General features: G+C 47.3%; 3 protein-coding genes and 1 pseudogene across 4 annotated transcripts; 1 reads left to right on the forward strand and 3 right to left on the reverse strand.

Annotated features, from left to right (window-relative positions):
- Positions 1-4,588: 4,588 nt before the first annotated feature.
- On the reverse strand, positions 4,589-5,570 carry LOC146197717 (uncharacterized; annotated as a pseudogene).
- Positions 5,571-20,432: 14,862 nt separating this feature from the next.
- On the reverse strand, positions 20,433-50,451 carry Coq5 (ubiquinone biosynthesis protein COQ3, mitochondrial). 2 transcript variants are annotated; one of them, XM_084599632.1, is made up of 7 exons: positions 50,025-50,443; positions 49,773-49,922; positions 48,813-48,980; positions 46,495-46,601; positions 42,519-42,607; positions 27,364-27,475; positions 20,433-21,585 (listed from the first exon to the last, which is right to left on the reverse strand). In XM_084599632.1, exons 1-7 carry the CDS (start codon positions 50,200-50,202, stop codon positions 21,484-21,486), a joined length of 906 nt encoding a protein of 301 aa, XP_084455758.1. In that variant the 5' UTR covers positions 50,203-50,443; the 3' UTR covers positions 20,433-21,483. The 2 variants fall into 2 exon arrangements, with proteins under 2 accessions (XP_084455758.1, XP_084455759.1); XM_084599633.1 differs by lacking the exons at positions 20,433-21,585; positions 27,364-27,475 and adding an exon at positions 36,561-37,602 and having other exon boundaries at positions 50,025-50,451.
- Positions 50,452-50,930: 479 nt separating this feature from the next.
- LOC146197719 (dynein light chain 1, cytoplasmic) lies at positions 50,931-54,123 on the reverse strand. The gene is made up of 2 exons (XM_084599634.1): positions 53,964-54,123; positions 50,931-51,867 (listed from the first exon to the last, which is right to left on the reverse strand). Exon 2 carries the CDS (start codon positions 51,864-51,866, stop codon positions 51,597-51,599), a length of 270 nt encoding a protein of 89 aa, XP_084455760.1. The 5' UTR covers position 51,867; positions 53,964-54,123; the 3' UTR covers positions 50,931-51,596.
- Positions 54,124-65,854: 11,731 nt separating this feature from the next.
- On the forward strand, positions 65,855-102,993 carry LOC146197720 (carbonic anhydrase 1-like). Its single transcript, XM_084596510.1, has 8 exons — positions 65,855-66,110; positions 83,814-83,957; positions 85,445-85,531; positions 87,530-87,691; positions 91,527-91,678; positions 92,883-92,972; positions 93,374-93,595; positions 102,610-102,993. Exons 1-8 carry the CDS (start codon positions 66,098-66,100, stop codon positions 102,817-102,819), a joined length of 1,080 nt encoding a protein of 359 aa, XP_084452636.1. The 5' UTR covers positions 65,855-66,097; the 3' UTR covers positions 102,820-102,993.
- Positions 102,994-114,405: the final 11,412 nt, after the last annotated feature.

Here is a 114,405-nt window from a genome sequence, read left to right on the forward strand (position 1 = left end):
CGAAAGAGGCCTCATGGGGGCGGTCAAAGGATGGCGCCACCCTGAACCAACGCTAATAGAACTAAAATCGCCCTGAACGGCGGCGCTGACATCGAGGCACCCTAACTACTGCTCCTCCGCTACAGCCGTTCACGCGCAAGGGAAACGCACGCTCGCTTTTAGCTTCGCCCGCGTCAGTTGAAACCGGCAGGACCTGACATTTCGCCCCTTATGGTTTATACAAAGGCCGTAATCAGCATGGAACATTTATCGTGTACGAGGAATAAAATACGGTCAACAATCCGCTCACGCGCGCGCGCGCGCCTCCGTCAGTGCGGCCGCGCACGGTCGAATGAAGCTTCGGGTACACTGAAGAATTCTGAGAAAATTTTCAAATATCAAAGAAGCGGACCTAATAACATAGCTGTTGTCGATTCCTTTCGGGCAACTCAGAGTTGAATTCTGAAATGCTGACTGAATCAGGATCTTAAGTACTTCGAAAACAATTGTGTGTAGTAGGGGCACGTCAGCTTTTTCGAACAAAAAAAAAAAAAAAAAAAAAGCTTGTCCAAGGGCAACAAGCTCTGGTTTGGGATAATGCAGTCCACTAGAATATTGTTCTCGTAGAAAAGTGTACTACATGGGGCTACTTCTTTCGCTAGTTTCAAGAAGAATAGCGCAAGCGTCACACCCGAAGTTGATTAACTAAACGATATATCCAGCGACGTAAGGTAAACCGGAATATGCGACAGTGGGAAATGGGATGGTAGGAGATGCCATCACTTTCTTCACTGCCTTAATTTTGCTCTCAGATGAAACGTCCGTCTTGACAATGTAGTCATGTGCCGCTAGCTGTTACGGCCCTCGCATCTAGCATATGTCATTCCCTTCCGCACAGTAACCTTACTTTCCCGAAGAGAGCCTCAATGGGTCGCTATATAAGGCTTGACATGAGTCTTCAGTGAGTGTCCTTCTTTAACGCTTTAGAAGTTTCTTGCATACTTTCGATTAAGCAGGTGAACTCATTTGTAAGTCACTGCATCGAGTATCACCTTCATCATTTATTCGCCTCTTTTTACCACTTCGAGCACAAGTGGTGTCATGAATATCAAACCACTTTTTATTGTTTTCATAATAAGCTTAATATCATGTAAAAATTTCATTAAAACAATGTTTATTTGCAAAATTAAAATGTTTATAATACCACACACATTGGTTAATATATGAATTGTAATAACATTTAAAAACTCAACCCTACTACGTTTACTTTGACTGTTATACTGATACTTTATATCATGCAAGCATTTTGCAATTTACATTACATTTTTATGAAATCATTTTCATCTTCGGTACTACATGGATGGTTTCGCATCTAGCGCTGAAAGACGGTTTTGCTGTTGCAGACGAGTTGCTGTCATGTTTAGCCTTGAAGAAGCTTTGATGTGATCACTGGTCATTCAGTTTTTTTTTTTTTTTTTTTTTTTTTCCCCTATTCTTGCACAAGCTTGGGAAAAATTCGGATTAAAATGGACAAAAGTTGCTATCATGCCGCGATGTATGTTATGCTTGTCGAACGCTTGCTGAACGACAGTGGTTTTTTTATATCCGTTCACGTGTGTAGTACGTTGAGTACATGCCGCTGCAGCATCTATACCTCGTGTTCAGTTCAGTTCAGTTCAGTTTATTACCTTAAGGACCCCCGTGGGGGTATTACATAAGGGGTGGATTATACAAAAAAAATAAGTACAATGGTTGCCATGCGGGTTCAACATACAATATGATCTGTTAGTGCTTTGGAAAAGTTGGATGGGCAGGTGATAGCGGCGATGCTGTGGGAAAGGCCGTTCCAATCTAATGCTGCTCGGGGGAAGAAGGAGGCAGCGAACGTGGTCGTATGGGTCCGAGGCCGGGCAACTTGAAGAATGTGACCAGTGCGATGCGATATGCGAGCTGGTGATGTGATATAGCCTGCGTAACCGTGGGTGCTGTAAAAGAACTTATGAAACAGGTTTAGGCTGGCAATGCGGCGACGAATAACAAGGGTTGATAAGGCGGATTCTGCTTTTAAAGACGACACGCTGACTTGGTATGAATAGGTATTGTGGATGAATCTAGTGGCACGGTTCTGGACGGATTCGAGGGCATTTATGAGGTATATTTGATGTGGATTCCATATGGGGGATGCATATTCTAGTTTCGGTCTGATTAGCGATTGGTAAGCCAGGAGTTTAACTTGTTGGGGAGCGTGACGTAAGTGGCGTTTCAAAAAGCCTAGTGTTTTATTCGCGGATGATATTACATTAGAAATATGTGTGCGCCAAGATAAATCATGAGATAGCGTGACTCCTAAGTACTTAATTGAGTTAACTGCTTCTATTGGGATTTGAGCTATATTGTACGAAAAAATAAATGGTTTAGTGCGACGGGTGAAGGATACAATCTTGCATTTCTGAGGGTTAAGTGTCATCATCCACAGGTCGCTCCATTGCTGAACGTTAGTTAGGTCAGTCTGGAGGGCTTCTTGGTGGGAAGAGTTATTAATAGTACGATAAATGACGCAATCATCTGCGAACATACGAATGTGACATAATACGTGAAGGGGCAAGTCATTAATGTATATTAAGAATAATAACGGTCCGAGCACTGATCCTTGGGGGACGCCTGAGGTTACTGGAATGTAATCAGAAAATTCGTTATTAACTATGACTAATTGGGTTCGATTTGTTAAAAATTCCTCAATCCAGTTTAGAATGCTAGGGTGAATATTTAGGTAAGAGAGCTTAAGTAGTAATCTCTGGTGTGGTACTTTGTCAAAGGCTTTTGCGTAATCTAAAAAAATAGCATCAGTCTGTTGGTTGCAGTCAAGGTTGGCATGTAAGTCATGAACAAATGTAGCCAGTTGTGTCTCACAGGAAAGGTTTTTACGGAAGCCATGTTGTGATGAATGAAAGAAATTGTTGGAATCGAGAAAGTTCATGACTTGAGAATAAATTACATGCTCCATGATTTTACAAGGAATGCTTGTTAGGGAAATGGGTCGATAATTTAAGGGCGAGTTTTTGTTACCGGACTTGAAGATTGGGACGACCTTTCCCACTTTCCAGTCATGCGGTATGTTACCTGAAGAGAGAGACTGAGAGTACAATAGTGATAAGTAGGCCGCGGAAATGTGCTTAGTATTTTTCAGAAATTTCGAGTTAATTTCATCGATCCCGGCTGATGACGTTAGCTTGATGTTTTCGATACGAGATGATATACCATCTGCGAAGAAAGAAACTGGATCCATGGTTGACGCTGTGAAGGAACTTATGAAGGCGTTAGCAGGTAAATCACACTCTTTCTCAAAAACAGTTGAAAAGGCTCTATTGAAAATGTCAGCACATTCACAATCGCTGATGGTTTGACCCATATCGTTAGTAAGAATAATTGTACGTGTATCCTTCGGGTTTACTACGTGCCAGAATTTTTTAGGGTTGTGTATTAGCATTTTTGGCAAGTCAGAGTGGAAAAAGGTGTGTTTTGCGTTGCGGATAGCAGCAAGGTAATCAGCTTCGGCAGTGTAGTACTTTTCCCATGATGCTTGGCTTGGGTTCCGCTTTGCTGCCCGATAGTGACGCTTTTTCTTGTTTTCCAGGCGTTTCAGGGCCGTAGTAAACCACGGTTTTTGCTGGTTAGCACGGAAACTAGCTACCGGAATGTACTTGTTTGTTAGTTCGTGAACTTTGTCCCTGAAAATAGTCCAATTTTCGTTAAGAGACTTTGTGTGGAAATCGGTGTTATAAGTTGTAAAAAAAGCAGTTAGTTCTTCATTTATTGCTTGAAAATCACCTCTTTCATAAAGACGAATTGTTTTCCTGGAAACTTGACGAAGCATGGGCGTAAAACTGAAGGTAGCATGAATGACTTTATGATCACTTATTTCCCTTAGGTATGTAATACTTGTTGCGCTATCAGGGCTGTTGGTTAATATCAGATCTAGAGTGTTGGCGGAATTCTGCGCAATGCGCGTTGGCTCTAATATTAGCTGGGTAAGGTTGAAGTTAAGACAGACCTCGACAAAATTTTTTGCTTCTGAAGAATTTGTCATGGAGGTGTAGTTACGCCAGTCAATAGTGGGAAAATTGAAATCACCAAAAAGAACAATATCTGCGTTAGGATACGATGATGTCAGTTCACTCAGCACATTGTTTAGTTTGTAGGAAAAGTCCGGATCATTTTGCGGTGGCCTGTAACAGACTCCTACCAGCACAGTTCGGGGGGCAGCGTGGCAGAGCAGCCATAGCAGCTCTAAGTTAGAATCTACATTGATTAAGGATGCTGAAAACTGCTGATGTACGGCTATGAGCACGCCACCGCCACGGGCTATTTCCCGGTCTTTACGGTAAACTTTAAAGTTGGGCAGCGCAGCGAAAATTTCGGTATCACTGATATTGTCTGTTAACCACGTTTCTGTAAGAATGAGAAGGGTGCTGTTGGTTGATAAGACAAGACTAGATACGATTTCCCGTTTCGGTAAAAAGCTTCGTATGTTAGTAAATACTGCAGATAAGGTAAGATTAGTTCGGGGGGTGTGCTGTCGGGGAGTTGTTTTAGAGCGAGCAGAGTGTGATTGCTATGGCACTTCTTTTACCGTTTCCGTCAAGTCGTCGAATATATACTGCTTGGGGCCTATGTACAGTGTTTTAAAGCGCAGTGCGTACTTATCAGATGTTTCTTTCGCGAAACGTAGTAAATGTTTGCGTGCCTTACGGACAGAATGTGAAAAGTCTTCTCCTATGCTGTAGTCGGTGTCTTTTAGTTTCCGGGCGTTTTTTAGGATGGATTCTTTTGTCTTATGGAAAGTGAATTTAACGATAATGGGTCGACATCGTTCACTTGAGTGACGGCCAAGACGATGTGCTCTTTCTATTTCTTTTGGGTCTATGGTGATGTCCAAATTTTCACTGCAAAGGCGGGTGACCAGTTCTTCAGACTCAGAGGACGTTTCCTTTGAGCTAGTATCAGGTAAGCCATAAAATAGCAGGTTGTTACAGCGCGACCGGTTTTCGGCATCGTCTACTCTGGATTCGAGGTTACTGATTTGGCTCGCCGACGTGGCGGCATCAGTCTTAATGGATTCAACTTCTGTTTTAAGTGATGCGAGGTCCTGATAGTGGGTTTCTAATTCGGTAATGCGCTTACTTAATTCGGTGATCGATTTGTCTGTCGCTACTAACCTGCTTTTACTTCGCTGATTAACGTGCTTTGGCCCGATGTTAGTTTCTGTAGCTCTGCAAGTATGGCGGCAGTGTCAGGACCAGGGTTAGTTTCTATGTCACCGGATTGCGTAAGCAACGAATGGACAACAGCAAAGCATTCAACGACAATACAAGTACAACACTGCGGGCTCGGCAGTTGAATTAAGAAGTAGTTGCTCGATTTCTTTGCAAAAAGAGAGTATGATTTTCTAACCTGCATGGCGAAGACAAGAGGGTTACTCGTCCGCGCAGTGGCACAGCTGCCGAGCCCACAAGGCGCCGCGGTCCACGGGCGATCTTTTATAGGTGGCGAAAAACATGATGTCTGCGGCGATTGTATTTCCCACGACGAACGGATGGTCCCAGAGCCAGGTGGTGGCGAAATCCAGGTAAACGTGACGTCAGCCGCTGTTACGGAATTGGTATCAGCTTCATGACTGCCGTAGTGATGACGATAACGTGGCCGCACGTCAACGCAGGCAGCAGCCAGAACAGGCAACAGCACATGTGTGAACACAGGAAGGAGCACCTGCATGGCGAAGACAAGAGGGTTACTCGTCCGCGCAGTGGCACAGCTGCCGAGCCCACAAGGCGCCGCGGTCCACGGGCGATCTTTTATAGGTGGCGAAAAACATGATGTCTGCGGCGATTGTATTTCCCACGACGAACGGATGGTCCCAGAGCCAGGTGGTGGCGAAATCCAGGTAAACGTGACGTCAGCCGCTGTTACGGAATTGGTATCAGCTTCATGACTGCCGTAGTGATGACGATAACGTGGCCGCACGTCAACGCAGGCAGCAGCCAGAACAGGCAACAGCACATGTGTGAACACAGGAAGGAGCACCTGCATGGCGAAGACAAGAGGGTTACTCGTCCGCGCAGTGGCACAGCTGCCGAGCCCACCGGGGCTGCATTTCGGGGCTGCACTCCCCACGAAACTCGCGAGCGACAGCGCGAAACCAGGCAAAAGCCACCCGCCGCTGCTGAAGCAGACGCGGAACGAACACTTAGCAGGTCGCGCCCCTTGCGACTGCGGAGAGCGTAGCTCAATGAGAAACGTCCCCATTGTTCCCGCGGCGATTGAGAAGGCCGTAAGAAAGAGCGCGCGCTCTCCCTCGAGACCGGCCGTGATTAAGCACACCGCCTCAGCCAACCGTCTCGACGTTTCAGATAATGCCCGACATGAGCAAATCGATCAAGGACTTTTCCGCAGGCGGAGATTCAGAATCAGCAAGTGATTGGCTCGAAAATCTAAAGGGGACAGCGACTCTACACAATTTGCCTCCTGAATTTAAGCTCGAAACCGCTAAATCGCACCTCTTTGGATTGGTACAGGAGCCGTCGTGCGCGCATAAATTCATGGAAAGATTTCGAAGATCTTTTCCGTCGGACCTTCATCAGCCAGTCGAGCGCGGCAGATCGGTACCAGCGAATGAAGGAGCGCGTGCAACAGAGGAATAAGAGTTCCAGCACGTATTTTCACGCTAAAGTACGTTTGTGCTCAGAGGCTCACTTGGACTTTAATAAAACTCGTGAGCAGGTGTTGATAGGCCTGAGGTCGAGCCAGATATATGCTCAATGTTGATGGGGCGTACGCATGAGGATGAGGGCGACCTCATTCATGTTATCCAGGATTATGAGAGAGTGGAAAGACAGAGGCAGGAGCGACGCGTACAGGGTTCGAGGCGGGCTACACGTATCCGAAGCGCATTGCAAGGAAAGAGGATCAAGAATGTTTGACAAGGCCTGTGATGCGTGACACAAGACCACCCTTATGGAACGACAAGGGACAGCTGAAGTGCTACAACTGCGGCGCATTTGGGCACATTTCTAGGAATTGCCCAGAACCGAAGCGCGAGGTAACATGCCTACGCTGTGGACGGGCTGGACACACGCAAAGGCACTGCAGGCAACAAATAAGCGTAGTTGATGACAGTGCTGCACATCGAGAGGGCTTCTACTAAAATACGTGACCATCAACGGCAAAATTAAATTAATCGGGATGGTGGACACCGGAAGCTCAAGCTGCATCATGCACGCTTCCGCTGCTTCCCGTTTGGGTGTTGAACTAAGGGCGGAAAACAAGCCACTATGATAGATCTGGGAATACAAACTCACCCGCTGCGTGCACCATTGGTACCTGCGAGGCAGACTTGGAAGTAGATGGCGTTGTTGCGAGAACTGTCCCCGTTTTTGTTATTGCGGACGAGGCACTCTCAATCGACGTGATGATAGGAAGAACATTCACGGAACTTCCGCATGTCACCTATGGAAGTGCGGATGGTTGTTTCTACTTTTGGCCGAGTAACCAATGCCCCTTCACCCACCTGGAGGCAGGGCCTAGAGAGCGGCTGCGGCTCGTGACATCCGAAGACACCCAGCTATAGAAGGTGAATTCGTGAACTGGGTCACTCTCACAACAGAAAGCGACTTTACAGGACCAGCTGTCCTGAGCCGTTTGAGAAGCGATGTCCTTGTTGATATAGTAGGCGGTAAAGTGACGCTGTCACTCTGTCCGTTCGACAGTCATGAAGAAAGGACAAACTTTTGGGCGTGCGGTGCCGGTTGACATAACCGAGGAAACCAAAGATGCACCGAGCGATGTGTATGAATCATTGAGTGAAAACAGAGAGAAAGTGCGAGAAATCTCAGAAAGGCGGCCAATTCTGGAACGTGAAGTTGATGTTGGAGAATGTGTCACCGCCGAACAGAAATCGGAGCTATAGTGAAACTGCTAAACGAACACGGCGGCTGTTTTGCGATGAGCCTCGAAGAGCTGGTGAGCACAAATCTGCTTGAAATTGACATCCAGGAGGCCCCCTGAAGTTCGCCTGTGGCAGTGCGTCCCTACAAGACGAACTTAGAAGAGAAAGAGACGATGAGAGAAATCGTTCAGGAATGGAACCAGAAGGGCATTGTGAGCGAGACCCATTCTCCTTACGCGGGTCCGGTGATCCTGGTGAAGAAAAAGAACCGCGAAAAGCGACTGGTCGTCGATTATCTGCGTTTGTGTGCGTGCAGCCTTTCCTTCGTCCTTGTCTTGTTAGCGCAGCTTTTTATCGCATCGAATCAGCTCAATTCATCCACACATGCACTTGAAGACCCAAACGAACTTCGGGCTGAGGCTAGAGCTGACCGGAGATGACGACTCTACTTCAGAGGAAGATGACGACGAAGAAAATCAGTGCGCTGCCCCAGGGCAAGCTTCCGTGAGTGCCCGATCGACCGCAGCGAACGCGACGATCTCCTGAAAGATTTCAGTCAAGCTGAGGAAACACGAGAAAACACTTTCGAACGAGATCAAATTATGATCTTAACCAGTGCTTATCATTGTGCGTTGTGTGTACCTGATTTTGTGTCGTTTGACACGATGTCCATAAGGAGTGCGTATGCTGTGTTTCCATTTGCGTGCGTAGCATTATGTGAAATTTGTACCGTTCGCACTTGTTTGTTTTGCATTCCTTTTTCTCTCTCTCTCCCTCTCTTCAGTTTAACGAGGCCGGTAAACGGATCAGGATGCCCTAGTGTAAGCAAGTGTAGCGGGCGTCCGTTTCTTTCTGTGTGTTTCCTTTTCTCCTCTTATTTTACGGCCAAGGGGGGTGAGGTCCTTCTTTGTGTGAGAGTCCCTGTGCGGGAGGGGCCCGACGCAGCCTTTTGCGGGACGCGACCGCGACTGCGCATGCGCCCAACTCCTAGCGGCGTAGTCGCGAAGCGGACTGGTGGGTTCGTGGCCGCCGCGATCGGCTCCGGCGGTGGGGTAAACAAACCGGCGGCTGCCCGCGGCGCCTGTATTTCTGCGGTTGTTTTGGTGGTCGTTGTTGGATAGTACGACGCTCCTGACGATGCCGACAACTTGTGTAGCATTTGGTTGCGATACACAATGTTTAAAGAGAAGCGGCCTCGGCTTTTTTCGCTTCTCAAGCGCTTCACGAGACCGTCTTCGACGCGAAGCTTGGATAAAAGCTATTCGTCGGCAGGGCTATCAAGGGCGCACTTGGGAGCCGTCGAGCGCATCAAGACTGTGCGGTAACCACTTTGTAACACGTACGAACTAGGTCCTTAAGGTAAATATTTGTGCAAGCTGTAATGAAACCTTTTATTAATGAGCAGGAAAGCCTTCCATGTCACCGCGGCACCCTGATTTCATCCCGACGATATTCAACTTTTCGAGCAACGAGGCCAAGCGGGCGAATGCAATGAGCCGGTTTCAACGTGCGACAAACCGGACAGCAAAACAAAAGCAACCAGAGGAGTCAGCGACCAGCTACCACCTGCCAGAACAATGCTTGTGGGGACAAACGTGCACTTGTCTAAAAGCTATGGAATGTAGTAAACATTTCACTTAAAACAAAAACATGGAAGAAACTTCTCTGTCATCAACCTGCCATTATTTGAAGCTTGTTTCTAGGTGTCGAATACTGTTTCCTTCGTCTCTCGTTTTCTTTTTTTTTTATGAACTTGAGTCGCTGCAAGACCGTTCTCAGTCAGACCCCAGAGATTTTGATGCCTGTCCCCTAGCACCACCAAGTTGGTTGCCTTTGAGAGTGTTCATTGAAATTTCATGTAGCATGGACTATCCACATTAAGTTCGATTACCATTTGCTCGTAATGCAATGAGACTTGATGGGTTACTGGGGTTGCTGCATTATTTGATGGACATTTAGTGTCACATGCTGACTGAGAAGAGCCAGAGAGCTGTTTTAGAAACTGCCAGATATGTGGTTGCAGCAGAGTTGCTAAATTTTCTTTTCTCACATATGTTGTCGCTGCTTCTGCATCAAGAAGTAGTCATAGCAGTGCATCTCAGGGTTATCAAGTCATTGTTTAGGACATTAGCATAACGTACAGAAGCATGACATGGTTCAGTCACTTCAACTTGTCATTTTTATTTATTTGTACCTTCTGAAGTCCCGTAGGAACTTTGCAAAAGTGGGATGAAGAACATATGAAGTGGGATAGAAGTACACAACTATTACAGACTGCATAGTTTCATTTATACTGCTAATTATAGCACTGCATGGGCCGCAATTATTAGCCTGGGAGGAGCCCAAAGAAATCCTTAACTACTTACCCAGCCCTCAATGTAGGTGGGCCCAGCTGAAGCCCGAAAAAAAAAATATTAACAAAGCACATTTCACTAATGCAGATGTTCTGGTTACTTCAAATTTCAGTGAAAAAAAGGCCGGAATAGTAGCATGAAACTAACTCCTCGTTCTGGTTTCATTGGTCTTTGTTTTATTCTTGCCTTACATCCCGTTGATACGAATGTTTCGAAACATTACGTTTCGTATGTAGCCCTCATTTTTGAAGCGGTGGCCCTTGCTCGACTGGCGATCGCATCGCATGCCGGACGACTGGAGGTACCGCTGAATTTGTTCGTCAGTGGGCTTCGCTGCATTCCTCAGGCATGACACCCAGCCATCACTTATCTCTAGATACCCGCCAGGTATCAGGTGCTGCCCAGGACACGCCATCGTCGACAGAACCAAAGTTATGTGCGCCAAAAAAAACGTGCTCCTCAGCGGGGCTCAGCGTGCGGAGGAGCGGTCCGTGCGGTGCAGTATCCTGCCAGTTTGGTTGCGGCGTTGTGCACGAGGTGGCAGCACAGAAAAATGCAAAAGGCCGCGACCTTGGCTCGGACGCGGGATGGCTTCCACCCCGACGTTTCTCGGAAGAGGACATTTGCACGTGTGCGTCCCTTCTCTCTGTGTTTTCGGGGCGTGTTTGTGTTTCTTTCAACTTTCAAATGCGAGACTGTCAACTTTGACGAAGAGCAGAGCACCTTCTTTGTGCGGAGAGAGGAGTGCGGAAAAACGGGCGAAACGGAGAGTGTGTCCGAGCGTGTGCGCGAGCGGTTCGTTGTGCGAAATCGTGCTTAGTCTTTTACCCTTGTACAGTGTGTGTAATTATATATTAAACTTCATTAACTGTAACTTTTAGCCCGTTCTTCTATCCTTTTGTGCATTCCTTTCCGCGTTAGCAACTGCAAAAGCTAACACATTACATTCGAGTATAATATGGTCGATTGTTTCACTGGAGTTACCACATACAGCACATGCGTCGTCTTCATTGTTAAATTTCTTTTTGTAGCTTCGTGTTCTAAGGCACCCTGATCTAGCTTCAAAGAGTAGGGCACTGCCTCTTGAGTTATCAAAGAAAACTTCCTTCCTGATCTGCCTTTTCCGCTTTCGGTATAATATTCCACACTCTGTTTCTTTTACATCGAATTTATCCAATTTTTACCTTCTGTGTTTTTCACCTGTTGCTTAACGCTCTTTATTTCTCCGTCTTTGTGACTAGCATACTTACTAGTTAGTTTCCTAGTTCTTTTCCTCCATTGTGAGTCAACGCTTTTTAAGTAGAGGTATTTAAATACATTAGCTGCCCATCTTACTGTCCAATTTCCTCAGGCGTTCCTCATATAATATTTTACTCTGAGCTTCCCGTACTTCGAAAGATGCCCAGCCCATACCCTGTACCGCCTCATTTGTGGTTTTTCCGTGGGCACCTAATGCTAATCGTCCAACGGCTCGCTGATTTATTTCTAATGTCGACTGTACCTCTAATTTTAGGCCCAAAACCGCATTTCCGAAAGTCCGGGCACCATAATTCCTTTCCAAATACCCCTCAAAACCTCAAACCTGTTGTATCCCCACAGTGCCGTATGCTTCATTATCTCGGCATTTATTCGCCCTTCGGCCTTAAGTGATTGCTCATGCTTTCCAGTGTATGCCAACCCTATGCGGGAGGATGTGGCACCATCATGCGGGAAGCGGCGAGAAACACATTGGACGGCAGTGTAGCAGACGACACGAAAGCGCACCATGCGAAATGGTCCCGCCTACGCAGGTAAAAAGCGAAAGCTCCCCCGTTTTTTTTTTTTTTTTGCCTTCGGGGCGGAAAGTAGTGACAGTGATCGCAGTTTCATGTTCACGCAGTATGGGTGAATGTTGCAGCGTTTGCACAATCCGCTATCACGCACGCATATACTGTCTTCGTATTGTAAGAGCGTGTAGCGCGGGCCATGGTGCGGCCTGTGTTCGACGTGACAGAACGAGACTCTCTCAGCGTGCATATTCACGACCTACTTAAATTTATTGAAAAAAAAAAACTGAAAGGAGAGCGCGGAGGAAGAGAGAGAGAGAGAGACCTCAAAGGGCAAAGCAGCCAAGGGTTTGTTGATGCTGCAGAGCTAGATGGAATCGTCTCCTGTGACTTACGAGTGGCGCATATGCGCGGCGCGTCTTGATTTACCGAGCACGCCGGCATGGTGCAATGGGCGTCGCTTCCTCCTCGCGTCATCACAAGCGTGCAGCTATAGGATTTCATCTACGAAGCTCGGCAGAGAAGCACTTATCCACACCCCCTGAACAGGGCATTGTCCCGGCCGGAATGCACACCTGCAGGAAACGCGCGGCATTTTTCTGGAAATGGATGATTCAGCGCTGTAGAACGGATGCGGTCGCAGTGGTGAAAAGGTCCTCGATGCACAGAGCATTGTCATTCTGTTGTGAAAGGATCCACAACCTTTCTGCCTCCGCAGCGATTTCTGTGGAATCAACGACTGCATGGTGACACATGCGCATCTCCTACACATCGGATGCGCATGTCGGTCAGGAACCAACATCTGTTCTACATCCAAAGCGCTCCACTCCGCAAGTGAACGAGCATGCCCTCCAGGAGACTCATTTGTACCCGGCAGTTTCCGTGCCGTTGCAAACGTTTGGACGAGGACAACGACTCTCGAGCTCCCTAACAAAGTGCAGCTGATTGCGTACACCGAAGGAACAAAAATGCTTTGGCAAGAACGAAGACGAGCTTGTAAGGTAAAAAAAAAAAAAAAAAAAAACACTACGTCGTGCTAGAGTGTCAAGTGCGTCATATGCTCCGAGCGGCAAAAACACAGATACTACAGGTATGTATGCATCTAAAGGAATTATGCATGATGAAAAGTACCTACTGGTGTTCTCACCCGGCCTGTAACGTACCAGTGATATCTGCAATGAGGATTTTTTCGGTGCGTGTTTTCTTTATGTGCGAAAGGGCCAGATAGCGCAGATATCACAGGCGGCTGTGTACGCTAGACCATATATATTTAGCATGTTTTATCGTGACTGCCGCCTGACTAACAAGAAAAAAATAAAGGCGTTTGTTGTGATGCACCGCCGTTCGCGAGCCTCATGACCAGCTCAACCACTCGGCTCGTGAACGGCGGTGCATCATTTTTTTCTTCGTGTTAGTCGGGCGGCAGTCGCGATAAAATATGCTAAATATTACGGTCTAGCGCACATAGCGCTACCCGGCACCTTCGCACATAAAGAAAACAAACGACAAAATACATCGCGATCAGGCCCCGTCTCTCATAAACCAAACGCACCTAACAAATCCTCATTGCGGCTATCACTGTTGGGTTACGCTTGGTGCTAACTCCAGTAGGTACTTTTCGTCATGCGCATTTGCTTTGGATGCATACATACCTGTAACGAAGTGTTTTTCGCACAGTCGAGAGTACGTAGTCGGTTGCTGAGGTCGGCCATTCACATCTTGACGCCTGGTGGCCCTAATTCAAGCTTCACGTCGTTGTTGGTCGCGGCTCGCCGAAGGGAACCTGAAAAACCGCGTCTTGCACCCCAGCACGCCTCGAGAGTGGCAACCGTACGCGGCAGATGTGGTTGGCATAGCTTTGCCACGCCTGCGACGGCTGGACCGTGCCGCCAGCCCCCGTGCACTGGCGGCGACGAGAAACGCCGTCGAAGCCGTCCAATATGTTTCGACCAGTCGCCGCTAGGACTTCGCGCATGCGTATAGAACTCGCGCAAAAGGCGGATTCCCCGGGCTTAACCAAGTTGAGCCACAGCAAACTTGGTCCAATGTACGCGCTCCTTTTCGAGACGTTTCTCTCGTTCTTCTGAAGTTTCTTGAGCGCGTCGCAACCGCTTAGTTTCATTCCTACGTTCAACACTGGAAAGACTCGAGTCCTCACTAGCGGTAAGTGCACTCATTAAACTGATTTCAGACTCCCCAGAGCTAGAACGCGTTCGACAAGCTACATCTTGTGTACGACGTCTAGAAAGCTGATTTGTTCACGTTCATCAGCAGTTTCTGCAACCCTTCGTCTCTTCCTGGCCTCGCATTGGCGAGCAGGCTTCTCCTTCTGTTTACTAGTCGATGGCATGGCCAAGCGCGGCGCGTGTCCACCGCCGTGTTCTCCGACGAGCCGAGCTGGGGCCCCTTTTCTCTGCAGCTGGTATGATGTCACACCGACAGGGAAGAGAAGCGCGCTCTCCCTCGAGACCGGCCGTGCGTGTGGGGACCCTTCTCTGCACCTGGTATGACGTCACACCAAGAGTAGCGCCACTGGTTAGTGGCGCGTTAAGCGCGGGGTGTGTCCACCGCCGTGTTCTCCGACGAGCCGAGCTAGGGCCCCCTTTTCTCTGCAGCTGATATGACGTCACCTCGCTTAAGGTCAAACGTGTCCACCGTCGTGTTACGCGAAGGGCTTGAAAATGCGCGTAGTATCGCCGCACTATGGACACTACAAACGTAAGATTATAGCAGTTGCTAACTATGGGACAATTGTACGCGATGTGTGTACGTATTACTCCGCTGAACAGTAAATGAAATCATTTTTTGATATTTGACTATATCGAACAAGCCAGATTATCGAAAATCTTGAGCTTATATTTGGTCTGGTGCTTAGTTTAGTTTTAGGTAGCCAGAAAAGGTTTAACAGCGAACTATGTTTTTGCCACGAGGGAATTTTGTGTGGCGGCTGCTGCAGGCTTGAGTTGTTTGTATCCGACTCTCTTAAAAACAGTAGCAATAAAATCCAAATTGCGTACAAGGCCGTTTATCATATAACCTACCTCCTGCACCCACGACGGCGGCGCCGCTTTAAAGACGCCACCGAGAGCGTTTTTGTCAACTGATTTCTTATGATTGTCACGTCAAGTTGCTTGTCGCATGCCCTGCATTTGTTTCCCTCTGTACCCTTGTCATCCAAGGCGTTATCTTTTAATGTTTTATTGCATGTAACTTGCAACATTCTTATGACGGCTCCAGATTAAGTACATGTAATGCAAAGAGCGCGTTTGATGCCTTCGGCTGATATGTAATAAACATAATTGGCCCCCGAGGCGCACTCTCCACGTCGGTGCGCAGGAAGTCGCGTACGTGAGTCAGTCGTATGTGATAAACAGTCGCAGAGTGCCGTTAAAATTTCTTTATTTCTCCGGAGCCTCGAAGATGACCTCGGAGGCTTTCCTACCTTCGCACAAATGGTGGGTAACGACGACAGCGCATGTTCGCGAAATGCTATAATATGGTGGTTCAGATTTGTCTGGCGCCACACTCACGCCTCATCACGGCTCTGTGCTTGCGAGTTTCGATGTATACATATAAAGCTTCAGCCAGACCACGGTCGGTCTCGAGGGAGAGAGCGCGCTCTCCCCCGAGACCGGCCGTGGCCAGACGCATGAGCTATTGGCCGTTGGCCGCACAATTACTGCATAAAAAATTTGAACTGCGAACGCTATCACATTCAACATTACTTTCAAATATGCAAATTGACATGCTTCGTCTATTTTTTTTTTCTAAGAGTGGAAGCGTGGGCGAGTTGGTGATGGTTCGATTGGTGCATAGCGCTAAAAAGACAAGGACACAGCGAGACACACAGGACGGGCGCTCGAAGCTTGCTTTCAGTCATTGTAAAGTAAAATACAGCTTCATTGACAGGTGCGTCTGTTAGCATGCGCTGCAAGACGGGATTTTGCCACGCTCTACCGTGCGGCAACCACAGTGGCATTTGTATCTCTAGCCACCATAGCATTTGTATCGAACACGTCCCAGCAACATTTGGCAGCGCATGAGTGCGCAGAAACTGCAGTGCCCGAAACATGTGTGGCCCCAAGAGCTCATCCCACTGCTCTAGAAACGGGAAGAGAACGTTGTTGTTCGTTTGTTGGGAAGACATTGGGTTTAGAACTCGCATCACGAAACTTGATTTAGAAATCGCCAAAAATTCGCCATGTCGCCAATTATAATATTCGGTCGCCACGGGCCTCTTAAATTCGCCAATTTGGCGAAAAGTAGCAGTGGCAACCCTGAACGGTGAAGGCCAGGACTTGCCAATGCAGGTTAGCACGCGGCTGCCGTGACTGTAATGCCGGAGAGTTTATATAAAGCCAATTGTTGTCGCATATCAAGTCCGAGCCAACAAAACTTGTGCTAAGAATACATACGAGTGGAAAAATGCACATTATTGGTCAATGTCATCCACTGATGGTGGTCCCCCCCAAAAAGGAAAGTGACACGCTGTTCAGGTGACGCAGCACAACGGCACGAGGCCTAGACAAGAGAAGAGGACAAACAGCTGGCACTCATGCCGTTGCACTGCACCACCTGTCTGAGCCCTCCAGTTCAGTTGTACAACTAAGGTTGTGTGGCAACTTCAAGATTTGCCGCTACCTGAAGATAATTGTTCACTGCAGTTTGCGAGAGGAAAGTGTTCTGTAGGTGTACTCGATTTATCAACAGCACAGCATGCAGGTGATCCCAGAAGAGGGCAAATATGGGCTGGTTGGTACCTGTCGTTCACGTGTTTCGTCTCCCCTAGCGCTGTTTTACTCGATTCTCATGCAGGCGATGCTTAGCCTTGAATCCAAAGTGGTGGTTACAGTGAATACACAGACTTCCATATGGTATAGCGAGTGCTTTGGCTTTGTTCCCGTCCTTAAAGGTTAGTTTTGATGGACATGAAGAGTGTAGGTTGCTATGTAATTGTAATAGGCTATGTAATTGTGGCTGGCCGGGACATAGATGACTGAAAAAAAAACTCTTGAGCTAGTGTTACAGCTATTTGATGACTACAACATTATCGTCAAGACAGGAAAGTGCAAGTTTTTTCCTAAGCTCTGTTTCCTCTGGGCAACAAAATAAGCGCTAAGGGAATACACCCCACAGAAAGCTAAGTGCAATCAATCATCAATGCTCCTGAGACGACAAATATCAGGGAGTTGAAAGCTTATCTAGGGCTACTAAAATACTATGGAAAAAATTTTAAACACCCTGTCATTAGTAGCAGAGCCATTGTAGAAGCTACTTCAATAGGGAGAGTGTTGAGTTTGGACGAAGAAATGCAGCGACGTGTTCGAGGCCACGAAACAGCTGCTTATCAGCAGTCGACCGCTGGGGTTGCATGTGATGCATCAGCGCGTACAGCATTGGAAGTTATTTTTTAAGTGTTGCTGAACGGTTAAGAGTGTCCAATTGCATTCGCTTCACGCACCTTGACACCAGCTGCAGAAAAGGATTACGCGCAATATGAAAGAGAGGCCCTAGCTCTTATTTTCGGATTGCAGAAATTCCACAAGGTCTTGTACGGTAGGAAGTTTGACTTGTACAGAGATCATTAGCCACTACTGGGAATTCTGGGACACAAGAAAGCCATGCCATCGCTGGCAGCTACGAGGCTACAAAGCTGGTCCCTATGTCTTGTTATCAGTTCGCTCTGAAGTACCGCAAGGCAACTGAAGTGGCTGATGCTCTGTCAAGACTGCCTACTCCTTGCTCTTCCACAGCAGAAACTGCCGAGTGTCTGTTTTCGAAAGCACTCTGCTCATGTAACAAAATAGGCTGTACGAGATGGCACACTTAGCAAAGTTCTCGAGTATGTCAGGACGGGCTGGCCGACAAACATCGCGGATGAACTGCAGTCGTGTTATATCTGGCTTCTGAAAAAAAAAAAACAGTCTCATGTGGGGAACCAGACTAATTAAATCGGAAAACCTCAAGCCTACAGTGCCACCCTTGCTTTGTGAGGACCTTCCTGGCTCTAGTCGAATGAAAATGTTGGCGAGAAGTTGTGTGTGGTGACCCAGCATGGACAAAGCTATTGAGGTGTATGCAAGAAAGTGCCGGGTCTGCCAACTCGTACAACCAGCAGCTCAGCCTACACTTCTCCACCCAAGGCCATACCCGTCAAGGTGTTGGCAAAGAATGCATGTAGGCTATGCACAAAAAAATAGCCATAACTTTCTTGTCTTAGTGGATGCCTACTCCAAATGGATTGAAATTTAGACCGTGATTTTTACTAACACGTCTTGGATTATTGGTAAACTTCGCAGCCTTTTCGCAGTGTATAGTTTTCCCGAAGAGATTGTGAGTGCAATAATAATGGCCCAAAGTTTGTATCCCAGGAGTTTGAAACAATCTTGGCTAGTAATAGTATCAAATATACTGACAGCCCTGTATCACGCAGTTTGGAAGGAAGTGCAGACAACAAAGAAGGCTCTTTTGAAGCAAGTGTTATCCCATTCTGAACATGGAAAATAACAATCTTGCACGAAGGATTAGAGAGCTTTTTGATGTCTGTAGGAATACCCCTCATTTTTTTACTGGAAAGGCCCCAGCCAAGCTTTTTTTGAAGCGACAGCCGCAAACTGTCTTGCTCAAACCGAACATTGTGCAAGACACGTGTGATATAAGCAACGGTGCACGAAGCAGCAAAGAGACAAGGGCAGAGGCTGTGAACATGCATTCGCCATAGGGAAAAGTGCCTTTGTGAAGTACATATGTGGCGAGGACACCTTTTGGGACGACAGTATAGTGATGCAAGTTTTGAGCCCAGTAACCTATGTTGAGCGCGTGTCAGGTCAAGCCAGATTTTTTACGCTGATCATTTCCGCCCCTCATTTGCATGACTAACTTCGGTCTTGCAGCATGGATCTCCATCTCCTCAGCAACCTCTACAGTTATCGGCAATACCGACAATGGAGTCCGTAGAACCAACGGCATATCTGTCTGCACAAATGTACCGGCTTCACCAACTGCGACACCCGTGCTTCTTATGAATCGCGAGTCATCATTGCCAGCCAACAATGGGTACATTCGATTTTCCAGTCTCGGACTACCTGCTGACAGGTCTCGGCTTCCGTTCTGACAGGAAGTAGCGTGAGGGTCACATAACCTTGCGAGCTCCCTCCAACGTTTGCTCTTGCCGCTCTTAGCAGACGATGCCAACCATCAGTCACCACAACTCAGTTCTTTCGCAGTGACGCCGCGCATACGTTTATCTTTTGGCCTACGTGTAATACTAAAGATAGATAACAGAGGCGCGCATTAATCGATGCTCTTCGTGAATGGAGTGCGACAAGCCTGAATGGAGGCATTTTGCAGATCTGTTTGGCGGGGTTTTCTTGCCGACGCTGCTCCCAGTTTCTCCAAAGGCCTAGCTTACTGTACTCATAAGCAGAAATAATCGTTTGCAAAAGCATTTGCAACAAGCGTTAGCTGCTCCAGCACAAAGCAGTTCGCTTGCGACGCTTTCAGAAACTGCATGCTGAAAAGATCATGAAACAGGTGAAGAACATCTGGGCAGCACAAAAAAGCAATATCCGTGCTCGCGGGACTCTGGACACTGCTGTGTCTAGTAAAATTCAAGACTAAAAGTGAAAACGCAACATTCAATTGTCTTACAGCTGTTTAAGAGATTGTGTCATTGTTTAGCGCACGATATAGTACGCAGGAACACGAAAACTGACCAGAATGCGCTCAGATTCTAACTAAAAATGGCCGCCGAACCAGGAGCTTCATTGGTGGGCGAATCTTCTTGGCTGCCCGAGGAAAATTGAACGCCGCACAGCTGTCAGCAGGTAGTCCCGGACAGTCCGGGATTGATAATCGAATGTATCCAATGATGCTGTGGTGCTTCCATGCCATAGCTAGTGTATGCGTTGACAGCCGAATTGGCTCTGTCCATGATTTCAAGAAAGGACAGCATAGCATTGTCTAAGGATGGATTAGATGTGATAGCGTGAACGACTAGCGAGCCCATATTCTGCCTTTGATCTCGCGTTGCTAAGCTGCACATGGCATTCTGGCCGTCAGCTATAAGAACACAATGCTCTCGCAAATAAAGATGCTTTTTCTGTTGAACCACTGTCATTGCTCATTGTAGTTATCACACCTTGCTCAGTAGTTCTTAAAGGGTCTGGAATACATGCATTGCGGCCATGGTACCAGCCATGTACTTTGGCTGCACTGTGAGCATTTAATTGGTTTAGTACTCACTGATCCTATGTGGCCTTGGCATGACTCTTGACTTCTTAGTACCACACATTCAAATCATGCGACACTGTTCACATATTCTCAAGACATGTTTTAGCTGTACAAGTCAAATCTCAGCATGTTTGTAGGGAACTAATAAGCTCAGTCAAATTTGTCACCAGTTATCTTTATTATCACAGTCAGCATCGAAACGGGCAGCACATTAAAAAAATATATTTACAAAACATTTAAAGTTGAATTCAATTCTGCACTATCATTATTCAGTTTTTATGCAATACAGTTGCAAAAAAGTTCTATAGGTAGAGCCTCACAAATCTTCACCACATTTTTATGTTCATTTCCAGTGACTCCTTTCTACATTTCCATTTTAACTATTCAAGTATTGACAATCAAAATACACATTTCTCCAATAGTAGCAGAAGACAAGTCAACATAACAGCACATATCTGTGAACTGAAGCGGAGAGAGAGAGAAAATGGAATAGAAAGGCAGGGATGCTAACCAGGCAATGCCCAGTAGGCTACCCTACACGTTGGGAGGGGAACAAAGGGACAAAAAGGAAAGTGGAACACACATGCAAAGACTTGAGTTAAAGGAGGCTGGTCAAAATTCAGGCCTCGATTAAGACATTGGTGGTGCACCCTCCAAAGGCACTTTTATTCTGTCTTCAACACACATGCTATCACTGACCCCAAGTGCTCTGTACCAAAGCAAATGGGTATGCATGTTACTTCAGACACATCCAAGTCTTTCTTAGAGACTGCAATATGCTGCTCTTTTTGTTCTATCATGCACCTGGTATTAGTTCTCACAATTCAACCAGCCTGAAAAGGCAATAAATATTGGTGCCACCCTTGGCCATTATAAAGCAAACTGGCTGGCCACACATGCAACAATGTTGCATTTGCAAGTAAAGAGTGAGCCAACTCTTGTGAAAAAGGAACTAGCAGGGCTATTCACTCTCGAAACATTCTGAATGGCTATATCGGATCTTTCCATGGGTCTATTTGTAGACAACTGCTACTTCCTACCAAAGGGGTCAAGTTACAATGCTAAGTGTACTGCTAAACAAAACAGACTGGAAAATGAACTAGAAATAAAATGCAGGTCCTTGTACATGACCCGCCAAAGTAGGAAATATGGTTCAAAGCAAGCACTGCATTATGATGTGCAATGAACACATACAAGACTGTCAGTTTAGTCAGAGCTTGAAGCCAGAATGGATAGCTGCAACTCCATTCATTAGGTTCTCATAGGTGACCTCCTTGAAACCTGCTGCCTGGATCATGTCCTTGAACAGCTCCTGTATCCATGCAAAGAAAGAAGACGATCATACTGAACAGTGGTCACAAGAAACTAGCTTGATTTTTTCACTTAAAGGTGCAGTAAACATGCTGGCACGCTGACCCGAGACACCATTTTACTACCCACTTAGGTACAGCCTGGAGCTGGAAACAGCTATAAGCATGCGTGAACTTGTAATAATAGCAGGGATATGGCCACACGACTCATAAAGATACATGCTTTGGAAGCTCAGAACCTACCAATCACTGCCTAACTTTGCAAAACAGACAGCATGCCCAACTCCTCGGTGCCTAGCAAGCTCCTCCTTTCAAGTTCCCTAACTTCCTTCTTCAAAGCAAAGGCAGAAAAATATAGAGGTCTACATGATAACTGAGAGTATACATGATCAATTTACAGAAAATAAAGTAAATTTACTAGCGAGCTTTTTTTCCCTCTTAACCAAAAGTACACGCAGCGCAAAAAACAGGGCCAGAAGACACAAACGATTGGATTGCGTTCCTCTTCTGTCCGTTTTTACACTTAGGTGGACCACCGGCTAACCGACACCAAAATTTTGATTGATTTTTTCCCTCAGCCACTTTAATTGCTGCTCGTTCCTGTCATGACTCGCCTGTTGTCTGCTAGCTCCACTGCTGAAGGTGTTGCGCAAGTCAGGAATATATATTTTATTACGAGATGCGCTTCCCAGTAAAGCGGTGCAAAAGTCCTTTTTACAGCATTAGCCTGTTCTGAAGCACTGTCTGCTATCGTTTCGATATAAAACCAGCTAGGCCTAGTAACGTCTAAGGCAGGCAGGGCGCAGCACAATTCGACTCACGACGCCGGAAGCTTCGCACTAGTGCAGGGATGCCATTGGTGTCTGAGTCAGTCACCATGTACACAAGGCTCAAGTTGTACGAGTTCGGCGTAAAATGAAACAAGTAAATTCTAAATTTTGCTTCCCAGTCCAGTATCTCTGTACGTGCATGAGCACAAAGTATACCTAAGCTTTGCGTTCGCAAAACACACTGACTACAGAATCCATAGCAGCTGATCCAACTGTGACATGTACCAATGCAGACAGCGTAAAAGGTGATCGAGTCAAGCAAGCATGCAGAAGCGCAGCTTTCCAAGGGTGCACAATCTACACAGACATGGCACGCTACCCTGTGTTGCCACTTCTTTTTGCTTTGATGACTCTACGGCACAGTTATATGATGATGTCATGTTATTTACCTATATACATGTTTTTGTCATAGAGATGTCACACTCAATAGATTTTGAAAAACAGGGTCTCTGCCTGGTTTGTAAGCAAAATCGCTTCGAAAATCGGTGTCTATCCTCCTTTAAAAAAAATGAGCATGTACAAAACACATTCTGTGAAATCAAGTGAACTATAGTTCTATGGCAAGGAGGAAGGTAGGTGAGAATTAATGTTGCTCTCCATGCCACCTTCGCCATAGGTGTTGCCACTTTCCGACGACACTGAGAGAGCCAGATATAGCTGGTTTATTTTGCATTTTAAAACAGAAAGAATAGTTTTTAATTGCTGCCCTTCAACCACTGATAAGTTCCATTTGAATCCTTCTTATTTACTGCTTAACATGGATGAGAGTATGCATAAGAAATTATTTGATGCTCTTAATGATGCAGCAAAGACTATTTACAGATGACAAAACTAGGCCCCCTACCATTCTGCTTCATGATTAACGTTGCTGAAATTTAAATGCTTGCATTCCTACACTTGTTTGAAAGTTCCAAGCAGCAAAACGAAAAGCTTGACAAAGTAACCTTTGTAATTTTCTTCATGTTAGAAAAGCACAGCTACAGGTGACACCAAGCCACCCAACATAAATAAGCTACTTTTTTTTTAGCCCACATCACAGGTCCTGTTTTTTGCAAGATGACCAAAGTGTTCACTGCTCAACAATAAGAAATTAAAAGCTCAAGAGAGGACTGCCTATGAACGAGCTAGCGCCCGGTCCAAGCTTTACAGTGGATCTGAGTTCGTGGGGTGTACACAGTCAGCACAAAGCGAGTGTTCATGTTGAAGGCTCCTGCAATGGATATCACACTGAAAGCAAGCTGTGTTGTCCTCGGTAGACATGGTGTAAGATAGTAAGCCCGCCAGAAGATCCCACATAGGCCTTATATACCACTGTAACGAAGTGAACAGCTTGTGCCCATAAAAAACAGGCTCCTTGTCACTTTGACCGTTAAAGGATAGACATCACATACTTCACTGAAAACAAAAGAAATTATAACTCTGTTCTCAAATAAGGTCTGAAAAAGTTAGTCAAAAATTACACACTATGAAGTCAAACCCCTAGTTATTAAATTAGTGCATATCCCTCACACTATCAAGGAAAAGACACATCAACCATAATCGGGATAAGTATGTTCCCGTAGAACACAAAAGCTTTCTACCACAAGGTCATTAAAGGACAGTGAGGATGAACCGAAGTTGGCCTATAATAATACTCACCAATAAATCCCTACATTCTAATGACAAAGACATTAATTTCCCCCAAAACAGACCTTTTACAGACTGAAGAAAATATAAAAAATGAAATGCAGGCACCGTCACCATCAACAAGCATATTTTGGAAGTCAAGTGTAAGACGTTGACCTTTTTTTCTGCTGACATCTGGGGCCAGAATGCACCACCATTCACATTAAAACAGTAATTATGGAGTCCTGTTTAGCCTAGAAGTCATGAATTTGGACCAAGCGGTGGGAAAATTTTGAAATACTATTTTCTCAGCCGCGAAAGTGTGTCTTTTGATGTCAAACCCCCAGAAATAGTTATGGAATTGGAACTAGTGAAGGAATTAGTCAATTGGAAATTATAGAAATAGTTATGGAACTGATTTTTACTAAGAACAAATATTAAATTAGCCATCCTCGGTGTCCTTTAAAGGAAACCATAGTGCACTGATTGTTACCAGTGCACTGCAGGTGCACTTCAACCACTCCTCACATATCACAAATCATATGAATACATATGCCGCACACTGAAGGCGATGCAAAGGCATGAGTATGGGCACCTATCAAAAAGCATTTCCTGCCCACATCTACTGTGGTGTAATGAAAAGGAGCTGAATGTCATGCCTGCAGTGTTTGTAAATGTGCTGTCCTGGTTTGGGTCCATTGTTTACAGCTGTGGAAAATGAAAAAGATGTATTTATTTATTTCCAATACTGCCAGTCTCTAGTTGAGACGATAGCAGGTGGGCATTACATTCATAATATCAACAAAATGATGATGACAAGAATTAAAGCAGCTCTACAAAAATACAGTATTAGGCAATTCTTAAAAAAAACTGAAAATGTGTTATCAAATTCGCGCAAACAGCTCACAAATAAAGAACACATACAAGTTCAAAAACAAAACAATGGTATAACAGGCTGTCGACTGCGTTAAACAAGCGAACGAAAAAAAGAAAGCGAAATTTGTAACCGAATAATGTCAGCTCACACCATGGCCTGTAGTTTGGAACAAAAACTTGAAAATGAATCAACGTTAGTAACAGATGAGTGCAGGCAATTCCATTTGCTTGTTGCCAACGGGAAGAAAGGATGTTTAAATGCATCACTGTGACATGAAAAATCGGTTAGCGTGAATGCGTGATGGTTTCTTAACTCTCGCTTATGTGGTAATGAAACATACTGTGATAAGTCGATGTTAAAGGCGTTATGTAGTAGCTGATATAGGAATTTTAATCGCGCCAACTTTGCTCTTGCTGATAGCGTTTCGAGCCCGGATATTACAGCTAGTTCAGTTGGTGAATCTGTTCACTTGTATTTGTTATGAATGAATCTTAGTGCTTTACGCTGTATTCTTTCAAGCCTCGAAATGTTAGTAAGAGACTGGGGAAACCAAACGGTGTTAGCATATTCTAGTACTGGTCTAATAAAAGTCTTATAAACTAAAAGTTTAGTTTGTGCAGGAGCTAGGCAAATACAAGAAAAAATAACTTGTGCAATGTTGTTGCAGTGATGTTACTAATGTGTTTGCTCCATCTAAGATCTAAAGTCAGTGTGACACCTAAATATTTGTGCTTGTTTACAAAGGTAAGTGGAATGTCATTCCATTTATACACAAAATTAGAAGGCTGTTTTTTCCTGGTTACTGCCATTGCTACGGATTTCTTTGTGTTGATTGTCATCCGCCAGTTATTACACCATATTCTGCAATTTTTTCTAATGACCTGTTAAGGATGACACGATCTTCGTGGTTTCTTATTTCTCTGTATAGTATGCAGTCGTCAGCAAAGAGTTTGATCTTACAATTAATATTTGCAGTAATATCGTTAATAAAGATAAGAAATAACAGGGGTCCCAGAACAGAGCCTTGAGGAGCTCCGGATGTGACTGCTACCCATCTGGATTGCATGCGGTGGTAGAATACGAATTGTGACCGTTGATGCAAAAAGCCCTCTATCCAAGCCAACATTTCGCTATCACCAATGAAGCCCCGCAACTTTGTGATTAGTTTCGAATGACACACGCAGTCAATGCTTTAACGAAATCGAGTAATATGATGTGAGTTTGGCTGCGGTTACCAATATTTAAAGCGAGGTCGTGGACTACTTCCGTTAATTGAGTAATGGTAGATAAGCCGCGGCGAAACCCATGCTGATGACATGATAATAGGTTAAAGCGTTTTAAGAACTCAGTTAGGTGTTTTGAAATTATATGTTCTAGCAATTTACATGCAGTGCTAGTCAGTGATATTGGCCTCAAATTCGATATTAAAGTGCTGCCTGATTTATGAATCTGTAATACCTTAGCTATTTTCCAGTCATCTGGCAGTTTGCAGGTACTAAGGGATTTACGGTAGATGAGACCTAGGAACTTGCTGCATGGTTCGACGTATTGTTTTAAAAAGGCGTCTGGAATTTCATCGGGACCGGTTGCTTTCTTATCGTCCAGGCCAAGAAGAACATTAAAAATGCCAGCCTCGGTAATGACAAGAGGATCAATTTTTGAAACATCATATTATTTCTGTAATGGGTATAGAGCAGTTATCGACTGTAAACACTGAGCGAAAGAAATCAATATGCGCATTTGCCGCTTTAACCCTCTCCCCGTCTGACTGGTAGATGAAAGGCATCGCTTTTATCAATGCCAAAATGTTTCCAGAACCGTTGCGGGCTATTGGTGAGGAAATCTGTTGTTCCTTTTGATTTAATGTTTTGTCGAAGCCTCTTAACACGACGTTTTGCTTGTATGACCTCACGAGTAATCCAGGGATTTTTTGTTGCAGGCCTTTTTGTTAACAGGGGGGACAAAATGAGATATGCAGTGAGTTACAATCTTTTTAAACATGAGCCAAAGAGTGTTGATATCAGTATCTATACTAGAGGAAAATGCGGAAAAGGAGTCAAGTTCGTGTTCTAGATAGGTAGGGATGCTTGCATCGTCAGCTCTGTTAAACTTTGGTATTATATTGTTAAAACAGTTCGAGGCATGTCGGTAATTCCCATGGGTAGAATACAAATCAGAATGTCATGGTCGGAAATACCTTTGATGATGTCATTCTGTGTCTTGTCCAAGGGAACCTTTTCACTGAGAAATATTAGATCAAGCACACTTTTTGATGTATCCTGTGTTCGCGTTGGACATGTCACTGTTTGGCGAAGGCTGAAACTTATCATTAAATCGATTATCGCATGAGATGCGGGGAATGAGGGATGCATGTGCATTATTCCAATCTATTTGTGTGAAAATTCACTGCAAACATCACATTGGCACTACTTAGAATGGACACCATGCAGTGCAGAACAAAACCATACCTGGCATGGGAACTTGCGGATGCTTTCGACGAGATACTGATAAGATTTCCAGTCCCGAGCCAGCAGCAATCCCATGACAGGTATCACTTGGAAGGAGTAGCTGTCATAAAAACTGAAAAAGAAAAATTAAAGAAAGGGAGGCATTATATTGTTACGTGGTGACAAGCAAGAAGACGGGACAATATGGCGACAGGATGAACTATGATTTAATGTCTGGCCTAGCGCGAGGGCTCCTCTTGCACCACTGCCGATCTTCGCAACACTTCCCGGGGCCACCGAGCTGAGCGATCGTCCCGATCGTTTCGTTGAAGTCGATGGTGACGTGATGGTGTAGATGTTCAAGAAAAGATAGAATGATGCGCTTGCCTCCACGATAACGACGAACACGATGATGCTTGGGTGATTCGCCTCCCCTGGAGCTGTTCAACCATCCGTCACCAGAGTCCATGGAACCGATGGCTCGAGGGCGCGACGAGCGGCTGGGCAGAGGTTGCGTGTACATGTCCGGTTCCTTTGGGTCCTTCGGGTCTTTCGGGTCCTTCGTCTCGGGTCTGGTTGGTCTGTCTGTTCTCCTTGTCTTCAGATCCGGGCTGGGGGCTGGGCGGTGGTAGTTGGTCGGGTCTGGGCAGGAAGGGCTGGGGCGAAGCTGCTCGGCGATGTCCCAGGGCCCTCGGTCGATGATCCCGGCTTACAGATGGTGTCGATGCTCCAAAGCGAGGATAGGGTAGACGTACGCTGCACCTCCAACCAAAATGTTACGTGGTGACAAGCAAGAAGACGGGACAACATGGCGACAGGATGAACGATGATTTAATGTCTGGCCTAGCGCGAGGCCTCCTCTCGCGCCACTGCCGGTCTTCTTCTTCGCAACAATATTTAGCAATCCATGAAAGAGTGACTATTTCATTGTACATCGCAGTGACTCAAACAAGCATCGTGGAAACACATGTGCTCACATGTACAGGTGCGGACATAAGTAATTGGAGCACACTTTTCCATTGAAATTAAAATGACGCCTTTTGAACTGGAGATAAGAAAACATTATTTGTCCAAGTGAAAGGGCACCGACGTCTACTACCGGTTCATACATATCATGACTGTCAGCTTCAATTATGCAACGCATGAAAAAATTTAGAAGCAAATGACGTGCTCCGTTGACTTTTGTCCGCAAAAGCATGTGCCTTGTGACTGTAGCCTCTTCCCCTAGCTACGCCAAGAGCACAGCTGCTCGAAGAAAATAAAGAATGTGCCTGACTGTGGCACATGTAGCCACGGCTGCCTGATTGGTTGTGGCCCGGACTCAAGTTGGCTATCTAGTTCCTTCGCTCCTGAAGTCTACAAGGTGACCTAGGACTGACATGATGACTAATTAAGGCTACCCCTGCGTGGAACGGGACTCGCAACTGCAGAAAATTTTGTTGCTGCAGCTTCGCCTTCCACTCTTTTAGCCAGAACCCACAAGTCTGGCTTTTACAGATCAAGGCGCTGTTTCACCTCTATCGCATCACCTCGGAAACGACGCGCTACTACCAAGTTGTCTCCACGCTTCCTCCTGATGTTTCCAGCGAACTCTCGGACTTACTCTCCGAGCCCTGACCATATTACCTCAAGACCAAAGTGACAGAGAGCCATGTCGCCAGAACACACCCACCTCCAGCAGTTGCTTACCAAAGAGGATTCGCGACTGGTGGCCCTCCCAACTGCTGCACTGGATACAGAAGCTTTTCGAGGAGCACGAAGTCCTCACCCATACTGCGCTGCTTCGAAAGCTCTTCCTCAAACGCTTGCCCCATCATCCTCACGGTGGCCAACAACGTCACCCGTGCACCTGGCGGAGCTTGCTGATCAGGTTCATGAGGTGGCTTCCTCGTCCGTCACTGCTGTCTTGCAGCTAGCTGACCTAGAAATTTCGCACTTCGAGGCCGGCATCGATCAGCTGACCGCCTCAGTAGCTGCATTCCCACGCCTGCCCTAAAAGTACTGTCGTTTCTTGTACAGCTGCGGCTGACATGGCTTTTCGGGAGAACCTCCGTTCTCTCCGACTGCAGTTGTGCCTCATCCGTGCTTGCCTGAACCCTTATGGTGCAACTTCTCAGCAGACCTTCCCCACCCTTTTGTTCCGGCTTCACTATGCCACATCATTTCACTCTGTCTAGCCCGATATTAACGACGATGTGCGTGTGTGGACGTAAACTCCCCAGCCAGACAACAATTGTCTCCCATTATAACGAGATGCCTTGTCAGGTTTTCTTCCACTCGGCCGTCGGTTAGACTATATTCATCTCGACATTGTGGGTCCTCTACCTGTGTGCCAAGGTCATTGTTACACACTCACCATGGTCGACTGTTTCACACGCTGGCGGAGGCTATTGCCATCAGACATTACTGCTGCGGCTGTTTCCCGCATCTTCGTTTCTGTTTAGGAGTCACGCTTTGGTTGTCCTGGAACCATGACATCTGACCGTAGGCACCAATTAGAGCCCACCCTCTTTGCTTCCCTCAACTGCATTCTCGGTGCTAGACATTGCTGCATCACTGCGTAGCCCCCTTGCGCCAATGGCATGGTGGAACCACCAACTGAAAGTCGCCCTAGCTATTAAGCTCAGTTGCACCGAGTGGGTTGAAGCTTTGCCCCTTGTACTCCTGTGTTTAAGGGCATTCCAGCAGACCTACAGTGCTCTGCAGCAGAACTGGTGTAAAGTGCCTTGCTGCATCTTCCTGGAGTGTTCTTCTAATAAGCACACCTACCAGCCCAGCCGCAAGAGTACCTGCAGTGTCTTGTGGACTGTGTTAAAGACCTCAGACTTATTCTGCCTCGCCCTTCCCAGCGCAATAACATCTTCCAGATTCAGACAGCATTTTTAGCACTAACAAAACACGTACACAGGAAACAAGAAAGGACACAAGCCTGGCGCTACTGCATCCAGTTTACTGCAGAGGAAAGATCAAAAATATATACCAAAGAACATACATGCACTGACCGAAAAAACAATTCCCCCTTCACCGAAACCACTTGATATAACCCATCTCTGCCCCCAACAGAACCACACATATGTCACTAACACACCCTGCCTCCCTCTTTCTTATATGACATGCTTCAAGCAGCTCATGTGCCTTCTTATGCCCACTCCTGTGTATGTGTTCTTTTGACGCTAAAAAAATGCCACCAGAATCTGAACGCCATCCAGCCCGTCTACAAGTTCTTCTATGCAACATTTTTGTCCACCCTGCTCTCCCGACTTCCACACATTTCTGTTCACTGTGACACTGTTTGGCAAACGCTAACCCCGGCCTACAGCCCATTCCGTGTCATTCGTCGCACTCAAAAAAACTGCCCCCCCACCCCCCCCTCCTCGCTGCAGAATGGCCGACCACGTTTGAGTGCCTTTACGTTCTGCCCGACACTGGCGAACCCCTGTCAGCAGTCTCGGACTCCCCATTGCCCTTTCCTCTGCCTGGCCGTGATAAGAGCACTGTCAGCGCGTGGCCGTTCGGAGAAGAAAATAAAGACCATGCTTGGCTGTGACGCGTGGAGCCATGACTGGCTGTTCGGTTTCAGCCTAGACACGACTTCGCTGTCTAATTCCTTCGCTCCTGAGGCTTTAGGCTTAGAAGATGTGCTGTGCTGTGTTTAGTGGCACATAAGCAACTGATGCTATCATGCGCCAACCACAAGGTTAAGAGTCTGTAGCATTTAAGGGATGAAAAACCTATATTTTGTTTAGAACATTTGCTTTTCTTAAAAACCTAAATATACAAGACAAGCCAACAAAAACATTTTCACTTAAAAGCAATGCTGAATGAAAAGGAATGTGTTCTTTGTAAAAAGCAGAAAATATTTTTTTCTTAGTGTTTCAAGTTGCCTGCATGACAGTAAAATGTGGATGACTGTTAGGTAGCTCGTGTCCGCATGAACCACACAAGGGCTTATCCTGTTTTGTCAAAATGAAGTTATGTGCTATATGTGTGCGTCATATGCAAAGACTGCATAGAGCCACTTCTTTGGAACGCTCATGGTGGGTACTCGACCTCCACTTTTCCACCACAGACTTTATGAGGTGTAGTTTGTTATTTCCTTCAGTGTTTTAAGTGTACTGCTATTTTTGCATCAAGTTGCTACGTAGCATTTTCATGCAGTCTTTATATTCCAATTCTTTCACTTTCTTGTCTCGAGCTTGGGGGGCGCGTATGTCTGCTCTCTCATTACCTCTTATTCCAACATGACTGGGGACCCAGCAAATTATTATGTTTCGCCCTGCATCTCTAAGTGTTGCTAAATTGTGTATGAGGTTTCCCAGTAGTGACATATAACTGCACTTCTTGAGTAAAGTGCTGTGACTACACTTAAAGAATCTGTGTAAATAATACTTTTTCTTACGTTGTCCATTATTATTTTTCTATGGCAACAAAGATAGCATAACATTCAGCTATAAAGATCGATGCACACTGTGGAAGTCTTATTGTTTCCTCCCATTCACCTCAGAGCACTGCACTTCCAACAGAGTGATCTATTTCGAGCCGTCTGTGAAAACGTCCATGAAGCTACTGTATTTTTCTTTGAGCTGAAGGAATCCTTGAATGATGTTGTGTTCTTGCGGAGCTTTTTGGAACTGTGAGAGAGAGAGAGGACAGCAGGAAACAGGTACCAAGTAGGTAGAGGGTCTTTTGGCAGTTATACATTCCAGCAGGTCAACCCCTTGAAACATTTGCTCACATCTCAGGAGCAGTGGTCTCATGGCATTAGGTTTGTTAATGAATAGTGTTCTAGGAGGGCACTCCGTTACTAGGCGATAGCAAATATGCTTTGGCAGAGATCTGAATTTAAATACATATGCACATGTCAATGAAGTTCTGATTTCAAGAGGAGGTTCATTTCTTTCTACAAGAAGACTGGATATAGGAGCAGTTCGGTATGCTCCACATGAAATTCAAAGTCCTGAGTTATGTGCTGGGTCTAATTCCTGTAAATATGACTGTCTAGCTGACCCATACACCATACAGCCAAAGTCTATGGAGGAGTGTACGACAGATCTGTAAATTTGTATAAGGCATGTTCTGTCAGCACAGTATAGAGATTTGGAAGCCTTTTTCTTCAGGTTGTTTATGTGAGGAACAAAGGAGAGTTGTTTTTGTCAAAAGTTATGCCTAGAAATTTGTGTTCATTTTTTTCCGGTAATTTCGTTTTGTTCAGGTGTAGCCTAGGATGTCTGTAGGCCGCATTTGAGAGAGAATAAAACAGCTACTGTTTTTTGAGGAGAAAACTGAAATTCGTTCGTGCCTGCCCGTGCTAATAGTTTATTTATGGCCATCTGCACCTGTCTCTCACATACGTTAGATACATACATACATACATACAATACGTTAGAGGATGTGTACGCCTTTAATGGATCTGTAGGTCAGCATAAACTGAATACATTATGGATTTTGGGATAATTTTGCTTATAGAATTAATTTTTACTATAGAGACTAAGACACATCCCTGGGGTACGCCATTCTCCTGCATGAAGTTCTTTGAAAACGTTCAGCCCAGGCGAACACAAAATGAACGATTCGACAAGAAGTCCATAAGACAGTTTAACATCCTACCGCGTATGCCCAAATCTGCTAGGTCACGAAGAATGCCAAACCTCCATGCAGTATCGTATGCCTTCTCCATGTCGAAGATTACAGCAAGGCATTGCTGTTTATGTATAAATGCTTCGCGGAGTGTGTTCTCAAGGTGAACTAGATGATCCGTTGTAGATGTTGTTGTTGTTGTGTTGGGTTTAGTGGCGCATAAGCAACTTAGGCTATCATGCGCCAACTTCAAGGTTAAGAGTGTTGCATTTATGTAATTTAAACTTATATTCTGTTGAGAACATTTGCTTCTATTAAAAACCTGAAAACACAGGGCAAATCAACGAGCGCATTTTCACCTAAAAGCAACACTGGATGAAGAGGAATGTGTTGTTTGTAAAACTGCGTAAAATGTTTTTTTCTTAGTTGTTCAAGTTGTCTGCATGAGATTAAAATGTGGATGACTGTTAGCTCGTGTCCGCATGAATCACACAGGGGCTTATCTGTAGTTAAAATGAAGCTATGTGTTAAATGTGTGTATCCTATGCGAAGATGGCATAGAGCCACTTCTTTGGAACGTTCAAGGTGAGTGCTTGATTTCCACTCTTCTATTACAGGCTTTATGAGGTGTAGTTTGTTATTTGTTTCAGTGTTCCAAGTGGACTGCCATTTTTGCATCAGTTTACTTTGTATCAATTTCATGCAGTCTTGAGATGGTATCTGCACTTCTTTTATTTTCTTGTCTCGAGCTTTGGCAGCGCACATATCTGCTTTTTCATTACCTTAGATTCCTACATGACTGGGAACCCAGCAGATTTTTATGCTTCGTCCTTCATCTGTAAGTGTTGCTATGCTGTGTATGATGTTTCCCAGTATTGGTATAACTGCGTTTCTTGTGTGAAGGGCTGTAACTATACTTAAGGAATCTGTGTAAATAATACTTCTCCTGAGGTTTTCTTTTAATATTTTCTCTATGGCAACAGAGACAGCATAACATTCAGCAGTAAAAATGGACACGCACTGTGGAAGTCTTATTATTTCCTCCCATTCGCCTTAAACAACTGCGCTTCCGACATAATGATCTGTTTTCAAGCCTCCATGTAAAAGTCCGTGAAGCTACTGTATTTTTCTTTCAGCTGAAGGAATTCTTGTATGATGTGCTCTTGTGTGGTTATTGTTTTTTGGAACTGTGTGAGAGAGAGGTCGCAGACTGCAGGGACCAGGTACCAAGGAGGCAGAGGATTAGGTCTTTTGGCAATACTAGGTAAACAATCCGGTAGCTCAACCTCTCGACACATTTGCTCAAATCTTAGGAGCAGTGGTCTCACAGCATTGGGTTTGTTGGTGAATAGTGTTCTAGAAGGGCATTTAGTTACTAGGGGATAGCAGATATGCTCTGGCAGAGATCTGATTTTAAATATATAGGCACATGTAAGTGAAGTTCTTCTGATTTCAAGAGGAGGTTCGTTTGTTTCCACAAGCAGACTGGATATAGGAGAAGTTCGGTATGCTCCACATGAGAGTTGAAGTCCTGAGTTATGTACCGGGTCTAGTTTTTTTAAGTATGATGGTCTAGCTGACCCATACACTATGCAGCCATAGTCTAAGGAGGAGTGTACGACAGATCTGTAAATGTGTTTAAGGCATGTCCTGTCAGCGCCCCAGTGTTTACGGGAAAGAACTTTTAGTATGTTTAGAGATTTGGAAGCCTTTTTCTTCAGGACATTTATATGAGGAAGAAAGGTGAGTTTTTTGACAAAAGTTACGCCTAGAAATTTGTGTTCGCTTTTAACCGGTAATTTCGTTTTGTTCAGGTGTAGTGTAGGGTCTGTCTGTAAGCCTCGTTTTAGAGCGAATAGAACAGGCACTGTTTTTTGAGGAGAAAACTGAAATCCGTTTGTGTCTGCCCATGCTGCTAGTTTATTTATGGTCAATTGCACCTGTCTCTCACATGTAGATACGTTAAAGGATGTGTATGCAATCTGTAGATCGACAACATAAGCTGAATACATTATGGATTTCGGGATAACTGTGCTTATGGAATTCATTTTTACTATAAAGAGAGTTGTGCTTAAGACGCATCCCTGTGGTATGCCATTCTCCTGTACAAAGTTCTTTGAAAAGATTGAGCCCAAGCGCACACGGAATTAGCGATTCGACAAGAAGTCCTTTAGACAGTTTAACATCCTACCACGTAGAACATGCTCTTTTAAAACCACACTGGTGCATGTCTAGAAGTTCTCGGGAGTGAAGGACAGAGGCTAATCTGGTATTAATAACACTTCTAAAAAACTTTGCAAGACAACTGGTGAACGCTATGGGTCTATAACTGCCAGGGGTCGTTGGTGGCTTCCCTGGTTTCAGGAATGGCACAATAATAGCTTTTTTCCAGGCCTCAGGAATGTCCCCAGATACCCATATCTTGTTGAAAAATTCCACAAGTGCTTCTACACGGGTGTAGAAAGATGCACAAGCATTTGATAGTGTATTTCATCCGGGCCAGATGCTGTCTTTTTGTCGACAGATAGAACTCTCTTTACCTTTTCCAATGTAAGTAGATTGTTATATGCTTCATTTGCACCTCCATTTGTTGGAAGCTTTTGTTTTTCAGCTGTGTTTTTGTATTTTAAGAATGATTTTATGTAGTGGAGAGAACTTGAGATTGCCGAAAAATGTTCAGAGTGCCAGGAGATGTTAGGAATAGGATTGCGAAAGGGGAGAAGTTGTCATCGAGTCTGTGCACTAGCTTCCAGATTTTTTTAGATGTGAATGAGCTTTTTATGGATAATATGCAATTTTGCCATGAGGCCTTCTCCGCGTTGTGTGGACATACCGTGCTTTAGCTCTTGCCTGTTAGAATTTTATGAGGTTTTCGATCGTTGGGTACCTACGAAAGATGCCCCATGCTTTGCTTTGCTTCTTTTTTGCTTTCTTGCACTTCCGAGAATACCAGACTGTGATTTCTCTGCACAACTCCAGAAGACTGTGGGATGGCTACAAGCGCCTCTTCAATGATACAGGCCATAAACTTTTCGTTCAGCTCATCGACACTAAGTTTGTCCGAAAAAACCTTTTCCAAGTTAGCTGCAGACTGAAATAATGACCAGTTCGCAAAATGAAGCCTCCACCGCCCCGGTTTGATTAGAGTGATGGATGGAGACTGTGTTAGGCTGATAACGACAGGTAAATGGTCATTTCCATGAGGGTTGTCAAAGACGTCCCATTTAAAATAAGTAAAAAAAGATGGCGAGCTAAAAACTAAATCCAAGCAGCTCATTTTTCTTGCACTAGGGGAGCAATATGGATACTTTGATGTATTTCGCAGGCCAGACGTCATTGCATAAAATAAAACTTCTAAAACAAGGCCTCTGATGTCTGCTTGGTCGCTTCCCCAAAAGGTGGAGCATGCATTAAAATCAGACTACCAGATATGGTTCTGGCAGTTATTTAGAAAAGTCCCTCTAAATCATGAAGTGTTACTGCCATGTGTAGTTCTATGTATATGAAGCATATTATTATTGTTTTAAAATGAATAATGCTGACTGCAACTGCTACATAATTTGTTTTTAGGTCAATTTTGCGAGTTGGGACACTCTCTGCCCTATGATAGGTAGCAGCCCCTCCCTCCCAATGTTATAAAACCACCTTCCCTCTATGCAACAAATCACTGTTTGAAATTAGCACTGGATGTGTATGTCCTCCTCAGTCCTCGTTTTACTTATGCTACATTTGTTCCATGATTAATAAGCCAACATGCCCAAGCATCTACCTCTGACATCCAAGAAATTAAAAAAATGTGTTGCTAAAAGATGCATCCACCACAGTTAATATTATAGCTAGGTGCATGAAAACAGTACCACTTAAACAGTTCAGTTTCCTTTTTTCAAATCTATTTTCAGTTCTAAGATCATGGAAGACAGTTGGGCTAGTTGGTGTGTATTCGTTAATGACTGCGACATTGCAACTAGCATGGAAAAACACAAAGGACAGCGACAAAAGGTACCGGCGGGACAGCACGCTAGACTTCAATTGACGTTTATTGCACACGTAACAAAATTTATACACTTGCATCAGGTGCATGCTCAGGAGGTTGTTCCTCCCCCCCCCATTCCTTTATCAAGAAGCATGTTGTCATAACAAAGAGTAAACATTTAAACCAAATTGAAGCGCAAGTGTTTTGACAAATAGATTATCTCTTTTTTTCGTGAGGACTATTGAGGGTGTGCTCACGCACTTGCACTTATCCCCTGCCTTATCAATACAAAACGCCTCAAATATCTCCCTATCACCCTGCCTACGAAGCCGCTTCAGCACTCTTGTGTGGCTAAAAAGTGGAACACATTTTTCTTCTTTACTGCCCGTTTTTATTCTGCATTTGCGGCAATGTGCGGCCAAATGGCCACCGGCCATCAGAGCTGCGGCGACTGTAGTCTGGTGTTTTCGCAGCCTTTCATTCGGGCAGTGGCCTGTTTGCACCGGTTTTAAGCGACTTGTTTTTAGCGTGTATTGACAAATAAATTTTTTCGCGTCTGGACAACACTTTCATTGCAAAATTTTTTAGATATGTTGATGACTATCTCGTTGTGTTAAAAAGTGTGATGCCTGATGGAAGGGACGACATCGCATTTCTCGGACCCGACCCTTCGATTTCTCAGCAATGTCGAGTCTTGCGAGCCCCAGCACCTAAACAGGCAAGAGAAAAGTGTTGTCTTTGAAGATGAAGTTCGCCATTCCAGACGCAGTGCGCCGAAACGCAGTGTGTGAAGAGTGATATTGCACGGAGGTATGAATCGCAAAGTTTACACATTTAATGATAATCAAGAACGGCAGCAAGATTGATATCATTCTCGACGACGACGGTGGCTATGGGGACCGAAAGAGGATCCGGTGTGCTACGTATGCCAATGCAGAAGACACACTTTACAGGTTGTTCTTGGATGCCCGATCAAAGAACATCCCGCTCAGTAGACCCATCATGCTGGTGAAGTCTAAGGACTTGGGCTTTGCTCTCGGTCACAATGACTTCCAGCAGGAAAATGGGTGGCTCCAGAGATTCAAGGAGAGGCACAACATTATGTGTAAAAACATCGACAGGGAGGCCGCGTCCGTTGACGAAGGATTGCTCCAGCAGTGAATGGCAAAGCATCGCAATTGGATTCTTGTGTATTCCGACAAGGACATTTACAACGCAGACAAAATGAGTTTGTTATTCCAACTGCTACCATCAAAGACTCTCGCGGCCAAGACAGAAAAAAGTGTGGGAGGAAAAGCCAGCAAAAACCGGTCACAGTGCTCATTTGCTCTAATATGAATGGTTCGGTCAAGCGAGACTTGTTGGTCAATGGCAAAGCTAAGAAACCGCGTGGCTTCACCAAGGTGCTCCCTATGTCAGTGACTTACGTAAACAACAAGAAAGCATGGATGAGGAGAGACATTTTCGGTATGCGGCTCGCCAAATTTGACAGAGATGGTCCGGACTGCCACCAAATTTTATCTGTTGTAGGCCGTCATTGCACCCACCACTGCTTCGGTGGCGGGTGGACGACGGCTGTTGTTGCGGCGCGCGTCTCTCTCCCTCTTCTTTTTCTTCTCTATTTTCTCTTCTCGGAGGAAGCGTAAAACGCTGATGTTGCTTGCAAGTTAATGCACACTTGAGCGCTGTCGGGATTTTGTTTCTGCCCCCAACAGCTACTGCCAAGCTGCAATCCATGGAACAAAGGATTACCGCGAACTTCAAGGTCCACTACCGGCGCTGAGTGATTGAGCGCCTTCTGGTCAATGCTCACCCTGCTGACAACATGGCCGAGATGAAGGTCCCTTTGGTGAAGGCCATCTATTTTGCAAGCAGAGCCTGGAGAGATGTGAAGCACCTGACTATAGCTCACTGTTTTAAGAAAGCTGGCTTCTCTCGAAGCTGCAGCGTGGAAACGGCGCCTGCCGAGGATGAAGCCGCCACGGTTGGCATCATTGCAATAGCTGATGGTGCCGCCACAACAGCCGGCTTGAAGCAGCTATGGGAGTTCGCTAAACAGTTGGAACTTGTGCTGCGGGTCTGTCCCACACGGGCATCATTTCCGCCGCCGACAAACTTGTTGCCATAAAAAACTTCACGATTGATAAAGTTGATGGGAGCATGGAAGGGACGGATAGCGCCTCTGAGAGTTACTGCAACAACGCTGGTTGTGCCCCTAGGCTGGTGACCTCCACAGCGGCCATCATAGCTGTTGATACACTACGGATCTACCTCGTGAGTTCAGAGCAGAACTTTGGTTCATAGTTGGACGGTATGGAGGCCGCAATCCTGAAGACCCCACTTGCAAAATGTGTTCGAAATGCTGGACCACTTCGTCCGGCGACGATAAAACAACTTACAGTTGTGCCCCGTTAATATGACCCCCGTTAATATGGACGACCCGAATTATGGACAGTTTTTCTGGGGAGGAAACCTTTTTAATTTATTGATGCCTCGTTAATATGGAAACTCGCTGTCCGGACAATGGACAGGGGAAGAATGCACGCGCCCCACTTGGGCCCATGTATTTTTGTCTCGTTAATATGGACAGTGCTTGAAAAAAAAAAAAGCAGAGGAGTCTGAACGCAAGTTAAAGAAGGGCACGCCGCCCGCGAACATACACGACAGCCGATACAGCAGAATGCCTGACGGAGTCCTGTGGAGTTGCAAAGAACCAAAGCCGGCGTGTCGCCGTTCTAAGGGAAGGGGAGCGCAAGAGCGGAAAAGAACGTACACAGCAAAGCAAGGGTCAGCGTAAGGAAGACCCCAAAAGGGGGGAACCAGGAGATTTCTGGGTGCAGCGGAAGTGCCGCCGCAGTCGGGAAAACAGCAACATGTGGTTGCAATAAATTCTGCTGAACGTGAACAGAGAGGCCGGTAAAAGCGTAAGAAAGAAATCACAGAAAGAAAGACAAGTGCCTACAATGGCGGTGGGAACTGAAGTTTTCATTCCCAAAGCGCAATGTGTGTTTCATGAAGCCGTTAACGCTTTTCGGTGAGAGTTAAGACACACTCACAAAGTAGAGCTACAAAAGAAAGGCGACGTACGAACACGCAACCGGGCGTCCCGTGCTGGACGCGCTTCCCTCTCAAGCTCCTGGTTTTCGTCTCTGTTGCGCTGCCGAACTGCCAAACTATGCACTCTAGGCGGTCCGTATGTCGGCTTCGCTTTGAGTCAACGATGCGGCCTTGACAAGGTCTGAGCTCTTCGTAGTCTGCTAGCCGTCGTTCTAAACTATACTTCAGCTTGCAGTGTTTGTTTTATGGAAACACATAAAAACGGCGCCAAGAAGATGGGATATTCGATAAACCTCTGCATAGCAGCTTGCCAACTTGACTCCCTCGCTTCCTTACAGAAACAGTACAAGGCAAAAAAAGAAAGAATCAGAAGAACGGAAAGGCAGAAAGGTTAACTAGGCAAAAAAGTGCAAAGCATCAGGAGCCTGTAACCCTCAACTTGAGTCTGGCTTTTGGCATGGCGGGAGTTAAACGCAAAAGAATAGAGCTGAACGCAGGCGCGAAGAAATCTGTGAATACAAGTGGCAAAAGCCGTCTCAGTCAATCCAAGCTGCGAGGGACTAGTATCGATAGCTCAGCTGTTTCCTCGCCTCAGGAGAATCTCAAGCAGCTACTTAGCGGCTACTTTGCTCACTGAAGAGGCCATTTTGGAAGTGGCGGTGAGTAGAGAATCAGACGCTGATTCATCGGCCAGTGAGGAGTTTGTGCTCGAAAGCTCGTCCAACACAAAGCCCAACATCACGGGTGTCATGGTAAGTGAGTCGCTTCAGACTGCACTACAATTTTTCGAAGACAACAATGGCAAGGATAATGCACTCAAAATTGCCGGTGTTCTGTGAAATTTTGAGTCCAGTGCGCATCGTTATGTACAAAAGCAGTCGTTAATTACAATTCTCTTTTCTCAATAAAATCCTTTTTGTTTTTACTCATGACTCGTTATTATGGATGACTCGCTTTATGGACAGTTTTGGTCGGAAACAAAAGTGTCCATATTAACAAGGCACGACTGTACTCAAATTTGCCTTTTTTTTTCTTTCATAGTCCAGACACAGTGAAACAGCAGGTATAGCGAAGCAATTTCCATTTCCCCCTGACTTCGTTGTAACCGGGCTAGACTGTAATTTTATACACAGTGAATCGTTTTAAACGGCTGATGCATGAACATTTAAAACATTATGAGCCTTGAAACATGCCGCATTCCATTCTATCCACTTTAAAGATTAAGCATGCTGAACTTGGTGCTGATGTAACTAAACTAAGTGTCATTTCTAGCCAGAAAAAAGAAGGTGGTAAAAACGGGAAAAAGGTCCAGTGAAAGAGCTCAGTTTTACCATCTAAAATCAGCCTTACTGAGGGTGATGTCATGATTTGATGCATCACGTGCTTGAAAATGGGTCAGATCTGCACCTGCTCCACTGTGGTGGCGCTTTGGTTACAATACTCGGCTGCTGTGCCGAGGATGCGGGATCAAAGCCCAACCGCAGTGGCCGTTTTTTGACGAAGGCAAAGAGCAAAGTACCCGTGTGCTGTGCGATGCCAGTGCAGGTTACAGAACCTGAGGTGGTCAAAATTTCCGGAGCTTTCGACTACGGCGCCTCTCATAGCCTGAGCTGCTTTGCGACGTTCGACCCCTTAAACCAACCAGATCTGCACCTTCCATATTCACCACACTTACTTTAACAGACATTTCCTTCTTTTATTCGTATATTGAGGAGGGACCAGAGCGTTTTTACCCCGCCGGGGTGGCGCAGTGGTTACAGCGCTTGACTACTGTTCCCAAGGACGCGGGATCGAATCCCGGCCTCGGCGGCAGCTTTTCGATGGAGGCGAAAAGCAAGGCGCCCGTGTGCTGTGCGATGTCAATGCACATTAAAGAACCCCAGGTGGTCGAAAGTTACGGAGTCCTCCACTACGACGCCTGAGTCGCTTTGGGACGTTAAACCCCACAAACTAAACCAAACCTTTCTTTTTTTTTTTTTCAATAGTTTTCCAGTAATTCCTTGCTCTGATTTTTTTTTTAATAAATGAAAGATTGATCAATACTGCTCAAACAGCCAAAACACAACTGAAAAAAGAAAGGTGATTTTTTGATGTACATGTTCACTTAAAATGCCAAACACTGCCCAACATCACTTGAAACAATCTTTGCAGCTGGAATAAAGATAAGTATGCTTACAGGAACCTACAGAGAGAAGCTCAGTTAAAGCTTTTAAGAAGAAACTATTCCTCAGCCAAAGAGGGCTTAATTTGTGTGTAAGCGCATTAGCAAATAATGCAACCTGCAGACCTCATTCTGAATAACCCATATTAAAAAAATAAATAAGATGGCAGAACCACTGAGAATAAAAAGCAAAGTTTATCTGGCTAGCTTACACATAACATATGGCATCACAAAAAATGGAAACATAAACCTAAAAAAAGAAAATGCGAGGAGCAAGCCGAATGAAAAAGGGTTGAAACAGTTCAAATATCGCAATTAATAGCAACAAACAATGCATGAAAGAGCCGAAGGCAGTAAGAGTGACCATAAGAATTAGGTCAGGCTTGCACAAAAAGTGAAATTCCTTACCTACGCAGCAGAGGATTCTCCACTTGGCTAAACTCCAAGCAGAGGAACCTGCCTCCAGGTTTAAGAACACGGTATGCTTCACTAAGGACCTGTGTTTGGGAACAGAAAGCAGAAGACAAAGATGTAGACAATCTCACGCAGTTTGAAACATCCAAATCCATATCGAAACATTCTGCTCGTCTCTCACCAAGGTTGTATGCAATATAAAGTTAGTGCAGCAGGAAAAATTCGCACTAACAAGCCGCACAGATCTTTGCTACATTTTCACTAACTTAGAAGTATGCAGGCTAAAACAGATGCTGAAAAACGATGACGTTACACCTTTTCAAAACAGAATTGTGAAGGTAACTGCTGCATCGCATTAAAGATAGTACTTCCTGCCATGGCCATAAACAAAGTAAGGTTAGTGTTCATTCAGTTTATGACTTAAACCACTCTACATGGCAGATACTTTTCGTGCTTCTCATTAGCACTGCTATTAATGTGTGGTTATATTCCGCAGTTTTAAAAAATTCCGGCTCAAAGTTCTTCCTCTGGCAGTGAAAATCAAAAGCAGCTGGTCTGTGATGTCTGCTCACGTGCAATGACTGCACAACTTGCCCATGCAAGCAGACAGAATTTTTTAGACAGAAAATGCAGTTGCATTAAACCGTGGAAGCTGCAGCATGGACACTAGCAGCACATATTATAGAGAACAAGTGACCGATCACAACTGCTTCAATGAAATGTGACCAATTTTCGCAGTCAATGACAGTCTATGAAAAGTAACTGAACAATTACAGCAAAGCAATAAATTGCTATCAATTACCAGCACATTACAAATATCATCATCATCATCAGCCTGATTAATACCCACTGCAGGGCGAAGGCCTCTCCCATATTTCTCCACTTAACCCGGTTCTGTGCTAGCTGCATCCACTTGACTCCTGCGAACTTCTTAATCTCATCCGCCCACCTAACTTTCTGCCGCCCCCTGCTACGCTTTCCTTCCCTTGGAATCCAGTTTGTTACCCTCAGCGACCATCGGTTATCCTCTCTTCGCACTACATGTCCTGCCCATGTCCATTTCTTCTTCTTAATTTCTACTAGAATGTCGGTAACTTGAGTTATTTCTCTGACCCACTCTGCACGCTTTCTATCTCTTAATGTTACCCCTACCATTCGTTCCATAGCCCTCTGGGTTGTCCTCAACTTAAGTAGAACTCTCTTGGTTAGCCTCCACGTTTCAGCCCCATAGGTGAGTACAGGCAAGATGCAACTGTTGTATACTTTCTTCTTGAGCGATACCGGTAAGCTGCTAGTCATAATCTGCGAGTGCTTGCCAAATGCGCTCCATCCCAATCGTATTCTTCTTGTTATTTCCTTTTCGTGGTCCGGGTCTGCAGTTACTACCTGTCCTAAGTAGACATATTCGCCTACTACTTCCAGTATTTCGCTACCTAATGTAAACTGCTGTTCCTTCCCGAGGCTGTTGAACAGTACCTTAGTCTTCTGCATATTGATTTTCAAGCCTACCTTTCTACTTTTCCTGTCTAGGTCATCAATCATTATTTGCAGTTCATCCCCCGAGTTGCTTAGCAAGGCAATGTCATCAGCAAATCGCAGATTACTGAGGTATTCTCCATCTACCCTTATCCCTAACTGCTCCCATTCCAAGTCTCTGAATACTTCCTCTAAACAAGCTGTGAATAGTACTGGGGAGATTGTGTCTCCTTGCCTAACACCTCTCTTTATGGGAATTTTGTTACTTTCTTTATGCAGAACTATGGTTGCTGTGCAGCCGCTATATATATCTTCCAGCACTTTCACGTATGGCTCGTCTACCCCCTGATTTCGCAATGCCTGCATCACCGCCGAGGTTTCAACTGAGTCAAATGCTTTTTCGTAATCAATGAATGCTATGTATAAGGGCTGGTTATATTCCGAGCATTCTTCTATCACCTGACTGATGGTATGGATATGATCGATAGTAGAGTATCGTTTCCGAAACCCTGCTTGATCCTTTGCTTGATTGCAGTCTAAGGTTGTCCTGATTCTATTAGCGATTACCTTAGTAAATACCTTATACGTAACAGACAGTAAGCTGATTGGTCTGTAATTTTTAAGGTCCTTAGAGTCCCCTTTCTTGTGAATGAGGATAATGTTTGCATTCTTCCATGGTTCCGGTACCGTCGATGACACCAGGCACTGCACACACTAGAATGAGGTGGTATACTTTGCCTGATCTGTTGAAGTATATATGTTGGTAATCTCATCTGCAACTGGTACTCTATGTTTCAGCATTTTAAGTGAGAGCCTACAAAGCTCGTTCAGTCAAAACTGTCTTGGCTTGGGGTTTGTTGGACTTTGCCCGAAGTGTTTGGAACCTGGCAGGAAAATTCAGCATGCATGGTTTAGGCGGCCGTTGTGAACTGTGACAGGTGTTGTGCCTTTGCTTTCTTATATAAACCAATTTGCAAATTGTTTAGTCGCCCACCGAAACATGAGACAGATGCTGCACCTTCCTTTCCACCCCTCCCCCCAACCAAAGCAAACAACTTAAAAAATATTTGAAAAGTCGCTGAGTGAAAAGGAGGTGTTAAAGGTGTAAACCACATAGCAAAGCTTGAGCGTTCTTCTAATTTTTTTAGTTAATGTCTAAAAGTTATTTAAAGTGCCATGTTTTGTTATTACTGCCACTATCAGGGAACAAAGCCCAAGCTTGCTAAACATGACATTCCATTGTGCCATCCTAGTGAAACATGAAATCCAAAGCATAGAACATCGATCTAGTGAGAAATGCAGACCGCTCGGCCTTGTATGTGTAGAAATCCTTTCGTGGACAGCTGCTTGGCAGCTTCGACTGTTGTCACTTTAACGCAAGGAAATTCATTTCTACACCGGTGTTTGTCCCCGAGTTTAAATACCAGAAAAATTTAACAGATTACTAGTAATCGGTTAGTGAAAAGTCACTGAATAACTGAAAACATTCCTTTTACAAAAGTAATCGATGCATTAAGACACTCAACTCATTTACTCAATGTAGTAGTAAATGCGATGTAATGCCACTACCGTAGTGTTGGAACTCATAAATGACCTCATTCACACAAGAACACAATGTAATGCAAGTAAAATTAATTGCTGTGCATTACTCATAAAAGGAAAGATTCACAGCTCTAACAAATAGACACAGGACAGGAGCTGACTCCAACTTCTTTTTTGAAACAATACTACATAGAAACTACTTCAAGATACAAATGCTCCCACACCGTCGGCAACATATGTATGCCAGTTTAGACCTTCCCTGTCTTAAAAAAAATTCAAAAGACGACTTTCACTACTAAACAGTGATTCTGATGAGTCCCTGATGCATTCCAAACCAAGCCTTTTTATATAAGAGGCTTCGAGCAGCTCACGGGCAAGAGTGTCCCTGCTCCTGCCGAAAATCCTAATTTCTGTAAACTTCGGTTCACACTTTGGCTTGAAATCGCACGACTAGCAATGGGCAAGTAGATGTAAATTCGGACCGTTTTTCAGAGAATGCTTATGCTCTGCAGCCCGATCATTCATCCAATCGTGCGATTTCAAGCCAAAGTGTGAGCCGAAGTTCACAGAAATTAGGATTTTAGGCACGAGCAGGGACAATGTTGCCCGTGAGTTGCTCGAAGCTTTATATAAAAAGGCTAGGTTCGGAATGCATCAGTGACTCATCAGAATCACTATTTAGTAGTGAAAGTCGTCTTCTGAATTTTGTCAAGATAGGGAAGGCCTAAACTGGCATACATATGTTGCAAACGGCATGGGAGCATTTGTTTCTAGAAGAAGTTTCTATGTGGTGTTGTTTCGAAAAAGAAGTTGGAGCCAGCGCCTGTCCTGTGAGTTTATTTGTTAGCGCTGTGAACCTTTTCTTTTATGAAAATGTAATGCAACTAAACAAGGCATTTGTCAATCTACGAAACAATGTAGGACTCAGTGCAACAGAAGTAAAAAGGCGTACCTTGTCAATATGTGTGACATTGCGAATTCCAAATGCAATTGTGTAGGCATCAAACTGACTATCACCAAATGGCAACTCCTCAGCATCCCCTTGTGTCCAAGATATATCTAAAAAAAGAAATTATTAATAGTGAGATTCAGGGGTTTACACGTATGTTGCCTTATACAGGGGTGCAACAGCTCAAATGGGATTTTTAGTAATTTTTCGAGCAGCAAAATCTATATTTAGAGCAAATCAGAGGAAAAAAAATACTGCTTTTTGCAGCACGAGTTCAGAGTTTGGAACCGTTCAACATAGAAGAAACCTTAGTTTCGGCACAAAAAATGAAAAAATGTGAATATCGGACCGTATGAATGTGATCCAAAGGAAATCTAGCAAGGGCCACCTATCACTGGTGCTGCATGTACCTACTTTTGTATCTTGCGCGCAAGACTCATAAAACAATGTTTTACTATCTGCGAAATACACAGCTTGTGTCTTGCGATGACAGCTCCAGAAGAGCTCAATTCGAAGCAGTGACTGCAGTAAGCCTGGGCCCAAAACGAGCCCCGTAGAAAAACAAAACAAAAAACAAAATGTTGGTCCAAAAGTGGACACAGAAAAAAGACAAAGAAAAAAACAGCAACCAAAAGTTGAAAATGCAAATGCTGAAAGCAGATAAGAAAGCAAGTCGTAAGTAAAGAAAACTGACGAGCGAGCGCGTCTTCAACCCGTGATTTACGCTTCCTATGAGCTAGCGATGACTCGGTGGTTTTAGACACAATATTTTGATTAAGGGCAGGCAGGCGATGTCTCGGGATAACAGGTTGCATATTTCGTACACAGAGCAGAATTTACATATTTTGATGTTCCAGCATTCATAAATGTTAATTTTGGCAATCTTGGGCTCCACTGCGGCATTATGGAATTCAATGCTGCTGCGCGTTTCCCGACCTGCTGACGCCCGAAATAAATTTCACATACCAACTAAGTTATATTAGCACTAACACAGAAGCTTTATGCACCTCCTACACAATCTGATGATGAGAAAGTGAGTCTATCAACGAGACAGCATAAGAACAACCTTGATGTGCATGAATGGCCCAGCAAAATACCGAAAACTTAAGCATGCAGTGCCTGAAACACAGTGTTTAAGTATTGCTCCAAAATCACAAGTACCACAACGACCCTTTTCGCACTGCGATGCAGTAGCAGTGGTGCCTCATTACAAACAGACCCTTTGCGACATTTCACGCACCACAAGAGCTGTGGCCTGTGCTGTGAAGAATCCTCAAACCGCAAAGGTTCAGTGTACTCTAAAAGTGGAGAAAGCAACGGGGATGCAAGAGAGAAAACTATGAGTAGGCATTAGAATGCTAAAAGGCCAGTGATGCATGCTGCAGTACCTGAAACATTGTGACTGGCCATATATCACGGCCGCAGAGAGTTGTCCACGAGTATGGCAAATTTTTGCGGCTTCTCAGGGCATTGTGGCACAGCTTGGCGAAAATTTAACAAAATTCATGCTTATGGCGCACCTTGGTGCAGAAATATGCAGCTGTGTCAAAATGATGCAAGTGGCACAGCTGTTGCAACCCTATTTGTATTTAGCAAAGCATGCCTTCTGCATACATCCAGTATGGTTTATGTGCAGCCATGACACACAACTCACAGCGCTATGGCTCCACAGTGAAACATTTAAAAAATGAGTTGCAGTACAGCAGCACAACTTCTGGCACTGAGTATATAATAGGAAGTGGCACAGCAACAGTTCATCAAATGACAGTCTTAAAAACTACTGGTTCAGAAATACTGTGATCTAATGCTGTAAGTGTGCTGTATCACTACTTTATTCAAACTATCCCTTTTGTTAGCCTGGTTATTACTGCGAAAGCAATACTACTCTAGGTTTCGAGCCTTCAGTGTAGTTCAGCCAGTAGCCACGTCTTACCCACGTGACGCTGTGACGTCACACCCCATGTGGGCTGGCAGGAGCTGCCAACTTGGGTCTCTTGTTTCACTTGGGACAGTTATGTCAGAATCAGCCTGCTAGGACCCTGGCTATAGGCCACTAAGGCACGTTCACACGGTTTGGTTAAAGCGGGGCTTTATATGTGGGCTGAGGAAGAAGAAAAAGAGAAAAAGAATGCTCGGTCACCCACAGCTAATGCTTTCGCTCAATATTTGGTTCAGGAGCATTCAACCATTGTAACTTATTTTTATTTTGTTTGTGTGCTTACGTGTGGCTTGCATATGTCCCTAATGCGACCTTTTAAAAAAAAAAAAAAAGATAATTGCGAACCGAATTTTGACTAACCATACAATGAACAATCACTAACCTGGATAGAGAAGATCATTCCGTCGTTTCCCAGCTTCAAGCATTTCTCTATTAATGTCTACGACATGAGCCCTTGCACGGTCCACACACATGCCATCCGCAATATCCATGTCATTTGCTTGGAGCTCCTGGTATCTCACAGCCTGGATGAACCTTGTTGAAATGTCTCCTGCAAAGACCCCAGTCAGTATTCCAAGTGAGTAGCTCCAACAAGAAAGCACAAAGAAACAAACGAAAGAATGAAAACATGATGAGGAAGAACTTAAGAACGGTACCCAAAAATGGTGAATGCTGACTAATTAAAGTTTCAATACAAGGGCCGATAAACCGAAAACACGGCTAATGGCAGCAGCTTTCTTAACACTTGCAATGAAAATATTGAGGCCAACGTTTAGAAGGGAGTAATGACCGCACAATACTATGATCCTTCATTCTGGCCACCTGTAATTACAACTAGATATAAAAGTAGAAATGAAGGCTAGTGGTTGTGAAATTAACATCGTTTTCAGTGCAAAGCGCGGGGTTTTGGAAGATACCCGGGATACGCAGAAAGGTATTTCTTACTCAATTAGCTTTCTTGAAGAAGGTAAGAATGCACTAAATAAGGTCTGGTGCTTGGGCGGGTCAGTCGATAGTTTAGGCCGAACAAGCCGCGGTAGCAAATGATAATTGGTTGACTAGCGCAACAGAAAGTTTGGTATAATAAATAAGGAAGTACATGTACTTACACGGCTCAACGTACAAGAAAACACAATTGTTAACCCAGAAAGAAAGACTAGTTGGTTGTGAGATGAAGAGTTACCACTGCCCAACCGCGGATATCTGAAAGTGAAATTTACCTCGAAACAGCAAATTGAAAATTGTGCAGCGACACCCGTGACATGCACAACAGTGTGAAGTGCAGGTTAAATCCATGACAGCTGCTGGCAAAACCCCTCAACATGCTTTACAACCGCCATACCAGTGCCTCCGGCAACGTCGACGAGTTGCATGCCTGGCAGCGGTCCCAAAACCGAGATCAGTCTGTCTTTCCAAAGCCGATGTACTCCTGCGCTCATGGCATCGTTCATCAAGTCATATTTTTCGGCCACCCGGCTGAATACTTGACGAACTGAGCAGAGAAGGTGAAACCATGTGAAATTTCTGCAAGGAAGCTGGTGTTAAGCGGCAAACAGCTGATTGATGCTAGCAACGTAGCGTAAACAGCGCTCACCCTTTTCAGCCTTTTCGTCCTCCGAAACTTTTTCGTACCCAAAGTTTGTGTTGTGGTCGCGTAAGGCATCTTCTGTATGCGGGAAACTCTGTGGGCCTCCATTGACAGACCTCACAAAAGCGAAAACTCGACCTCTTCCAGCGACCCTCGACACGAACCGAAAACAGAAAGCGGCCATCTTAGCAAGTGCACAATGTTAACTGACCATTGCGCGAGCCGAATAAAAGTAGCGATCGCAACCGTGGCAACTGAATCTGATGCCACCGAGTCCATCAATGCTCTTTGGCAGAAGTTCAACGGGTTTGCTTAAATGTGCTGCTGTACGCTGTCTGTACAGCTCACCACACACTAAAGGTCTATTCACACTTGCGCGACTCAAGACGGGCGTGCGATCAGCTGCCGCATGCGACCTGCGGGTCGCTTTCCACATCTTATCCTGACCACTCTTCCACAGTGACATTTACTATTCACCACAGGGGAAAGCTAACTCATGTTCACTTCAGCTGGGTCACTTATTGGTTACCGGTTTATCGAGCAGTGCCCGAACGGCCCGCGACTAGTTTTTCGACCGAAACAGTCACACGACCTCCACGAGTCGCAGGTGTGCTGTACCCTTTTGTTAGCGGGGTAGCCCGCGGGCTCTAGCGAGCGACTAAGCCAAGGGGAAAAAAACTGCCTGCGGCGTTGCTTACTTTGAAACAATTTTGGCTATTTCCTCGACGCGTTTGAGCGCCACCAATGTTCCAGGCGCCGTTTAGTCGTTTTCATCAGCGACCGCAGATCTCAATTCTGCCCGAATCCAAGTGCGCCGCTTGGAATGAACTAAGTTTACTGTGCACAAATCCACAACTTACACGGCGAAATGTCGCCGCTTCTTGCAACTAAATTTTGACGCAGCAGAACACATTTTAGAACAAACACTCGCGAAGTAAAATTTATTATGCAATATACACACACTCACGCACACTTGACTTTGTGTAAGCTGCTATACAAGAGTACGAAGAGAGAGAGGGGAAAGTGATGGACGCTTGACCACAGCAGTGAGTGTTCTCTGCATACTTAACAACAAAATGAAAATATTCTGCATGAACTGTTCTCACTTCCTATGTAAAGAACACATGAAAAAGAAGGGCCCCTGGTGGCTAGCACAGGTCTGAATGTCAGAATGGAGGGAAAGGAAAGACAGGTGAGCTTTGAGTGCAGCTGTTCTATGGTAGCAAAGTGTACAAAGCGGGCAAAAGAGACAGCAAAGCAGTCTACAGGGTCATTGATGGTCAGGGACAGGACAATTTCATTTCCTTTCTGTGGCACAAAAGACCATAACAGCTGTGTTACATTATGAGAGAAAAGAGTCAAGCTGCTGTAGTGATGGCGGCCAAATGCTAGTGACAACGCCTCCCCAGGAAAGACCGGTCAACATCTTTTGCTCCCATGTCGAAAGCACCAGCTTCAATTTGCACGTGACAAGGCCACAGACAGCAAAGCTGCCTTCAAGTCCTTGATGCATCCAGTCCCGTCATCCTTCCTTGAGCCTCCTTTCCCTGCCGGCTTCCACTTCTACCCACTGCTGACTCAGCCAGACTTGAAGAGCAGAATGGCCACCTGGCCAAGGTAGAAGTAAATGAAGTGCTTCGTCTCATGGGTCACATAGGAGCCGAAGTTGCGCCCAACGATGCAATGCCAGGTGGGGTTGTACTTCTTGTCAAACTCCTTCTTGATGTAAGCTGCAATGTCCTTCTCAATGTTGTACTTCTCCAGGGCCTGTGTAGCCACGTCCACAGCATCCTGCTGCATCTCCTCGGACATGTCAGCATTCTTGATCACTGCCTTTTTCTCAGTCATCCTGCACAGTGAAAAAGAAAAAGCTTGAGAAGAGGCAAGCACATCACATATGTGGCACACAGTGACCAAAGCCGCCACCAGAACATGGGGCGTGGAAAACCGGCACAGACCTTTAAGCTTTTTAAAGCAAGTATGGGAGCAGCCGCCCATTTAATGCAGAACAATGGAGTACCAGAGCTGCCAAAAGGCCCACCTAACTGTGGTTGCATTACAACTAATTAATGCACTTGAAGAAATAAAAGAAATACTAAAGTGGGTGCCAAAAGCAATACCACCCTCCACAACATTCATGTACTATATCCCTTGAAAAGCAAGCACAAAATGATCCAAAGAAATAAGCTTATCTAGAGGCTTAAAACAGTTTACATATAACATTACAATCAAGTCACATATCCCAAATGAAGTTTCGACAGCTGAACAAAAAAAATTTCATTGCTGTAATTGTGCAGTTTTCTAAGAGGACAAGCTGTCGGGCTAGTTGGTTTTCCATAGTATTTGCAGCGTGTAGCCGGACAAAGACTGAGGCACATGTAAGACTCACAGGCGCTGAACTGCAAAGTTGCAGTTCAGCGCCTGCGCGTCTTACATGTGCCTCCGTCTTTGTCCTTGTCCGGCTACGCGCTGCAAATACTGTAACATGCATAGTGTGCTCAAAGCTCCAGCATCAGTGTGTACAACACTATCCCTACTCAGGATATTGCAAACTGAGTATGCTGATGCCTTCAACACCGTATTCTCTTCGCCCTAGTTCATGCAGACAGACAAAAACCAACCAAAAGCTAAAATCAAATGTTTTCACACATAACTGAGGCAGTGCCAGGATAATTATTACAAGCTCTATATGTATGAATGCGAACTCAACACTACCAAATTCTTGGATACATTCTCGTATACAGAGCCCAATATATCCAGAAATGAAATCAGACTTTACACAGATCAGGCAAGACATAAGAAGAAGAAAAAGATTAGTTTTATCTCAACTCTGTTATGGCTCCGGAAATTTGTTTTCTTGTGCCCGCTTCAATCGCCTAATATGTGCCAAGTTCATTACATAACTCCATGTGAAAATTAGTAAAAAAAAAAAAAAATTATCGGGCAAACTGCACAATTTCTTGGAGAATGTGACAATATTTTCTGTTAATCTTACCATACTCCCTACAAAAAGTTTACCGCGCAGGTGAAGGGAATAAATAAGTGCAACAAAACAGCCAATGAAGTAGAAAACCGGAAATGTGGCTTACAAAAGCCATGGTTCTAACCACAGTAAAAAATAACATACCGATATCAATTGAACAATTTGAGTAATCAACTCTGAGCAATAAGACCTAATAAATGAAGCACGTCGATGCAGGCAACCCTGCACCTGTCACACGGCCCGCACGACGTCGCAGGGAAGTTCGGAGCCTCGAACGAAAGAAAATCGCGCGAACGCGGTGCCTGACGGCCCTTTTGCCGCGTAAATGCCGCCGCACGAGGTAAGTTGCAAAATCACTACATGCGGGCTCAACGCGGATAAGTATCTCGATTAAATAGTTGGCACAGCTCAACAAGAGAGTCGAAGCATAGAAATAGTCTGCAGTGCGACCATACCAGGCCATTCCATCTACACCACAAGAACTCAATGTAGAAATACAGCTCCGGCCAGCACGCCCTCTCCTTACATGGCAAGGCACACTACAATACCTACGCAACACCCGCGTTAGCCCCCCGTGGCGATATCAGCGAGAAATAAACAGCCACCACCAACAAAAATGTAGAATATTAAACAGAGACTTCGTTTTATTCGAAACGCACCTACGCTGCGAAAATTTGTCAACGAAAATGCCGGCTAAAGGCGCGCGACGGCAGCACGCTGTCTACTGCACGTAAAAGGCTTAGGAATGACAAACCAAGCAACAGAAAGACAATAGAGATAATGCCTCAAAAATTAAGCAGCTAGCAAGATCAACGAACAGTGATGAGCACCTGCCAAAGTTCAGGGTCGGACGACTTCACGCTGTAGTAAAGCACACGTCGGCGCGACTCGGCGAACGCGCTGCTAGCCTTCATTTCAAAGTCAATGAATCGAACTGAATAGAACATGGAACTCCAACTTACCTGGCGTAGTCTGTCGTTCACGCTGGCGTGAAGTTCGGCTTTTCAAACCTGAAGCGTCTAGCAAAGAACTTGCACAGCTTCCGTTCGCCGGTAAACGCCAAGCTCCTTCGAACACAGAGTCCCGAAGCAATGTGCACGTCCTATTTCCTACGGAGATCCCTGATTGGGCCAGAGAATGTAAGAACAGCCTCCCGATTGGCTCACAGCTAGACTTCTGCCCAGACTTCTATCAACCCAGAAGGCCTTGCGGCAATAAAGTCATTTGGCTTGCGAAATGTCTTGCGGCTTGCAGTAGTTCTTGTTTCGTAATAAATGCAAGCATGGCCACCCCAGTCATAGAGTTTCTTTACTCTTACAAACTCGTACTTTTTAAGAGTGTAAGAAACTTTATGGCCGTGATGCAAGGTTTTTAACAGGTCGCGCTACTTAGAAGGAAACGTGCAACTGCCAACGGCATTAGGGTGTCTAGAAGCTAACGGCATCAACTTAATGATGATGATGATGATGAACGGTTCAAACCAAGGAGGTATGGTTAATACTTCTAGGGACTCTAGTATGGTTATGGTGTATGGTTAAAGTGAGCTTTAGTAGCTTTAGTATGGTGGCTGTAGGGGTAGTGTGACTAGCCCAGCGCCATCTAGAATGAATAATTCTAGGTGGCTCTGGACTAGCCACCATAGTGTGACGGCGGGCTGCTCAGAGTAGCGATGAGGATGACAGATGGCGCTACAGGGCGCAGGTGTGTTGGCGACGGCGGCGCGTTTCGCACCGATGCTGCCGATGCGGGCAGGGTTCTGTGCTTTCGCCTAGCCCCTTTGCTTTCTGTCAGCTAGTTACCTTTTTACGCTATAACGTCAAAGGCCCCGTTCATCGAAAACGGCGTCATCCTATTGCCTGTACACGTATACAAGCGAATGTGTTTCATCGACGACCGCTTGAGCCTCGACTGACGACGTGACAACGCACTCCGAGTGCAGCTTTCCTCGCACAAAACAGGGCAAAGTACGGAGCCTACCTGGTTGCTTTGCCGGCGAAACTTGATCAGCTTTCACAGCAGCACATGTTCGGTGTTCTCACCATCCTGCTCACAAACAGCGAAGCAAACATGTAGTGTACGCGTCAGGCTCTATCGTCAAGCGAAGCTAGCTTGTTCCAGTAGACGCCGGGCAAGTTAAGATGTTCATAAAAATACTTTATCTCTGCTCCTTGCAAATCGTCGTCCCGTGCAGCTGGAACGGCCGCGATAGAAACACGGTCGTGCTGGCTTGGCATTGCGCGGCTGCCGTGTGCACTTTCCTTCCCATTGATTGGGGGGGCTTTCTGTTCGCAGATATGTTTCTCTCTTTGCGTTTGGTCGGGTTTTTTTTTCGTAAAATACTTGAGGGCATCCGGAAATACCGTGGGGCCGATCACGTCGAATTTCAACCGCCCTTCCGCCGATCACATATGTAATCAGCGGAAGGGTGGTTGAAATTTTATCAGCATATACATGCTAAAAAGTCCTCTCTATAAACTTCTCCTCGAAGTGGCGCTTAGATACTGCGCAATCTGAAGTGAGCTCCTTGTCGGCTCTCTTTATATTTCGAGTCCACAGTTCTCGCCCCACTAAGGTCGCCGCCAGCCATGGACTGGAGGCCATCTAGAGCGGACCGTCTGCATCTGCGTTTTGACAAAATAAATGTTTTCCAATCCAGTCGCCGTGCTGCTTCCATCGGTGCTCGAAAAAGGGAAGCCTTCAGTGAACAGGATCTGTATCCACTTTTGCATCCCGGTACAAAACACGTTCATGCTTTCGAAGCCATGACAATAACTGCTCCTGACAGGGAGCGCCATCTCTGACAGAAAAATAGAAACTGGGGATACACCGCGCGGCAGCACCACCTATACTCCGTTTCATACATCAGGTGCAACGCAGCGAAAGCAACTTTGTGAAATCCTTCCTGAGTAATAGAACCTATGAAATTCAAATCGATACTAACCACACGGCACAACATTTTACAAACCGCACGGGTGTGCATCAGGGCTCAGTCATTTCCCCCACCTTATTTAACACCGCCATGGCGAAAATCGCATGGCAACTAGACAAAATCGATGGCCTGTGGTTCACAATATATGCGGACGACATATCACGCTCTGGACCACGTACCGTAATACGGCTCGAGAACAAACGGAGACGCTGCAACTAGCACTAGATACAATCGAGATTGAACTTTATTCTACAGGCATGCGCCCATCCCCAGAAAAAAACTAAATTTCTGGTCATACATCCACCGCCTGGCGGCGTGGACGTCAACCTTCACTTCGGCGGTCAAAACATCGCACAACCCCCGGAACGTTATCTCCGGATACTTGGCGTTCCCATCAATCAGCATGGTACTGTTAAGGATTGGATCCAACAGCTAAAATCTCAATGGAGGCCAACCATGGACAGAAACATTGGTAACAGATCCAAAACCCCTTCCAACCAACACCAAAGGGCCAGGAAGAGATCACCGACAACGCCACATAATTGATACACAAGACAAGCACATCGGTCTCCGCATTTATACCGACGCCGCCCTATATCATGACGATGACACCGGCATCACGTTTGCAACCACCGCTTACTACCAAGAGGGTTCACAGCTGCAAACTACTAGCCACAGTGGTCGCAGGTACTGGTCCGCAACTGAACTCGAATTAACAGCCATCGACGAGGCCCTTCAACACTGCACCAAAGGAACAGATCGTTTCATCCACATATACACCGACAGTCAAGATGCTATAAAAACCCTGCAAGCCCGTTCTTACAAGACCTCAGTACAACACAGCATCAAAGAGCGCTGCCGATACCTGCGAGAGACCTCACAAGTCTCGGTACAAATTCATTGGACACCTGGACATCACGCACAAGGAACTGGGAACAGAATGGCCCACGAGGCCGCATGGCGCGCAGCTAGAGGAAGACCGCCGGCATAGCCTTGATGTGGGCCCGTCCAACTCGGACCACCCTTACTGTTCTCCTGTCTCCTTCATCATACCGGACTCTGTCATCACACGGCTTAAACATGAGCGGAGGGGTTTGTTGCGGGATCTTGTCCCCGGTATTACTCCTCCGATCCCTTCCGGCCTCTCTCGTCCAGCCCAAGTTCTAACTCACAAGGCGCGAGCCGGTGCAGCGTACACACCGGACATCCTGAGTCAATGGCGCCGAACCAAGATCAGCTGCCCCAACTGCCCTGCTGACTCCGTTGACCTGCAGCACTTGGTCTGGACCTGTCCTGGCACGGCTGGCCTCCGCGCACGCTACATATCTGCTCACCACATTCAGAGTTACGAAGACTGGACAGCCCCCAATATGAACGCCAAGCGCAAGCTTAGTGCCCTGCTAGACTTCATGTCGGAGTCTGGCGCCCTCAACCTCACCTAACCCACCCCCTTCCCCTCTAGGCCCCTGGTCATCCTCATGAATAAAGGTTTATGAATGAATGAATGAAGCTGCGCAAGTAGTCCGCTAGAAAAAAAGAAGGAGGCGTATCACTACGCGCTCGTTTTGTGGCCGATTGGTTCCCGCGGAAGCGGGCTCTATTCCGAGCATATACGTTTGCAATAACTTGCTTCGCATACCTAGACATCTTCGCAGTGCGGATCTTAGAGAAAAATGCGCACCGAAGAACCATTTTCTCAAAAAGAGATGCGCAGCGCGGAGGGAACAGCCAGCGCCATCTAGTGACACAGCTGGCAAGGTTGCGGGTCAGCGAAAACGCGACACGAACGAAAACGACATAAAAAACATACAAATTCACCGAATCCGATCCTTTCTCCATGAAAAAGGTGCTATTTATGAAGTTGATGGCAAATGTAAGATGTATTAAGCTTGCAGACAAACTAACTATTATTTCCTCTCGTCAAGAGCAGGCACTATGTTTCATCGCGGATGCGGAGAGCGCAAACAAGAGCTGTAGCTTTGGCAGCGTTGCACTTAAGTTTTCTCCTTTCGCTCGCTCGCTTCCGCGCACGTGCAGACGTCTCGCGCTGCTTTGTCGCGCGGGCACACACTGGACGCCGCCGGCTCAGCTAGCTGCCTTCACGGCGTGCGCCGTGCGCGCGCTTTCTGTCGCATGAGCACGTGTCTTGACGCGCCCCCGCAGGCGCACCGCGACATGCCACCTTTATTCCGTCTTCATTGGGCAACCTGACGCGTATTTCCATGCAGGATACTTCCATGCAGGCGGGAAATTTTTTATTCACGTCTGCACTGTAGAGCGAACAACAGACGGGGATGAGTAAATATTGATTGTGAATGCGTCCCACATTAGCAAAAAACGTAGGAAGTGCATCTCGAGGTAAGTCCGCTATGTAATTATATTGTCGTATATAATATGTTTAAAAACTGCTAAAGTATCATCAGTACTGTGAAATAAAGCTTCCCGCTCGTTGACCATCGCTTTGGCCTGTAGCATGCGATCTATATATACAGATTTGTTTTTTATTATTACGGCGTTACCAAAGGAAATCTTGCAGTAGAAGAATAAGTATATAGTCCGAAGGAGGTGTTTCTTCAAAGACAAGAACGCTAGCAATCTCATAAGCACATGCGTGCTCCGTGCGCTGCACGCGACATAACCGGCTCGCTGGCTCGAAAGGCAGGTGAAATCCAAGCTTGTACTACATAGTGTTTTATTTCGGTTCTTATTACATGGTTGTGCTTCATTTATGATATTTGGTTCGCGCTCGCGAACCCTGTGACGAGAATGGGGTGCTGCGTGCGAGTAGTGTCAGCCGAGCCATAGCTAGGATCACTTTTGTACTGCACTTCCGACATATCTTCGTCAGTAATAATAATAATAATAACAATAATTGGTTCACTTATTGGCCAATTTGCGAAAATCCGTAAAAGTGCCTCAGCAAGGCATGTTTTCCAACGCCGCCCCACCCCCGAAAAAAAAAAAAGGCCTCGTTCCTAAATATTTTCTTGGTCAATCTAAAAATAAAAAGACAGCTGTGGACACTTAGGGCACATTCACGCATCTGTTGATTAGGTTGCTTTCACCCTTCTGTTAAAATGAATACCATCTCGCTGAAAAGCCCTACCAAAACCTGCTTTATGTACCTCCCTGTTTACCTCAACCACTTCGAAACGCTTCTCCAGGCTTAACTTTCTTATACCCTGGATAACTGTTACCACGTCCTTTTCCATCTTTCCGTTCAATCCTAGCACCTCTGGTACTGTGCATACAACTATCTGCGTCTGCTGTGCTATCTCCCTGATCTCGTCAACTCCCTTCGCTAAACTTTCCACCACTCCTGCAGCGTCACCATTTAGGACATCGTTTAGCCCCGCGGCTACTATTACCATACTGCGCTCTGCGGAATTCTTCAACAGCTTATTTTTACTCTCTTTTAGCACTGCCCTCATTGTTCTCCCTGGGAAGGCTCCAACCAACACTCTCTTATCACCCTTTACACGTTCCAAGATATCTCGCTTGCACCTGTTCATGTTAGAATCTCCGGTGATAAGCACCTGGGCCTTCTCTCTCCCTCTCCCAACTGTTGGCTCCTGCTTTCGGTTATCTGTGTCCTTATCTCTGTGATTTTCATTCTTCCTTACTTCTTCCTTTTTTTCCGGCGTCTTAGCTGCTTCTAAATAACTCTGACGGTTCGGATCCGCCTGACCTACTTTGCTTATGCCTTCCATGCCAGTGCTGGCCCCTGCCACGTGGCCCGCATTGGAATGTTCATCCTCGTTGGTTTCAAGGATAAAGTCGGCCCCCTTTTTTTTCAATTTGAGTAAGCTGTCCAAGCAGTTTCTGATTTTCCGCTCAGAACGGAGCTAGAACAGGGACACCTGGTGAGCGGTGGCCGAAGGAGGAACGGCCGTTTCACAGTAGCGGATAAAATAGTCTGCACTAACCACGATCCAACGACTTTCTGCGGAAGACTTCGGCAAGGTAACCATAAGGTCGATTCCGACTTTTCAAATGCAACAAATGGTGGAGTCACAGGGTGGGGCAGGACCTTGGATGTGGACGTAGGGCGTTTATGCCACTGGCACTCCGCAATTCGCCACATATCGCTCAGTCATCTGGCGCACATTCGGCCAGTAAAAGCGGTGTCTATGGTGTCCATAGAGGAAGCACCGAAATCGCTCTCTTGCTCCGTCTGTGCAGTTAAGCTCAGCTTTGCGAGGGAACGGCTAGCATACGCATTATATGCTGGCCGGTTTCCGAACGTTCCACAAGCACAGTGTCAGTGTGGACTTCCATCGGAGCGGAGATGTGCAAATGCCAGAGAATCGAATGTGACTTAAGTAGAAACTTCGGCTGTGAAAGGACGAGTCGCTGTCTGAGGTCCAGTCGAAAGGGACGTCTAGAGGGTAGGCGACGTGGGCAAATCGCGGGACGAACCATCGAAAATAAGAACACAGTCCCAAAAAACTGCAGAGCCCCTTTTGAGTGAGTGAGAGCGAGTGAGTGAGTGTGAAAAAATTGTTTTGGCAGGTAAGCTTTCACTGTGATGGAATTGAACGGCGGCGCAACACGGAAACGGACACAGACAAGAAGGGGACACCACATGCGCACAAGTTATTAGTCAAGTTATTAGTTATTTCACTGTGAGCACCACACAAAGGTTAAGTGCTTTGGGGCGCATGCATTTCGTTCCTCGTACAGTTGAGCACTCGCAATAATTAAGTAGATGAGCTTAACAATTACGTGTTTCGAACTTAAGCTCGTGGTAACACATACTTCCCGACCCATCCAACAAGCTTACCTTCTGTCTTCGCTGATATGATTTGCGAATCCTGGTAGGGCCGACAAGTGATGATGTGATGCAGCGGTCCCCTATAGTAAAGTATAACGCGGTTTGAAGACAATACAGGGCTAAGCTACTAGAAAAACAACTGCTGTAACAAGGCTTATTTTCCCGAGGCCACTGCTGCGAATGTATAAGCATAGCTATCCGAAGGAATCCTCCATTCTGCACATCATGTTTGTTGCACTAAACATATTCCTTGGTATATTTTCCCGGAACGAAGGCGATAACCTTCTAATGGCGCTAGACTGTACTGCAGCACATAGGAGCACTAATGTCGCCCAAATTTCTCAAATTCGTATCCTTGTGGCCTGCAAAAGACAACGCTGTTAGATAAAGGCAGTTGAAAAGCGGTGCTGGTGCGCCGGTCTGCGAAGTGGGCTCAAGCAATCGCCGTTCCGGCGTGAGTTGATCGCAAAGCGACCGCAGCACCCCTTTCCCCCGCGGCGGTATATTGATGAGGCCATTGAGCTAACACACAAGTGGAAATTTTAAAATACTACTAACCCTCTTCTTTCAGGAATTCAACAGAAAATAAAATTGCGTTTGTATTTTAACACCCTTTTGTACGCATATGAAAGCCACCCCGTTTACTGACTCGTCTGAAGCAAGGATATAGCAAGGAGGTTGCAGACGCGGCTGAAGCTTGTCTGCTACCTGCCTGCTTGAGATACGTCTGCAAACGCGGTGGTGTTTCATTCGTACAAAGATGTGTTTAAAAAACGCAAACGCAATTTTATTTTCTTTTGCAATGCTGGAAGAAGAGGGTTAGTAGTATTTTAAAATTTCCGCCTGTGTATCAGCTCAATGGCCTCACCCCTACCGCAGCATGAAGAGAGGCGCTGCGGTCGCTTTGCGATAACCTCACGCCGGCCCGCCAATCGTTTTGGCCCACTTCGCACCGCGCAGTTTTCTAACTGTCTCTAAGAACGTTGGCAAAAGCCAACTGATTTATGAAATCTAGGAACGCCAGAACTTTCGCACAAGTGTGCTGCACCAGCTAATTCTCGGGGCGTATTTCCGAACCGTGAGCACAGTGCAGAAGCTCGCGGCTATGCCACCTAGCCAAAATAAAATATTTCTAAAAACTATTACAAGAACACAATTTGCAGCGTTTAGCGCCGTGGGAGTCCATGCGTGATTACAACCAATAGTCCCTGTTCACTTCTTCGTGCATCAAGTTAACTGTTAATTTTTTTTTTCAAATTGGTAAACCACCCCTTTTTAGTAGCTGTGCTTATTATGCGTATAGTGCTTATTTGTCTTACCCATTTTTATGGACTGGACCAGGGTCTCTATGGGGGTTCTTTAAACAAGTTTCGGAAACCTCCAAGTTCTTCAGCGGGCATTGATCTTTAGATTACCTCTATAGCCTCTACAAAACTCAGATGACCCAGGTGCTTATAATGAGCCTTCGTTCCCTATACCGTTGTGCAGACAACCTTATGAGAGGATTTTTGTCCCTAGCGTGTTAAAGCGCCATAAACGCATGCGCATTCCGTCTGCTGCAAAAGCGTCCATATTTGGGTTGCACAGATCAAAACTGCATGCCAAGGCATGCCTTGACGCTTATGAGATGTTTGCGCCATGGACAGTGAATTGCCACCTATGTAATCAGTCGGATACCACTGATCATTGTCTTATTCTGTGCGTGGTGTTTTGTTCCTCCAGGACCTTGCACACATGGCGTAATTTTTTTACTCCTATGCTGATGATATACTATCTTCTTATTCAGGATAGCGGAAATGGGCATCGAATGATGAGCAAACAGCTCGTTAATTAACTTGATGTTCCGGTCGAAGGAAATTGCTTGAAAGCAAATAACGATCAACACCGACAAAACAAAAGCAGTGTGCTACTCACTGAAAGGGAAGCAATTATCTGGCAACATAAACATACGACTAGGAACATGACATATTGAGCTAGTAGATTCCATCTGCTAACTCCTTCCTTTTCTAAAGGACTACCGAATGACACGGCGTGTATCTCCGTTGAGGTAAAGGCTACCTTGGTTGAAGGGAGTTAAAAGGAGTTCAGCCGTGCCCGTGCGACAGCAGTCCTCGGAGTGGCGACCATATTGATTGTGTTCAATCTAAAGTATCGTCAACTGTCGGCGTCATCGGTCTAATAAGGCATTTCTAGAAGCCTCCTAAAATCATACTGCTATTATATAATACTCTTGTATTATGCCTTTTCTAGTATTTAGTTTGGTGTACACAATGCGCTAATATTCATTTTTACAATATTTTTGCTATCCGTCGCCAGGTGACGCTGCTCAGAAGACTCTACCGTTGAGACAACGGAATCTCGCGGCCAAGAGAGATGCGGAGTCGCCGGAGTACAGAGAAAAGTGCATATCAAGCGCAGGTTCCAGGACGAGGAGCAGAAACAGCGGCGTGCCCTGGTCGACCTACTCGAAGACCGGAGCGAAGAGATGGAGACGTCCGAAGAGGACGTGAAGGGCCGTCACATGATTGACCACGTGATCAAGCAGAGTGAAAGTTCCAGTGCCACGCATGCGTAAGCGATCCATGTGTCGGAGCGCCCGCCGCGTGGCCTGAAGTTGTAATGGCCACGCGCCTGCCTCGGCCAAAGTAGCTGCGCATTGAGAGTTCTGAGGAAGGCCGATGTGAAATTCGGAGCGCCTTGCGATGCTCGACCTCCAGCTTCTTCCAGCATTATTTGCGCAGCGTGGCGACACATAGCGCGTAGTGAATTGCCCCCACAGCCGCGGACTACCTGTGGCCGAGGCAGGCGCGGGGCCATTACAACTGCAGGCCACGCGGCGGGCGCTCCGACACATCGATCGCCTACAGCGCGCAGCGGATGGCGGCCCGCAATTGCATCGGTTACGAGAACATCGCCACTCGCGCATATAGGAGCGGTACTGCTCGAGTACAAGCAGCTCACCAATGCAAAGCCCCCCCCCCCCCTCCCCCCCCCCCCCTCCCCCAACGACTTCTGCTCGCCCTGGCCCGCTGCTACGGAGGTTCGAGAGATCATCGGCATCGCGGGGAAATGCACCACACCCCTCTGTGCAGTGCAGCAGCTGGCCGGAGCCCACCGACGGCTCCATGGCCAGCGGTAGTTGCTCACTAGCAACGGCGGCTACCATCCCCGCCCTGCAACTGCACAGACAGCTGCACCTTGTCATTCCTGGGTACTTACCACAGAGGAGCTGCGGGGCCTAAGCCTAGGCCTGGATCTACTGCTTGAACTGACTCCACCGCCACCCAGGTTTGCCGTGCTATGCGACTCCCGCGCCGCCCTCAGCCACCCTCGAACCATCGGCCGGGGAACTCCGCTGCTGTGTCAGATTCGCGCGCGAACCTCAAGCTCTTTGCGGAGCGAAGCTGCGTTATATGGGCACAGTGGATCCGCTGGCACTGCGGTATCGAGGGCAATGAACGTGCCAACGAGCTCGCGACCGCAGCACATTAACCCTCTCTTAGCGACGAGCACCTCGCTTTGGAGGACGTGCGCGTGGTAATCGACGACCACCTCCGGACGCAGCACCCCGACCCATGCATCTCAAGTGGTGAGCGCATTCCCAGTGCCAGCGGCCGCTCGCTGACTCGGCTGCAGCGTGCAATGATCCTCCGTGCGCGCATTGGATGTGTGTGGCCTGGGGAACGACGGATGCGCCGCGGACTTGCCACCAGTGACGTGTGTGACAGCTGTGGAGCGGTAGAAACTCTCGAAAATTTTCTACTGCACTGCGCCGCACTAGCCTAACCACGCCGTGAGTTGCTGGAGGCTTACAGAGCACAAGGGGCAATCCCGGACAGCTGAGCTGAGCTCCTGTGCCTGCCGGGCAGTGCGCGCGTCCACGAGCGAACACACGTGAGCCTGTGTGAATATATCGAACAGGCAGGCTTGATGGTCCGCCTATTTCACCTCTCCAGATAGTGCATGCTGTGACCGAACGTTTCGCGTGTGCTATTCCGGACGATAAAGGCCGATCGCCCACGTCGGCCGTCAGTGGCTTGCACGTATACAGTATGCACGTGCGTGCGTCGTAAAAGTTTCATGGGCGCAGAGCTATTGCGAAGGCCCGCCCGATGTGCCGAGTACTCAGTGACATAAGACATTTGCGGGGGGGCCTCAAGCAAACTACTGTATATTGTGCCATCGTGTATATATTTCTTTTTATTTTTACCTGCCCTGTCCTTTCTCATTTCTTCCTCGCTATCCCTTTATTTCCACCTCCCCAGTTCAGGCGCTTCAGATAGCAGATACCGGGGCTGGCAAACACATTTTTTTCTTCCTTAAACTTGCGATCCAGGTTGTATACAACATGGATCGCAAGACCGCTTCCCTTTCTGCTCTGTTCAGGCGTCATTTATCATCGTTCGCCTTAAGCAATGGCGTCTTCGTGAAGAACTTCGCATCCTACACAACCGCGCAGATAGGCTAGGTCTCTCGCACTAAAAATCTCGCAGGAACACGACCATGAAGGCATTGTCAACTAATCCAATCCTGGCATCTGATTACGCAGGCAGCATCTCGACAGGATGCGTGCGCATGCTTGCTAAGCTGGGCAGTGACGCCTGGGCGTCACTAGCACGTTGTGCTACTCCGACATCCGAACCTGCCGTTTTCACCACATGCATGCAAATAGCACTCAAAGAGAGGGAATCGAAGCGCTTGTGACAATGCTGCAAGTTAAAATCGAGGTTGAGTTGATGTCGGGGTTAGCTGCACTAGGAGACGAAAATGAGTGCTAACATATACAGTGCGCTAATACCGTGCGCTCAGTTTACCGCTCAAGCCTCGGTTAATGTTCGAGCTTTTAGATGCATAAAGCCATCGAGGGAGTGCTGTGCGCTGAAGGAATGGTGGAAAGGCCGCTTTTCAATAAACTCGTGAAATGAAAGCCCATTGTACATGTCCTTATGACGTAACCGTAGACAGCAGACTAGCCGCTTCTTTTTCTTCTCTGCTCTTTATACACGCAGCACATACGTAGTGGGCACAAAAACAACAAAATAAGCAGCCGGGGATGCAAGCGCTGTCATGCTTTTACTTCGTTTTCGGCAAGGATTCTGCTAGTTAGGACATAACGCGAGCCCGTGTCTTGATGGCGAGGAAACGCAAAAGGCGTCCCTGATATGTACGAAGTCACTACACTTAAAAATACACGCGTCACCATCGGTATCATAGAGCACCCTGATTTCCATGGCTCAATTTTTTTTTTCACTTGACTTATTTCCAGTAGCACTATCACTGTGACCTGCTCACGTGCAAGGCAAGAACGAGAAGACGGTATGCTTCACGCCCCTCGTCCCCTTGGTTTCTAAGCTCAACCAGCGAAGATCAAGCCATCCCAAGGCTTTCGGGAGATGTTGTATCTGTGTAAGTGGCGCACTGTGCTCTTATCATTGCAACATTTGTACTAATTATTTTTAGAGCGCAGCTTTTTGCGCCCGTTCCTGTGTTTCGCGTCGTCGTCACTGTTCCCGTCACCGTCGGCCTCGTAACCAGCTCCGCCCCCCTCAGCCCCCTCTTCCTCCATGGCACTAACTAGTACGACTGGCTAACTAGTCACTAACCAGTACGAACTAATGATTAACTAGTCATTACCTACTTCTAATAAGTCATCAGTCATGCCTAATAGTCATGAGTAATGACACATGACTATGACGCCATCACATGGTGACGTCATCGGCATGTCACATCCGGCCATGTGTAATAACCTAAGTGATAATGACGTCACATCCGGTCTTCACGTCATGACTTGTAATGACGTCACCAAGAGATTCGCGCATATACGAAGCTAACCCCACCGGACGTTCGATCCAGGCGTCCGTGCGGCGCCTTTCATTTGGCGCTTCCTGGAACGCCGCACCACAGATCAATAGAAATAGACACAGTACAGCAGGCATCAGCGCCGTTTAAACTGGTTGACATCAAAGAAAAGGCGTAGTATCTGTCACAATTCTGCGTGGACACCTTAACCGAGCTGTAAAAGAAAAGGAGAAAGGTGGAAGTGAAAAAAGAGGTGGTGGTAACAACTTTTATTACCACAAAATGCAAGGAATTACTCGGAGTTGGGGCGAGTCCAGGGTGGGTTCCCGTCGGGGGCGACCTCTTGAGCTCGCGTGATTGGGCGTGGTTGGGTTGTTTTTCATGAACTGGCCAACAGCTTGTCTCATTCCTCCGCCGATGGAGCTGGGAAGAGTGTCGTTGGAAGGGGATTGCTGGCGCATTGCCATAGTATATATGGTCTTTGGGGAAGTTCGTTCCGCCACTACATGCTTGCAAGCAGGTTTGTAATCACCGTTTGTAATAAAATATAGTCGGTAGGGGCTAAGAATGGCCTTTTGTTTGAAGGCGTCTGAGAATCGTGGCTCACGCTCGGTCCAGGTCGAGGTGAGGGGCGGGGTACGTGCATCTTAGCTCGCGATAAAAGTTTGTCATCGCCGCGTATGCGAGCGCGGCGCCTCGGCGGGCGCGTCCGTTCCCGATAGGTCTTCCGTCCCCCGGTTGGTTAAGCCTGTGGTTAGAAGGTCGCCCCCTTCGTTTCCGTAATCACCCGCGTGAGCCGGAACCCATAAGAGATTGATGTTGTGATTGAGAGATTGGTTGCGCAGAATTCGCGTTGCGAGTGCGCTTACAGAATTTTTTGGCGAAATTTCGAACGGCGCTCTTTGAGTCGCTTAGAGTAGTTTTGGTGTATCTAAATAACAGCGCTGGGAACGAGACGAAACACAAACGAAAAATAAACACAGACACAGGTGCGGGGATCCGCGATATCCAGTGTGATAGCTACTTCCTCTGCTTCACGTATAGAGCTAGCATGAAAGGTTATTGCGGTAATGAAGGCTGACTTTGGAGGGGCCATGCATGTCACGTATGTTCCGTCTTTGATGTGCTGAGCTGCATCCACGTACACTGCTTGTGGTTCGTTATTGTACTGTTTTTCAAGGGTCAGCGCCCTTGACTTCGTTCAGGCGTCGTATCTGCCTGGTAGCATATTTTTGGCTGAACATGTCTACTAGTAATGTCAGCCGATAAATGTAGCTTCTCGAGGATTGCGCGCCCCGCAGCGCTGCGTGAGAAGCGGGTCACTTGGGCTTTCTTATGCGCTTCAATCATTTCAGGTAGCGTGTTAAAAATTCTCAACACAGCAGTCTATCTGACTTAGCGTATACCGAAAGGCCAAGGGCCGCTTTGTATGCGGTTCAAATTATGCTATTAAGAGCCTCTTCGTCTCTGCGACGCAGATAGTAATACAGGCAGGCGTACGTGATTTTACTTATCATGAAAGCATCCATGACCCTGCACAGGTCGCCTCTTTTATGCCCCTGCGGCGGGTGGCAATGCGTCTCACCATCCCACCTATCTGGTGCGCCGTGACACGTAGCCGGCGTATTGCTTCTGTGTTCTGTGTATTATTTCGAATCAACATGCCGAGGACCCTGATCGTGGCTACTGAGGGTATTGTGTGGCTGTCAATATATAACTGAACTGGTTCTCGAAAATCGGGTTCTGTCTTTGAGGCTTGTTTGTTCCTTATAGCTAACAGTTCCGATTTGACCAGTGAACACGTAAGGCCGTTCCGCTGCACGAAACACGGTACCGTGTCGATAGCTTGCTTTAATGACTCTAATTTCTCCATCAATCGTGACATCGTCGGCATATATAAAATTATGTATATGTTGGACAGCATCTAACAGGCGCGGGAGGCCGCTCTTAGTGCTGCTGAAAAGAAAAGGAGAAAGTACGGCGCCTTGTGGCAATAATTTTGTCGCTAGTTTTGTCCCCTAAATGGAGCGTAGCCGTACGCTTGTTCAGAAATGTAGCGATGTAGTCGTATACGTCCGTTTGCCTACGTTCATCACTGAGAGTTCAGTGAGGATGGAAACATATGATACATTGTCAGGGGCCTTACTCACATCAAGTCCCAGGATGGTTCGCGCGGCTCTTACGCGATTTGGATCTAGAATATGTTGGATTTGCCAGATATCCTGAGTCGAAAGACCTGCTCTAAACCCTATCATGAACAGGGAAATTTGTCTTCCGCGTCGGTGTGCAAGAGGACCCTGTTTAAGACAACGTGTTCCATTACCTTCCCGAGACATGAAGTTAGCGAGATTGGGTGGAGGTATCCCAACTCGAGTCTTTTGTCCGGTTTAAGTATGAAAATAATTTTAGCGTGCTTCCATTTGTCAGGGACGCAGCCTTCTGTCCAGTAACTATTGAAGAGATCCGTAAGGGTCTCTACTAACTTGTCCTCTAAGTTTCTCAAAATCTTGTTGGTGATGCGATCTTCCCCGAGTGCCGAGGTGATGTTAATTTGGTTAACAGCAGCTCTGACCTCTACTACGGTAAAAACGATATCCATTTGAGGATTATCCAATCCGGAGTACCCATTTGGCGTGGGTATAACCTGGGAGGTGTTAGCGTGCTGATCTTTTAATGTTTTCATGAGCACTTTGTCGGTGCACTTGAAAGCTTGCGCGATCCTATGTAGGTTCTTGTGCGATTCAGCCTTAGTTTCCGTAGGATCGAGTAAATGCCTAATTAGCAAAAACCGCGTGTTCTTGTTGCCCAGTTGCCCGTTAAAACCGGTCGCAAGTTTGGTGCCGCTATTCTCGGCTTAATTCCCAAGTGTAAGCTTCGATTTCCTGTTCAAGCCGGGTTATTCGAATTTTTGAGCCTCGGTTATGCTTATGTTTACGCCATCGAGCGTGTATACTCATTTGTGCTTTCATCATGTGTACTAGCTTAGCGTCTGGGCTGGGACCGCTTTTCTCCTGTGTCACAGGTTTCGAAGTGTTTGCGGCGTCTTGTAACAGAAGCGCCCATTGTCCTAAATCTACTATACTGCCGCGAAACCTTCAAAACTGTATTTGTTTTTTTTTTTTTTAACAGCCGCTGCCTTAAGGCATTATCACTCCGATTCTGGATCGCGTATCAGTTCTGTATTCTTTGTTTGTTAATGCTCGATGTCGCGAGTCACACCTTTATCAGTTTCGTTGTAGCGCAAGATGCACCGAGATCCGTCCCGAAGATTCCGGCCACTCGTGTGTCTTTCTACAATGTTCCAGCTTGTGCTGGTAGCTGTTTGCGACGTTATCTAGATTGTTCCGAGCAGCCTTTAAATTGAGCGTTGGCGAGTGTGACGGGCATTCTTTGTTCGACGATCGACGAGCACGTTTGTTGCTATCGCCGCCGCCGAGTTGCTTAGTTCTTCTGAAGGCGAAAGTCAGCCCAATATAAGTTAATTTCAGTACCATCAAGCTTGTGTCTCCTTTTGGTGTCTACGGCCTTGTCACCACTATGTGACAATACCATCCGCCGTTCTTTGCGAGCGGACATATCTGAAGGCGTCCCAGTTCATGTGCTTCACTTCCCGGCGTAGCATTTTGCAATGAGTGGATCGGAAAGTGGGACATAGACCATAGTGTTCCGTTCCTATGCTAGTGTTGAGATTTTTTTATCTCGCATCGGGAATATTTCTAGCAAAGGTGAGGTCAGGACACGTATCCCTGGTTACACTGTTACCAATGTGCGTGGGTTTATAAGGGTCGAAGAGTAAGGTATGCGCTAGCGCTTGAGCCATCTCCCATAATTTAGTTTCCTTTATACTATTAGTTGAGCAGCCCCATTCTGCATGCGGCGCATTAAAGTATCCGACAGTCAGCGACATTCCATTTTTTCGCGGCTACATGCGCCTTACGGAAGAGGGCTCCTATTTTCGTGCTGTTACCTTTAGGTGGATTGTATATGTTGAGAATGTATAGGGGGGATCGTGCGCGTTTGTTCGGTAAGATTTGCGTAAAGGTATGAGAAACCTCCGACGTTTCCAAATCTAGTTGGTTTGCAGTCAAATTGTGGTGTACTAATGTAGCTATGAGCGGCCGGCGCTCAGCCGACACTTTCTCATTGTATGTTGTATATCCTGCAGGCTTTACTACTGTATTCGTATCTTGAAGTACTATGACTACCGGTCTATTTGTTTGGGCCAAAACGGCATATTCCAGAGCCGGAGCTCGCACGGGTTGCAATATGCTGGGTTTGAGAATGCTGCTGATGGACGCATGCGCCGAAACGTCGTCGGGTGGGCGGGAGAATGCAGTGTGGGTGGGAGGCAAAAAGCCTACGTTTAGCTTTGCAGAGGTCAGGGGTTGATAGTGGACGCTAGTGCGTCAACCCTACCTGTCAGCTCGTCGAGTTTAGACAGGGAGGGTTTCAAATGTAGTTGGCAAATCTACCATCGCGTCGGTAACTTTGTTAAGTTGTGGTATTAATTTCTGGATAGTTTCCTCCACTTTGGCGAGTCGTTGGTTCGCAAACCTCTATTCGTAATTATTGCCTAAGTGGTACGAATTTGACCGAGGGGTAAGAAGTGCCTTTCGCTTGTTGCGATGGTTTTGGTCTACTTCAATGTCCTTATTTCGGGTGACCTCAACGCGAGAGCAAGCCACAGTCGACTGGTTATTTTTCGATTGGGTATTTGCAGTTTCTAATTCTTGGATTTCTGCGTTTGACTGAGGTAACTGCTGTTGCAGTTGTCGGACTAACTCTGCCAGCTCCCTTATCTGGGGGTTCGGTGCTCGGCGTTGCTTGTCTTCAGTTAGCGGCGTCTTCCATGCCAAATTCTTTGCAGGTCTTTTTTCTCCAGAATTAGACTTGGTCCGCCTCTCCGAGATGCCGATCTGCTTTCATCTCTGATGCCACTGCGTGCCCGTAGCGGAGGAAAAGAGTCCTCTATTGGTTCCTGAGTCTTGGGTGGTTGGCTTGTGACAGTTGGAGGACTGCTTTGCAGTGGCGGGAAGGAGTCATCCCTTGGGGGTAGTTGGTGGACGCGGTCTCGGGGACAATACTGGGGCCGCTTGGTAAAGTACCAGGGTCGGTGGCAGTGTCCGTAGGGGACTGCGACGATTTGGATCGGCGGACGGGCACTAAGCGGTATTTGCAGCTTCTGTTGTCGGTGGGATGTGAGCCTTTGCATACGATGCACATGGCTTGACGGGGACTCGTGGGCTACGCCGCAGCGGTGCGCAAGTAGGTATTCGTAGTTGAACGCACATGTCTGCTCTGCGACCCAATTTCGACAGTTGAAGCACGCCTCCGAGCGCGACTTCAAGTGAAGACCTCGAAGGTAAAGCCCAAGCACCGCATGTATCGGGGCAACTAGGTGTTGGCGAACGTGACAACGAAGTGCTGTGTCTTGCCCATACGGCGCGCAGCAACGATTGGGAGATCAGAGTTGCGAGCACGGAGCTCAGACAGGATCTCTGCGAAAGAGGTGCTGTAATGGAAGGCTTCGGACGACCACAAAGCTCAGTAAAGAACTGTTAGTGAAGTGTTTCTTGAAGGAATATGTGTGAAAAATTAAACATGTCTTAAATCGTTGCCTCAATCTATCGAGAAGGTGAAACAGCTGATGAGTTGCGCTCAAATTTCGCATTAGGAAGTAACGTAATCGCCGGCAAATTATTTTTCGTTGTGAATGGCAACAATGCCGGCACCGTAGAATCATCGGCGCCGGAGGTCTATCTTCATCATCTGTCCTAAAGACCTGTGCCATAAGGGACTGAGGGGAAGAAGAGGGAGCGGTCTATAACCTGACTTATACAGTTCCATGGTGCCAGTGGAACACCACATCATTAGGCACTGCTACTGCTCTTTATGACGTAGAATTATGATGTAAAAACTCTAAGCCAAGAACACTATGTGCCCTCTCTAAAGGGATATTGAAGTGGTTTTCAAATATGTCAATACTCTGTATTTTGAAGTATATATTTCTTGATCAAGCCTGTAAAGCTATTTGTTTAACGCATATAACGCTGGCGAAATCATAGACTGAAAACGCGTTATTCAAATCTGATTGATTGATTGATTTATAGGAAGGGAAAGGCGCGGTAACTGTTTCACTTGTTTTCTGTGGACACCTCAACCGCGCCGTAAGGGAATGGAGGAAAGTGGTAGTGAAGGTGGAAGGTGGAAGGTGGAAAGAGAAAGAGGGGCCGTAGTGAAGGGCTACGGAGTAATTTCGACCACCTGGGGTGGTCGAAATTACTGTGGCCGAAATTATTCAAATCTACTGCGCCCGTCGCGAGCGCTGCAGAGGAGGAGAGCGTAGGGAGAAACCTCGCTCATCCAATCATGCCATCCGAAGTGACGTCACTCGGAGGAGCCGAAGGCATTAAGAGCCACCCGAGAGAGAGAGAGAGCTTTTTTGTGCGCTGTTCTTCGTTTTGCGTGCGTTGTGGATATACAGAACTTGTCAACTTATTCTTACGTACCCGATTCAACTCTGCTCTGCATGCATTCGGATCCACGATCACCCGTGCTCGAAAGGTCGCAGCACAATGGAACGCTGCTAAGAAAAAAAGATAAATTCAAGTCGCCCAAAGGGAAATTAATTTGCTCGAAGCATTTTCCTTACTCTGACTGCGTGCAAAGCTTGTTCCTAATGTTATTTCTATGTAGGGTATTGTCAAAAAGGCATGGCTGAACCATGAAGCGGTTCCTTAGATTCTCTCGCTAAAAACGTCATGCCAGTCCCCATCGAAACCGCGTTTACTAAAAGGGGAAAATGGAGGTAAGGGCTTGCATTTCTTTCTGACAGAGTTCAAGTTTCATCTGTATGTGGGTCGTTGCGTTAAGCTTTGTTCGCGATCAGTTCACGACTTGCAGTCTTACGATAGGATGGGCAGACAGCATCGGCGCGTGGGTTTACTTGCGTGTCTCGCTTTAGTGCGCTAGGAGATACGCTATAGGGTGTCTGTGCTAAACAGCGCACAGCTCATCAGCCGCATGCGCTGATGATTTGCGTACGATGAGGTGATTAGGAAGAGTCCGCTGTTATGTTGCCAGTTGGTGCGGCTTTGCGAGATCCTCCCCAACACGGCGTGTGCCTGACATGTTCGTGGAACACCTGCGGGAGCTTTGTTAGATCAGACATGTACCGTTCAGCTGAGAATGGACGCATTCATGTTTGGAGCACGCTTAGCGAGGTTTGACTCGATGCGTCCGAGCAAGCAACCATCGAAGTTATGTGGACTTGGAATTCTGCAGTTGGTGCTGTCTCGTCAAGGAATTATAGTTACCTGATTCATACAAAATAATTTAACAGTTCTCTCTTGTTTTGGAATGAAAATTAAGTGAGAATCGAAGCCTACGAGGCTCTCGTATGCAAACACATTTCAAAATACGTGTTTATCATGAAGGTATAAGTGCAGCTGCAGCTTGGCTTTTAACGTGCGTCAGCCATCTATTCACTAAACTTATTCCGTAAGCCTACGAAGAGGAAAGGTTTCCCTACGTCTGCTGAGTGTCCCATGACTCAAGCAGCATTCTGCGGGGGTTTGACTTGGTTTCCAGCACAATATAGATCCGTCACTGTCTCACATACATTGCAGAACTCTGCAATCACGCTTCGCGAGCTGTTCATTTATCTGACAGCAGTTTTGTACACTTTCATCTTTTCCATAAAACTCTTAATCTGCCCAGCGTACGACGCTGGACACTCGCAGCATGCAATTGGGCGCAACACGCCTTGGGCCTTTTTGTTGCGAAAGCAGCACTACGCTAGGTCTGAGCTATTTCGCGGAGCCCCAGAGAATCTCAACTGCGCATGCGCGAGGAGCGAGTGACGTCACACGGAGCGCAGTTGGAGAGTCATCGCCGACTCCTCCACTGCGCGAGTGACTCAGAGGTGCGGCCGTTATGCCAGCTGCGCATGCGCCAGGAGGGAGTGACGTCACACGGTTCACAGCTGGAGTGCCAGGGCCACCGCCGACTCCTCCGCGGTGTCTCTTCAGAGGAGAATGGCGAAACCGTACCCTTCCTCTCCTATCATTTGCTTCTCAACGTTTGCGTCTTATCGGCGTTCGTTGCAGTGCTACGTATAATTATAATTGGTTTACAAGAAATGAAAGGCACAATATTTGTCACACTTTCTCCGGCAAGTGTGTTTGGACGGTACAATGCTGGCGGCGCCCCGGGCTGCAGCGCTTCGTTTGGCACCAGCGGCTGTCAAACTCGGGGGGCCACCCTTCTCTTGGGAAAGCGCGTAGCGTTCATCGCACCTCTCCTCTGGGAAGCCGAGGCACGCCCAAAGGCTAGAAGCTCTCTCCTTTCGTTTTTAATCTTGCACTCATTACACTTCCCCCCAAGCTCACTGCCTGCGGGGACTGCAGCACACTTACTTTTTACGCGGACATCACCCTATGGGTAACCACGGGGAATGACGGTCAAATTGAGGATACGCTGTAGCAGGTAGTCGACATAATCGAAACTTACGCGTCGTGTGTTGGTGGTAGAAACATTTATTGCCATTGGAACAAATAGTGGGCAAATCCCCCTGCGTAGCACTTGGGTGCTCCCTTACTACATGGGAGACACCTTTATAAGGCAAAAGAAAGTCCTTGGAGAGCATGGAAATGATCTTCTGTTGGTCTTGATTTGAAGTGCTCTTCATAAGAGATTCTCAGTAAGACTGCCACGTTCGATGATGAATGTAAGACCTCGGGCTAGGGAATTAACCTCCGCATTGGCAGGGAGGCCGGCATGTGCTGGCGTCCAGATGAGGCTTATGGGGCACCGGAGCTGCCAGAAGCGTAATAGGCGAGCAGCTGTGCTGGATATATAGCTGTTGGCATAATTTATAATCGCAGATTTGGAGTCAGATAATTGTGTGGCAGATGTAGAGATGAGAGCAAGCGCGATGACGGCCTCCTCTGCCTCTGAGGTAGAATTGGTGATAATAGGGCTGGAAGCAAGCAGCTTTGCTTGATTGTCGGCTACTGTCAGGACTATACGGGAGCCTGGCATATATTCCGCTGCGTCCACGTAGACTACCTCTTAGTCCTCGCTATATTGTCTGTGAAGGGCGTGGGGGTTATTCTGCGGCCCTGGTCTCACTCAGGATGCATGTTTTAGGGATGGGATGAAGGATGAGGTTAGAGCAGAGGTTAGGAGAAAGGGGGACACCATCAATGGAGTTTATAACTGGGCTTAGGTTTAATTGGGATAATAAAGTTCGGCCAGCCGCCGAGTTGGATTGGCGGGATATTTGTGCCGTTAATTTGTACCGAGTTTGAGGAGTCGGGCATTAGATGTGCTGGGGAAAGTCGTAGAGCCGTTTTCGTGCAACTGCGTAGGAGTGCGTTCACCCGGTCTCTCTCGTTTTGTTTGAGGGTGAAGTATGGGAGGGCATAAGTGGCACGGCTTATAACTTAATCCTGGGTGAGGCGAAGTGTATTTCGCTCGCGTAAGCCAATCCGGCGGTGTGCTGTGCGACGAATCAGTCGGGTGGTCTCTTGACTTTGTGTATGGAGGAGTTAGGGTGGCTAGTCACCCTAGAGGAGTCTTTATGACTTCTCCGTGAGCACCATGGGAATGAACTAGAACCAGCACATGGATTTCGGATATAGTAGTGGGATGGGATGGGTATCTAGATTGAGAGAAATAAGCGGACTGCCTGAATCGTATTGTTTGGGGCGGTAGAGAAAGAGTTCTGATTTTGAAGGGAAACAAGTTAGGCCACGTTCCCATACATATGTGTCGATGGTTGTTAGTGCCAATTGTAGGGGTCCCTCTATTTTGGCATCACTGCCGCGGTTAGCCTAGACAGGGATGTCGTCGGCGTAGAGGCTGAAATGGGGGTTTGAGCGAATTTTTGGGTAGGTGAGGAAGTGCTATGTTGATGAGTATAGGGGAGAGGATGGCGCCCTGGAGCGTACCTCGTGCCCCTAGCGTGAACTCTGTAAGGCAGTGGTCGCCAAAGGTAAGTGTGGTTGTGAGCTGGCTGAGGAAGTTTCGGATGTAATTATAAAAACTGGTAATGGTGACAAACATTTATTTACTATTTGCACAAGGATGTGTTTGGACTGAGGCCCTATTGGCCCAGGCCCTCACAAATCTAGGTGGAGCTCCTATTCCGGAGCCCCAATGGTGTCTAACGCCACTCGAGCCCTGGCCAGCAGGGTCCGCTGGGACTGTAGGTCATGGCAACTGAGCAGCGCCGCCTCCCAGGCCTCCCTAGAAGGGTGAGTAATGAAGAATTTGGAACGGTGGGGATTGCATGAACAGGACCAGACCTTGTGAAAAACGTCCGAGAAGGCCACTCCACACAGGCTGCAGCCTCCATCAAAGTCTGTATTGAAGTGCTTCAAGACTGCCGGGCACAGCATTGTGTTTGTAGACATTTTGAGAAGGAGCCTTTCGTCCGCTCTCCGGAGACCTTTACAAGGTTTTGGAAAGCGGCGGTGGCTGTCCTTACAATATGTAGTAATTTCTTTGAATGTAATAAGACATTGGGTGGGCTCGGAGTAGACTTCCCGAACAAGTTTGAGTGCTCGGGGAGAGAGAGCGCGTGCCGCCTGATTGGTTAACTCATGGCCCAGGGGTCCCTGATGGCCGCGAGCCCAGATGAGATTACAATTTTGAGGGACAGCAATTTTGTATGATGCGCTTGGCTAGAGGAGGTATCCAACCCAGCTCATAATTCCGACAGGCCCCTTTAGAGTCGGTAATGATGTGTTTTACTTGTGGGAGGGAGAGGGCGAGCGCAATCGCGATTTCCTCCGCGTATGTTGTGTTGTGGGCCTGGAACGTGAGTCTCGCCACTGTGTGGTGTTGTGCACCACTGCTGCGGTGAACCACCTCCCTCGGTAGGGACCGGAAATGTCCAAGTAGTATACAGGTTGTCTACGATAATGCCGCTCCAGTGCTTCCGCACGCGCCTGGCGACTGCCATTATGATGAGAGTGTGACATGTTGCAGGGAATGGGTCCGACCCTTAGTTTGCGTCTCCAGGGTTCTGGCGCTCGTACCGGTTCCTCAAAGATGGTGGTGCATTGGATGTGTAGTCGGTCAAGAATGCGGCGACCGGGTGGCATTTGTGATAGGCGCGTGTATTGGCTTAAAAGATGCGCCTCTCGGAGTTCCCGATAGGTGTTGACTATCCCAAGGTCCAACAAATGCTGGTTGGATGTGGCAGTGGGGAGGTCGAGAGCCCGTTTGATAACTTTGCGATGTATAACCTCGAGTTGGTTCTCGTTATGTTTGCGCATGTGAACGTAGGGGGTTGAGTAGAGAATTCTACTCGTAAGGCATGCATGTGCCAGCCACAAGGCATCTTTACTTCTTAACCCCCCACGCTTATTGGAGACCCGGCGAACCATACGGCCCACCTGGTCGCCATACAAGCGAAGTTTCGTTAGTTTTGTGTGCGGTCTGCATTGTTGGTGAATAAAGAAACCATGGATGCGGATCTCCTTGGCCTCTCTAATCGGACCCGAAGGGAGTGTAAGGTGAATTGATGTGTCTTCCCGAGGGGAGGGACAGATGTAGACAAATTCTGATTTGGGGGGGGGGGACATTGCAGACCACAGTATGCAGCGTAAGCGTCCACCACCTCCGCTGCCTGTTGTAGGCATGTTTTCATGTGTCCAAGATTACCTTCCGTTGCCCAGATAGAGATATCATCCGCATATATGGCATATCGGATGCCAGGCATAGAGCTTATAATTTGCGGAAGGGTCTTTCATTGCAAGTTTGAAGATGAGATGAGAGAACACTGCGCCATGTGGTGTACTCGGGAATTTGATGGTAGAGGGTCCATGTTCCGTGTCTTGAATTCGAATATAGGCCTGCCAACCCGTGAGAAGTTGTCATATGTATCGGTACGTATTTTGACCACAGTTGGTATCTTGGAGATGGTTTAGTATCACTACCTGACGCCGACTCCCAGGGTTTTAAGGTTATGAAGGATTGCTGAATATGTAACATAACCGATCAAATACTTTTGCAAGATCCACACATGGCTTTGGTGTAATAGGTTTGACAGTCGAAAATGTGATGTTTTAGCTGTAAGAAGACATCTTGTGTAGAAATGCCAGGACGAAATCCAAACATGGAGATGGGCATGAGATTTTCGCCTTCTAGGTGTTGAAAAATTCTGGTCTGGATTACATGCTCCTTTTTGCCGACCGAAGAGATGAAAGAGATGGGCCTAAGGTTTGAAATAAGCAGATGTTTCCCAGGTTTCGGTATGAAGACAACTTTGGCCTCTTCCCATTGCGGCGAGACGGATCCCCGTTGCCAGAACTCGTTAAAGTATTCGGTAAGGAGTGGTGGCTGTGGTGGAGTGGTGGCTGCTGTTTGCTGCGTTGCGCTTTGATACGGGCCTTCTTGGTCGCAGGCGGAAGGTGGGCCCGCGTCTTGCTGCTGCCAGTTGTGGTTGCATCACCATAGAACGCTTGCCAAGCGTTCAGGTTATGTGCCTCACTGGTAGCATCGTCGGAGTGGTGAGGTAGGGTCGTTGAGATGACTGGTTTTGAGGCGTAGGTTTTATATATAACTGGCGTCCAGTTGCCAGACCCGAGCTCTTCTGCGGGTATGGTGCGACCTTCAACCGTTATTCCCATGGTAACGGCCGGTGTCGCCGTCATTGTCGGCGAGAAATCGAAGTTGGGTTAGGCTTAGCTGGGCGGCTGAGCCTCTTAGTTCAATATAATCGCTTAGAGGGCCGCATGTCGTCCAGAATAAGCAGCTTCCTTGTCTTCCTTGGGCGGTTATGTCTCTTGCCGAGCAGATAAGTGGTCATAGAAGATAAAGGGTAGGAACAGAATGTACCGTTAGAAGGTGCTGTCGTTGCAGGAATCCGCTCACGATGGCCCCTTAGCGGAAAATCCTACGTGTCGGGAGCGGGACTTGAATGCTAGCACCCGAAACCAAAACAAGCTGCGCAGAAGAAATGCGAACCAGACCCCGCCGACCCCGCTGAATGTATGTGTGAAAGGAAATGGAGGCCCAAACCGTACGCATACTGGGCATGTACATACAAAGTAAACGTAAAAACACCAAAACAATCAACAGACTCATGGCCACCGTCAATCAGACTGTACGGCTCATCAGAAGGATCGCCCGCAAACGAAAAGGCATGAAAGGCAAAAAATCTCGGTCGATTAGTCCAGGCTTTTGTATTGAGCAGGATTGTGTATATCCTCTCGTACCTGCAACTGCAATTCGCTGAGAGAATGAAGGTCTAGGGCTTGATCCGGCAGGCCTACAAAGCTGCCCTTGGGCTCCCGCACAGCACGTCTACGGAAAGGTTGCTGGCCCTTGGGGTTCACAGCATGCTCCCGGAATTGCGCGAGGCGCACCTTGTCTTCTAGCTTGGTCGCTTCACTCGCACGAACGCGGAAAGGGTCATCCTATACAAACTACACATGTGCGAGCAACTTCCTGACATTGACGCGAAAACACAGTTACCTACACAGATTAGGACAGCTCTATTATTTAAATTCTCATCCAAGAATATGCATCCCACGCACCACGAAGGTCGACGTATGGAGAGGGCTCTCACCGCACATGCCAAGTACGGCCGAAACGCCAATGCAGCGTACGTGGACGTGGGGGATTATCGGCAAACCCCGAGACAAGCTTTCACGCTGGTCGCGATTAATGGGAACGGTTCTCCATGGCGGGAATGGTGGTGAAAAACGTTTAATGATTCAAAAGGGCTGGAGGTATGCATGAGCCGGATCTTTGAAGATCCGGTCCTTAAATACTAGGTGGGGTCCTTAGTACGGGCCCTAGTGGCGTCGGCAGCGGCCCGGGCGCACTCGACCAGGCCTTTTGGGCCTGCAGGTCATAGCAGCCGGACAGAGTCGCCTCCCAGTCCTCCCGGTGGGGTTGCGGTGAGGAGGAATAGATGATTTGGATGGGCAAGCCCACACCATGTGGTAGATGACCGAATACTTCTCCGCACAGTGCGGACATCTGCCCGTGAAGGAGGGATTAAAATATTTGAGTGCTGCCGGGCACAACAGAGCGTTGGTATAGAGACGGAGTAGAAGCCACTCCTGCGTCTTAGATAGACCTTTACTCGGGCGAGGGTAGAGGCTATGACAAAATTGATAATAAAAAACAATATCTTTAAAAGAATACGCGGGTTCGAAATCGAGATCCTGATGTAGGGGGCCGAGATGGGAAGCCTAGAAAGAGAGCGCGCGGGCGGCGGCGTCGGCTACCTGATTCCCATCGCGACCCATATGAGCAGGAGCCCATACTATGTTCCGGTGAGCGGGTTCCCCGGTATAGGTGCAGTTTTGAAGTAGTCGGTGAGCTAAGTATGGAGCCCAGCCTTGCGTGACGTTCCGACAAGCCACTCGCGAGTCGGAGATAATTATTTTGGAATCAGTGTGGGTAGCTGCTAGCGCAATGGCGACCTTCTCCGCGTGAGTTATGTCGCGGGTGCGAAATGTAAGGCCGTTAACAGTTTTGGACTGATGAACCACTGCGGCCATGTACCATACCTCATGGAGGAGGGGGCGGAAGCGCCCATGTAATAAATGCTGGGTGTCGACCCAATGGTGGCCCAGGGCTTCCGCCCGCGCAAGGCGCCGGCCATTGTGGTCTTCGCGTGTCATGTTAGGAAGAGAGCGTACGTGGAGGGCGCATCTCCACTCGCAAGGAAGACGTGTATGTACACGCTCTTCCATAAAGGTGGTATGTTAGATGTGTAGCCGGGCAAGGAGGCGGCGACCCGACAGTGTCTTAGAAAGACGTGTGTATTGTGTGGTTCAAAGAGCCTCTCGGATCTTCCAGAATGTATTCACCATGCCCATGGAGACGCTGGTGGAAGGTGTTCACGGAGAGATCGAGGGCTCTCTTAAAAATTTTGCGCAGGATGACTTCCAGCCGCGAACAGGGCCCACCATTGAACATTCTAAATGTCTTGCATATCCAAATTGCCGAATGTATCATTCTCGGACCTTTTTAGCCGTGCGCTAAAAGCTGCGGGCAGGGACCTCCTATTGATTGTGGGTGATTTAAACGCCCCCAGTCGGGTCTGGGGATCCCGCCGTGATGAAAAATGGGGACGCAAGTTGGTGGAGCTTGCGTCTACGTTGGGCCTCACTCTTAACACAGACCCCGTCCACCCAACACGTATAGGTAACTCCGTGACTCAGAGTAAGTGTTCAGATTTAACTTGTACCCGCAACCTTCAGTATGCTGACTGGGTCAGCACTGAGGAAACGCTCAATAGCGATCACTGCATGCTAAACGCTACAATTCGGACCAGACCCTTAGCAAAACCCACAACACAGGCTCGACTCACAGGCTGGTCCAAATTTAGGAACAATTACAACACAGCAACATCCATACTCGAGCAATGCTACCAGTCATGGTTCCAAGAATTGTTTTCTAGCCTTCGCTCCACCGAACCCAAAATTCAGCTTTCTAAGGCAGTATCAGATGTGGATAACCACCTCCTCCATCTCTGGGAAGCGTGGGATTGCCTTGTAGACCGGTGGCACCGACAAAATCGTAACCGTAAACTTAAGGCTCGAATTTTCCAGCTAACCCAACAAGAGGCCGAGTATGCGGCCCAGCTGTTAGATGCCAACTGGGTGGATCGTTGCAACACGGCGGGGCGGCAGATGTCCGGCAGGAACACCTAGCGGCTTTTTCGCGCTCTTATCGACCCAACGCAAACACACACAGAAACCCAGAAACATCTACAACGTGCCATACGCAGCTTTCAGGGCAACACAAGTCAGCTAGCGAACAAGTTGTGGGACCAATACTTGGGCACTACCCAGGACTCCAGCAGGCTGGCGCCCTCTTATGCAGGTTTAGAGAACGCTGAGCTGGATCAGCCGTTCCAGCTCTACGATCTGCGGGCGGCCCTGGCGAAAATGAAACAGGGCACAGCCCGAGTCGGGACAAAATTAGTCAAATTACTAGCTAACTTATCTGACCAGGCCTACCAGTCCTTGTTGGATTACATCAATTCAATTTGGCTCGGGGACGCGCCACTCCCCATCGGTTGGATGACTGCTCTCTCTCTCTCTCTACTTCCACTTGCGTGATGTCACGGCCTCTACGTCACATGAATTCACTTCTTATTTACTCATTTTATTTTTTTGTACTTACAAGTTGCGCGCCAATCCCTTCCTATGCCCTTTTTCGGCTCTACTTCCGGTTGCGTGATGCCACATCCTTGAGGTCACATTAATTCACTTCTTGTTTACCCATTTTAGTCTTCGGTACTTTCAAATTGCGCGCCAATCCCTTCCTATGCCCTTTTTGGCTCGACTTCAGGTTGTGATGTCACATTTTTGACATCACCTTGACTGATTTAATTAACTATTTTAGTATTTGATGCATTCAAATGTGGCGCCAAGCCACTGGCTAATGAGCCACTGGCCTTGACTTTTACATTTTTGCCTATAATTACCTAATTAACTTATTGGCCTAATTATTTTTCCGGACACAACATTACGTCACCCTCTATCGATTGACACCACTCATTAACCTCTACCACTTCTCAATTACTCACAACTGCTGCGGACACGATTTTGCTTGTTTTGCCTCTAAATAATTAGTTTATTAAGTTATTGGCATAATTATTGTTTGTATACAACATTACGTCACTTTCTATCGATTGACACTACTCATTAACCTCTACCAGTTCTCAATTACAACTGTTGCGGAAATCTTTTACATTTTTGCCTGTATTTAATTACCTAATTAACTTATTTGACTAATTATTTTTTCGGCAACAACATTACGTCACCCTCTCGATTGACACCACTCATTAACCTCTACCACTTCTCAATGACAACTGCTGCGGATACTATTTTGCTGACGCAGCCAGCGGACGCGGTCTGAGGACCGAAATCTGTCAACATAGCGAAGTAATGATTTCGCATTAATAGCGTGCCATGATGACTGTAACCAAGCCGCGTTTAGGCGCGATCAGCATTCAGCGAAACGCCGGAGCCACATCAGCAGTTTCCCCGGTCCTCAGATTGTCATCACACGACGTCTAGACCAATCATATAGGCGGCGGCGAGACCCGTGGTGAGCCCCGTGGCACCGGCTGTGTATTTATACTAAAAAAGGTTATTCATGCTTTTTTCTATCTAATATGAATCTGATATTCGAGTTCGCAGCATGAAAAACTAGATTGTTGCTTAAAGTCCGATTTTTGAAATAAGTATTTCCTTTAACGTTTTCAGATCACCTACGCGTCGTTATTCCTGAACGTCGTGGTTGTAGCAGAGTTCTGTTTTTCATTCATAGCCGACCTCCGAAGAGGAAAACGAGGCGCACCGGCTTCCACAGCGCTGATGGCTCCCTGGCTGCTCTTTGCATTTATCTTCGGGACTGCCCAGGGCGCGTTACCTTTGCGCCGCTACGCTGGTCGCGCCCAGTCGCCGTTGGGATGTGAGTGGCCGGGCGCCCAAAGGGGAGGGGGTGGGGGATATTTAAGTGGCTTAACAGATCGTAAAACGAAGTGAAAATTGTATATGCGGTTGCAGAGCGAACAAATCGAAAGACAGCTGATGACTGCACACATACCGTAGATATAATAGGATCTGGTGAATAAAATGTCTAGTCTAGTGTCTGTTTATAAATCGGAGTTCTTGGTTAATTGGCCTGTAATGTCACGCTTCCATATACCGTGTTCTGCCACTGATATGCCTATATGTACGATAATTATGACCAAGAGCTTAACGTTAAGGAGCGCCTTAAGATCCAGGAAACGCAAAGCACAGGTGCTTGCTAAAAAACAACAACAAAAAAAGTTTTGCTGTACATTTTTTATCATTCTTTCATCTGTAATGAGAAGCTTTGAAGCTTTTGCAAATTCCAAGAAATTCGCGGGTCAAATTTACGAAGCTAGTAGAAAGCTGCGATGACCTTTGGTCTTCCCTTCGCCGGATCTGAGAAGTAAAAAGAAACTCTGCGGGGAAGTCATTCTTGCCGAGATTTCAAATTTCCACTGTCGACTTCGTAACCTGCCGTCCGTCGTCCGATGTCGGCAAACAATGCTTAGCGTGCTTTATTTTCCGAGGCCTTTGCTTTATTTTTATATGCAAACGAGTAGGACACAGAGAAAACACCATCACAGAACGCAGGTTCCGTGGCCTACAGAGACGCCTGGCAGCCGTCGCGACTATATTCGCCTCCACTATGGTGTAAGAAGTACGAAATATTCTTACATTATGGCCTCCACCATTTGAAATGCTCGCACACTAAAAAATATGATCCGTTTCAGCTCGTTCAAAAAATTACGAAGGACTTTAGCGACTAAAGTAGTGAAAGGCGAAAGCCTGAGTGCAGCATTCTGCTGCGCAACTGGCCCTAATTAGGAATTATTTATTATTAGTAATTAGTTAGTTACTTAATAAGTCATTAATCAATGAACTACTCAATTACTTAATTAGTCAGAAATTAGTAATTAAACAATTAGTCATTGATTGCTAATTGTTCATTGATTGACATTGGTCATATAAGGCATGCATTCGCGCATACTGTGGTGGTGCTCTGTGATTGGTCGAGACCTCTATGACGCCATCCCGCCTCGACCAATCAGAGCCGCCGCAAAAGCGGGATACATTTTGTCCACGACAGCATGAGCCATTGAAGGCTTTCGCCTTAAAACTATTCACTCGTCTGTCAACGCATAAAAATCGATGGTCTTGGAGTTCAGGACTTGCAAGGAATTAGCGGAAACATACCGACATAGGATGACCACAGTTCGAAGGTGAGCTGACTGAGTGCTCCTCTAATGCTTTAACCGAACTTTACTGCCCCCAGTTCTTGAGCGTAATTTTCGCCTTCTGCGAATTTTCAATGCTCCGCGTTCAGCAAACCGGACATGACGTTTTCGTTCAGAAGTGATGTCCATGCCTCCGGGCTGCTCGCAGGGGGCGAGTACTGCGACGGCACCAGGTGGGCCTACAAGACACCGCAGTGCGGAAACGCCACGGCGGCGGACTCCGGCAACACGAAGAGTGAGCGAGCCAAGCTGCGATAGTTGCTTTTTTTTTTTTTTTTTTTGCGAAAGCGCTGTACTCAATTCAGAAGTCGAGCCATCACGGACTGCGTCCGTTCGACCTCCAGCTGAGTCTAAATGTCAACCCGAGTCGAGCCATAGAAACACAAGTGTAAAGTATAGAAACGAATATCGTTGGATAGCTTATGTCGGCAATAAAAAGCCAGAAGTGTTATATCGTTAGATAGCATAAGCTATCGTGTAGTGTAAATGCACCGAAATAATTATAGGTCTTAACTATATTTCATTACCTAATCGTGATGGAAATTGAACTTTACGCTACAGCGTCAAATCGTATGTCATTGAATTATATGGTCGAGTATAACTGCACTAAGCTAATCGTAAGTTGTGACTTATTCTAGCTAATTATTATTATCTGTGATTAAAACTTAAACTTTTTGCTGCAACGTCACAGAATGTATTGTTGAAAAGGTCTAGGCCAGTAGAATAAAAAAAAATAGGCAATGGTATAACCTGCTAACCCTAAGTAAGCAAAGCGAAAGCGGCGGCACGTTTCGCCCGACACACCTTTCGGTCTGTGTGCGGCAGCCTCTCGGCGAGCGACGTCGACTGGATGATCGGATTGGGGCTGTTGTTTTCGCAACCTCAGCTGTCGAGAGCTGTTGCGGTCCGTTGGCGCCAGCTAAGAGGCAGCAGAGGCTATCAGACAGAGCGAGCGCCACGGCTCCAGCGTAGCTACAGCTGAGTGACGTCATGGCTGTCACGTGACTAGGCAGAGGCGAGCTCACTGTTATATCGCTTTCGGCGCCTGAGTGGCGTCATAGCTGCCACTTGGTTTCACCTCGGTTCAAGGTCAAACACGCACAAGGCGAAGCTACTGAGGGGTGTAGTAAAAACTTTCGCTTTTAAAAAGTTGAACCTTGCGAAACCGAGCTCTTGCTCCTTTAACTTGGTTGATCCATGGAAAACCCTGCAATTTTTGTAGCGAAAGCTACACTACAGTAGGCTTCCAAGCCGTCGGCGTGGCACAGTGGCACCGTGGCAGGAGCTGCCAACTTGGGTCTCTCGTTTCACATGGGACGGTTATGTCAGAATCAGCCTGCCAGGACCCTGACATTCCCGTTACCCCTATAAGCCACTAAGGCACGTTCATACAGCTTGGTTAAAGCGGGGCTTTATGTGTGAGCTAAAAGCCTACGCTATCGCGTCATAACCTTAAAGGCTGATTTTAAGTGTCCCCTATATTTAGATGCAATAACAGCCTTTACCACCACCACCACCACCACCATTACCTAAAACGTCGGTGAACTTAGGTGCGTTCAACGGAACGCTGGTTGTGTTCGATCCAACGCTAGGTCGCCCGCAGACAATATTTTCGCTCCACACTCGGTTCAGCAGCTTTGAACCCGTGTACTTTTTTTTTTCCTTGCGTAACCTAGGAGTTATTTACCTCATTTTGAAGCACTTGCGGAAGCAAGCATAAACCTGTGCGAGCAAGTTTCGAGATCACCGGAAACAGAAACAGGTCTATTCTTTTATATTTCTATGAATGACTCAGCTGTTCGATATACCAACTTGGTAAGAGGTGGTTATCATTTCTTATTTATTTATTCTGAAAATGCGAGAAAATACTTAGAGTAAGCAGCGCGCTAAATTATAAAGGCACCCGAGCCACTAGCATTAATAATTGTTTGTTATGTCGCTTTGATCTGCGCCATCAGGATGTCGCTGGTGAAATGTGTCGATGGAAACATTAGAGCATAAGGAGAGACGCAGTTTAAAATTTCCGGTAAAATAGGGTGACAAGAAAGAAAAACATTTGCTTGGGTTATGACACTATTTGGACAGCACTCTCTTAACGTTGCTTCTTGGGTCTTGTAGGTCAGCTACGTCGATGGCGCTTTCCAACCATGCTTTAAATGAGTCGCAAGAAATAGCTCTCAGTGCGGAAACGAGCTGCTGTGTGCACCGGAGAACAGGGAGAGGTGTCGCGCAGGCGAGGCGGGTTGGCCGGCCTTCGAGAGCGCGTGCGGAGGCCCCGGCCAGTCCCCGGTCAACATCAACTTCCTGCAGACCAGCTTCAAGAGCTTCGAGCCTATAAATTTTCTCGGGTATAATGTGCCCTTCCGCTTCAACATCGAGAACGGGGGACACGCACGTGAGTGAACACATATATATTCTGGTCGGACGCACGCACATTTACAGTCATCCGCAACTTGTCAAAGAAGCAGTCAAGCGTCGTGCTCCCCACTGCGTCAGCGACACTTTCCGTCGCCCTTTGGATCGGACAGGAGACGCAGCGAGTGCTAAACGTTCAAACGGACCTTGCGTCGTTGCGGGAATTAGTTTAAGAGAATATTCACATTCTTCTATCCTCCTTGCAGGAAAGCTGTAGGCAAATTAAAAATTTAATTCTTTATTTTCACAGCAGCATATACTCTTCGCATGAGGGCCTCTTGTCCTCCCTTGCTCTCTGCCAAGCGAAAGCCTAACTGGGTTGGTTGAAACACGGCCGGTCTCTAAGGAAGTAACTGCACAGCTTCCCCTCAAGACCGGCCGTGGTTGAAAGAACGGGTTTGTGCTGTGCACGGGGCAGGTAACCATCAGTGAAAAATATAAAAGCAGCATGCACACGGCTGTCATATCGCACGCCAAGTTGACACCTTGAGAAAGCGGTGGATTGCGCCCTGTGTATGTGTTTTCAGCTAGTTTTCTGTGTAGCAAACCGGTTTACGCACGCTGCTCTTGGAAAAAAAAAAGAACGGTACATGTTAGGACCGCGTGATCTGAAAATATCGGTGTTGTCCGTTTAGTACGCCGTATACTTGGGTTGTATCAGATCAGTTCTGTCGTTCAGTCGTATCCGACTCTTCGTGACCCTATGGACCATGTCACGCCACGCTTTCCGGTTTCTCACTATCCTCCTAACATCACATAACTTCACCTTCAGTGCCTCGAGGATGCCATCTAACCATCGCGTTCGCTGCCTACCCCTTTTGTTCCTTGATGCTCCAGGACTTGATAGGGCAAGACGCCATGATCTTCGTCTTTTTAATGTTCAGTTTAAGCCCAAACTTCTCACTCTCTTCTTGTACGCGCATCAGAAGTCTCTTGAGTTCCACTTCACTTTCTGCCATTAAAGAGGTATCATCCGCATATCTAAGGTTGTTGATACGTTTTCCAGCAATCTTCACTCCAGCTGAAGACTCGTCCAGACCGGCCTTCCTCATGATGCACTCTGCATATAGGTTAAATAGGCAGGGCGACAGTAGGCAGCCTTGCCTCACTCCTTTCTCAATCGGAAACCAATCAGTAAGACCATGCCCAGTTCTGACTGTGGCCTCTTGCCCTTCATACAGGTTCCTAAGGAGACAAATGAGGTGAATTGGAACTCCCATCTCTTCGAGAGCTTGCCACAATCTGCTGTGATCTACGCAGTCAAACGCTTTCGCATAATCAATAAAGCAGAAGTAGATGGGTTTCTGGAACTCTCTTGCTTTTTCCATGATCCAGCGAAGGTTGGCAATTTGGTCTCTAGTTCCTCTGCCCTTGCGAAACCCAGCTTGCACGTCCGGAAGCTCCCGATCCACATACTGCTGCAGCCTACCTTGGAGGATTTTCAATATCACCTTGCTAGCATGTGAAATAAGCGCGATCGTGCGGTAGTGGGAACAATCTTTGGCACTGCCTTTCTTTGGAATGGGGATGTAAACTGACCTCCTCCAATCCTGTGGCCACTGCAGGGTTGTCCAAATCTTCTGACATAATGTAAGCAGAATGTTAACAGCGTCATGGTTGAGGTTTTGAAGCAACTCAGCTCGAATGCCATCAATTCCGCTAGCTTTGTTCTTAGCAAGGCTGGCTAAGGCCCATTCAACTTCACTCTTCAGGATGCCCGGCTAGAGATCAGTAATCACAACCGTCTTATATTGGGTTTGCACATTAGGGTCCTTCTTGTACAGTTCTTCTGTGTATTCCTGCCACCTCTTCTTTATCTCTGAGGCTTCAGTGAGGTTCTTGCCTCGCTTGTTCTTTATCACGCCCAGCTTAGCACAGAAGCTTCCTTTGATGTCTTTGATTGTCTTATACAGAGCTCTTGTGTTCCTTAATTGGCTGTTGTCCTGAACTGCTTGGCACTGTATGTTCAGGAAGGCATTCTTATCTCTCCTTGCTATTTTCTGAAAATCCGCATTGAGAACCTTGTATCTTTCTCTTTCCCCCATAACTTTTGCCATCCTCCTTTCCTCAGCTATTTGCAAAGCCTCTTCAGATAACCAGTTTGCTTTCTTGCATTTCTTTTGCTTTGGAACTACCTTAGTAGCAACTTCTTGTATTATATCACGAACATCAATCCACATCTCTTCGGGCTCTCTATCTTCTAGATCTAATTCATGAAATCGATTCCTCACTCCCACAGCATATTCTAATGGAATTTGATCCAGATCATACCTGAAAGGCCTTCTAGTTTTCTGCGTTGTCCTCAATCGAAGCTTAATTTTGGCAACAAGAAGCTTATGATCGGTGCCACAATCGGCCCCAGGCCTTGTTTTTACTGCTTGTATAGCGCTTCTCCATCTCTGCCGACAAAGAATATAATCGATCTGATTCCTGTACAGACCGTCCGGTGAAGTCCATGTGTACAGGCGCCTCTTGTGCTGTTGAAAATGAGTATTCGCTATGGTCAGGTTGTTTTCTTGACAAAACTCTACTAGCCTCTGCCCAGCTTCATTTGGCTCACCAAGGCCGAACTTGCCCGTAATTCCGATATTTCTTCACTCCCGACCTTGGCATTCCAGTCTCCTATGAGAAAAACGACGTCTGATGATGGGGTGCGGTCTAAACGGCATTGTAGGTCCGCATAAAATCTCTCAACGTCAGCTTCTTCAGCAGTAGTGGTCGGTGCATATACTTGGATAACTGTTATGTTGAAAGGGTGACCTTAGATCCGAAGTGAAATCATTCGGTCGTTTTTGGGGTTTGCTTTGCTCATTCTTCTGATTACTATGAGAGCGACCCCATTCCTGCCCTTGGATTCGTGCCCACAATAAAAGACATAATGGTCGCCGGAGTTCAATTCTCCCATTCCGGTCCACTTGAGCTCGCTGATACCCAAGATATCAATGTTCAATCTGTCCATTTCTCGCTTGACGACATCCAGTTTACCTTGCGTCATAGATCTTACACTCCATGTTGCTATGTGACATATCTTCTTGCAACATCGGACTTTCCGGTCGCTTTCCGACACATGCACAACTGAGCGCCCTTTTGGCTTTAGCCCAGACGCTTCATTCGTCCTGGAGCTACTAGGAATCGCCCTTTGTTCATCCACAGTAACATGTGGGACGCCTTCCAACCTGAGGGGCTCATCTTCCGGCGCCATATCATTAATGGTATTGTGACTGGCCATAGGGTTTTCTTGGCAGGAAATACTGGAGTGGGTTGCCATTACCTTCTCCAGTGAATCACATTTTGTCAGACCTCTCTGCCGTGACCTGTCTATCTTGGGTGGCCCTACACAGCAGAGCTCACGACTTCATCGAGTTTCGCAAGCCCATCCGCCATGACAAGGCAGTGATCCAAGAAGGGGTGTATCAGATCGGTAAGGTGTAAAAAGGCGTCGCTGTGATGGTTCCCACCGCGGTTCTTAAAATCATAGAGATGGCGCGCACTTAAGCATGCTGATGCTTCTTTGACTCAAGAGTGTTAGAGTTAGCGCAAGTACCTTTAACGGTTCACCTTGCTTTCACCTTGGGACATGCTGATTACCTCACCTAAATGGCTCAAGGTACTGCCAGAAGTCCAGTTTCGCTTGTTAGTAGCTGGTATATACGGACCCATTTAAGCTTAGTGCAGACATACAAACAGTAATGAATAAAAGGATACATTTATGGAAAATGCACAGTAGCGTTCTATTGCACCTTCTAGTTGCATAACGCATTGTTTCATGGGCGGGAGCGAGTTTCTCGTTCCTGATTCCGCTGCACTGTCCGCAGTGTACATTACACCCCTCTACGCCCACCTGGAGACTTACGGGGGACCACTGCCCGCGCGTTACAACCTGTCTAAGGGAGTCTTTCATTTCGGCAACGAGACAAGCCCGCGGGGCTCCGAGCATACCATCGACGAGCACAACTACGCCGCCGAGGTAAGGTCATTTTCACGAGAGAAAGCTTCGGCCGCATTGATTTGGCGCAAGCTTGGTACATGCCAGTGCTCTTAATTGGGCTAGTTGGTTCTGATATAGCGGCTAGCGCACAAGAACGACGCACACAGGGGAAAAGGACACACGCTAGCGCGTGTCCTGTCCCCTGTGTTGTTTTGTACCTTTCTCGTCCTTGTTTTTGTGAGCGCAGTATACCTTGAAGATATGTCTGACCGACTCGGCCAACAACCCACTATATCACAATTGGTCCAGGCGCAGCCATGCCGAAGGGCAAAATTATTGAATGAGAAGAAAGGTGCTGTGATAATGCGTTGAGAGTTGGAATATACCCGTATCTGTCGGGGCTAACAAGATGCTTGCAACGCATACGGAGTTGTCAGGATACCTTTCGCATGACAAACCTATTAACCCTTTACTAGTTTCCATCAGCCCCTAATTCCAATCACTAATAATACCAACTTTATTAAGCGTAATTGTACGACTGAAATAATTAAATTTACGCACAGTGGCGCACACGCACGCTATCTATGCAGAGTGGTAGTACATGTGGGGCATCAGTAGCAGCTGTAGTACAGACGTCGGCCCCACGTTTTTCTCGACCCCCCCCCCCCCCCTCCCCCGTAAAACAATATACGCGGTATATACACTCTATACTTTCTTTCACACCTATCGCCTGGGAAGTGCTCCTCATGAAACTCATAAAGGCGGTGGCGTATCTTTCTCCTCTAATTGCCTTTTTTCCAGTTCTATGGTGGATGGACGGATGGAAAACAGCTGCACATACTAAACTGCATCCCATGAGCATAGTGCAGTTTAGACACAGTCTGATAATTCGATTTCTGCTAGCTATGGAGTTCCACGATTATTGGGTTTTACGTTTCAAATCAACGCGTTGGGTCCTGGCGCGTTGTATTGCAAGGTTGCAGATATCGACCAGGTGGAGACCGTGTGCATCGTGATGAACGAGGATTTCAATTCACTTCGTTCCAAGTGTGACCGCCGCGACTGGGAACGAGCTCGCGAATTCGCGCTATGCAGGCAAGCGCCATATCTACTATTCCTCCGTGCTGGCTTATCCATAGACGCCACTCAGCCCCTACGTACTTATGCGTGTTGCGCTTGCCAAATCCAGAGGCGCCATGACGACATAATGTATACAGCTTTGTTTTCGCGAATATTTTTGCAGCTCCAACTCCTGGTTTCCTCTGAAAAGCCCACGCCGACTGAATGCATCAGGCGAGGCCAAGGCCTGGCCGTTTTAGCCATACTCTTTGAGGTGAGCATGGATTTTGTGGTAGAGATGAGTCCTCTTTCTTTGCCAGTATCTCCGACGGATAGTCACAATGGCAAGCAGCCGAGTTTTACCCTGGTATTCATCATCACAACGCAATCTGATTTTATTAACAAAGGCCAGAATAATCGTTAGATTTCTAGCGTTGAATCATCTGGATGAATCGAAGCTGAGAGTTCACAGAGCGAACAGTTCTTTGCTCCACTTGGGTCGCTAAAGTCCCCAGCATCTGCCATGATGAACTAATGGAGCCAATGAATCGAAAGGGTGCGTCGACCTCTGTCAAGCCTTTTTCTGGCTTTTTGTCGGCGCACCTAACATCTTCATGGTGTTGAATAAAAATTGAATTGAAATTGAATTGAATTGGCGCGACATCTTGCAAACAGAAACGGGAGCAGAACAACCAGTTCCTGGACATACTCGTCAATGCCTCGGAGCACATGACCGTCCGGGGCAACAAATCCGAAGTGATGATGCCCCTCGCCTACCTGCTGCCCAACACAACGCAGGACTACTACATCTACCTGGGCTCGCTTAGCTTTCCCCCGTGCACTAGCGAAGCTTTCGTCGTGGTCTTCAAAAGCGCCGTCGCTATCGGTGAACAACAGGCAAGCAGTTGTTTGTTTGCAGCTCCGCTTTGCGCACAAGCGGGCATCATAACCTACTCGCCTCCCCGACCTCAGCCAGTGCTCATTCCTGGATCACCAGTCAGCCATGTATACCCGTGCGCAATATTTCATTGCCTTTCCAAACTGATATATAGCAGAAAGCTCTACGTTGTTTGCGAGCGAAATTGCCGAGCGCAAGTAGTAGGTGTTTAACATAGTTTTAAGTCAGCGCGGAAACAAAAGAAAATCGATTTACGTCACTTAGAGCACTAGCTCCCGCCAGCTGCAGAAAAAGACAGAGTTCGTGATAAATCGGTTTTCGCGGCGCTTGCATCTTTCGTGTAAGAAACACACTGAACTTCTAAGGGGAAAATGATTTATTCAGCGTTGCCCTGCTAGCCTTAGAACTTGTCCCTATATTTCCGCTAATCTTTCACTGCTTTTCATTGATATCTTTTGCTTGAATGCACAGGTATAACATTTTGTTTCGCTATCCCACGTTGTCAAAATGTTTGTTCTGTCATTTCCAAAAGTAACCGAACAATCATGTCGACTGCCGAGGCAAGGTCGAAGGCGAGCCAGCGTCGGCGCTGCCCGTATTCCCAGCATGCATCGTTTTCAAAGTGTCACCGGAACCAGAAGTAGTAACCACTTCCGGTTCCGGCGTTTCCACCTATCGTATGACTCGGGGTCAGGGAGATAGCGATACTTGCGATAACGACGCAAACTCTGAATAAGGGCCATGCTCACTTCCTGCTCCCGGTCTACGTGAGTAAACTTGATGACGTAAGCCTCGCTTCTCGCTCTCCTTCCTTAGATGGTTAGTAAATACTGGTAGCAAGTTGCGGCTTGCGATTTAGTTGCTTCGAAGCTGAGCGACGATGCAGAGTTACGTTAGCGAGCAGCCCCGCTGTAGCAAGAACGCAGCTCCGCTGGCGTCAACGACCTTGCTGTGGCTGCCGACAGGTCGCTTAATTCTGGCAAACATGGTAGTGCGTGGCAGCTGTTTCTTCTCGGATGAAGGTATCCGGATAAGCGATACTACACGGTAGACCCTACCGTATTCATTTTCTCTTCGAAGCACGTTAGAAAGTGAAATTTTGATTAGGCAACGCGCCTCACGCGAGCGAGATTACCATCGCCGGGAGGAGCTGGGCCTCCTCCGTTCCAATCTTCTCTGAAGATTTGTTAATAAATATGTAGTGAAAACAAGATATAGTGTCTATATTCCTATAAGGTGCCGGTGATGGCGAAAAACTGTAGTCCTTTATTAGTGCCAAAGCCTCTCTCCGGATGTGTGGAGCCTACGTAAATCGTCTAACGCGAGTATATTCGCTTGTGCTTTCACACTGAAAAAAAAAAAAAAAAAAAAAAACATCCTCGCAAAAGAGCGGATTTGAAGCCTGGAATTTCTCGTGTTGAGGAGAGTGCAGAACGTCGCAGCCATTTGCGCAGCTGATCGCCCCGTGTACCGCACACTCTCTTGCGCGGTGCATTGCACGTCGCCGTCTCCATTAACTTCCATCTGTGATTACGTGGTCTAAGATAAAAATGAGTATGCAACTGTTTCTTATGGCAGAGTACAGGGTGGTGCCAAACTCGTGCTAGTTCGGGGTTTTCAAGTGTGAAGTTGTAAAAGCTGTATATAGCGTTCCTCTGTAATCGTATGACTGCACTTGGGCAAATGCCAACGAGTTATTAAATGCGTAAGCATTAAGAGGGTACGTCGGCAGGTTCTTGTCATCACGAGTTTGTCCGTGCAATTACGTTCGAACGAAATGAGTGTTAAGAAAAAGAATGATTGCATTAGATATGGGATGAACAAATCTCGCTGGAGAACAATGCGGTGCTTGTGTATTAATTAGGCAATTAATTAGAGCCAATTAAGTCAGTCAGACGTCGAAATAGCCGGGAGGGGTAATGGAAATGTCATGAGGTACTGGACTTCCGGTGACGTAGGCCTAAATTACGGTGGTGGGAAATTTGTATGCGTGTTTGCGTGCACAAACTGATCGGTTAGAAAGTGTGTAAAGAGAGATAACCAACAAACTTCAATCTGAAAAATTCCGACGCAACTGCAGAATTCGCAGGGGAGAAACTCCAAAGCCTGAACGTTGCCGCTGCACATAGTACATCGCGTGCCCTTTGTCGAACAAAACGTGTTCTGTTAAACGCATCAAAGTTCACCGGCGTTTATAATTGGTTTACAGTCTAAAAGGAAAGCCGCAGTATCTGTCCCTCTCGGAACCCCACTGACGCATTTCGTTGGAAATGCAGCAACACTCAGGCTTACGCTTTTCTACAGTGCAGATTCTTCAGTGTTCTCGGAACTGTTCACTTATTACAAATCTACTCCACCTTGTAGGATTGGTTGGCTGGTTTTTGGGGTCTAAAGTCCCAAAGCGACTCAGGCTATGAGAGACGTCGTAGTGGAGGACTCCAGAAATTTCGACAACCTTGGGTTCTTTAACGTGCACTGACATCGCACAGCACACGGGCGCCTTACTTTTCGCCTCCATCGAAAAGCGGGCGCCGAGGCCGGTATTCGATCCCGCATCCACCTTGTAGCATTCCCCCAAAACATGCAATAAGAATTAATATAGCATGCCAGAGTTCATTGCTTCGAATACCACTACTACTCTATAAATAAGGCTTCTAATAACTACCATGTCGCTAATATCGTTTGCGATGTTGCAGATAAAGATATTAAAAATAAACTCCAACAGCACTGCAGAATGTGCACTGGAGAAAAGCATAAGCAAAGCAGCAATGAGGGCTAGTAAAACATAAGCAAAAGCATAAGCCCGAGCGTTACTACTGCGCACTGAGGAAATTCTGATAGCAGTTGCACCGTTGACGACATTGTGTAGCAAGATGCGGATGTTCTTTTGTGTCAGCGAGATACTGTGTCTTTCATTTCCTGTAAACCAATTATGGAACGCCGGTGAACTTTGATGCGTTCGACGGTGCGCTGGTTGTGTCCAAGGCGGTGGTGAAAACGCTTACTGCAAAACAAAAAAATGTAGAGGGGGCAAACCCCCTTCCTGACATGCACGAGGCAGCACATTACTTCACTGAAAGTGTTTCGAGAAGTGTACGTGCCTGGAGAGAACCCCCTGAGTGGGTGAGCATTCGTGATGACCTGGCAGGCCTGAGGAAATTTTTAATATATGGCCTAGCTATAGCAGCAGTCGGTCGTTCCGAGCGCCCACCTGCAGCATACACTTGCGCAGTGGATTGAACGTCATCGCCGCCTCTTTTAGCTTCCATATCTGTGCGCAAAACCTTTCGCACGTCCTGCTCGGTCGAACTACATTAAAGCACTACCAATTTTTATTGTTGTTGTTGCTGCTCTTTTAGCGCTTGACCCCGAATTTTCTGGTAATAATAATAATAATAATAATAATAATAATAATAATAATAATAATAATAATAATAATAATAATAATAATAATAATAATAATAATAATAATAATAATCAATGAATCAGTCTTTATTTAATGTGCGCAAGAACAACCATGTGGTCTCCATGCTGCAGCACAAAAAAATAATAATAATAATCAGTTCACAGGAGGAGGAGGAGGAGGAGGAAAAACTTTATTTAGTCCTATATTATTTGGCGGTTTTTGGACGTCTTCAGAGATGTCTGCTTGTTGTATCCACAAGAGTCTTCTCCGTCGACTTCGTCCACTTTTTACAATGGTCGGTTGCCCTCAGTCCAGGGCTCCGCTGGCTGCTGCCGCCCGTTGGGCTCGCTGTACCAGACCTTTCTGGTCTTCGCAGCGGTCGCTGGACAGCAGAGTCTCCCATTGCTCCGCACTCGGGTTTCGAATTTTGGGGACCACATCTATGTTTTGACATGCCCATGTGATGTGATACAGTGTTGGTTTTTCATAGCACCACGGACATCTGTCAGCGTATAAGGTAGGGTGCATTTTGTTTAGTATGTGTAGGTTTCGGTATGAACCCGTCTGTAATTGTCTCCATATGACAGTTTCCTCTCTGGTGAGAGAACTGTGCGGTGGGGGATATCGCATTCTTCTTCCTCTATAGTTTTCTAGTATGGCCGAGTATGCCTTGGGTGCTGGCAAAAGTTCCGCGGACCCGTCGGATGCTCGGAAAGTAGTGTATGCTCGAGCTATCCTGTCAGCCTCTTGGTTCCCTGCCACCCCCATGTGCCCCGGTACCCATATAATTTTGTGTCTGGTCTTGTTTTCTTCGTGGTTTTTAAATCTGTCGCTCGCTTCGAGGAGTATACGAAGCGCGTGACGACCAATCCTACCATTCATGAAATTTCGACAGGCTGTTTGAGAGTCCGTGAGTATCGTTAGCGACCGCCCAGCTCTATAGCCCTCCGCCACCGCTAGAGAAATGGCTACTTCCTCGGCCTCTGCTGCTGTGCAGTGTCGGATAGAGGCGCTGGTCACTTCGCGTAGAGACGAATTGACCACCGTGGCCACTGCAATTTTGTTCTGTCCTCCTCTCGAGGACGCGTCTGCATACACAGTCGTGTCTTCAGGAGCGTATGTTTTTTGAATAAAATTGGCCCTTGCTTCTCTTCTACCTTGGTGGAGGTTAGGGTCCATGTTTCTCGGGATTGGAGCTACCTTGAGGGACTTGCGAAGTTCGTCGGGGATCGTTACCGTCCTCGCTATTTCTCGCATCTGCTCACAGTATCCGAGTCTCTGTAAAAGCGCTCTTCCAGTCGTTGTCTGCAGCAGCCTGAGTTTTTGCGACTCAAGCTGCGCCTCGCGTAGTTCTTCGAATGTGTTTTGCAATCCAAGCGCCATGAGCTTTTCTGTAGACGTGTTGCGCGGTAATCGGAGCGCCGTCTTATACGCTTTGCGTAGCAGGGCATCAGCTTGTTGTATTTCACTCTTGTTGAGGCAGTGGTAGGGCAGGCTGTACATAATTCGGCTCACTACCAGGTTTCTAACTAGTTTTAGTGTGTCCTCTTCGCGCATGCCATGCCGCCTGTTGGTGATGCGGGTGATCATGCGTGTCACTTGTAGCGTTGTAGTTTTGAGCATGGTAAAAGTGTGACTACTGCGTTGGTTCGATTGAACCCACATACCTAATATTCTTATTTTTGTCTTTTCAGGGATGGGCATTCCTTCCAGGTAGATGTTGAGTTTCAGGCTCTCACTGGTTGGGACGGTCCGGTTTTGTTTGCCTCTCCACACTCGAAGCAGTTCCGATTTCTCGGTCGAGCATGCGAGTCCTCTTTCTCCGAGATATTTCTGTACACAGGAGGCCGCTTCCTGTAGTTTTCCTTCCTTCTCCCCGAGGGAACCGGTGTTCGTCCAGACTGTTATGTCGTCTGTAGTATATTACGAATTTCGGCAAGATCGGGCCGTCGAACGTGATCACGGCGGTCTTGGATTTTCCAAGCATCCTTGCCTGGAGAATGGTTACTCCTTGAGTTCTGACTCGTAGGTGTGCTTTCAGCTCTTCGGGAGACGTACCTGGGTCAACACCGTGAATTACGCCGCGAAAGACGTCCTCCGGAGCTGCCACGTAAGCGTTGACCTCGTACGACTTTCCGGCGAACTTAAGGCGGGTAATGCGCCGCACCAGGTGAGCCGTTTCTTCATGTGGGGTGCTAACGATAATGATATTTGATCCTGTGCGAAGCCTTACAAGTATGTCCTCGTCCTTGCATTGTTGGCCGCACGCCATGATAACGGCGCGCGCTACTTGGTGTGTGGTGAGTGATTTCACCATGAGTCCTTTCTTGGGTCGAAAAATTATTTTGATGTCATTTTTGGGGAGTGGCGGCAGTCTTCGCCTAGGCCTCCTCTGCTCCACCTCTCCGGTCTTGTTGCAGCCGGTCGCATTACCCTGTGATTTTCGATCATGAGGTTGGGCGTCCGGGCCGGTTCCCGTGCCTTTCCGTTGTCCTTGTCTCTGAAGTTTTTTTTTCTGGCGCTTGGATTGAACAAGCTCCCAACTGGCATCGTTGTTGTACCCGACGCGCTCCGATGAGGAATCTGACGGCATTCCGTCTTCGCTTCCTGACTCGGCGTCTCCAAAGTCGTCTTCATCCATCCCTTGGAATTCGTCAAGGAGGGCATTTGGTGGTTGTGGCGACGCACTTGGGGCTTGGCTTGGCCCTGCCATATGGTCTCCCTTTGAAGAAGAGTCGGTGCTAGGCGCCGCCGTGGTCAATAAGCCTAGCGTCCCATTCTCTCCCGATGTCGTGCTGGGCGTCCCGTCAGGGTTAGCGGGCTGGCGCCCGCTTTGGAACTTTCAAGTCCGGTAAAGATCCGAAAAAATGTTCCTACCGCTTGAAATATGGCATCCAGGGGATCCAGCACTTGATGTCTTCCAGTTCCGAATGAAATCCGGTGGCGAAAAAGCGTTGGTCCGGTGAAATCGGTCAAAATTTGCGGAGCTGAAGTGACGCGTGTCCGCCTGCTTCAACCGCCATGAAGGAATCCCCCAGTTCACAGGAAATGAAAAACGCAGGTCGCCCCGCCGGGGTGGTGCAGTGGTAAGACGCCCGACTACTGTCTGGAGTTCCCGGGTTCAAACCCGACCACGGCGACTGCGTTTCGATGGAGGCGAAACGAAGTGGCGTACGTGTGCTGTGCGATGTCAGCGCACGTTAAAGATCCCCAGGTGGTCGAAATTACTCCGTAGCCCTCCACTACGGCTCCCCTTTATCTCTTTCCACTTTCACTCCCTCCCTCACCCTTCCCTTACGGCGCGGTTCAGGCATCCACAGAGCAAGTGTGACAGATACTGCGCATTTCCCTTTCTGTCAACCAGTTATTATTATTAGTATCGGTCACACTTGTTCTGTGGACGCCTGAGCAGCGCCGTAAAGAAAGGAATAAAGGCAACGCCACCTAGATGATGTTGTGCAGCCCTTAAATGGCCGCCATTACAGAGCAAAAGACAACCCTTAGAGGACTATCCGATTTATGCGGAGTCATCTAGAATGGGGAGCCCTAGTCTAGATGGTTCTGATACAGAGCGTCGGTGATGACCCAGCGCTGCTCTGTAGCAGTGGAGCTGGCCATGAGGGTCTGCCAGTATGACTCCGCTGTGGTTGGGGATGGAGGATGCGAGAAAGTAGGGGATGTGAGGACGTGAAGAAAGTCTCCCGATTTCCCGCAGATCTTACAGGAGGAGAGGAGCTGATTGGGGTAGGGTGCATGAAGGAGAATGGGGTAGAGTGTAGTACGCGTCTGGAGTCGGCGCCACTCGGAAGCCTCGGGCAGTGTTAGGGAGTGAGCCGACGGTGCGTAAACACGCCGACTATTTGGGTAGTAGGTAAAGATATGTCTGAAGGTAAGTAGATGCTCCTGGACTGGCGTGGGGGATCCGACTCCTGCCCGGAAAGTTAGACATCGGGTGAGGGAGTCGACCTCCTCGTTACCCGGGAGGCCTGCTTGTGAGGGGGCCTTGCTGAAGGTTACAGAGTGGGTGGGGTGCCAAGAGCGTAGAAGCCGAGCCGCGGTGCAGGAGAGCAGGCCATTGCAGAAATTGGATAGTGCGGATTCTGAGTCGGAGAAATTTTGGTACCAGGGGTAGAGACTAGAGCGAGCGCAACGACTCCCTCCTCTGCAATTTCGGAGGTGTCAGTGGTGATGGAGCCTGATGCGAGTAATCAGGCCTTATTGTTAGCGATGACGTGGACCATGCGTTCATTCAAGGGGAGCGCGATGTACCGTGTGGAGCAGCAATGCTCAGGCTTTCGCATTTCTCTATTGCAGAATCTGGAGGGCCCTCGGAACTGCTTTCTTTTGCCTTGAATTAAACGACACTACATACTTTCTGATCCCTTTTACTCGTTTATTCGTCTCATTCCTGTCAAAATACGTCCACTTCTGGTTTTGTGATGTCACTATGACGTCACATCCCGACATCCACATAACTACTCTTGACGTCAGATGTGTCATGTGACCTGGAGTTGAGACCCCGTTAGCGGAGGTTGCATAACACATGACCCCATCTAGACGTTGACATTACCCTTCCTGGCTATTTTGACATCAGATTGTTTTTATTGGCTCTAATGAACTACTTAATTAACCCACGTGCAGCAAATTTTTCCTCAGCGAGATGTTTTCATCCTCTATCTAATGCAACCATTCTTTTTCTTATAACTAGTTTCGTTCGAACGTAATCGTTATGACAAATTCTGGTGATCTGAAGCTGTCGACATAGCCATATAAGATTATTATTAAATTATTAAATGTTACTACAGGATCCAAAATCTTCCCTCTTCACCAGCCCGCGCCAGAGCTCATTGATTTAAAAAATATAGAGCGCTTGATATGCACACAATTCTCCAATTCTAATTTGCCTCCTCAATTCCCAGACTTGAACTGTGTACTACGGGAGCAATAAACCCATTATCATTCAACCCGCCTCAGCCGTGCGGCCACAGCGGAACGCTGTACAGCTTTAAGACAAGCGTGGCAGTTGAGGAAAAAAAATTAGTTGTGGTTTAACTCTGGTTAACCCTAGTTGAATTGCGAAAGCAATGGCGGAAGCTTCTTTTTTCTGCTACATTATTACCCTATCAGTGTAAGGTACTACATTATTGGGCATCCTTTAAGAGTATTACGCGAGAGCGCAAGCTACCAGCCCAAATATAAAGTCACGCTTCAGCCAAGCCGTACGGACGTGCCTGCGTGTCGCAGGGGTAACGAGGATGCAAACGGTTCTGGCAGGCTGATATCGCCCTCCCATATGAAAGGAGCGACCCGAATTGGCAGCTCCTGCCCGTGGCATAGGGGTATCGTGAATTCAAATGTCATGGCAGGCTGATATTTTTATGAGGAGACCGCAGCTACGCCTCTTCACGGCGTATCTGCGGCCACACGAAGTCTCGCTTTGGTTGTCGTAGTATTGCTTTCGCAATAAAATATCTACTGGTCCGGGGATCGAACCCTTTCCGAAGCGTTAGACATACAGGTGTCCTTTACACGGTATGGAATGATTCCATACATAATTGGGCATGACTTCAACTGTTTGCCGTGTTCCATGCTCGCGTGTGTCTGCAGTTGACCAGGCTGAGGAACAACCTGTACACCCTCACCAATGGATGCAAGTACAGGATAGCGGGGAACTTGCGCCAGCTGCAGCCCCTGGGAACCCGGGTGGTTTACCGCTCGTTCAAGTTCACCGGTTCCGCTTCGAGGGCGGAATATGGACCGCTGGTCGGCGCCACAGCAGCTCTTCTTGCCTACGCAGTAGCCGAGTGCGGCTTCTAGTGGCCGACATGATCTTGATCCTCTCCAGGGCCACCTAGATCCCTATTTTGGGTGACTCTGGCCTCCAGCATGCTGAAGCATGTGTTGCAGAAGCGTCAAGACATCTTTGTGGTCAAACTCTCTTTCTCGTTTACGAAACACTGTAATAAACGTAGAAGCAAAAAAATGCGTAGCTAACCGAAATCAGGCTTCATCCTATTTTTTTTTTTTCAGCTGTCACGGATCTTAGGAAAGCTCTAGGGCAGCTCGGGTCGACAGAAAAGAATAGACGCCAGCAGTACCCTCACTGAAGCACAATAATAAACCCTACACCACACAGATATTACTCCACAAAAACTGTCACGAAGCGATCCTTAGAGGCCTAGACGACCTGGACTGCGGACGCCGAATCCACGGGTACGTTAAAGCCTTCCTGTCAGATAGAACTGCCACCATCAGCATGGGAGACCTTCGATCGAACAAAATTCACGCGCCAAACAAAGGAACACCCCAAGGATCAGTCATCTCACCTATCCTCTTCAATATAGCTGTGATAGGTCTAGCACGAAAACTAGAGAAGATCGAAGGCATCAGGCACGCTATGTTTGCAGACGACATAACAGTCTGGACGAACACCGGTTCCCTCAGAGAGAAGGAAGAAAAACTACAGAAAGCGGCCTCCTGTGTACAGAAATATCTCGGAGAAAGAGGACTCGCATGCTCCTCGACCGAGAAATCGGAACTGCTTCAAGTGTGGAGAGGCAAACAAAACTGGACCGTCCCAACCAGTGAGAACCTGAAAATCAACATCTACCTGGAAGGAATGCCCATCCCGGAAAAAACAATAAGAATATTAGGTATGTGGGTTCAATCGAACCAACGCAGTAGTCACACTTTTACCATGCTCAAAACAACAACGCTACAAGTGACACGCATGATCACCCGCATCACCAACAGGCGGCATGGCATGCGCGAAGAGGACACACTAAAACTGGTCAGAAACCTGGTAGTGAGCCGAATTATGTACAGCCCACCCTACCAGTGCCTCAACAAGAGTGAAATATAACAAGCAGATGCCCTGCTACGCAAAGCATATATGACGGCGCTCCGATTACCGCGCAACACGTCTACAGAAAAGCTCATGGCGCTTGGATTGCAAAACACATTCGAAGAACTACGAGAGGCGCAGCTTGAGTCGCAAAAACCCAGGTGCTGCAGACAACGACTGGAAGAGCGCTCTTACAGAGAATCGGATACTGTGAGCAGATGCGAGAAATAGCGAGGACGTTAACGATCCCCGACGAACTTCGCAAGTCCCTCAAGGTAGCTCCAATCCCGAGAAACATGGACCCTAACCTCCACCAAGGTAGAAGAGAAGCAAGGGCCGATTTTATTCAAAAAACATACGCTCCTCAAGACACGACCATGTATGCAGACGCGTTCTCGAGAGGAGGACACAACAAAATTGCAGTGGCCACGGTGGTCGATTCGTCTCTACGCGAAGTGACCAGCGCCTCTATCCGACACTGTACAGTAGCAGAGGCCGAGGAAGTAGCCGTTGCTCTAGCGGTGGCGGAGGGCTATAGAGCTGGGCGGTCGCTAACTATACTCACGGACTCTCAAACCGTCTGCCGAAATTTCATGAATGGTAGGATTGGTCGTCACGCGCTTTGTATACTCCTCGAAGCGAGCGAAATAATTAAAAACCACGAAGAAAGCAAGACCAGATACAGAATTATGTGGGTACCGGGGCACATGGGGGTGGCAGGGAACCAAGAGGCTGACAGGATAGCTCGAGCATATACTACTTTCCGAGCATCCGACGAGTCCGCGGAACTTTTGCCAGCACCCAAGGCATACTCGGCCATACTAGAAAACTATAGCGGAAGAAGAATGCGATATCCCCCACCGCACAGTTCTTTCACCAGATAGGAAGCTTTCATATGGAGACAATTACAGACAGGTTCATACCCAAATCTACACATACTAAACAAAATGCACCCTACCATATACCCTGACAGATGTCCGTGATGCGATAAAAAAACCAACATAAAATATCATATCACATGGGCCTGTCAAAACATAGATGTGGTCCCCAAAATTCGAAATCCGAGTGCGGAGCAATGGGAGACTCTGCTGTCCAGCGACCGTTGCGAAGACCAGCAAGGTCTGGTACAGCGAGCTCAACGGGCGGCAGTAGCCAGCGGAGCCCTGGACTGAGGGCAACCGACCATTGTGCAAATGTGGACGAAGCCGACGGAGAAGACTTGTGGATTCAACAAGCAGACATCTCTGAAGACGTCCCAAAAACCGCCAACGAATAGGCGTCCGTGTGCTGTGCGATGTCAGCGCACGTTAAAGATCCCCAGGTGGTCGAAATTACTCCGTAGCCCTCCACTACGGCTCCTCTTTCTCTCTTTCAACCTCCCACCTTCCTCCCTTCTCTTACGGCGCGCTTCAGGTGTCCACAGGCACAAGTGAGACAGATACTGCGCCTTTCCCTTCCTGTGAACCAATTATTATTATTATTATTATTATTAATATAGGGCTAAATAAAGTTTTTCCTCCTCCTCCTCCACAAAAACTATTTAAAAAAGGCTCACACAAAAATTGGCGGACACACAAGCTCCGCCGTTAAGGGTGTGACGCGATATCAAGAGCTCGCAAGCAATACTTTATCACTAATAATAATAATAATAATAATAATAATAATAATAATAATAATAATAATAATAATAATAATAATAATAATAATAATAATAATAATAATAATAATAATAATAACAACAATTGGTTCACAGGAAAGGCGCAGTATCAGGCACAGTTATTGTGTGGACACCTGAGCCGTGCCATACGGGAAGGGAGGTTCACATGAAGGGTAAAGCACAGTATCTGCCACACTTGCTTCTGGACACCAGGACCGCGCTGTAAGGGAAGAGAGGAAGGTGGGAGTGAAAGTAGATAGAAAGAGGAGCCGTAGTGGAGGACTACGGGATAATTTCAACTACCTGGGGATCTTTAACGTGCGCTGACATCGCACAGCACACGGACGCCTCTTCGTATCGCCTACATCGAAACGCAGCCACTTTCCCACCTTAAGCAATACCACCTTGCCTTAAGGTGGGAATGAAAGCAGAAAGAGAGAAAAGGGTGCCGTAGTGGAGTGCTGTGGAGTTATTTCGACCACCTGGGGTTCTGACATCGCACAGCACACGGGGAGGAGGAGGTGGTGAAGGTTTGGTTTGTGGAGTTAATGTCCCAAAGTGGCTCAGGCTGTGGCTGTTCCTGTCCCTACGGGGCTTGGACGGTAGGTTAACGCTGCTTGCGGCGGAGGCTAGCCAGCCACCGACTTTTTATCTGTTGTAGGCCGTCATTGCACTCGCCACCGCTTAGGTGGTGGACGACGGCTGTTGTTGCGGCTGTTGTTGTTGTGGCTGTAGGAAGAAGGAAAAGAAAATGGACGGGCCTTCTACTGGCTCTGTACCTGAGCCACCTCCGCTGCCTCGTGCGGCGCGCGTATTTCTCTCCCTCTTCCTCTTTCTTCTCAATTTTTTTATTCGGTCCGCACAAGGCAGCGGTAGATACAGAGCCAGTAGAAGGCCCGTCCATTTTCTTTTCCTTCTTCCTACAGCCACAACAACAACAACAACAGCCGCAACAACACCCGTCGTCCACCACCGAAGCGGTGGCGGGTGCAATGACTGCCTACAACAGATCAAAATTCGGTGGTTGGCTAGCCCCCGCCGCAAGCGGCGTTGACCTACCTTCCCAGCCCCGTAGGACCAGGAAACGCCACCCCCGCGCGTCTTTCTTTCCCCCTTCTTTTTCTTTCTTCTCTATTTTTTCTTCTGTCTGCACGAGGCAGTGGAGGTGGCTCAGCTACAGAGCAAGTTGCAGGTCCATGCATAAATTAAATTGGTTCACAGGAAGGGAAAGGCGCAGTATCTGTCACACTTGTAGCTGTGGACACCTGAACCACGCCGTAAGGGAAGGGAGGAAGGTGGGAGTTAAAGTGTAAAGAGAGAAAGAGGAGCCGTAGTGGAGGGCTACGGAGTAATTTCGACCACCTGGGGATCTTTAACGTGCGCTGACATCGCACAGCACACGGACGCCACTTCGTTTCGCCTCCATCGAAACGCAGCCGCCGCGGTCGGGTTCGAACCCGGGAATTCCGGCACAGTAGTCAGGCGTCTTACCACTGCACCACCCCGGCGGGGCGACAACAACAACAGCAAACGGACGCCACTTTTCATGAAAAGGCCGGCGTTGGAATATGCTGTCCTCTTTTAGAATGGGCTTTTTCCGTCCGTCTTCCGGATTTAACCTCAATTTTCCAGGCGGAGTTGCTGGCGGTGGTTCTTGCTCTGCGCAAACTAGATCCACCATACTCGACAGTGGCTGTAATAAGAGACTATGTGCTTGCCCCTTTCATCGAATATGGATTCGCCAATAATAAACACCTTTCTTTCATTGCTCCCCTCACATTTGAGCCTCATACATACAGCGTGGGTACCAGGCCACAATAATGTGACAGTCAGTGAGGTTGCTGATAGCCTAGCTAAGAGTCTCTCAATGGCCCCGTGTTGCCTATCCTGCCGGCAACAGCGCGATTTCGTAGGCGCTCCTTATTAAGCACGCAGCCTGGATCTATTTCAACATCGGATGACTACCTGCATCTCAAGTATTCCTGGAGTAGGAAATCATGTCAATCAAGGTAGACTCCGCACAGTTCTCTCAGCAGAGAGGAAGCTGTCATTTGGAGACCATTACAGACGGGTTCATACCCAAACCTACACATACTAAACAAAATGCACTCTACCATATATGTGGACAGATGTCCATGGTGCGTTGAAAACTCGCACTATATCACAACACATGGACCTGTCAAAATATAGACGTGATCCCCAAAAGTGGAAACACGAGTGCGGAGGAATGGGAGACTCTGCTGTCCAGCGACCGCTGCGAAGACCAGCAAGGTCTGGTACAGGACTCAACGAGCGGCAGAAGCCAGCGGAGCCCTGGACTGAGAGCAACCGACCATTGTGTAGAAGCGGACGAGGTCGACGAAGAAGACTCTTGTGGATGCAACAAGCAGACATCTCTGAAGACGTCCCAAAAACCTCCAAAATAATATACGGCTAAATAAAGTTTTTCCTTCCTTCCTTCTCTAACCAAGCTGCGCTGCCGTATTCCGGCACTAAATTTCTATATGAACAGGTCTGGTTTGGCGCTTACTCCCGTCTGCGCATTCTGCGGGGAACCGGAAACAATAGATCATTTCTTTTTATTTTGCCGCGCCCCGCCGTAGTGGTGCCGTACAATGTAGTACTTGTAACACCTACCATATCTTAGTAACAAGAAATAAATTACAAATCGTAGCACGTGCAAACATAGACCAACACAATCCTTTTAGTCTGTCGGCCTTCTCCCGTACTTCTAAAACCTGCAGTATGACTCGCTCTCTCGGTAGCTTTACAGTGGTACTCCTAAATACTTCACTTGGGTTGTTACCTAAGGCATGTTCACGAAATTCCGTGCACAGAATAAAAAACTAGCGGTGATTCCCTACATGCATAAGACTGCACATAACCTAAAATGTAGCTGGGCGATTCGAAGTTAATGTTGTTTTTTCGGTGCCGCATAAGTTGGCCGGGCTCTGCTGCGCTATCAGTAACCGCCAGGAAAAGCTAAGAGTAACCCGTTTAAATGCTAGGTTTCGCATAGGTCGAGATTGGTAGATTGCGCCTGCGCTGTCGTGTACGAAATTCCACTGTCATGCAATAAGGTAAACATAGGTCAAACGAGTAGGTGCATAAATATTCGTCTGCGTAAACACCTCAATTCGCTGTCGGACACACGACATTCTCACTTGAAAGATCATTATAGTGCTTGTGGAAAAGAAGGAAAGTAGAAAAACAAAAGTTGCCGCCCCTTGGTTTCAAAAACAAAGATTTTGTTTCGCCACAGGGACAAACGACGAGAGAAATTGCTGAGGCATATTACATCAGTAAGAAGCAGTCGCAATGTGTCAGCCAGCCTTCCTTGGTGCTTATCGATAAAGAGGTTTCTTTTCTGGATAATGTTTGGTGATAATTTATAATTTGTAAAACCGGCCGCTGAGGAGAGGGGGAGGGGGAGGGGGGGCTTGTATGTTTGGTCTTGCTTGATAGGGTTTTCCACGTGGCTGGTGAAGGAAAAAGATATCTCTCGAATTTGCCTGGTCAAGCGTTTCGGTCTTTGTAACATCATCTGAGATATTTTTTGTATAAGAATCCGCTTTCTTCCTAATAAAAAATTAGTTGCGAGTCAGCGCTCGTCGGTTGTGATTCTCTGCTTGTGTGTTTCGTCTTTTCGCGCTGTTCCATCCACTATGCAATTGTACCAACTCGCACAACTGTCCATCCTACTTCTCTTAAAAAATAGACTTTACGAGAAAACCTCGCTTCAGAGGATAGAAGCAATTTTTACACAAGTGAGAAAGGAAGACAGATGGCTGCAGGTAACGCAAATGCTGCATTTAACGGCAGGCACCTGCGCTCTCGTGCGGCCAGAATAATAGACTATATTGACACATATGCCATTCATAGACGACGAAGATTTGAACCGTTTCGCTTCGTCGTCTTCTCCGAATCGCCGGCTCAAATCTTCGTCGTCTATGAATGGCATATGTGTCAAATGACACATATGCCATTCATAGACGACGAAGATTTGAACCGGCGATTCGGAGAAGACGACGAAGCGAAACGGTGCTCCGCTTTCGTGCTGCCCTGACTGGCTGTTGGTGTTCTTCGGTGTCACAGTGCCACAGCGCCTTCTGTGTAACGTTACGTTACAAATCTGGTGGAGGTGCTGGGTATCGATCCAGTCCTGCATAATCAGCCTGTCAATACGGAGCTTACCCCCGTACATCAACGTGTCGGCCGCCGCCTACGTGGAGAGCCCCCTGAATTCGGACCCCTTCCGGCCGCTACCAGGACGACGCATCCTCAGACGGCCGTAGAACCTGCTGCAATGACATCTGAGAGCAGGCTTCCCACCCACATCCTGTGTCATCAGCCGCGAACACCCCCCTCCTTTCATGGTGACGTGTTCGAGGACGCCGAGGACTGGCTTGAGAACTACGAGCGAGTTGCTCGTTACAACGGGTGGACTGATGAGCGCAAGCTCCACAACGTGTACTTCGCTCTTGAAGAGTCTGCACGGACATGGTTTGAAAACCATGAGGCTGCCTTCCCATCCTGGGCAGCCTTCTGTCGTGATTTCAAAGCCACCTTTCCTAGCGCCGACCGCCGGGAGCGAGCAGAAGCTGCGCTACACTCGCGCAATCAGCGCCCGAACGAGAGCGTGCGTATGTTCTTTGAGGACATGACACGCCTTTTCAAGCGTGCAGACCCACAAATGCCTGAAGATAAGAAACTGCGTCACCTGATGCGGGGCGTTAAACAAGAACTTTTCGCGGGACTGGTGCGCAGTCCACCGCGCACTGTGACGGAGTTTCTCAGCGAGGCAGCGACCATGGAGACAACGCTGCAACACCGAACCCGTCAGTACAACCGTGACGTGAACATCATTGGGTCCGACGCACCTCCTGTGCATATCGGCAGCGACATGGACGCACTACGAAATCTCATCCGTTCTGTCGTGCGGGAGGAACTGCAAGCGCTCCGGATGCCTTGCAACACAACAGCTTTTCCTTCACTGGCTGAAGTCGTCCGGGACGAGGTGCGTATGGCAGCTCAGCAAGTTGCTGACGTTCCCCAGCAGCGCGTTCCCCAGCAGCACGTTCCCCACCAGACGATCGACGCGAGGCCCACCTACGCATCCGTCTTACGTAGGGCTCCCCCGCCGGACCATAGTATCAACGCCGCAGCTCCAGCAATGGAGCCGCAGGGTCCTCGCATGGAGGGCCTCGCATGGAGCCGCATGGGGCCTCAGTACTCCCCTCCGCCAATGTACCAGCGACCCCGTCAAGTATGGCGGCCCCGGGACCGTCGCCCCCTGTGCTATCATTGCGGGGAAGCCAGTCACCTTTACCGGGCATGCCCGTACCGCCGCGTCAACATGCGGGGTTTCGCCTCGGAGGAACTCCACCCTCGGTATGACGAACGGCCTACTGAGATTGCAAGCGACCTTGCAGCGCGACAGTATCCCGTCACGTCCGGTTACCAAGAGCGTCGGTCTACGTCCCCGACGAGCTACCGTTCGACAAGTCCCCACTCTTCCCGACGCCGCTCCTCTCCCAGCCCTAGCCGGGAAAACTAATACCAGCGGCCTTCGGAGGCAGGGTCGCTGATGTCGGGAAATGTGAAGATCCTCCGTCATCGTCATGCCGACCCGACGAGATTTCGCTTGTGTCAGGTAGCGACAGCATCCGGCATACTACCTCCGATTTATGTGTAACGATTGATGGAGTGGATGTCACCGCGTTACTCGACACTGGTGCGGATTATTCAGTAATGAGCCGCGGTCTCGCCCGAGAATTGAAGAAAGTTTTGACACATTGGTCCGGCCCGAAAATTCGCACGGCGGGAAGCCACTTGATCGAACCTGCAGGCAAGTGCACAGCGCGGGTCGGAATCCGTGGTTTTGTGTATGTCGGAGAATTTATCGTGCTTCCTGAGTGTTCGAAAGACTTGATCCTTGGTCTAGACTTCCTGCAGACCAACGGCGCTGTCATTGACCTGAAAGAAGCGCGTGTTTCCTTTTCGACGAAACGAGCCGTGGCGCGCATTGAAAACGAAGATCCGGGTCTGAACGTTTTGCGTATAGTCGACGATGACGTGAGGGTTCCGGCACGTTCTAGTGTGTTGGTTCTTGTAAAGCATGACTTATTCCACGATTACGAGGGCATCGCGGATGGGCACCTTCCGCTACTACTCGAGAAGGAATTAGCCGTTGCTCGAGGACTCGTACAACTCCAGAACAGTTGTGCTACTGTCCTCCTGACAAATTTTGCTAAGGAGATGCGGCATCTCGCCAAGGACACGGCTGTTGCCGTCCTTCACGATGTTACTGCCTTGCCTCATTTATGCACCACCGGAGCGAACCCTAAAGAGGAGGCCGCACCTTGTCATGCTCTGCAGACCGTTAAAATTAACCCCGACTTGAGGCCCGATCAGAGGAATCTTCTCTCGGCTCTTCTGAGCGATTTCGCAGACTGCTTCGCCACAGGCTCTAAGGTCGGTCGTACTCCTGTCGCCAAGCACCGCGTCATCACCGATGAGACCACGTTACCGGTATGCCAGCGCCCGTACCGGGTTTCTCCTAAGGAACGTGACGCCATTAAAATGCAAGTGGATGAAATGCTTGCGGACGACGTGATCCAGCCTTCGACGAGCCCATGGGCATCGCCAGTGGTCCTTGTCAAAAAGAAAGATGGCACCTTGAGATTCTGTGTCGATTACCGAAAGTTAAATAACGTGACTAAAAAGGACGTCTATCCGCTGCCCAGGATTGATGATGCCCTCGACCGGCTACGCGACGCCAGGTACTTCTCCTCATTAGACCTCAAAAGCGGATACTGGCAAATCGAGGTGGATCAGAGAGACAGAGAGAAGACTGCATTTGTGACGCCCGACGGCCTATACGAGTTTAAGGTGCTTCCGTTTGGTCTTTGCTCTGCACCGGCCACGTTCCAACGTATGATGGACACGGTTTTATCAGGTCTCAAGTGGCAGTCGTGCTTGGTGTACTTAGATGATGTTGTTATTTTCTCGCCTACTTTCGAGCAACACTTGGACAGGTTGCGCATCGTGCTTCAAGCACTCAAAGGCGCGCAACTAACGATCAAGCCTGAGAAATGCCACTTTGCTTTCAAAGAACTACGCTTCCTCGGCCATGTTGTCAGTGCACAGGGCGTTCTCCCTGATCCCGAGAAGACTACCGCAGTGTCAAATTTTCCACGTCCTACCGACAAAAAGGCACTTCGACGATTTCTAGGTCTTTGTTCGTACTATCGACGCTTCGTCCAAGATTTTTCTAAGATAGCTGAACCACTGACAGCACTAACCAGAGATGACATACCCTTCCTGTGGGGAGACGATCAAGAGCAAGCCTTCCAGGAGCTTAGAAGCCGCCTACACAAACCCCCAATACTCACCCATTTCGATGAAGACGCCGCAACAGACGTACATACTGATGCCAGCAACGTTGGCCTCGGCGCGGTACTCATTCAGTGGCAAGGCGGAGTAGAACGGGTTATCGCCTACGCGAGTCGAACACTCTCACGATCAGAGGCGAACTATTCGACAACGGAGAAGGAGTGCCTTGCGGTAATCTGGGCCATCAGCAAGTTTCGACCATATTTGTACGGACGACCCTTCCGTATTGTCAGCGACCATCATTCCTTGTGCTGGCTGGCAAGCCTTAAAGACCCGTCTGGACGCTTAGCTCGTTGGAGCCTCCGTCTTCAAGAGTATGACGTTACTGTTGTTTATAAGTCGGGACATAAACACCAAGATGCGGATTGCTTGTCACGCGCGCCATTGGACTCCACCGCAGTAGAAAACGCCGACGAGTTCCCCTTTATTGGGGCTATTACTCAATCCCATATGGCTGACCTTCAACGCAAGGACCCGGAGCTGGCGCCGCTCATCGATTATCTGGAAGGACGCGGTGGTAGAGTACCGCTTGTTTTTCGTCGTGGCTTGCAGTCATACGCTTTACGAAGTGGAGTTCTCTACAAGCGCAATTTTGAAAGATCAAGAGAGACATTTCTACTCGTAGTACCTACGCACCTACGGCCTGACATCTTGAGCGCTTGTCACGACGAACCGTCCGCCGGCCACTTGGGAGTTAGTCGTACGCTTGCAAGAATTCGGGAGAAATACTATTGGCCAAAATTATTACCTTCAGTACGATCCTACGTTAAAACCTGCCGTGACTGTCAACGCCGAAAGACTCCACCCGTGAAACCAGCTGGATTTCTTCAGCCGATCGCTCCACCGCAAACTCCATTCCAACAAGTGGGAATGGATCTTCTCGGTCCTTTCCCGAAGTCAACTAATGGAAAGCGTTGGATTGTTGTCGCGACAGACTACTTGACCCGATATGCTGAAACCGCGTCGCTCACAAATGGAACTGCCACCGAAGTCGCAGAGTTTTTTGTCCACGACATCGTGTTGCGTCATGGCGCTCCGGCTGTTATCATTACCGACCGCGGGGCAGCTTTTACGGCCCGCCTGACTAAGGCTGTACTGAACCTTACACATACTAGCCATAGACGGGCCACGGCATACCACCCGCAAACTAATGGCTTGGTGGAACGGCTAAACAGAACTCTGGCCGACATGCTGTCTATGTACGTGGATATAGAACATAAGACCTGGGATCAAATCCTCCCATATGCCACGTTCGCATATAATACGGCACTTCAGGAGACGACGCGGCTCACACCCTTCGAGCTTGTCTTCGGCCGTCGAGTGACCACTCCACTGGATACAATGCTGCCCGTATACACCGACGACGAAGGTGAGCTTGACCTGGACATCGCTAGTTTTACCCAGCGTGCGGAAGAAGCACGGCAGCTGGCAAGGCAGCGCATATACCTACAACAGCAACTAGACGCTGACCGTTACAACAAGGGACGGCGCTTCGCTGCCTACGAGC

The sequence above is a fragment of the Amblyomma maculatum genome, chromosome 3 (genome assembly GCF_055883805.1).
Source record: "Amblyomma maculatum isolate TAMU_Amacu chromosome 3, ASM5588380v1, whole genome shotgun sequence".
Taxonomy (NCBI): Eukaryota; Metazoa; Arthropoda; class Arachnida; order Ixodida; family Ixodidae; genus Amblyomma; species Amblyomma maculatum.

Excerpts from the sequence above, each read along its gene's own strand:
- Coq5 (XM_084599632.1), bottom strand. The coding sequence starts at position 50,202 with ATGGCCGCTTTCTGTTTTCGGTTCGTGTCGAGGGTCGCTGGAAGAGGT. Across the intron at positions 49,923-50,024 it reads GGACGAAAAGGCTGAAAAGG|TTCGTCAAGTATTCAGCCGG; the intron begins GTGAGCGCTGTT and ends TTCTCTGCTCAG. Across the intron at positions 46,602-48,812 it reads GAATGATCTTCTCTATCCAG|ATATATCTTGGACACAAGGG; the intron begins GTTAGTGATTGT and ends TTCTTTTTTTAG.
- LOC146197719 (XM_084599634.1), bottom strand. The coding sequence starts at position 51,866 with ATGACTGAGAAAAAGGCAGTGATCAAGAATGCTGACATGTCCGAGGAG.
- LOC146197720 (XM_084596510.1), top strand. Across the intron at positions 85,532-87,529 it reads GGACTCCGGCAACACGAAGA|GCGAGGCGGGTTGGCCGGCC; the intron begins GTGAGCGAGCCA and ends GGTGTCGCGCAG. Across the intron at positions 93,596-102,609 it reads TCGCTATCGGTGAACAACAG|TTGACCAGGCTGAGGAACAA; the intron begins GCAAGCAGTTGT and ends GTGTGTCTGCAG.